The sequence below is a fragment of the Micrasema longulum genome, unplaced genomic scaffold (assembly GCF_059751315.1).
Source record: "Micrasema longulum isolate JH-2025_06_02 unplaced genomic scaffold, ASM5975131v1 h1tg001606l, whole genome shotgun sequence".
Lineage (NCBI taxonomy): Eukaryota > Metazoa > Arthropoda > Insecta > Trichoptera > Brachycentridae > Micrasema > Micrasema longulum.
This window is the reverse complement of record NW_028278787.1, coordinates 1-130,511: the sequence shown is the minus strand read 5'-3', so window position 1 is coordinate 130,511 and position 130,511 is coordinate 1. Positions and strand designations below refer to the sequence as shown.

The 130,511-nt window shown below is 34.5% G+C and overlaps 4 protein-coding genes and 1 long non-coding RNA gene across 7 annotated transcripts; 2 read left to right on the top strand and 3 right to left on the bottom strand.

Annotated features, from left to right (window-relative positions):
* Positions 1-22,948: 22,948 nt before the first annotated feature.
* LOC148274683 (cytochrome c oxidase subunit 4 isoform 1, mitochondrial-like) lies at positions 22,949-28,720 on the top strand. 2 transcript variants are annotated; one of them, XM_088236777.1, is made up of 4 exons: positions 22,949-23,067; positions 24,406-24,607; positions 26,459-26,651; positions 27,934-28,720. In XM_088236777.1, exons 2-4 carry the CDS (start codon positions 24,413-24,415, stop codon positions 28,065-28,067), a joined length of 522 nt encoding a protein of 173 aa, XP_088092903.1. In that variant the 5' UTR covers positions 22,949-23,067; positions 24,406-24,412; the 3' UTR covers positions 28,068-28,720. The 2 variants fall into 2 exon arrangements, with proteins under 2 accessions (XP_088092903.1, XP_088092904.1); XM_088236778.1 differs by having other exon boundaries at positions 23,039-23,187.
* A 9,996-nt stretch (positions 28,721-38,716) lies between these two features.
* LOC148274682 (NACHT domain- and WD repeat-containing protein 1) lies at positions 38,717-101,859 on the bottom strand. Its single transcript, XM_088236776.1, has 24 exons — positions 101,671-101,859; positions 75,351-75,511; positions 72,377-72,468; positions 68,958-69,066; positions 62,260-62,427; positions 60,393-60,543; positions 59,271-59,427; positions 58,069-58,212; positions 57,043-57,236; positions 56,301-56,393; positions 55,521-55,649; positions 54,349-54,454; positions 53,785-54,168; positions 52,293-52,521; positions 50,866-51,047; positions 49,712-49,788; positions 48,259-48,798; positions 46,894-47,011; positions 45,706-45,835; positions 44,605-44,677; positions 43,579-43,715; positions 42,638-42,838; positions 41,755-41,889; positions 38,717-40,360 (listed from the first exon to the last, which is right to left on the bottom strand). The coding sequence occupies exons 1-24, from the start codon at positions 101,736-101,738 to the stop codon at positions 40,125-40,127; spliced, it is 4,014 nt and encodes a 1,337-aa protein (XP_088092902.1). The 5' UTR covers positions 101,739-101,859; the 3' UTR covers positions 38,717-40,124.
* A 6,650-nt stretch (positions 101,860-108,509) lies between these two features.
* LOC148274681 (uncharacterized) lies at positions 108,510-112,364 on the top strand. The gene is made up of 3 exons (XM_088236779.1): positions 108,510-108,619; positions 108,846-109,473; positions 110,080-112,364. Exons 1-3 carry the CDS (start codon positions 108,532-108,534, stop codon positions 110,270-110,272), a joined length of 909 nt encoding a protein of 302 aa, XP_088092905.1. The 5' UTR covers positions 108,510-108,531; the 3' UTR covers positions 110,273-112,364.
* Positions 112,365-113,586: 1,222 nt separating this feature from the next.
* On the bottom strand, positions 113,587-119,729 carry eIF2alpha (eukaryotic translation initiation factor 2 subunit alpha). 2 transcript variants are annotated; one of them, XM_088236781.1, is made up of 6 exons: positions 119,676-119,729; positions 118,167-118,404; positions 117,285-117,516; positions 115,939-116,171; positions 115,683-115,798; positions 113,587-114,721 (listed from the first exon to the last, which is right to left on the bottom strand). In XM_088236781.1, exons 2-6 carry the CDS (start codon positions 118,402-118,404, stop codon positions 114,527-114,529), a joined length of 1,014 nt encoding a protein of 337 aa, XP_088092907.1. In that variant the 5' UTR covers positions 119,676-119,729; the 3' UTR covers positions 113,587-114,526. The 2 variants fall into 2 exon arrangements, with proteins under 2 accessions (XP_088092907.1, XP_088092906.1); XM_088236780.1 differs by having other exon boundaries at positions 119,610-119,726.
* A 6,889-nt stretch (positions 119,730-126,618) lies between these two features.
* Positions 126,619-129,760, bottom strand: LOC148274679 (uncharacterized). The gene is made up of 2 exons (XR_015824232.1): positions 129,282-129,760; positions 126,619-128,481 (listed from the first exon to the last, which is right to left on the bottom strand). It is a non-coding gene; the product is annotated as an uncharacterized LOC148274679 (long non-coding RNA).
* Positions 129,761-130,511: the final 751 nt, after the last annotated feature.

The following is a 130,511-nucleotide window of genomic DNA, read 5'->3' as shown; positions in this document are numbered from 1 at the left end:
TAAAAAACCATGTCAAAATTTATTTATTTATTAATTACATTATACATACATTTGTAAAGGACAGAGACACAGTTTATAGCGACACAATCAGGAACGACCCATGTCTGTGAACTTGCTCCGACTCGCTAGAAAATCCGTGTTGAGTCTGCACCTGCAATGTATTCATAACCATACATTCACACACATATATACATATATATTCGCACATACATATTTACATTATATTTTATACATACATATACATATATATTAAGTTTATACACATCATTGAATATAAAATAAAATAAAATACCCATTTATAACAATTTGCCACCACCGCCTTTCCTCTTAAGGACTTCTGTGTATTTAAACCATTTCCCCGAGATCTTAAGTGATAATTGTATTTAAAAGCGAAAGGTTTGGGGAGATTTTTTAATCTTGTTTCGATTTTTAATTTCATTTACAAACCAGTTAAAATTGAATAGGCGCGTAGAGTTTCACGGTCACTGTTATCAATCTGTAACTCGTGTAAGTTTGATTCGTTCCGACGTTTTGACTACCATTGCAGTGGGACTGTGGGAAAAATAAATGACCACTTATTAAACCCAAAAGACAAGAAGCCCCTGGAAACCGAAGCTGTTTATAAACTGAGCTACCACAGCTGCCGGGCGCTCAGCGAAGAAAATAATTTGTGAACATAAAAGATCGTGTAAACTTGGGCACCCTGAAAAATCTGCAATAGCGAAACACTTTATGGACACAGGACATCTTTTCGCCTTCGAACCAAAGATTTTGCATAAACCTAGAAATTACACGAATAATAAAAAAGGCATTTGGAATACACAAACACCCGAATAGCATAAACAAAGACGACGGGCTGAAATTAAACTCAACGTGGTTCCCGGCACTACACACTGCAAAAATTACACGGAATGTACCTGTTCATAAACAAATATTTTTTTTCTACAAAACACACAGTTTACCGTAGCCTAAACGTCAAAACAAATCATACTTACAAAATATACATATTGACGTTAAAATTGTTTGTCCCTTCCTCGTCATAATACATAATGATTTAACTAACATGTTTACTATTTATGTCCCAAATTGAGTTTTAATAATTCCTTGGAATGTAATGCATTACATTAAATAATATCACATATTAATATGATCAAATAAATACTAAATACAAATATAACTTTACGTATTAGATTGAAAATTTCAAAATTGCTTTAGCCTCTGAGACAATTTAAAAAAAAGTTTAATGAATAGATGAGTATATTTTTTTGTATCAAGCTATTTTGATACGGAGTCTGTTTTGTAACATTTATGTACCATGACAATTAACATGAATATGTAAATATTTTTGTGTTTAATTCTGATATAGACGACGTCAATCAATGTAGGGTTCGTCAAAGATCTAAAATACTTGTAAAATGAAGTTGACCGAAACGGTTGAAAAAACGATGTCAGAAATAAAGAATCATATGAATTAAGGAGAAGCATACTTCTAACATTTTTTTACATTCGATTGAAAATTTTACTTACAAACACGCGCAACGCAAAGATCTACATTTCGCTGAAAACCGCACGTAAATCGGTTCAGCCGTTTAGAAGAAGTTCAGTGACATCACACGTACAGAAGATTTATTTATGTATGTATGTAAATCTTAATTAATAAATAAATAAAGCGAAACAAAGTACTTCACAAACTGAATCGTTGTCTTTGAAGCGTATAAAAAATGCATACACATTCGCAAATTAGTGATACCGTATATTTAGCAATACATTTTACAAGTATTTTCGATCGTTGAGTGAATCCGTGATAAGAAAACCAATAAGTATGTATAAGAAGAACGAATAAAACCCAAGTGCCAAAATATTGTTCCAAAATCAGTGTTGTGCATCGGTGTAAACAATTACTTTAAGGAACTGTGAAGTAGACACACTAAACCGTACAAAATATTACTTTAAATGTAAAGACGATACAATACTAAACTTGGACGATTACCGATCCGCCATTTTGTAAATAGATTCTCAACGCATGGTAACTGATAGAGTTGAAAATTTAAACGATTTCCAAATATGTTTTACAAAATATTCATTATGTCCAGATCTGTCACATTTATTTTATATGTATATACTGAAAGATGACATAACTGCGAGCATTATTTGTTGACATAAATACAAATTCTTTGATAGTTAACTGGCCAATATGAACAATGAACAAGTATGCATGGAATTTTTCCCAAATTAAGGAATGATAATAAACATATTATATGAGGACCCTAGTGTCAAAGTCGGACATTCGCCATATTTTCAAAATGGGTTTTTTGATTGGTTAATTTACAAAACACGATTTTCTTAACAAATACTAAAGATACATATCAAAAACAGCCATTTAAAGTAAAAAAATATGCATTAAATACGCATCTAATATCAAAAACGGACATCACTCACCATCTTTGCATCAAAGGCAGATATTTCATACATTATGGGCGCTCGAGTGTCATGGCGGCCGTTGTTTCGTATTCTTTTGACAGTTCAAAATCAACCGCCTAAGTGCGAGTATCTTTGTCATTTCTAGAGTTTAGAGAGAGTGTTACTATGTAGAAGTATAAAATAAAAATGTATTTCTATACACTGAACATAAACCCGCCTTTTTCATCGTTAAATGAAACGGGTTTCAAAAACGGACAGACATTTTACCATTGAAATAATCGTAGAATTATAATAGTCCAGAAACCGCGTACGCGCATCAAACTGAAGCCAACTAAACTACTCATAAATGAGTAATTTTACGTTTTTTTCCATTAGTTATTCTGTAGACGTCGCGTCGCTGTTACACAACTGCCGGTTTAAATTTAATTATGCCGTGTTGTGTCGTTTGTAAGTGTCAAAATACTGCTGGGATTGAAAGAGAATAGGGTGGGATCACATTTCATGTGCAAGTAGCGAATTCACAAATAATGTTATGCGATTACCATCTCTCAGATTGTTAAATAAAACAAGGGAGACATTTTGTTGGCATTATCAGGTGTTTAATTTTTTACCCGACTTTCTTTTAATAAACCTTGGTATAATATTATTTTTTTGTGTTAAAACAATACATAAAATTATCTCATATTTGTGTTATGATAATGAATTGTTCGCCGTCTGGTAACATAACGCGGCCACTTTACGCATGCGCGCAGGCGGGATTTCACATTTTTGGACACAGTGCGATGTATACAAACATGATTGTACGCTTTCTGGTATATTATTATTCTATGTAAATAATACTTAGCTTAGATATTTGAAATTCGAAAAATTATTCTCTACCGCTTTTTTATGGAAGTATAAAAACATATTCAACATTGGATTTTTGTATATCCGACACAGAAAATCGTATCTACTGAAAAATTATGAAAATGGCCATTGTCCCACATTGTCCTGGTCCTCATATATCTCTTCATTTTTAATCTTGAACAATCAATAAAATCTTAATAATTACCACCTCGTTTACCAGTTACTCAACATTTTTTTGGTACATAAAAAATAATTCTATTAAATTAATATAAATGAAATCAATTCTTCCATTAAAATTTATAAAACTTAGATCTTAATTAAATTAGCTTTTGCTTTTGATTATTAACAATTAATCACAATTGTAACATTGAAATTATGTAAGTAACGTTTTTGCATTATTTTTATTACTGTATTAAATGTAAATTTATTCTTCACTCTGTTAACTATTATGGATTTATTATACATTTAAAGATACACGACTTTCATGAATTTATATTAATTTAAAAATGTGTGTAAAACTCGTTTTGTAAATAATATGTTGAAACGCATTTGAAACGTTTCAAAATCTTACATTTTTCTTTCCTTTATCTAATTTATACAAGCGAAATAAATATTCTTTTAATCCAAAAACGTGAGTGCTCTTCCGCTGAAGATTTGTAAAATTACAGATACATTGTAAAGCATTACATTATAATTAATAGTAATTATATTTAAAAACATGAAGCACAAGTATGGATTCTCCTAAGGTGTAAATAAGTTATAGCATAAGATCATTGATAAAATGACATTCTTTAAAAGCAATAGTGAGTGTAAATAATTATGAATATGTAAATTATTAATTCTAAGGGTCCAAAGTATAAATACTTAGATGTTATTTTGCATTTCCATTCAATTTAACTCAGGCGTTGAAAATTATTAGAAATTATGCGCCATTTTCAATTGAATAAGTATTTTGAATACAATACTACAATTTCAATTGAAATTAAATATTTAATATTCCAACAAATATCCTATTCCCAAAAAACACTATGTAATTACATAATATGTATTGTTCGACGTGCAATATGCACTAAAACGAAGCTTTGTATCATCATATTATACATTTCAAAAAGTATTTCAGTAGAAAGAAATGTTCCTTTATATTTTGCTTTTTTTTTTTTTTTTTATACGCCTCCACTCGTTTGCGAGTGATTTTGGCTCTATATTTTGCTTAAATATTTTTTTTGATACAATGAGAAAGTTCAGTATTTTTTAAAACTATTTTTGGTTTCGTTAAAAGACTATTAAAATAAACCGTTTTTTTAAAAAAAAAAATATTTTAATGTATCGTATTATCATTGCTTCGTTTTTTTTTTTTAATTTTGTAATTTTGTAATTACACCGCCGTGATGTCACAAGTTAAAGTCGGTGAATTTTGCTCACATTTAAGATGATTCTAAACGAAAATATAAAACCAATCATTCATACTAAAAATAAGATAAGTAATAAGATAAGTTATTTTTTGTTATGTACAACATTTTGTGAAAAGGACCGAAATTATATTGTTATGGTATTTATTACCATCAATATAGTGTAAAGTTTCTGAAAACCATGTTTCGTAAAATTTCCATTGAAAATAAACGTAAAAATAGCATTTTTCAATAAAAAAAGATAAAGGGATCTTCTTATCCACATCCGCTCCTAAGTGGAGCATGTGGACATCACCAGTTGCCTCCAGGCGACCCTATCGCCAGCCAGCATTTTTGCCTCTTCCCACGTCAATCCAGCGCCCCTTAATTCCGCCGAATAAAGTCTAAAGATCGTCATTGACGGCCTTCCAGGACGGCGTGAGCCCGCAGGTTTAAAGTAGAGGCAACTCGGGTTTAGGTTCTCCCGAAGCATGCGCAGTACGTGTCCGAGCCACGTCCACCGCCGCATCCTCAAGACGCTCGTTATAGGAGGCTGCCGCGTCCATTCTCGGACTTCAATGTTAGTTATAAAATCAAACCACCTTATAGCTAATATTCTTCTCAAGCACTTACTCTCAAAACTCAGAAGTTTGGGGTTCTGAGCTTTGGTAAGGTGCCAAGATTCGCACCCATATAGGAGTACTGGCATTATACAAAATACCCAGTATAGACCAGAGTTACAGACAACACGCATCATGTTAAATGTTGCTCAAGCAATTCCTAGGCGGGTTGCGAGCTCCTTGTGCATGCTTCCATCCTCGGTTATGTGAACTCCCGAGTATTTAAAGCCGCCAACTTTCTAAAAGCGTCACCTATGAATAATTAGTTCCATATTTTCGTTTGGAATCACCGCGAAGAACCCCGTGCCTGTCAAAACACGTTAAACGTTGATCGGAAATCTATTACAATACATTACAACGTTATAATTAATCGGTTATTAATTGTTGACATGAACCTATGACGTTTCAAAGTAGATTTTTTTTATGCATTTCGGAAAAAAATTGCGGTACAATTAAACGCTTTAATTTTACCGCGTGTAAGAAATATTTTTTTATATCCAATTTGAACTGAACTTCTTCATTATATTGATTGGTTAAAGAAATTTGGTTAACTTAACCTGACCAACCAATATTAAACTAACCGATAAACAAACGTCTATTATAGATTGGTTGCCTTTGAAAGCTTTCCAGAATATTCTTCTGATTTAAATACGAACACGAGTTTTAGTTTATTCCTGTATAAAATATACGCTTCGAATGAATAATAATTGCAATATTGATAGCGAAAACTCTGTGAGATTTATTATTTTTCTTGTCAATATTCTGTCAGTAAAAACCACGTCTAAAAAAATATTTACAATTTTAAATCGTGTTTTCAAGCATAACTCATTGTATTAATTTTAGTAAATATAAATATTTACCCACTTACTGACTTTTTATGTCTACCAGTTTCGAGACGTGTCCGTCTCTTTGCCAGGACACTCACTTCGCCGACATGTAAATACTAAAATAAACTTTCACCTTTACCATCGCCATAGTATTGGTAGTATAAAAACATAAAAACTCGGTAAGTGGCTAAATACTAATATTAACTAACATTAATTAAAATATTTGCCCACAAAGTTAATGCTTTGAACATAAATAATATAACTTGGTCAAATTCCACCGTTGTTGGTTTGAAATCATTTTGATGAATTTTCCTTAAACCAGGATATGATTGGGTATCAATTATTACCCTTGACCCAAGCCCTGAAGATTTTTTTTAATATTCCGGTCTTCCAGTTCGTTAGCCAATCATCCCCAAATTACGAGTTTACCTAACACCACCACCACAATGGCGCATAGGCTGCATTGAACCATATACAGTAAATACATTAAACCATATACAGCGTAATGCGATCGTCTGTTACGTGAAGGTAGGGGAATCAGCCCTGCACTTCGGGTTACAGTCCAGGAACAATGAAATATTACAGTATGAATCTATATTTTACTTCCGCCCTCCTAGGAATCGAACCCAGGACCTCGAGAATGGTATTCAAAAGCATCGACCGCTGCACAACGAGGCGGACTTATCTCCACTCGATTCATATTTTCAGGACTCGTCCAGGGTTCTGGTTTTATTTCACACAGAGAGATTCTTCATCAGCCTGGACAGAGAGTAGTCCTTAAAAAGGCATTAAATAAATTTCGCAAATTAGTGAATTTAAAAAATAACTAAATGATTATAAATTCTCAGCATGTTTTTTTAATTGAGTTCATCTGCAAAATCTCTGTTTCAATAATGGGGCCTTTTTGCAGAACCGTCCCGGGCCGGGAGGCTCAATAACTGTATAAAATACCACTGGGAAAAGCTTGAGAAAAATCCCTTTTTTTGTGATCTTACCGAGAATTCTCCGTGCGCGCATTTTTTAAGTTGGGCTCGCACTAGAACAATATAACAGACAGGACAATATTGTCTTTTCTCAACTCCGTGAACAGCCACGGCTGCGCGGAACAGGACAATGAGGCAATACTACATATACGTATTTGAATTGTCGGAAGACGAACTAAATAACAAAAAGGAATTTATCTGCCGATATTTTCAATAGAAAAAATGCGCGGGGGCGTTACGTTCGCACGAGGACAATGCGGCTGCGCGCAGTGGTGAGGTTAATCCATTATACTGCGGTAATAACCTGCCAGTGTATATATATTTTATTATCTAGGAAACAATTTTGGTCCATTGTCCTGTCTTCCTAATTTCGGTTCACACGAGGGCAAAAGGTCCGATGCTGGGATAGGACAATATTGCCCTTTCCTCGTGAACGGTACTCAAGCTATAACACCACGGGGTCATCCTAAATTAGGAATGTTTGTTAATGACCCATGCAATTATATTTTTGTAGTATTTTGCAATTCTCTTTGCAACTCGTGGTCACGTTGGCGGGAGGAAACCGTGTCATTAGACTCCGCCTCCATCGGCTTCTGTCTTCAGCGCTAGTGAAGGTCTCCTGAAGAGAGACGCCAGTCGATTATGTCACCAAGTCTGTCCATCTTGTAGGACTTTTTCCGTGAGATCGAGTTCCCTCTAACCGTCCTTGCAAAACTGTTGTTTCCATGTTGTCTCTTCGCCCCGTAACATGATCGAAGTACATGAGAACACGGAATCGCACAGTGGAAGAGAGACGCTGTTCAGCATCCAATTCTCAGGTTATGGAAACTTTAGTTCTATGGGCTATCCGCTATCCATGGTCTCCGCAGCATTCTACGCCAGTACCACATCTCAAACGCGTCTATCTTGCTTCGTTCTCTTTCTCATAAGGTTCATGTACGAGTATCTCCGGCGCACAAGAATATAGGAAAAAATATGTTTACAACCATTTTTATTTTTTCCATTTAAACTTAGTTTTAGCGGATTTGCTGACTAACGAGCTGGATGATCGATTTAGCCATTTTTATCATTAGTTGACTATTGAATTTAGGAATAATTGTTCGAGGAGTGACTTAAGTAGACCAACTGCATATGTGCAACCCTCTTGTGTCTTGCTAAAAATCAGCAATAATATTCTACCCGCCAACTTTAGCGGTGGTTAGTTAAATTAAATAGTTGCATAATTAGTGAAAAATATTAAATGATTACAATTAAAAACGCATGAAAATACTAGATTAAATTACGTATTTTTAAATAATGACACTTGTCTCAATTAATAATATGGAGTGTGGTACAGAAGAGAGATTTGAGTTTTATTGTAATTTAATTATATTTTTACAGCTGTCGCGATACGCTCCATTTTACGGTGTTGTACATTTGAGCGTGACTTACCTTCTCACATTATTTCAAACGCGTCCCTTTCTTTTTCAACGCAACCATTTGTCCCGGGGCTTCCCGTTCGGTGAAGCCAGTATTCCCTCTACTCTCTCCCCACGGCATAATATGTAAATGTTTTCAGTTATATAACTTAAACCCAATTGCAAGATAAATCTTTAAAAATTACTATATTTTTTCAAAATCGGTTGCAAGAAGAACAGTTAGCCTACTTTTACAAAAAAAAATGTACAATGCGATAACATTGTGTACCTGAACATCGCATAAAATGTAAGACCGATCAGCAGAGGGCGCTGTCAAAAATATACAAAACAAAGAACCCAAGACAGAATTCTCTCTTTTCCACGCCGACAACCTCCGAACGAATCATCGTCATCATACCCCTCTCCGCACCCAGTGGTGCATAGGGCACTGCATTTATAAACTAAATGCAGCGTTATTCCATTTATTTCCTGAACAATGAAGGTAAGGTGGTCGCTCTTACGCTTCAGGTGCCAGTCCAAAAACGATGAAAATTGCAATTTGTAAATCCATTAAAATTATTTTTTATTCCCGTAGTATGTCATCATAATTCAAAAATTAGTTCTCCAGAAGAAAAAATGTCACCAATTTCACAGAAGCAACTAAGAATAGATTGACGTCACAAGAGCCTCGCGGGATTCTAAAATTTTTAATTCAAAAAACTTATTGGGATTAAAATATCATGATGTATTTTTAAAAATAGTTTGGCTTAACAGTACGGTAAATATAATAATAAAAATCTTCGTTATCGCGTCCTCTTTAAAAGCAAAGCAAAAAGTATAAATGGTATTCATATTTCTATACTAATAAATTCGGTAAATCAGGACCATACCGCGAAACTTCAAAGGAACACGTTTTGGAATGTATTTTTAAAAACATTATTTTTGAATTTTTGGAAAATCGCATTTCGTAATTTTTTTTAAATTATTATAAACGTATTTGATCACCGAAACGATACGCACCTGGGTCCCCATTTCAAATTGAAATTATGCGTTCAAGGTGCCTAAAACGCCTGATGTTTTAGAAAAATGCTTTATAGGCGTAAAGCAGTAAAAAAAATGCTTTTATTTCATTTGAATTTTTTTCAAGTAAACAGTGCGTAAAGACAAAAAAATGTGAGTACAGGTAAACGTCGTTTTACGCCGGAGTGTAGTTCCGAGAGACACCGGCGTAAAAAAAATCGGCGTAAAATGAACTTAAATATAATGGAAGATATAAAGTCAGGTTCCATGTCAAAATTCTAAGAACAATCTAACATGTTTATTTAATACATATCCTATATATATTCAAAATAATTTATAACTGCGTTTAAAAAATACAGTTTAAATTCGTTAACAAAATAATTAATAATCTCTTGAAATAAATAATTATTTTTTATAATAAATACTAACTAACCAGTTTGTCGGTACTAAATTAAATTCTCACACTTTTTTTTAAAAATCATCCAATTTCATTTGTTTTAATTGTTGCTTTCTTTTTTGCAGAATCATAGCATAAGCTACAAATATTTGAATATTATTTTTATTTTAATAATAATAAAACAAAAAACATAATCATACTTTTTTTTTCTTAAAAACAAAACGAAAACTACCTCGGAAACAATTTCACACACACAATAGGCTGCTCGCGTACACGGCAATCGAATAAAACAACGTGTAAAAGTGTGTCTGCTATTAGAATCGCGGCGACTACTGTCGTCTGGTGTCGGCCGAACCGGGGAATCCCACGCCGGCACCAACCGGCGTAGTTGCAAATCGGCGTAAAATGACGTTTACCTGTACTTCATTACCTGGCATATTTTTCAGATGACGAGATTTTTTCAACAGATCTTTTTTTTTTATATGTAAAAGTAATTATGTTAAAAACATTCTTAAATAAAAAACAGAATAATTAAATATTGTATAACTGTGTAATAAATTAACTGGTACGAAGTCATGTTATTGTTATTTAGCATAAAAATATCTGCCTTAAAACAGATTGTACCTATTATATAAATAAAACACGAGTGATACTTTAATCCACAAATTTGGAATATCCAGTGACCGGTTTCATCGCTTTCGCGACATCTTCGAGACTGGTATCTTTATTAAAAAGTTAAATGTATGTAATAATATTATGTAATAAATTACAATGAACTTCCATTAAGAATTTTCACTTACAAACTTAAATGTTTTAGATTGTACCTAGTTTGGCAGACTAGACATAATCCAGAGAAATCTATTACCTAAAACATGTGGTAGATAAAGTAATTGTAATTTTTGTTAATAATCGTGATTAATATAATAATTATTAATTATGTTCACAAGAAATTTCGAAGTTTTCTTGCCACTAATATCGCCTGAATTAAAAAAATCCTGTCACGGAGCTATGCCTCCCGCACGCCTGTCTTAACCTTAAAATGCCTGTCATATGGTAAACCCTATAGGGTGGTTATGCGCACCGGACCGGGGAGGTGTAGAGTTTTATGGAAGGGATGATAGTTCGAGACAAAGGATTTTTTTCCATCTTCAAATAATAATTTTAAAATAAAGGATTTTTTAAATGTTTACCAGAAAGAATGTTCATCTGAAGTTTCACAGTCTGGCCCTGGAACACCGAATATTAATATTATAAATGCAAATGTGTGTTTATCTGTTTGTTTGCGTTTCCGTCACGTCGTAACGAAGTGACCGATTGACGTGGCATAGGGATAGCCGAAAAGAGGAAAAATGTCAAAAGCTACTTTTCATTTGGAAAAAAATTACTCATTTCCTCGAGAAAATTTTAGTGGAAAAATGAATTAATATTAAAAAAGAATTACCATGCTACGTCGACATAGAATAAATAACCGTCGTATTTTTTGCATAGCAATTGTTGGAGCGCGGCAATCAATACAGGCTACTTGTTATAAAAAAAATATTTAAAAAATTGATTGCTTTAACGACACAACTAATTAATCACCTAACTAATTTCTCCCTAATACCACGCGAACGAATTCGCGGGTAAAAGCTTGTTATAAATGTAATTTTAACCAATTATTAATCTCTGTATAAATTTCGTTCAGAATATATTTTTGACGTAGTAGAATAGTGATATTTTTCTTCTTTCTAAATATGGATATAAAAATGTTGAATATCACATATAACCACATATTATTAAAATTGTAAAGATTCATTTCCTCGAAGCAAAAATTCTAAAGATTGTATTAATATCGAATCGGATCATTTTAATGGCAAGTGTAAATTAAACTTCACAAAGCTAGTGGTGATTTAGAAATAACGTAGCGAAATTTAAATTAATGTAGAATTAAAAATATTCGTAATAAATTATTTTTAAAAGATACTCAATCCGCGCACTGTTTGCAAACCATTATTCCTCAAATTATTAGATATAATTGTAATATACATACATTTCACGCACGATAATTTTTAAAAGTTTCAACTGACGCACCATTCTTTTCATAATAGCCGCCATTTTTTATTAAATAAATATAATATCCTTTGAATGCACAATAAAACTAGTAACAATAATTAAACATAATTACGAATTGCTAATAATGTAGTCTTCAAACTGATTTTTAGGAAAAGGCTCGTCTTCCTAATCAGTTAAACATTTATAATATAATTTGGCCGATTTTACGTGAATGAATTCGTAAAATTTGATTTCAAATAACAACGTAATTTGTCACTTAAAATCCACGTAATCATTCTACGTTTTGCATGATATTTATTATATAAACAATTGTATTGGTTGTTCACATACGTTGTGTCCGTCAATTTTTCAAATTTTAAGGGTCTATGAAATACTGTCGAGTAAAAACAGATTTTTTTTTTAATTTTCAATTTTGAATTCCCGTAAAAACAGTCATTGCATTGGCCACGCCCCTAATGCGTAACGATTCATGTTAATTTTCAACTTTGTTCCTAACCGTTCAAATTTTTATAGAACATCGTCACGAATCTTGACGTCAAAATTATCAATTCCACACTGTTTTGTTTTACTTTTAGTGATAATTAAAAACAAAAACGGACACAGCTTATGTTAACACCTAATATTAAATAATAAGCCAAATTTTACTGTCGTTCCCAAATAAAAACAGTTTAAATATACATGGATGAAAATTTTATTTATTTAGGAAATATAGTAGTTGGTATACACATTTACAGGGGATAATATAACCTGCCGTCAGTGAGAGGGATTTGAGTGGGAAACTCCTTGATGATTTTACAAATTTTTGAGTTTGCTATTTACCATATTGATCTGCCATATATTTTTTTTTTTTAATAATTATTACGTTTCTGATCCTACATAATATTTTTGATGATATATTCGTATGTCTGCAAAAAACAAACAAACCATCACGATGTTTCCCCGTAAGGGTAGGCAGAGAGGATAGAACTCCATATCACTCTGTCTGCATACAGCCCTTGCTGTAGAGGACTACATTCATACATCTTCTCATGCACGCACGCCGATTATTCCTACTCGTAACATGTCCATCTTCAAGTATTTGACGGACTCGATCGTGCCATGTCTTTCTCGTTTTCTGCACCCATCAACATTCGCATCGCAGATCTTTTGAGCCGTTCTTTCGCTGCTCATTCGCTCTACATGCCCAAACCAACCCAGCACCCCTTTCTTGATTCTGTCAATAATGCGTGTCTCAGCCTTACACAGTTCACGGATCTCGACATTTAGCCTACTTTCATCATCATTTTTCCAATTCCATACTTCGCTCCCATACATTAGAGTTGGCACAGAACTCCATTGTGAACTGCTAGTTTTGCCTCCTGCGATAAACATCTGTTCGCCAAAGTAGATTTTCACCTTGTTCCCGGCACTCACTCTCCTTTCAATATCTTTCTTGTTAACTAATTACTCTTTTCAACTCAGCACAAGACTTTTAGTCTTATGGAATCAAGACTTATATTTCAAAAAATGTATAATAATCTGTTTATAAGTAAATAAACAAATAAATATACATTAAGTCATTACGTACATTACATCCCCTATTTTGCATATTTAAAAAAATCAGCTACTCTTTCATCTGTTAATATTTTATGAATTTTCTTACCCCTTCTCGATGAAAAAGTTGAGTGTTTTTTTTATTTGTTAATAAACTATCAAACTAAGCCAATTAAAAAAAACATGTATCGTATTCTCATCGCTATGATTGAACATCCACACTTTCTCAATTCTTCCATCTGTTGACTATTGTGAAGTACGTAAATGAAAGTTTAAACATGGGCAGAATGGTGAATGTTACAGAGTGTGTAAAGTGGCCACTTAAACCCGCCAAGACAGGTCATAAGCCCGGTAAATCCCTAGACTTCTACACTCACTTCTCAAAAGTATTTTCCCTCTCTGTAGGAACAAATTTAGATCTAAATAACTGCCTAAGGAGAAAATCCAGCCTGTCTAAAAACATTTGGACGTACTCAAAACATTGTTGATTTGAGGCTCACTGTTTAATAATTCTTTTTCCATCGGTTGTAAAAAAAATAATATATAATTTAGCCCTGTTATAGCAAAATCAATTAAAAATCATAAATTCGCCAGTCATCTTACATGTGTGCACCCCCCGCACATTGCCAACAACCGACTAAAACTCTTTCACACAAACACCGTGGTCGGTGTGGCCAGAACAGCGTATGTCTTCCCTGTTATGAGTTCTATCTTCGTGCTCCCTCTTATACAGATTTATTGCTGAATTGGCGTCACATTCATTCTTCGCATAGCAAGGATACATATTTTTGTATTAAAATCCACTATAATTCTACAAATTTTACTTTGCATATCCAGTATAAAAATTAATTTGAATGTTAAAAAAATACAATTTTATCATTTTTTTAAAATATATGTAAATCAAGTATTGTATTGTATGTAGACTAGTTGACACCACAACCAAACAAGCATTAAAATTTTAGAAAATCAAAAAATTAAATTAAAAAAACCGTTTTAGGCTTCTACCATTCAAATGTTATTTAATTCGTTTTTGTTTGGGACCTGCAATATAAAGGTGTTAAAATTAAATTTTATTAATTCGGAATTGTCTTTCTAATTAACCGGGCGGTGAAAATGTAATATAACATACTTTTAATATATTTTTTATGTTTTAATTATGCGTTGAAAATTGATTTTGAATTCGAAATGAGAATTTAAAATCGGTTTATTCTAGAGACACCTTGTTCCACTAATTTAGTTGCTTTTAAAATGCTATTATGTACATAATATATTATAATAAAACATCCCCCTGTATTTAAATCCATTGTGTTGTAAATATGTTTAATATGTATACAAAATATTATAAACTAAGAAATCTGCAAATATAATATATATTTTTAAAATTAAGTATGTTGATTCGAGGGGGAAATTATATTTTATATAATTCTTTTTGGTGTAAGTTGCTTTAAAATGAAGTTATTTTTCGAACTTTTTGGCTCTTAGAGATGTTAACTGTAGGTTAACCAATAATGGTAGTCATCGTGTTTCAGTAGTGTGAATTTAATAATCTGGGTCTTAAGCACGTGTAAATTTGTCAAATCAACCAAATATTCAACCTTTGATAGTGGCACAAGCCGATAGACGCAAAACACCACGGCCGCGATTATAAACGCTATCTTCATCGTTACATATCGAGGCAGTTTAAAGAAAAATCGATAGTTATGTACGAAAATGTGTATATTTGTATGAAAATTCAAGATATCTTCGTCGGAAACCTGTAATTGAACATGTTTAGAAAAAAAAAAAAATACATTATATTTTCCATACGGAAAATCTAATTTTACTTTTTAGGTCAAATTGAAGATAAATGTCAACTTCCCATTTGAATACGGGCCCAGGGCCTCGATTATAATGGGAAGATAAAGCCATCATACCTTCACCTTGACGGTATAATTGAAGATAAATTCTCTCTGGCGATTTCTAAGATTATCCCCTACCTTTATGTTTTAGGTAAATGCGTTCGGGTACCAGCCCAGTAGCTTAATCACAAATGACTATCGATGTGCTAATAAGCGACGTGATAACAATTTCTCAGCGTGGTTGTTTATCGTATTTGCGATCACAATGCAACATCCGTGAACACCTAATATTAAATGTCAAAATATTTACGTTTCGCGAGTATAATCCTGCTGCGCAATCACATATTTGAATTTCACTGGTGTAAATATGGAAAATATTCCAAAACTGCTATTTTTATTTGTTTATCTATTATTTATCATGCTATTTATTGCATCAAACCGGCGGTTGGCATGTTGAATTTCAAGAAAAGCAGTCGCCATAGTAATTGTAATTAAATTTTCACTTTTATGTATTAGATACTCCTTACTTTTTTGCAAATTCAATATATTGTATTATTTTTTATAATAAACGCCGATTTTTCGCCTGTGAACTGTATTTATTTACGAGGAAAACAAAAAACAAACCGACACGAACGTTGACTTAGAGATTACACACGCATTGACTAATGACTGCGATAACGTAAGCAGTTCAAACATGGGCAGAATGGTGAATGTTACATAGTGTGTAAAGTGGCCAGTTAAGTATATTACCTTTCAAAACGTTAAGATACATATATACCTCGCTCGATCATCTCAAATGAAAAAAAAGAACTGAAGAAATATCTTCTAGATACTTTATAGTGCCTGTTTATAAATAAATTTGTAAAATATAAATAAAATAAAGTCATGAAAAATAAAAAAAATTGTCCCACCGAAAAGTCTTTAGACTTAGTGGGTTACAAATTCTTATATGTATTTTCCAATTATTAAATAAACGCTGCTCTGCAGTACTGAAACTGAAAACCAGCCAATGACAGGTCATAAGCCCTGTAAATGCCTAGACTTCCATATCCCCTTCTCAAAAAAAAATTCCCTCTCTGTTGAAATGAATTTGAGGTTCATTATTGTTCATTGTGATCGTTCAAATGCTTCGCATTTTTTTAAGCACGTCGATAGTTATTTGTGATTGAGCTAGTAATTTAATAAAAAATACCTGTGTTTTTTCTCAGAGACTCGCACCCGCGAGTTCCGTGTGCGAGGCGATCAGTTCGTACATGCATTTAACTATAATCTAAGAAATTAATTTTGATTCCCATTTCATACAATAGTTATAATAAAAGGTTGTAATAAACAAGATGATTTGTCAATTTTATACCTGCCAAAGGTCTTATAATATGATTTACATCATATTTTCTTGTTGAATTAGCGCTTCTAGTGGACATAAATGAATCTAGATTTAATAAAACATATTTTAACAAATTAAAGTCCTTAAAATATAGCTTTATTAGAATGACAGCTGTCAAACTAATTTCATTAGTGATGAAATTACTGATCACTGATCAAATCGATTTTATCAGTTATTTCATGCAATCATGAAACCCTGTTTCCGAAAATTGATATAAAAAACGCAAAAACTAGCCTATTATAGTGTGTTTAACACAATTATTCACCTAAAAATGAGACATTTATACTTTTTTCATGAACAACATAAAATGAATTATTTTTTTATTCGATCAATTTGTCCCATCTCTAACGTTTTTGCAAAACGATGTAAGAACGTCGTTAATAATTAGGTTTATTTTAGTTTTAAAGCCGATTTTATACATTAATGTTGATTTATGTTTCAAGCATTGTATTAAAAAATAAATTAACACGCCAGATACAAATGATTTTTCGTGTGTCAATATAAATAACTCCTTTGACGTAATTACAAAGTTATGTCGTCTCTATTTCTGACAACTGTCATTCTAATCATGTTACATTTTAAGGACTATAGTTTGGGCGATTTGTTACGTTTTATGTACATAAGTATATTAGTTGGTATCATGGGCCAAGTCTTTAATTATGCTAAACAATTTATAAAATGTTTTCCATTAATGAAAAGTTTATAATATTATTAAAATAATAGTAACAAATGGACAGGATACAAAATACTTTAAAACAGAGTTGATTCTGTTGAAATTAAACCATTCGACAGCATATTTTCTCTAATGTTAGTGTAAATATTATGAAATAACCACTCACCGACTTTTTATTATATATTTTTTATGCATAAATTACATGCATTAGGGGAGATGCAAACACCACCGCGTAATGATCCTAATGAGGATGATAATATTTAGCGGTATGTTGGAGAATTGGTAGGAGGTTGGGAAGGGGAAGGGGAGGGGTTCAAATTTACCCGGTCGTTTAATTTTCAAATAAAAAGTGGGCTATATTGAAAAGATATTGAATGATTTTTTTATTTGAAACACCCCCATGTCATTTAATTTAACAAAAAAAGGCGGTACGTGGTGATTATACTAATATTTACTAACATCAGTTAAAATGTTTGAGATAAAGTGAATGCTTAAAAATATTTTATATATGTTATATGTATGTGAACACAGATAATCATACCTAAATATGGGCAAAAATGGTAAAGGCCTTAGCTGTAGGGAAAATTAAAGGTCTTAAAAGGATGTTTACTTCGAAACATTTCCTGAATATTATAAAGCCAATAAAAACGCATGTATTTGTTCTGTCATTTGCCTTAATGTTTAAAATTATTTTATTGATTTTGCCGTGGGCGAGTGAATAATTATTTACTGTCAAACGAAAATTTAGTTTGAGATGAACATTGGAGTCGAGCAGACATCGCGTGGCTTGAGGTATTGCGCTAAAACCAACCAATGTTCATAAAATGGAGAATTTAGTTGTGGTCTCAAACAAATTGTCGAATTCTGTATCCTGGCCAGTTGTTTACCTTTTCGAGTGTTTAAAATGCTTTTGAATATTTGACTGCCTTCCCAATTAAATTAGATCTTGTTAAAAATATTAGTCGCTTTGTACATTACAGCACGTAGATCACGCGAGCACTTAAAAATAAACACTTAATAGATCTACGAAGAAATTTTAAGACCTTAGGTTAAATATTAACCCCTTATAATTACTAAAGTATAAATGACTCTCCAAATGTTTCTGTGATTAAAGTATTGATATTAATATTATTATTTTACAATTTCATCATAGCATGATACGTTTCAGCCGTCTTTTCGACATATCTTTCAACGCATTTTATTGTAACAATAAAATGTTGACAAAATTATTTGTAATTAAAGCTACATAATATGTTTCAAGATTCTTCATATTACAGAGATCTATCAGAATAATTGAATAAAATCTTGGTGGTGAAAAAACTAAACCACGATTTATAAACTAAACCACGATTATTATTTCTAAAGACAATGATTTATTCATTACGCTAGGTTCACGCGAGAACAATACAATAGATAGGACAATATTGTATTGTCCCAGCTCCATGAACAGCATCGACCGCGCACGACAAGACACTGGAACAATATAAAAATTCTGCAAAATAGAAAACGCAGGTAACGAGCGAGTTAGTAAAAAATATGATTTATTATATGCCAATATGTATTGAAATTGTTGGAGAACAAACTAAATAATAAAAAGGCATTTTTTTGCCAAAAAATGAGCAGGAGCAACATGCACGCGCCGAGCGAGTCGCTATTGCCCTACTGTCCTGTCCGCGTACTCGTCTATCTCTGGGACAATGTCTCGGTTCTTGGTCCATTGTGCTGTTCACACGTGCACAATACGTCGGATGCTGGAGGACTGTACTGTATTGTCCTCGCGTAAACGCTACTTTAGTAAAACATATTGACTTCTCGCTAGAAGAATCTTTTTTTTTTTTTTTTTCCATAAGCTCAAAATCATAAATTTGTCTTATAAATTATTGAAACCCCTGTAAATAATACTCTTAATTTATGAAACTCATATTAGTTTTACGAATCCATTTAGAATTCCTTTAATTTTATTAATGTAGACAATTTCAATAATAGATATCTAGTCATTTATTTAACCTCTGATATTTTATTTCAATAAGTATAAAAATATTATTAAAAGATTACTTTAATAAAATCTGTCTTTGGAAAAATAAAACATCTGTACAAACAAATCAAATTCAAAATTGATCATTATTGTTCAAATTGAATGTCTGTGATTGAAACATTTCATCTAAGTATTAATTTATGTGCATTGCAAAAATTTACTAAATCGGTTTTGAACGAAAATGATGTTATAATTCGTCGGGTTTCTGGAACGAGATAACTGACATTTTACTAGAAGTGAGATATTGCACTTTTAAAGTTAAAATCTCATCCCAAATCAAGAATAAAAAAAAAACTGCTAGTAGAATATTATATAATATTATTTTTTTGTGTTTTTTTTGTTTATTTACTAAAACAAAAATTATTGATGCCAGTTATGAATCAATTTCATTATTCGAATGTTTGTAGTTACCAACTTGTTCCAGAAACCCGACGATGTTTTAAATTATATTATCCAGTACTTTTTTGTGAAATAATGCACAGGAACATAATTTTTTATTTCAACGAATTTTCCATGGTTTTCGGTAATATTTTATTTAATCACCAAGAAGTAAAGAAGATATTTAATATCGAAAAAATCTAACAAAACTGTACTTGTGTATTATAAGCATTTGCTTTAATTACTAAAATAATTTAAGTAGAGAATCAAATACACTTCTTTAAAAATAATAACATAGGTGTTCCGACGCCTTTTTTTTACAAAAAAGCACTGAAACAGTTTACCAAAATGGGTAATAAAAAAAAGTATCCACTTATGTTTAAAATTCTCATTCCAGTTCAATTATTTACACAAATAATTCTGGGTAACTTGGTACATTGAATACATATGTTCAATATTCTTTAGATTTTTTGTGTGAAGGTTGTTGTAAGGTGTTTTTAATTGTTATTCAGAGCAGGACTCTCCACAAGTTATTATCAATTCACTGATTGATGAGATTATATTATATAAAATATGGGAAACTATAATGTACCCTGGTGATTATTTTTATTTAAGTTAATTATCAAATAAGTTGAAATAATGCACCAATTAATTGAACTATACTGAAATAAATACAATTGACCCTCGCAAGAAATGTTTCAAGAAAATCTGTAAAAATATTTCATGATATTTCGCAATAATGTGCGAAAGAGCAAAATGGTTTAAAGTCTTTAGCGATTTGATAATATTTTATGTATAAAAGTAGTTCCATACATTAATTATTATGATTATTCCACCATTTTCACTACATTCTGCATGGTTCACATTCAACTTTCTACATTTAATAATAGCAGTTGTAAAAATGTGACAAACTGTAGATATACGGGTTTCAAATTAATAAAAATTATACAACAATGCTGATTTTTTATTTAACCCCAACACAAAATAATAACAAATTCAGACTCATTCTTTCTGGCTGCGCTACGATCCCACTTGCTATTTAATGATGCGCACACTTATACACACCTGAACACTTAATCCCACACAAATACACACAAACACACCTCTACACTTACTCTCATACAAATACACATAAACACACCCTTTTGTTGTACCACAATTTAATATGTATACTTTTTATTTAGAAACTTCGCTGGTCTGTCTTTAAACCGTTTTTTTTAATGTTATTATATCATTGTTGAATGTTTGTTTCTGTAAAATAAATAAATAAATAAAAAAGTTTATTTTATTTTATATGTTCAAAGCATTAACTTTGTGGCCAAACATTTTGACCAATGTTAGTAAATATAACCACCTAACGACTTTTTTATGTCTAACGGTTTCGAGACGTGCCCGTCTCTTTGTCAGGACACTCACTACACTAACATGCAAATACTAAAAAAAGAACAACTTTACCTTTAACATCACCGCAGTATACTATGCATAGTATTTACGAAAAAGTACACAAATTAGATGCAGAGTTAAAGGGGATGCAAACACCACACATGCACTAAAATTTCATTAATAGTATTTAGGGATATGATGCAGATTGTGCGGGAGTGATGGTTAGGAAGGGGAGCGGCTAGAAGGTTGAAAGTTACACGATTGGTTTTTTTTTTCATTTATTAAAGAAGGTAAAAACATATACAGAAAATATAAAAGGAAAAATAATGAAACCCACTAAACCGCGAAACCGGCTTGTCAGGTTAATTTTTAAATAAAAAAGGGGGCTATATTGAAAAGACCTTTGATTATTTATTAGAGGAATATTAATTTCTCAAAGCTTTTTTAATGTGGAACCCCTACATGTTTTTTTATTTAAGTCTAAAAGTCGGTAAGTGGTTGAATACTGATATTTACTAATATTAGTTATTTGATTTGATGATAGCCATTTCTGTTTCTAATTTTCAAAAAATGTATGACAAAGTAGATATAATAAAATTGTGGGGTGCGTTGAGTATTGAGTAAACAATAGACCTATACGAACGGTATCATATCTCTATGAGGAGAGTTCAGCTTGTATAAGAGTTAATGGGGATTTATATCGTGATTTGCGATCTCGAAATGCGTAAAACAGGGATGTGTTATGTCACCATGACTGTTTAATCTATTCATGGACAACTGTACGAAAAAGATAGAATGCATGGGTATTTGAGCGAAAGTAGGTAATTTTTGAAGCATGCAGTTTATTATACGCTGACTATGCAGTTCTTTTAGCAAGCAGCAAGGAGGATTCACAACAAATAGTCTTGAGAATATATTATGTATTCTTCAGAGAGCGCGATGAACGAAAATAAGTCAAAAGTTATGGTATTTAAAAAGGAGAGAGAGGTTACTGATTGCATAATAAATGTAAACAATGAATGTCTTGAATAAGTAGATGAATTTGTGTATCTGGGAAGCATGTTTTCAAAAGATGAAAGAGTACGAATAAATGTTGTTTGTTGTACAAAATATACATTTTAATTAAGTTAAATTGTATTTTAAGTATGTTTTTCTTCAAATTAAATGGTTTGAGTAGGTAGATTTTTTTTTTTTTAATTTAATGTTTTTTATATTACTATGTATAATATAAATTGTATAATAATGTACCTGTAATATAATGATATTCAGAGTCAACTGTTGAAATTATATCTGGACTGGTATTTCAAACGAAATTATAGGGCGGTGTAGCGCGTTTTTACGTACTAAATACGCATTATAGCGCGCTGTAAACGCGTTTGGAATACCAGCCCAGGAAAGTAAAAAAGCAATAAATCGAATCACTTCGGGCAAATTGAATCCTAATTCAATTTTATTATATCAAAAATAGTTATTTGAGGGATTTGACCATATAAAAAATTATCGATTGGGTGTAAAATCAAATCCTTACATATTAACGCCCATTTAAATTTAATAATGCTCTTTCTCAAAACAAAAGACAAAGAAATAAATTGAGTGGAGTCAAATATTGAAATATTATCAATAATGACAATTCAAACTTCAACAAAATGATAATTTAAAGGTAATAAACGGTGAAAGGGAGAGAAATCTTACGATTCTACATTGGTGAAACTATATTCTTTTATTGAAATAATTGTATTTTCTCGTGTAAGTACTTTTTGCGTTTTCTGTGGTACCTACGTCAATTTAAAAAAATGGTAACATTAATTTTGGTCATGCCCATTTTTCATAGACAAATTACTAAATTAGTAGAAAAAGCTAGCCGCCATCTTTGCCTTAATTTTCGGTTCGAGGTGAGTGAATTTATATTAGAAATTAGAATATATAACAAGTTTTAACATTGGTTTAAAAGGTCACCTTTATTCAGGTTAATATTAAAGTATTGAAATTCACGGTTCTCAATTGATTTTCGTGTAAGTAGTAGGCATGAATGTGTAATATAATTTTGACGTAGCCATGTTAGGTAACCTTACTAGGTTATGTCAAGTATCTATCTAATAAAATGTTCAATATAGACCTGAAAATGTTTACAGAACATTTTTGCATCCATTTGTGTAATTAGTTTAGTTGTTTCCGTAGATGTACATTTTTGTAAGGACGTCATAATGTCAATCTTCAATCCTTCGAAGTTACATAATATGCAGCGGCACCCGCAGATCGTCTAATCAAAGATTATAAAATTGATAAACATACAATATATTTAGGCCGTTCTGTTACTTATATTTGTCGACTGTTTTATTGCGAGCCTTGTGTTTTTACGAAAGCTTATAAAATTTTATTTTGACTGTCAGCTGTTTTCAAAGCACCCCAAAGTTTTGTATGTATGTCAGTTTTATTGATATAAAAAATTGGATATAAGTGCGTAGGCACATACTTTTTTGTAAAAATAACGTGTTACTTATATTAATTTTGTTGGAGGACATTTTCACTTATAAATGCAATACAATTCTATATGCAATATATTCAAATATTCAACAAGAACCAAATATTTTTTTCTCAAAATATAGGGGAAAACGGGGTGGCATGATACGATTTTTGGTTACCGATTTTTATTACAAAACATAATAATAGTAACGATAAACGGAGTCTTGGACACGCATAGTCGCTCAATAGAAATTGCACAGAAAAGTATAATTAAGATCATGTACCAAAAACATAGACGCTGAAGTCTTTGTGGGCATTTTTTCCAAATTAAATTATAGCTTAATTTTTAAATGTATTTTTAAAAGTGGTGATTAAAATTCTATGTAAATGTATGTAATGTATGGAAAAAATAAATAAATAAAAAAAACTTATTTCACCATGCATTAGCGTATAAGATAGCAATACTCTTAATGCTTAGTAATATTATTCATACTTTCATCGTGGAGGAAAATTGTACTAAGTATCCCTGATACAGAGAGGGTTGATATGGTAGGCGGAGGGTGCCTTAATGCTTTAAATCTAGAATGTTAACCCCCCTAGACGGTTACTAAGATTAACACAGAGATGGAGAACTAATTAAACAAATGTAATTCGCAAGTCTAGGCATTTACCTGCTCTTGACCGGTTTAAGTGGCCACTTTACGCTCTATTTAACATTCCTAATCCTTCCCCAATTGCCTCGACGCTGATTGTCGGTGTCCTTCCAGAGTCACAATGTCCAAGCTGGTGGTGAGCCGAGTACTGGGGGCGCTGCGGGGCCCGGCGGGCGCGCGCGCGCTGCACGGCAACTCGCGCATAGGCAGCCGCGAGGTGGTCGGCTACGGCATCAACGGCAGCGCCAACTACGCCGACCGCTCCGACTTCCCCATGCCCGCCATCCGCTACCGGGAAGACACGCCGGACATCAAGGTACGCTCCCGCTCTTAAAATATTGCGTTGCATCATAAACCGGCGTCTTTCAACATGTCGCAAACAAACAGCAAGAATTTTAGGTGCTACACTACAAATTACAGCCAAACTCGGTTATTACGAGGAAGACGGGACTGACTAAATTTGCTTGTTATAAACATTACTCATTATACCTGAGAAAGGTTTTTTTTTAATCCAATCGCCATTGCATATTGCCACTAAGTCAACAAATAAATACAGTAAAACTGCAATCATCCAGATAATTGAGTGCCTGATTTTTTTTTTTATTAACGAATACGGCTAAATTGCCTTTTACAAAACTTATAATATAAACAGATTGATTTGGTTTAATTATTTTTAAAAAAAAACATACATTTTTTCCCTAGATTTAAAACAAAAATTAAACACAAAAAGTATAGAACACCTTATGATAAAAAATATACAGGAATTCGGCAAAAAAACACAAAATTTTAATTTTTAATAAATTTCTTTATTATCCCAATCAATTTTTTTTTTATTTGATCAAAAACATACAAAAATTAAAATACAAATTATCAAGTCCTACTGAGTCGTCAGCAGGTGCCTATAGTTAAGTTCTAATATATATACATACTCTTATCTCTTAAATCCTATAACACATCAAAACACTTATTACTATGGAAAAAAATATAATATGTATTCCCATGTGCATCGAATATGTTACACGTGAAAAATAAAAAGGAAAAACAAAAAAATATATTTATAAAAAACCACATTCTAAAAGCCAGATTTTAAGCAGACGTCTTTCTCTTGAGCTAGATAAGTTTTTTTGTTTTTTTTATATTTAATGGGGAGCATATTATACATTTTTAGTATATTGTACTCAAGTGTTCTTTTCCCGTATTTATTATTGAATTTAGGAAGAGCTAGTCCATCTATACTAGTGAACTGAGTATTATATACACGCTCCAATTTATTTCTATATTCAGATAGATGCATCCTGAGAAACCAATAATACTCGCCATCTGCGACAATACGTTGATGCCATCGCTTAATCCAATTGTCCATGCACTTTTCATAGGCCTGCAAAGGTCCCTTAGCTCTCGCAGCAAATTCTCTTTTATGGCATCAATCTTCTCAAAGCGCGTTCCTCTTAATGGCAATTTTAGTCTTGGGAAAAGAAAAAGTCAGACGGGGCCTGGTCTGAAGACTACGGTGCTTGGCTGATGACATTAGTCAAATTTTTGTAACTAGTTTTGTTGGGCGTCAAGTATGTTCATCATCATCTAAACATTCACGACCGTCTTTGAACCTTTTATACCATTCGTATGCCCGTGTTTTCAACATACACGATTTGCCAAAGGCTTTATTCATAACTTTAAATGATTCGGCACACGAAATTTCATTAGCAACACTAAATTTGAGGCACGCTCGTTGTTCCAACTTCTAATCCATTGTAAAAATCGCCGCACAACAATTTTTTGGCTCACTCAAACAGATGCTGACAGAATACTGAACATCCGATCGCCATCAAACTTTGACAGAGTGACAGCGCTGCCAACATGACTGCAAAGAAAAACAGCCATGGTGCAGTTGGTCACACGGCCAACTGTGAAACTAGCGTCGCGGGTTTGATTTCCGCCAGTTGCAAGAAAAAATCCAAGAATTATTTTTTTCTTAATTGGTCTGGGTGTTGGTGTATTTTTCGTTACCTCCTTCCATATCCCCTCTATCCCACCTGCTGACAAGCCCCAAAATAGAGGCTTAGCCGGTTATTTCATTATAAAAAAATGTGACGTAAAACTGTATTATTGCTGATTACTGTTCGATGCTTTAAGTGAGTGTGGAGATTTATCAGTCGCGGTGTGGCAGGTCCTGCGAGAGAAGGAGAAGGGAGACTGGTCATGCCTATCCATCGAGGAGAAGAAGCAGCTGTACCGCGCCTCCTTCTGCCAGACTTTTGCCGAGTTCGAGGCTCCCACTGGCGAGTGGAAGTTCACTCTGGGCTGGGGGATCTTCATATGCGCGCTCCCCATCTGGGTCTACATGGGGCTTAAACTGTACGGTAAGTGGAACCGAATAACAAAAAGACCACAAAACACAAAGCTAGCGACGCTCTGAGTATGTCCAAATGTTTATAGATAAAGGCCAGATGGTAAATAGCCATAAAAGATGAACAAGTGAGAATCATCGCAACAGTGGCCAATGCGATACATACATATAAACATGGTCAACCATTTGAAATCTCAAAATATTTCAATTTTGGAGTCTTTAAAGGAAAGATGGAGACTCCATCTTTCCTTTAGTCGTTTTCTTTGGTTTGAGCCTCAGACCTACCCACAGGAGCGCAACCGGTCATCAGTTCAAGCGATGTATCGCTTCACTCCCTAATGAAATAAGCAAAAATTTAAGTCATCGTATAAACGATGGTGCACATAATAATATGTGCACCTTTTTTTTTTACCAGACCTCAGTTAATCGATTAATTTTTTAAACCATTACAAATTACTAGCAACACTCCCAGGTACTAAACAAAAGATAACTGATTTAAATTTGTTGCAACAGAGAGGGAAAACATTTTTGAGGAGGAAATATGGAAGTCTATGCTTTTACAGGGCTTATGATCTGTCATTGGCTGGTTTATGTAAAGTTTATGATGATATTTATGATAAAATATTTTTTACTTTTTTTTTATTTATTATATTTCAAATTAATATACAAAAGTAAACAAAATCTAGATCGCACCAAACTAATAATAAATTAAAGTTTATCGGCGCGTTTCTAATACAATTTTAAAATTCAAACGGTGATAAATTATTTCAAAATATCAAATAATCACAAAAACAAAATTAAAAATTAAAAAAACCACTGTGAAAATTAAACAACACAAATATATTTGGATTGGATAAACACAACTTTACACCTTAAAGTTTTGATTCTTGATAAAAGATAATAGGAAATTCTTCAATCGTTCGCTTCATTTCTGCGAACCGGTAGAGTTCTTTACCCTGGCAGGAAGCTTATTAAATAGTTTTGGTACACTATATTCTGTCATCCTGCTTCCATGGAAGTTTCGTGCTATAGACTCTACCAGTTTCATGGCTGATATCGATCTTGTTCTATGTTGGTGACTGAGCAGGGTTTTTTCCTCATCAAAATGCTTTATTATTAGCTTAAAGTGATAAAGTTGCTTCACCGGAAGTACCCCAAAATGCTTAAATAGGATGCCTAAGTAGAGGCCGTGTATGTCGAGGACCCACTTTATCAACAAAATGAAGCAAAAAAGTCGAGGGCAAAAATATTTAAGACACTTAACGAGAAAATAATGTTGGTATTTTTGTTTCTAGTTCTGCCTCCCCTCCCGGTCACCTTCGACGAGCCTCACCGAAAGGCCCAACTCAAGAGGATGCTCGACCTCGAGGTCAACGCTGTGGACGGCCTCTCATCCAAGTGGGACTACGAGAACAACCGCTGGAAGTAAACTCTTTCACATTTGCCTTCGCCATCAGCCAGCCCACACGACACCGCGCGGTACAAACACTTATAATATTCAACTCGCAATGGCTGTGAAATTGGTTTATTTCAGTAACTGAAATATATCTTATTAATAGATATCGTGAATAATTTAACCGTCGCCATCATTTCCTTACCCGCTCCTGTTGGTGATCAGAGCACCGATGTAAGACAAAATGATCAGTCGCACGTGTGTCATTTGTCAGACTGCAGTGTAAAACCACATTTTTTAAATCAGTATTTCGGTGTCAGAAAATGCTGGATAATAAATATTCAAATTGAAAGATTGTGCACGATGTATTAAACCTGTTTAACCTGTTTTTTTTTTTATTTAATTTTTTGTGTGCGTATCGCCGTGTTGTGTTACCAACACATTTATAATTGTTTAAAGCGAATGTTTTTGCACAATTGTATTTTTTTTTTACATAATGGCGGCTGCCGTAAGCGTATGGAGTCTCGCCGTGGAGTTAGCGCGTGGCTTCATTGTTTAGATGTGGGAACACTACTTCGCATAGTCAAATTATTTCTTTGTAGAACTTCCGTTATGTAATTATGTAATTTTAATGTAAAATTATTATTTGTTTTCGTCCAAAATGGAATGGAAATAAAATTATTATAAAATATACAGATTTTTATTTATCAATTAATAGTTAGCTTGTTTATACCTAAGGTATTTGGATAAACTGAAAATCTGCAAAGATTAATTTTCCAATTGCCTCCAGATGTTGATATTACAAAGCATGCATTCTCTCGGGATATGAAAATCTTACATAAACCTCTAAGGTGCGTGTATAGATACTAGGTAAATCCAGAAAATAAGTTCCGTTTCTATTTCTTGCCATCACAGGCAGTTTGGCACATGCGTAGTACTTACCCTGACCTATTGAGAAGGAGTTATGCCATTACGAGTTAGCTGACTGTTGTGTACGCTTCGTGGTGCTTTTTTGAAATGCCAATAAATTTTAAAATTCCACCGCTTGTGAGATAGGACCTCTGCTTCATTTCCTTAATGTGAAGCACATCAAACTAGCCTCGACAGATCTGTGAGGTGTATACTTAGAACATGCGATTCAATGGTCCTTACCATATACAGGTGAGACAATTCAATGAAAGTTGCGATAATGCGCACGAGGACGAATAAAGTGGGCGTCCCCCATGCTTTAAGCTTATGAAACGCTACAACGCACGCGCGAACAGCAAAGTTGCCAGACGCCAGTAGCTCTCCGAGCTTCGTTAGGGGAGGTCCTCTCACTCATTCTGCGACCGTGAGCCAATGTTTTTTTTTCATGCTTTTAGCAATAAGATTTAAAATATTATCGCTTTTGACTTTGACTGTAAATAATTTAAGCAAGTGTCTATGAATATCAATTTTTCCTATTTAAAATCCTAATGTTTGCATGTGTATCGACTACCTAGCACCGTAACGTGAGAATGTTTTTGGCACAGAGAGAGAGGGTTAAAAGGACGTTTTAAATATTTTTGAAGTGACCCAAGCAATATCGCTATTTAATTCTGCAAAATTTATTTGGCATATTTTTTGTGGCATTTTGCAATTATCTGAGTGAATTAATATGAAAACCTACAAGTAAACTAAATTAACAGTAAACATAACTAAATAACATAAGTAAACTAAATTAACAGTAAACAACTAACCTACAAGTAAAATGAAAAAAAATATGAATATAATTTATTTCGAGTGTTTCCTCATCTTGGTGATTTCACTTTCTGCGGTGAGGTCATAAAAGTAACACAAGCCGTAACGAAGACACTAGATAAACACTTAAAACCCGTTTAATTTACCTTATGGCTAATATGAATTGCATATTTTAATGGTAAAATGAAATAAAACAGTATTTTATTGACACATTTCAATTTATTTTAAAACAAAACCGTGGCACCCGTTCTGTAAATAAACTCACATACAGCGTACATCTGAGGTATGGGATTAGGACAGGAAATCTGTACCAAGTAAGAACAGCAACTATATTTATGTATGAGGATCCAACCAATTACACTGGTAGAGAAATACTGAATAGTAGAACTCTTTGTAATAGAGAAATACATAGAAAGAATTCAAGCAACGAATTTTGTTTTAAAATTTCTTAATCAAATTTTTAGCAACCAAATATCAATCAAGATAATAGTTGTGTTCCTCTTGAAACAATAGGCATACTCATGTATGGAAATAGAGTTGACTTGATGAATTTTAATACGAAACAATCAACTGACTTATTTCACAATACTGTTTATTCCGTGCATTATTTTTAAAACTTTAAGTACAGCTAAATGTGGCAAGATCAAAAAAAATATTTAGCCACAAATAGGGTTATTTATTTTTGTCATCGGCAATAATGTGAAAGGGGAAAAAAGATGGCGCAATGATCTGACAGATAACAATATTTGTTACATATATTATAAGTAATTTAATAACGATACACTTATGTATCGTTATGCTCACATAATAATATGGAATAAATGATAATTATAATTTTTTTCTTGTGACTTTGATTATCAACAGCAAAGAAGATATAACGACGAGAGAAAGTGTAAAAATGCATTAAAATTCATCAAGATACAGTAAGTTTTTATTGCATAAAACATTAAATAAAATATATTGGGTTGTATAAATATTATCAAGGTCCCAAAAATTGAAATACAGAATTCTATTTGGGAAGGTACTTCTGACTAACACTTTAATATAAATTAGTGGAATAAAAATTCTATAAAAAAACTTATTTACATTGTCAAGTTTAGGATCTGCCATTTAAATATCAATAGAGAAAATAGAAAATCTGGTTTTGCAATTGGGGGTAGAATAAATTGTGCAAACATAGCGCATTGATAAATTAGATTTTGGTAAGACCCATACTGGGTAAGAAATTTATCAACAGAAACTCACACTTTCTACACGAAATTAGAACATGTGCATTTAATTTTATCAGTAACATTATTGATATCATATTGACGAAGACAACTAAAAATTTCATGCAAAAAATATGTATCTAAATTTTACAATGGAAAATTTGAGTTGGCAAACATTAAATAATATTCTACTGTCTCTTTGTAATCGAGACCTTGGTCAATTACGTAATTAATTATTTTAGCATGAAATGTACTTTATACATGAATTTGATGAAATTTTTCAAGCAAAATAAACAGCAGCGAAAAAAATCAAATTTAAAAGTGACTGAAAGTTTTAACATAAATGTTTTTATTTAAATTATTATCATTGGGAATATTTGAAAGATTTTGTGCGTGTTTAAATTGGGTAATGGCAGTCCTGAAGTGGCAACATTTACATATCCATAGACAATGACAAAAAGTAGGTAGTATTTTGGGGGAGGGCTTAGAATAATATTTACATACTGAATAGATTATTTGTGCCATACGAACTGCTTCAAAATCCACAATCACGGGGAACTTACCTACTCTATACTGACTTTACATTCAACTTATTACTATTTTTATATAAATGGGACATCCGATGAATATAGACACTAGACACAGTACAATAAATCAAGTAGCTTTTGGAATTGCGGCGATTGAAATATATATCCATATGAATTTTCCTTCCTTAAGGATTTTATTTCTTAAATTATTAATAAATGCCAAAATTTGTCAAAATTAAAAAAAATATATATTCTGTGCCAATGATTTTGGGGTTTAGCAACAAATATGGGTTCATTAGCATCATCAATAACATCTTCAGATAATTTTAGAATTTTTTTACCGTTTATTTGTCATAATTATCCAATTATGACCATTTGGCCATGTTTATTTAAACAGTGAACATTTTCATTGGTAGTTTTTTTTTTAATGGATATTTACGTTCATCTTACAAAAACATGATTAAAGGTATTTTTTGCAACATTAAAATAATATAATAATGTTTTTTTTTTTTCTTTCTCTGAGGCCTTGTGTGTTGTTAGTTGACAGGCGCCGTGGGGTGGTTGGTTAGACGGCCAACTGTGAAACTGGCGTTGCGGGTTCGATTCCCGCCAGTTGCAAGAAAAGAATCCAAGAAAGATTTTTTTCTCAATTGGCCTGGGTGTTGTGGTGTATTTTTCATTACATTAAATGGAAGGCCATATCCCCTCTATCCCACCTGCTGACAAGCCTCAAAATAGAGGCTTAGCGGGTCATTCCTTAAAAAAAAGACAAAAGAAGAAAAGAGAAAAAGTAGCTGGTTTAGAATATAAATGTATTTCAACAGAGAGGGGAAACATGGAAAGATGGGAATATTGAAGTCAGGCATTTACAGGGTCTAAAGTCAACGGATGACAGAGTTAGGAATAGTGGAAGTTTAAAACATAGGCAGGATGTTGAATGAAAAAAACAAAGAAAACAAAGTGTAAAAATCAATAACTTCATATCAATAGCTTCCTAGTAACTTCTGGTGTACCACAGGGTGCCCACTTGGCCCCTCTTCTATTTAATCTGTTTGTTAATGATGCTGCTAATGTTTTTTCTTTTACAAAATTCTGGCTTTTTGCTGACGATAACAAGATACTTAAGCTAATTAAAAATATTGATGACTGTGTCAGACTCCAAGAAGACATAAATGCATTTCATACTTGGTGCAAAACTAATAACATGGAACTTAACATCGATAAATGCAAAATTATTTCATACCATAAATGTAAACATCCTTTTATTTTTGATTATAAACTTAATGGCCAAGTTCTTTCGATTGTCACCTCTATAAGAGATCTTGGAGTGATCCTAGATAATAAACTAACTTTTCTGGAACACTTTGATAATATAGTAAACAGATCCTTAAAAATTTTAGGCTTTATTAATAGAACTACGTCTGATTTCCAAAGTATGCTTACACTTAAAACACTTTATTGCTCTTTAGTTCGCCCTATTCTTGAATATGCATCTGTAATCTGGTCCCCTCATTATGCTGTTCATATCAAGCGCCTTGAATCAGTTCAACATCGTTTTATAAGAAAAATTGCATGGAAGATGGGATTGGAAAGAGGAGACTATTCATATTCTGATATGGAGAGGTTTTTAAGCATATCAAGTCTTGAAAAACGCAGATGCATTGCAGATATAATCTGCATGTATAAAATTATGAACTGTCTCATTGATGCCCCTGAAATTTTGCAAAAGATTCTTTTTAACGTTCCCACCCGTAGACTAAGAAATAATGAAATGCTTTTCCTCGGTCACTACAGGACCAATTATGGTGCACAGTCGCCTTTGCCCAGAATGATCAGGCGGGTGAACGATCATCAAGATCTTGATTATTATGGTGTAAGGATGTCTTTCTTTACAAATCAGCTAAAGAATCTGTATAGTTAGCCTATGCTTTTTACTTAATCTAAAAAATCTATCATCTGTCTTTGCTGCTTATTTCTGTTCCTTATATTTTTTTATTCCTTTGTAAAAATTTCTTTTAATTGTAATGTTTATAATGGACTTTGTCCGTAAATAAATAAATAAATAAATAAATGTTACGCAGTGTGTAAATCGGCCACTCTAACCAACCGATGACTGGTCATAAGCCTAGACTTCTATATTCCCTTTCTAAAAATGTTTTCCGAGACGAGAGTCTACAAACATTTAGACTATTTCGAGTACAAAATACTGTTTAGGATAATGAATATAGTCCACCAGATGTCCGCACTTGTATAAATATGATTGACATGTATTCCTAACCTAGCATACAACCGTCGGCGCAGACGTAGTAAGGTCGCCCAATATAACACAAGTCTTAGTATTTATCTGTATTGGCCAGCAACCGATAAACTTACATAGGAAACGAGACAAAATAAAGTGCCGCTTGCAGCACGCCCCTGTACTTAACCTAATAATAAATATTAACACAATACAATAATAAATACTAACACAAGTCCGCACTAAACTTGCGAATCTGCCATTTTCGCAATCACTAATACAATACATAGTAATAACCGCACCTCAAATTTACCAAATACAGCCCTCGACAATTTGAAAAGAGATAGCAAACCACGATGCACACGCAACATTCATGTGAGAAAGAGATATAAAAGTATGGAGTCCCTAATTCAATGAAGACATTGAGTTACTGGAAAAAGTCCAAAGATGTGCTGTAAAAATCCCCAATATTACTCAAAAGGACGCCCTACCACAGTAGATTAAAAGCACCAGGACTTATATCTTTGGACGGATGACAGAAAAGAGGAGACTTGACTGAAACATACAAGATACTAAATGATTATTATGACTGCCGTCCCCTGTTAGATGTATCAATTAAATCCCAACACCAATTTACGGGGTCATAACTTGAAGCTCTATTGTCCCTAATTCCATCTCAATCCCAGGAAAATCTTTCTTTCCAGCAGGGTAGTTTAATAGCAAAGTCTAGTTTTCCATTCCATTTCGGTCAACCAGATCAAAAAGCACTTGAAGGAAGAACGCAGACAAAAAGCAGTACACAAGATATAGGGGTGCGCCAGCAAAGGCTGCCCCACCGTATAAAAAACAAAATATATGTGTGTGGCCTATTACCATATCTGTCAGTGTTATTATTTATGAAGTTTAAAATTATTAAAAATGCACTTAAATTAAAGCATTTTCCCATCACATATGACGGCTTTTTTCTGTGAAGGTCCGACCGATCATGGCAAAAGTCCGTTAAAGAATGAAGGCATTTAATTACCCCTGAATTGAAATACCATCTATTACGCTCTTGTAACGTGTCTTTTTAATCATATGTTTGTAATGAATTATTTTGTGAAGTCTCGACATCAAAATTTCAACGCAGGAAAGGAAAAAGTTACCAAGTTGTCACTAGTAACTTTACAGATGGGTCAATTAAAGTTTTTTTTTTAAACTAAAAAAACTAATACATAGGTATCATTTTGAATAATACATAATTTGAATAAAATTTTAAAATACAGGTTTCTTCGTTATTTAAAAAAAAAACATCTTTGATTGGCTCTTCTGTAAAGTTGCTAAATGTCGCTTGGTAACTTTTTCCTTTCCAGCGTCGATATGTACAAGCACATTGTGAAAAATTTGCTATCTCCAAAATATTGTGGGAATCGACTATTTAGTTGACTATTTCGTACATTTAATGCATTAAATGTACCATTTTTCACATAATTTATTAAAACAATGGAAGCGCACTTATTTGTGTATGCAATCCTTAGAGTAATAACCTAATAGAGTCGCCAATACGGAGAAAAAAACATTCTATGATTATTGACCACGAAGTTAGATTACAGATTACAGCAATACAATGGGCCGGGCCGTAGGTACTTGGATTGAGAATTGCAAGTGGAAACCGAAATCGTCCATTGTACGTTTGTTGTTAAACTAAAAACCAAACTGAAAATTCAGAATGCTTTTGTTCTATGCATTAGAGCTTAAGAGCTTCTCTAGAGAATTATTACTCTGAGATGCAATCATTAATTTATGAATATAGATATGGACAGTTTAAAACTATTTATAATAAATAAGAGGCAAGTGTTTCTTGCTATCTGGTTGATGTTGATCTTTTTTTATAGATTCGCAATTTCCGCACGGACCTGATAAAATTAAAAAAATAAAGATAACACAATTCTATAATTAATAATAAATTAAATTACAATTGAAGAGCTGGGAAGAAGAGGGGTGTGAGTGACTCCAGGGCTTTTTTCACCATGTTTAAAATCCTCGATGCTTTCATTATCATCGTCTGTCAAAAATTAGTACAATCAGAAGACCACAGATGACACTAAAGTGTAAAACTCTCGTTGAGAACCCAAATAACACCTCGAATATTAGACCTAAAAATATTTCAATGTTTCCTTTCTTTTTAGACAGAAAGTATTTTCAAAACTACTTCATAAATACCCCTCTCGAGCCAGCCGTTCAATTTATTATGGTTTGTGCTAGTTTAAGTCCTCAGTTCAACTGAGGGCAATGTTACACGGTCGATATTGCAGGAACAACTTCAACTAATACCATATTGTAACATAAATATATTGTATCAAATTATGAACCTAATCAAATACAGATTTGTAGCCTACAAATTCAGACATATTGTCCACCTAAGTAGTGGTTAGGTTGTGATTGGGAAAGTAGTGGTTGGCGTGTGATTATTTTTTTTTTTAAAAAGTAGGATGGATAAAACAACTCATTTTGTCAATTTTGACTTAAATGGAACAATTATTCTTTTACTTATCATATTAAATCATTAAGCTCACATTGTTGAGCGCTGTAAATATAGCAATAGTTAGTAAAGTTGTTCCACAATAGTCCCGCTGGGTTAAATTCACACAAAAACAACAAAAATAACACAATATTCAGAAACTTAACAATGAGCAATGTACAAATTAAAATTACTAGAATTCTACTTTGTCTTAGACTAACAATAACTAAAGATAACTGACTCTGGGGTTATTTTTACATAATTATAATATACACAGGTTATTCAAAATGATTCGCTCAATTTTGTACCGCTATATCATATACTAGCTTTTTCCTCGGCTTTGCTTGCTTTTGGTTAAATTATTAGTTTTGTCATTGAACAATAAGAATTTTTCCGGTGTAGTGATATATTTTTTCGTCATAAAAAGCAGCCTGATCGATTGCCGACCCTCCAACTATCGCTATGCAAAAAATATGACAATCCGTTAGTCTATGGCGACATAGCATCGTTATTCTGTTTTAATATTAATTCATTTTTCCTCTAAGATTTTTTCTGAGGGAGCGAGATGTTTTTTCGGTATTAAAAGTAGCATGTGATACTTGTCAGCTCTTCGGCTATAACACTTCAAACAGTCCCTCCGTTGCGACGTGAAAGAAACACAAACAAACACACTTTCGCATTTACAATATTAAGTATGGATATGTGACAGAAGAACTAATACATGGATAAGATGTGTGGTCCGCAGAACCGCAAACTCTAGATGGACTAAAGTCCTGGAATGGCGACCCAGAATAGGCAGGCCTCAGGCGAGGTGGTCTGATGACATAAGACGGGTTGCAGGAAGCGGTTGGATGCGTAGTGTATGGCGCGATCATTTTAGCTTATTATCTGATGCAATTATTATTACTTCATATTTGTCACTAGATTCCAGTTTGAAATATAGACATGCAAAATTGTGCTCATCATTTTGAATAAACTTTCACAATGGAGGTATCTTTGATAAAGGTTGGAATATACAACACATACTTTTAAAATTTGTGCAAATAGTATGGGGTTCACTAATAAATATCGCATTTAGACATTTGATGCTGAAATTTCTGTTTGGTAAAATACATTAAAAACTTTAGAACGTTCCATAGGCTATGTATAATTGAGGCCTAGCATAACATAACTGAATTCCAAAACAGATTTTGAATAAATTAAAAATACACAAAAAAATTACTGAGCTGTGCAGCTACAATTTTTTTTAAGACAGCCACACACCACAATTACAATTCTATTTTTTTATTCATTTAAAAATTAAAAAGATAATAAGATCGAATGGGATCTAGCGCCCCGTCACTTACTGAAAAGGGGTGGGAATATACGCATTTGTAAATAAATACGAGCATTTTATTCTGCCCTCCCTTGTAGCGAGTGTCCGTATTTTTGTGCCAACTATGGTAGATCCGGCTCTGGATAGGCCGCATTAAAAGAAACATATTTCAGTAGTTAATTACCATAAAATTATATTGTTTTTTCACTATAATAATAATGAAACAGTTAAAATAGAGCAACAGATTTCTTAGTAAAATTACAACATAATTAAACCTCGAAAATGCTCTTGTGAAAACTTCAATATTTGAGCTTTGTTGTACATAACAGAAAATGAGCAAATTATGTCAAACAATAATCGTATTATTTCCTCAATTCCATGATTTAAAAACACATCTATTCTCGGTAAAACCGCTACAAAGTTATGAAAGTAACAGAGGTTTTTTGCTGTGCATCCATACAATTATTATCAATAATTGGTCTTAATTTTTCATTTTTCCTGTTTGACGACAAATATTATTTAAATTATGTAAGAATAACTCTAGAAATAAACATTCTTCTGCTGCCCGAATCTTAAAAATGCAATAAATATAATAAAGTACACCTTAAACTTGAAAACAAATCTTTCATTGGCTCGAGCGGTTACTTGTATTCGCAATATAGTATGTACTGACGCATCGCTAAACTTAGTATAAGAATTATCAAATAAAAGTTGGAAAACACAGGAAGGAAGATCTCGGGGACATACCATTTAGAGTAAAAAGATTTGGTCAGTTCTTTGTATAGAATAGAGTGATAGCTTACTTAAACCGACTGTTCCAAACGGAGACAAAACAACCAACGCTGAGACGATCCAATAAATCAATCATTAAATGTGCTTTTTATTTTGATTTATTTTCTGTGAATCTCTTTGTTTTTACATGAATTATTATTAAACATTGTAAGTAAACATTGAGACAGAGGATGGTCACTTGACCAGAGCACTTGCTCTGTGCAGTCAATACTGCTCTACGGGGTTGAAACACGGACTCTCAAGCTGAGCTCCGTGAACCGATTAGAGGCTTTTGTAATGTGGCTTTACCGGAGAATGCCGAGAATCCTGTAAATGTTTTGAGACGAGCCAGTACCGAAAGAGAACTACTGCCCCTGAATATGTTTTATGTTTTAATCTGTTTTAATTTGTGATGCAGTGGTTAGTGTTTCAGCCATTCGTAAAGATGTAAAGTTAATTTCTGACTTAAAAGGTGTCACTACAATGTATTAATTTACCTCTAATAAAACAATTTCACCTCTAGCCCATGAACAAAAAATGATTTATTTTCTAATTAGTTATGTCGTCAGAGCGTTGGTCAATTCTGTTACAAAAATAAAATTAGTCTCCACTTAGAAAGTCTAGGGTTATCTAGACAGATACATACATTATTAACTTCTTTAGCATAATTATACCGAAACACATAGATGAAGTGATATTATGACATTGAAAAATATGATGCAATAAGTTGAGAACATTAAAAAAAACACAATAATTATTTGAACAGTTATTCTTAAATTTACACATAATATGTAAACCCCTCTTCCACATTTAAAATAGTTTTCCATTCTTTCTTCAAACTTCTGGCAAGAAAAATAATGTATGTATTATATTTTTGTTATAGCATATTTTTTTACGCATTAAATGCATTCAATGTTAAATCTAAAATAAATAAAGATTACTGTTTTCTATAAAAAGTTGCCGAGATGTCAAAATACAATAATTTATTCTAACACTTAGAAAATTAGCTTGAAATATTAACGTTCCATTTGTATTTTTTTCTTACTTCCGTAATGATGTAAAAATTATACAAATCTTTATACAGATATACATAAAAAGGGTTACAGCTCTATCGACATTTGATAAAATATCAACAGGTGGCAGACCTGACGCTCAAAACATGTGTAAAATGGTTTTTAAAGTGATTAGTTTGACTTGCACATCCCAAAAATAAAAACTGAAATTCTCGGCAACTTCCATAGGTGACTAAGGGGAGGGTGGTTCCTGACAACAACATTATCTATTAAACATGGAATGAACAACTCCGAGGCCAGATACGATCAACTTACTCGTTACACACCCAAATTACATACAATTATTGACTTTGTTTAGTAAGAGAACAAACCGCGATGGCGTTAATCTTTATAAATAGTCTTTCAATCAAATCCGTTCCGTTTGCTTTGCTTTGCAAGAAACAATTTTATATTACATACAACACTGAATACATAATAAACGAAATGTCTTTGGATGTATTTAGAACTTTGGCATATCTTGCGACATTAGGCATACACAGGCACCCAGAATATTGCGAAATGTTGCCTCCAAATGCACGCAACATATGTACGATGTCGCGCCATTTACACGCAGATGTTCATCACGAACGATTCTGCGCAGTGGGACTCTTAAACTCGGGACTCGAAATTTCTTAAAACATCACGTTTTCTTTTGTGGTACTGGTTATTGCAAATACCATTTAGAATAGATTGGCAAAGCTTCGCCTGTTAAATGACGATGTCCATCATTGGGATTATGATCAACAATAATCAGTTATCGCATTAGCACCCGTTTCCCATCTCCTTGTCTCCGAGATCGAAGACTTTTCCGTCGTTGTCGGGGTCTCCATAGAAGTGGTTGTCCTTACTGCGGCCGGCTTCCTCCATGGAGCCGTGGACCAGCACGAGGGTGACGAGGTCCTTGTGGGACTCGAGAGCCAGCACCACGTACCGTCCTCCCGCCATCACTTCGCAAGAACTAACTCGCTCAGGGGGAGTGTACACGGATGTCAAAGTTCCTAAAACCATGAAAATAATAAAATAAAACTGAATCAGATCCAAAGAACCATTTACATCTTGGAGCCATAAAATTCAAGTCAAATAGTGTATGGCCCACGGTTGGAATACGGTATTTATTCAATAAGATTATGTCAAGACCATAGAATTAAGAACAGTCCAGAAACCGCTTACGCACATCAAACAGAAGGTGACTAAACTGCTCTTAAACGAGTAGTACTCCTCATTAATGAGTAGGTTTACGTTTTGACCCAATAGTTTCTTTGTAGACGTCGCTCAGTACGTAACTCCTGATTTGAATTCAACTATGCCGTGTTGTGACCTTTTAAAGTATCATCCAAAGACTGTCAATGACAGCTATGGATGATACTACACAGAAAAATCAATGAAATGTTTTTTTTTGGTTTACTGTCTGATTTATGATCATTTTAAAATGTCACACGATCTTATCATCTATTTGGCAAATACATATTTTTTCTCTTGAAAATAACTTACTCCGCAGAACACAACTTTTTCACTAAAACTAAAATAAATGCGTAGATCATAAGATCGCTGTTGTTGGGGATGTTTTTTTGGTGAACCGGTGTATTTATAAACAAATTTAAGTACTCTTTTAGTAGCACTGTTATATGAGGTAGTGTTTAAGATAGGTAAATGTAGGCACTTGGGTGTCACAAATAGATACATTCCTAAAAGATTTTAACCCTAAGATTTTAAGCATAGTCGGGCTAAAAAAATGTGTTACATTAACCCTCAAGTTACTGTGTGGTAACCCGAAGTTACTTTAGGTTAACCTTAAGTAACCTGATGTTAGAAAATGATCGCCAGATAATCACTGTCTCTTTTCATCTTATTAAAATTACATTTGTGTCATGCTTAGTTATCTAATTAGACTATATCTCTTTCCCTCAAATGATGTTTTATATATTTATCTCGGGGTACTTGATATTTTGTTTTTTACGGAGGTATTACTATTGTAATATTTTATTGCGTTCAAAATTATCTACCTAAACATGTGCTATAATTTTTTCCATATGTGTCAAGGTAAGTTTCTCTGAAATTCTTGGCCTGGATCCTATATACTCCAGGCACAAGAGAGTCTTGTAAACGATAACTCCATTTATGCTTTATAACAATCTTATATTAGTTCCTTTTAACAATGACGTGACTGGTAAGGAAGCTAGAAGCCGAATGATTCCGAGTGGAACCGTATGAAAACCGAATGCGCTTCGTGATCCGAACACTGGGTAGATATAGCCTCTGTGTTCCGTAATACACAGACACTACAGTTTCCAAGTCTGAAATGTTCTCACATCTGGAAAGATCATCAGACATGGCCGGGTCCCGTCCGAGAAAGGGCTCGATTGCCAAGGATGGTGTGGGGTTGGAGTGTTACCTGTGCGTAGGTCCCACAGCCTCACGGAGCGGTCCCTGCAGGCCGCATCACTGGACAGGAGAAGCCCCCCACCTGGCGCCAGGCGCAGTCGTGTCACGGCCGCCGTGTGCCCCCACAGGGTGAAGCGACAGTTACCTGAACAAAAATTGATTTTCTTTATTCATTTCAAATTAAGTTACATGTATTCAAGAACTTATTATGGCATTTTAGGCTGTGTCCGTGTTAAGTCTTATAGCTATTATTGATTAACACGGTTGATTGAACCTAGGACAAACAGAAAAAAAACAGTTTTGTGTATACAGCAATAAAGTTCTACAATTTACTTTATATGATTTAAAAGATACACAAAACATATACGCACTTAAAAAAAACTGTTCTTACAGTTGCGACCATGTGACGAGTGATATGGATGTTATATCATTGACTTTTATTAGTGTCATAATATATTATATCCTCTCATTTTTATTATTAATTATAGTTTGTAAGCGAAAAAAATGAATAAATAAATCAATAAAATAAATACCAGCACTTTTGCTGATTGGGAATGTTTTGTACAGATAAAATATGTAATGTAAAGTAAAACAATGTATTTCGTCTTAAATAAATAAATCTAATATATCTACATCTAGAAAACAGAATAGCAAAGAGAAAAAAAGCCATAAGTGCATATAATAGGTAGGGGAAAAAGTCATTATGTATTTTTCGCTTTATTTCAATGCTTTATAAAAAGTGTTACAATCATCCAATTTAAGTCAAATATGCACTGTTCTGTTCGATAACTTGTTGTCAACGAAAATCCAACTTCATGCTTCAACTTCAAAATGCCGATTCAATAAACAATATAAAGATGGTGCTTTTGGTGTAAATCAAATAAGTGCCTCACCTGTGACCAGATCCCATACCAGGATCCTGGCGTCGTCCAGACCGGATACGACGCAGCCGTCGGCGGAACTGATAGCCAGCGAGGCCGTGTCCCGTCCCGGCTTCCACTTCTTGAACAGCGTCCCGGACTGGAGGTCGTACACCACGATGAAGTTAGGAGCGGGCTCGTCCAGCTCCAGAGCCACTACGCACACGTAGGAGCCTAGAAAGTTACATTACAGAATGTAACATTATCCTCATAAAGGCACTATAATCCATTTTTATGAAACTCAGCAAATCGTGTGTTTTTTTAAATTTAAAAATGCCTATATGTCAAAATCTCGCCATTAAAAAAATTAGGTAAATAAACATCACGCAAAAGCAATTATATTCTATTCTTGATAAAAAATTAACTTAAAAGTACTACATATATTTAATCACTTTTTAAAATATATTTTTTTAAATACCATTATTTTTCGACCGGCATAACACCTTTTGAAATTTAGACTAATTCTAGGTACATTGGTATTTATATGAAGTCAAAGCATTTAAGTAAATTTTGTGTTAATGAGTTGAAGGAAATAACTATAATAACTCCCTATGTTTAAAAACATTTGGACATACTCCAAAACATTGTTGAATTTAATTTTATTATTTTCTTAAATTCTAGGTCAAGTCTCTCCAGTGATTACTGGAATTAGATTAATTAATTAAATCCAGTGATTAAAAGCATCTAAATAATTCGAATATCTTTGTTCACGCCCTTTTTAATGAATTTATATTTTATTTATAAGGATATTTTAGGTGTAAATATTTCATTTCTAAAAAATGTTTTTAGCAAAATTTTAATGCTGTCAAATGGCTCATATGAATATTACTTCACTGAATTTAACCCCATGCATGTAGCGAGTGTTTAAGCCACAGGACCCACCAAGTAACACAGTGTTTATTGACAATAAATACCTTCGTGCGTGATGGCGGCCAGAGAGGTGATGAAGTCATGGTGCGGGATGCGCAAGTCATACAGCAGCTTGCGCGAGCTCAGGTTCCACACGAGTAGTGGGAACGGCTTCTGGGTTTCGTCTCCGCACACCAGGATCCTGGGGACCAGAAGAGAACATTGTTGGCAACACATACACGGCCCAATGAAAAAAGTAAAATATAAAAGTCCCTCAATACGCAACAAGATTGAACCGACTATTTTATATTGATACAACTAGAACGAGAAATAGCCAGAGCGCAGCAATCCCGAGAATGCTATACTTTTATAATCAAGTCAATCCCGCATCCTTTAGTTCTGCTGAACAAGCAGAAAGATCGTTATCGTCGGTCTTACGTGACAGTAGGAGTCTGTAGGTGTGAAGAAGAGGCAGCTTGGATTAAGGCTCTCCTGAGGCATATGTGTCCAAGCCAGGTCCGCTGCCGCACCCTCAAAACGCTCATTATAGGAGGCTGCAGCGTCCTTCTTTGGACCACCTTATGTCTAACATTTTCCTCAGGCATTTATTCTCAAAACTTGGAAGTTTGATGTTTAGAGCTTTAGTAAAGTGCCAGGATTATACATGAGTCGAATAATTGGCATTTCATTTGACCGTATACAGACTAGAGTTCCGGATGCTGCATCGTGTTAAAAGTTACCAAACCATATTTTGCTGTCAAAGTCACTAAAAATATGAAAACCATATCTATTATTTTAGTTTCCTTTTTTTTGTGTTCATTATCTAGTTCACATAATACATCATTTGTAAAAATATCTATAATTAGAAAACTTCAATCTAACCTAACCTAATGTACTCTTGACTACACTAAAGAACATAACCTAACCTATCCTAATCCAGCACCCAAATATCTCAAAATTTCCCACAATTATTATTACAATATAACCTATAAATAGCTTACAAAATTGTTATACATTAAAATATGTAAGTATTTTCTTTAATGCTTTGTAATGTTTTCTCAAAATACAATAAATAAATAAATGATACCGACCTTCCATCTCCTGATACCAGCAAGGAGTTGAGGAATCTATCTTCTCCGGCTTTAAAGGTAGTCACACAGTCACCTGGAAACAATATATTTATGTCATTTATTGTAAAAAGTAAAAAAAGTACCTCCTTATCTTTAACATAATATTTTCTTTTCTCTTTCTTTCTTAAATTACGAGTATACAAAAATATTACACCTGTCTATTATTGGAGCAAAAAAATCATAAATTTTTCTTACCCACGAACAGCCATGCCTTTGTGGGATTTTTTGTTTACTATTTTTACTATTAATATGCCTTTCATTGCTATGTGATCATTTTTTTTTTAATCTGTTGTCCTCTTATGTATATTGTAAAAAAAATAAAATTAAAATAATACATAAATAAAATAATTTAAAAATTGCATTTATACTTATTATCACTATTATTCAGAGAATCTATACAATATACAAGAGCATTTGCATGTGAAATAAGCATTATCGACAAAATCAAGAAAGGAGTTCCGCATCGGTTTGGACATGTAGACCGAATGGACAGTGAAAGAACGGCTTAAAAGATTAACAATGCAAATGCTGATGGATGCGGAAATCGAAGAAGATTGAGAAAGAAATAGCATAACCAAATCCAGCAAATACATACATATATACCTACTACCTCACAAAACTTAACCTAACAACTTAATTTGTCAGCATGCGTCGCACTCTGAGTATAAACACAAGATGGTACATGATTACAACACCAGGTTTACTAGTATGGATGGACTAGCTTTTCCTAGATTTTGTAATAAATATGGCAAAAAGACACTGCAATACAGTTTACTTAAAATATTTAACATGTTACCAAACAATATTAAAAATACTGAGTTAAATACAGGAGTGAGACGTGTGCTCAAATTATGGCTAATCGAATTTTTCTATTTTTATTAATAATAGTTTTTAATTTTTAATGATGTAATAAAATATTTAATGTTTTTCAAGTAAAATAATAAGAATGAATAATCGAAGCAATTTATAAGAACCTGCTGACGGGTTGTATGTATACAATTCAGCAGGACTTTGATTAGGACTAACCTAACCTAACCTAACATTAGAAGGTGGGTAAATTACCTGTGTCCGTATTCATGAGGTTGACGTACATGCGGTTACGTGAGAGGCACACCAAGTGGGATGGGTCGTGGAGACCATAGAACGGCATCTTCTGGTTCATCACTCCCTTTAGGGGAGTAATAAATGTTCCCTGGAATAAAATATACATAATAATATGCTTAATTTATCTACGTAAAATAAAAGTAAAATTTTGCTCAAAAGAATTGCAAATCATTTGTCTATTAATAGTTTGCATAGTAATTGTTATTATTTTAATTTTAAGCGAGCAGCTAGCTGTTGTGCTAAAATTTATTAAATGAAAGTTAGTTTTTGGCGCAAATGAACCTTTCTTAAAACAAATCTAGTCAAACTTATTAAGACTACATGCTGAGACTAGCTTTTGCGGTAGCCTATTCCAACCATCAACAACCCTATTGCTCCGTAGTCGTTCTAGTCTTCTCCATCCTAAGACTGCTGCCTAGAAGTTGAGCATCTTATTTTAGTTTGAACGTGGAATCTGAATTTGGGCAGCCATAGTAACTGTTGAGTATTTTGTCTTTATAGAGTCCTTTCTCGCCTTTATTACAGCGTTGTGAGACCGAGAGTTTACGGACTCTGCACATACGTAAGTCATTTCGGGCTTGGCAACAGCCTTGTGGCTCGTCTTCAAACCCTTTCCAACAAGTCAATATCCTTAGCAAAATAGGGACTACATGAGGGTACTATTTGCAAACCCGGCAAAATCCATCTTTCTTTATTTTGAGCAAATCACAAAAAACTGATACAATACTTAACTTCAACTTTTTTTTAAAACTTATTTTTTAAATTTTAATCAGTAAATATTTGATATGTTATCAGTGATGACAAAAGCATGATTATGTCAAGAAACAGTAGTGGAATAATAAATTAAATTTTATACATTACCAACTTTGCAATACTCGAGCAGAGATTGCCATGTCTGCAACAAAGCCGATAATTTAGAAGTCAAGTCTTTCAAATTAAGTCGTATTTTTAACTGACAATGTTAAAATTATTGTGAAAAATTGTATTCTGAATAAGTTTCATTTAATATCTCACTTTTTTTAAATTTTGGATTTTGCCGGGTTTGCAAGTTCATATTTAATAGTTGATATTCTGAAATTTTAAAAATTATCCCGTAACTGCAATTGTAACTCTCGTGCAAAGCATCTTACTATCCAAATATCTTACCTGGTTAAGATCATACACCCTCAGTTCTCTCCTACAGAGGACCACACAGCGGAACTGGTCAATAGGGATCAAGTTGATGGGGTGAGTTACTCCCTGGAGAGTGCGGACCTTCTTGCATCTATGTGGAAACAACAACAGATTATAGTGATTGAGACTCCAGGGACCTAGTCTTGGAGGGCAATATGTATCTAGCTGAAGATGTTAAAGCACTCACTTACTTACTTAGAAACTCGGTTCTATGACCAACTAGGTTTAGGGGGTTAAATTTATATCTATAGAATCTATATACAATAGAAAAGGCATCCATAAATCTCTAACAGATCCGTCGCAATAAATACCTATACATATCGAAGTGACATCACTGTCTTATGAAGGACTGATTCTTACAATTAAAAATCGTAATAATTTTATTTGTAATATCTTTTTCTTAATTTCACAAAATGTTACATTTCCTGTCAATCTTCTTATCATTATTTCCGTATCCCCATCCGCAGATGTCAATAAAACCCAGATTCGTAACATCTCTGGTGCATTATCGGTTGATTTTTATTATTATTATTCATCATAGGTAGACTGCCTTTGCTGGTGCGCCTATATTCCGTTTATTGCTTTTTATCTGTTTTCTTCCTCCATCAAAAATGCATCCAAACGGTTGTTTAACTGGTTGACTGAAATGGAATCGACAACTAGGCTTGGAAATTTATTCCAGTCTGAAAGCACCGCGCTGGAAAGGAAGTTTTTCTTGGGATTGAGCTGGAATTGGGGACGACAGAGCTTCCAGTTATGACTCTATAAATTGGTGATGGAATTTAATTGATACATCTCATGCATGGGGCAGTTGAAGTAATCATTTAGCATCTTTTAAATTTCTATCAAGTTCCTTCACTTTGTTGATAAAATTATTCTATAAACTAAATCCTTATTTCATACCAAACTGTGATATTTTTTGTTGTTATTAGAGCAGTGGTGTAGTCGGGCCGGAGCGCACTGGAGCGGCGCTCCGGCACTTTTTATCTGAGCAGAGCAGCGCTTTGGCTCTAGTCAGGAACAAATATTACGTTTCAAAAAAATATCTACTTAAGTCTCTTCGAAGAATTTGAAATAAAAACAAACGTATTTATTGCCGGATAACTGGCAAGTCTAAATATGTGTCCCTCCCCCTCCCCTCTCCCACCTCCCTAACACTTCAGCGTAGTGGTGGCGGTGCGCTCTGGAACTTTTTTATTTAGGACTACACCACTGTATTAGAGATAAGCAGTTTTGCTGATGCACCTATGAAATGAATGAAAGAAAGTGATAATCTTGTAAATGGGAAATTCATAAAGTTAGCCTAAAAAAATTGGACTAATTGATACTTTTTCTTACTTGGCAACATCCCACACGCAGATTTCCTCCCTCAAAGTTGACAAGCTGGCAACGAATCCGTCATTTTCCAGACGCACAACCAAGTCATAAGACTTCACATCCAGCACCTCGCTCACTACTAACTCCCTGTTCCTTCCTTCGTGGTGCCTCTCGAGGTTCAGCGGCAAAAGGCACGGAACCGGCGGACACTTCACTTCCTCCATCCACTTCAGACAGACGTCACTCTTGATGCTTTCACTCTTGTCCTTTAAGAAGAGATAGAAGAAGGCGTGGAACTGTTTGGCATCGTAGTTGAGAGCGAAATAATTGATTTGTAGAAATTCTCTTAAGAGTTTAATGTGTTCGGGAGTAGCCTCGTCTTTGCTGTCCATTCTGAGCAGGCCGATGTCTTCGAGGAGTTGGCCACAGCCGAGGGCCGATATCTTGTCGTGTATCCATGTGATGTCTGTGAAGAATTCCTCGTGGGCGAACGATAGGAGGTCGTCCTTGCAGAGGTGGTAGCGCTGATAGGGAACCTCTTCTAATTTTCTTGCGTTAAAACTGAAAGAAAAACATTTCATATGCATTACTAATAAATTAAAATGCAGCAAAGGTTTTTTTCTAAAATCTCTTATGTAATTGCGCCTTCTGAGGCAAAACGGCAAAAGCAAAAATTATTCCGAATTAAAGTTAAGTTTTTATCCTCGAGGGATTTTATCTACATTCCCTATTAAAAAGAGTTTTTGTTTCTCTGTTAAGATTGAAATATATAACTTTAAATTGAATATTTGAAGCACTAACTTTGCGATTTTTCATTTTAATATAGCTGCGAATTTAGTCAGAGCCGACCGGTTTCAGAACATGACTATTGCTTTCTCAAGGCTTAAATAAAAACTAACACTTAATATTTTCAATCTTATCAAATAACAAATAGATACCTAAAATATATCATCTGACAACATGTGTTCAGTGTTTTATGTTAAGCCCGTAGATTCTCAGTAAAGGAATAAGGGGTAGGTAGTATGTATCAGATCGAATTACTTTTCTATCATTATTTGTTATAGGCAGGCAGCCTTTGCCGGTGCGCCTATATCTCATGTACTGCTTTTTGTCCAAGTTCTTCTTTCTTCAAAAAAGCATCCAAACGGTTTTTGAACTGGTTGACCGAAATGAAATGGACAACTAGGCTTAGCAGTTCATTCCAATCTGAAAGCACCCCGCTGGAAAGGATGTTTTTCTTGGGATTAAGATGGAATTGGGGACGATAGAGCTGCCAGTTATGACCACGTAAATTTTGGTTGGGATTTAATAGATACATCTCATACAAATATTGACTGTTATTTACATCTCTAATATTGTTAAGATTATTCATTAAAAGTACTACTATTAAATTAACATAGATTTTTCTAAAATTAAATTAATCTTTTTTGTCAGACTGTTCCCCATCTGATCGTACTGAGACAAGTTCCCTTACCATTCCGGAGAGAAGCGATTCTCCTGGGACACGAGTCGTCCCACCATGTTGGAGTCGCTTTCCTCGTACCACTTGCCCTGCACAAAAAAAATACACCACTATAAACACAGCGTTGGTACTTCAGGGTTACATTTTTTTTTATTTCAGTTTACACTGACTTCAACTATTTTGGTTGATTAGAATTCATTTTTATTTTTAGCAGTACTTATGAAGCCCCTAGCATCTCAACACATAAAAGATGGCTCAGTTTGAGATGGACTGTATGTACAATAATGATCGGCCATCCAGGAGGGAGTGTAGTTAAGACAATAAATGATATCAATAAAAGCAGGACACCAAATGCCGAACACTCTACACGTAGATCGGAAGGTCTGTTGGCGAACAACAACAGTCCGCCTTCTCCTGGCGAATTAATGCTCCCTTATTTAAAAAAAAAACTAATTTAAAAAAGGGGGTAGGAGAAGAATTGGAGGACCGAAGCTGAAGTGGGGGACGACATGAAGAAAGATGCAGCTCGGCTTCTAAAAGCTGAAAATCGGAAGAAGGCGGATGAGGATAGGCGCAGTTGGAGGCGTGAGATGAAGGAGGGCAAGACTCGATTCGGGCTGCAGCACCATCGAAGAACAATAATAAGAAGTGTTCTTACAACTGAGCGAGCATCTTCATCTTACAAATAATATATGTACTTCTAGGAATATAAAAGAGGAAATCTTAAAACAAACTTATTTCAAATAGATTTGATTTATTTTTTATTCAAACATACTGCCAGCAACTGTAACAACAACAATTAAATGCTCTAAATTTTACCTAGTGTAAGAAAACATTTTATGTATACAATTTCCCGTATCACTGGACTTCCTCGTTCTAAAAAAAAATTATTTGTACCTGCTAAACCTTGGAAAACATGGCTACCTCGGAAACCGCAAATTTGTTGCTGGTTTGACATAACAACGCTATAAATGATTGGTTTTAAAAAATTAGTTCATTTTTATGCATTTTTTAAATGCTCTAATTTTTACCACGTGCAAGAAAACGTTTTTTGTATCCAATTTCCCTTAGCACTGAATATCACACTCTCATTGCGCTCGAACTGGATGTCGTGTTCCATAGTCTTAGCGGATACAGTCTCTCCCGTCTCAGCAGCCGTAACTGACCTGGAAGTAGTGCAGCAACTGCTGGCGGATGTGCGTCTCCACCTGCGGGAAGAAGCACTCCTTGGCGGCCTCGCGCAGGGCGCAGTCCCTCCAGCGGGCCCTCCCGTCGCCCCCCCAGCGCAGGAAGGGGGCCACTCGAGCGGACGCTCGAGCCCAGAATATAGCCGCTGGCGCCCACGGCACTGTAATAAACATAATCATTATAATTCACCATTCGACGCAGAGAATAAGGATTATTCGGTGGAAATTATAGGCAGATAGATCAATTATCAATCGATTAATCATTGACATGCATGAAGGATGTCGATTGAGTTGAAGTAATCTTTCAAAATAATAATGATAAACAAAGGAAAAAAGCAAATAAAGTAACAAGATCATACAAGTAAATAAATATGTACAATTTTGAAATTTATATTTGGAGCACTAACTTTTGCTATTTATGTATTATGATTAAAATTCAAATAAATATTTATTTACCAACTGGTTTCGAAACAACATGTGCTTCCTTATCGAGGTATAATGAGGAAGGTCAGTGGTTTTTTTTACTATTTGTTAATCGACTATCAAACTAAACATTTTTTTTTTAAAACATATTTTTATTAATTTAGAATTTAAACAGACGATTATAAATAAAAGCTATAAAAAATGTTTTTATAAAAAGTGTAGGGCCTGTCATCCAATAAGATGTCTTCACTTAATTATACTAAAATAAAGCGACAACGGTTTAAACTATATGAAAAATAAATATACTATGAATTAAAATACAAGAAATATGGACAAAACAAGGAGATAGTGGGAAGGAAATTGATGAGAAGTGGTGGAGTATGAATGAAGGAAAGTAGATTTGATGACGAGAAATAAAGAAAAAAAAAAGACAAAACACCTCTTCTTTGTTATTCTGAATCAAGCCTATTAGTTCTCTTCCATACCTATTATCTTCTTCTTCTTCCAAGTCGGTCCCTCAATTTTGAGGATCGTGACCACCATGAACACTTCTAATTAGTCTGTTCCACTACAGTCCATTCTCAGCCCGACAAACCGACACATCAAATTTTAGCCCCGTAGCCTCCTTTATTTGGTCAGTCCATCTATATGGGATTCTACCTTGGCTTCTCTTACTTTCAACTCGTCCAGACATTATTGCCTTTTCTAGATTGTCTGACTCACATCTAGCAATATGTCCAAAGAAAGACTCATCTTGAATGCAGCGATCCTATTCATTATATTATTTTTACTATTTTTTTTATACATTTTCAAGAATTTTTGCTTTACAATTTAATGCTTTAATTTTTACAGTGCATAAGAAAGCATTGCACTGAACTTCCTCATTAGGAATTGATTGAGCTATGTCAAATAGTATTATATTAGCGCCCCCAGGCAGGACCCTTCTCTTCTCTAGACCGGGCCCCCCAGGCTAGTATACTCACGGTATGTGTCCTCGCTGTGGAACTGCCTGTCTCTGGCCAGGATGTCCACCATCTCGTGGTCCGCCAGGCCGTGGCGCGCGGCTGTGAGCGCCCCCAGACAGGTGCGCAGACGGCCCTCCCCGCACAGCTCCTCCAGCGCGGCCAGGGCGCCCCCGGCCAGCGGGGCGCCACCCCCGCCGCTGGACCGCGCCCCCCATGCCTGCCATACGGACGTGCGCCATGCAAGAATCTGAAATCAATCAAAATTTAAAATTATACCAAGTTTAATAAATATTAGATTAACTTAAAAGTCCTGAAAAATAAAATCAAGTGGATACAAGTCCATCTCATTGTGTAATGGTTGCCACGTTCGCCTTACATTATTGAGATTAAATATTTCAATATTCCTGGGCTGGGACCTGTGTAACATTCAACACTCTATAGGTATTATTTGAACAATATTTGAACATCTTGATTCCTTCAATTCCTCCATGTGTCAAGTTAAAGAGCCGAAAACTTAAAGGATGCGAGTGAGATTTATTTGATTGAATTGTTGATAAATCCACCTGGTCCAAGAAGAGTATATAAATTGAAAAATATTTTTATGGATATTCTGAACTCGTTTTTTAATATCTATTTAGTATGTAAATACACGCTAAAAAAGCATTTTCACGCTTGCAAAAGCTATCAGAATACCAGTCTAGGGGTGGAATTTTGGACCTTCCCTACCTCTAGAGTGATTAATTTGAAGAATTTTATTATTTTAAAGTGACGAGACTTTGCTTCACATAATGGCCACACTGATGATTAAACCTCAAATGGTGCATAAAACAGCTGCAAAAACAGAAATAAAACTAATGCGGTTTGGTCAATTCAACTTAATTTAGTGTTTTGGGTAATGCTTAAGGTCGCAATAATGTTCAAAATGAAAATCGTCATGTTTGATTTCACGTGCTCTTATTTTTTGACGTTTAATCATCAGTGTGACCATTATGTGAAGCAAGTCTCGTCACTTTAAAAAAAAATTCTTCAAATTAATCACTCTCTAAGAAGAGAAGAAAAGAAGATCCAAAATACCACCCCAGGACCTGTTTTCTGATAGGAAGTTAAAATTCATCTTAAATTTTATCTACAAAGTAAAATAATGTTTTCTGTATGAAAAATGGAATAAGTTAACAATTTTTTTTTATAAAAGTGTTTAATTACAGGTTACCGATGTAGAATTTTCGTACAAATAAATCGATGTTAGTTTATACCGTCTTGATATGTACCGATGAAGATAGCGTTCATAATCGCGGCGCAGGATTGATGTGATACGTAACGCTACAAAGCAATCAGAAACTTCAGCAAAGAGTATGAATGACACACAGCACTACCCAGAACAAAACGCATTTCAACGGGAGAAAAAATCTTAGCAATTTAATAAATTTGTTTCAATTGGAAGTAGATTGTCCGCGGGCAAACCATACCTAAAGTCAGGCGTGATCGCTGATCAAGATCGAGTGTGACGAACCTTGGCATGCAGCGGTAGTTTGCACTCCTGCACGGAGCGCAGCACGCAGTCCTGGATGGCGGAGTTGACGGAGTGGTTGTACTGCACGACGCCCGCCATGACGACGCTGCGCGCCTCGGCGGCGTCCAGCTCGGGCACGCGCAGGAAGCAAGAGCCCTCGAGGCGCGCGCGCAGGGCGGCGGCGGCGGCGCCGCGCGCTCGCCCGCCCTCGGCCGCCGTCAGCAGCAGCTTGGCGTTGTCGGGTAGCCGCGCGGGCAGCCAGCCCAGCACCGCCGCCCCGGGCTCCTGCGCCTGGTCCAGCCCGTCCAGCATGAGCACGGTGGGCCGCTGCTGCGCGATCTCGGCGATCAGGCGCTGGAACACCTCGCACAGTGTCGCCATATCCTGGAAAAGACATTGCTTTTTAAAATGATTCTGCGCCATTGGTAATCCAGTGTTATTAGAAATGCCAAGAAACCGAACCTAAGCAACTGAATTTCTCAGTGGCAGTAGTTAATGTTGTCTGTCTGTGTAAAGTTTGCATAGTATTTGTTCACCCAAATATTTGTCACAAGTAAAACTTACATGTTTCCCGGTGTACTGAGAGCCGCACAATATCATGGAACACTGGTTCACTATTGAAGACAGGATACCCTCCAGGGTGTTGGACTTGTTCGTGATCCCAACAAATCTGTAAATACACAAACGGCACATTAAAGGGAGCTAAAACTCTTTTACAGTTTACACAATCCACAATACCTAAACTAACTGGCCAATCAATTTTAGAGTACGATATAATCGGATGGGGTGGTGCGAGCGACACAGTTTTAAATAGTGTATTTGTTGCACAAAATTCATAATTAAAATAATACTCCGATACAGACATCTACTGAAGAAATATTCCACAAATATAAACTTATGACACCAAAGCAATTATACGCTAATACAATAAATACTCACTTAAAGATTCAAAAACTATTCTTACTCAAATGAAAGCATAACCCCTACAATACATCACATACAAATATAATAATCACTAGATCCTCAACACAAAGACAACTTTAAGAAATTCAAACTAATACCGCTTTCAGACAAAGGAATTTTGAGTATTATTCTATTAAAACCTTTAACCTACTTCCACTGTCTATTAAAACATTTAGTAACGAGAAAATGTTCAAAAATGGATAGTGGTGCTAAAAAGAAGTAAAATGGATTGTCTCGTTCGCCTAAACCAATATTGAATCAACTGCTCCACAAATGTATGGCTTATTTTATGTTTTTGTTCTTTCATTGTGCGTTTTGTAATATAAATAATATAGATGTACATAAAATTATTATTAACATAAATACGTTGTGTTTAAAACTGTCTGAACATTTTGTTAATTATCTCTGTTTATTAAGTCTTCTTTGTTTATTTTCAAATGTAAAAATATTTATAAAAAAGTATATTGTTAAATGTCCTCGGCACGGGTAACCCCAGTGAGGTCACATTATTTTTATTATAATCATAGTTTATAATGGAAAAAAATATGAATAAATAAATAAATAACCATTAATAATAGAGTACAAAAAATAATATGGTTCAAAGGCTACAAAAAATGCCTATTTTACAATAGTACATGAACATAATTCCAAATCTCCGAGTATTTGGCCAGAGTCAATGAGGAAATTGAGTGTTTTTTAAAATATTTTTATGCATCGTATTATCAGTGCTATGCTTGTTAGTAAAGCTAGGCTCCCAACTGGCCTGAGGGTACCTGAAGGCGAGGAAGGCATCCGGACTCCACTGGTGGCAGCTGTGGGCAGCGCGAGCGATTAGGGTGGACTTCCCGCATCCCCCTGCACCGACTATCACCAGGGGCTGTGTACTGTCGCCCATTATGTAACTGGGAAGGAAAATTTACAAAAATATTTACATATTTCAGTACAGTTCCATAAATACAAGTTAAAAACCCACCATCATAAAACAATGTCTAACTACCTAATCTTGCCTTTAGTAAGAATGCAGTCTTACCTCAGAAGCTTTTATGGACTCCTACTGGTTGCGCTACTTTTACTATGAAGGTTGCGATGTTAAATATTAATTTACAGCCAAAACTCAGATCAAAATGTAACCATCCTTTTTTTCTATGGCAAAGAGGTGTTGACTGTTGCCGCGAGTGCATGCGATTGCCATTTTCACTGATAAATTATTTGAGTGATCGTCATTATAATTTTGGATTCTCGCACTTCTCAATTGTTTATTCGTTCAATTTATACAAACCCATTGTGTCTTCACGCGAGACTATTCAACTTCAAGTGGTTTGTTCAACCCAGCCTCCCATACAGCCTGCCCGCAAGAAGAAGTTCAAACAACTTATTGTATCGAGACTAGGTGGAGAGTCCCAATATAAGGTGAGTGCGTATTCATTTTGTATTGGAGTTCGGAGAAGCATTGTTATAACCGCGAACCAGCGACCTGTGAATCCTGCGCCTACCTTTCATCCGGTAAGTGGCGCAGTCACTTATTATTACTGATAAAACACTTGTACACTCACGTTTTAACTTTGTTAAGAATGTGTTCTCTATTGACGCTGGACTGCGCCGTCTTCTGACAGAATACCGTGTGATCATTCAACTCCTCGAACATGCTGCAAACAAATATATTGAATTAGAAAAAAACTTCAAATGGTTTGCCTTTAAGATTCATCTACTATAGAACATTGTAATTTTATGAACTCATTATGAATATATCAGATTAATATATTAATATTTTTTTATAATTTCAACTGGGATGGCTGAAAACAATTTGTCTCAGAAAAAAGCTTGATCTAAACGATTTAATATTTTGATTTATTCACTACCACTTCAATTTATTTAACTTATGCAATACCTCACGTGTCACTCAATTTAACTAAGCATCCTATTTACCCTTGGTAAATCTTTCCTAGCTTTAAATACTTTGAAGTTCACATAACTGAGGATGGTGGAATGCATAAAGAACTTGCATCAAGCCTAGGAATTGCTGAACCAACTTTTGACACGATGTGTGCTGTCGAACTCTACTCCACACTCAGTCAAAACGAAATGCCGAATATTCAACTCTTGTATAATGCCAGTACTCCTATATGGGTGTGAATCTTGCCACCTTACCAAATCAGAAAACTTCTGGGTTTTTAAAGTAGCTGTTTGAGCAGAATATTTTCTATGAGCACAGCTGTCTCTTACAACAAGCTTCTTAAAGATGCAGCATCTAGCGATGCTCACATGCTCCTAAAGGCAGATAAAGAAATGAGTTACCTGGCGTGCACGCCCTGCGCGTGCGCGAGGGGCGAGCGCGAGGCGTGCTCCTCGAGTATGGCGTCCGCTGCGGCGCGCAGGCGGCTCTGCAGATGCGCCCGCACTCCGGCTAGATAGGCGGCGTGTTCCGCTGGCTGCACACCGTCCGCGCAGGCCACGACTGCGCGCGCTATGTGCTTCTCCATCAACTGGCACTGGAGGGAAACAAACAGCCATTACTTGAGAGGTAAAACAAAATCATCATCATCTAAAGGGGTTTTCTCCCTCAAATCATTATCGTCATTTTCCTGTTCACATTCAGCGATGCATGGAGCGCTAAATTGGTTATCTAACTGCAGTGTACACCCCTACGGGTGTAGGGGTATGAAAGTCACCCTACTGAGCAGACCAATACTTATTGAAAACAAGCAGTGATGTCGTGTTGGTATAATATTTTACTATCAAATAAAGATTTTACCAGGGATGAGTTGAGAAGTACTGACTTGTTACTGACTGAGCTTATGTAGTAAAGACTTCACGGTTTTTTATAGTAGCCTTTCTTATTCTACTCTCTTTTTCCGAATTGTCCTTTCATCAGCAAATTGGTTTCCGAACCAGGTACGCTATAGTATCAGATTTTCTGATTCTTTTGTTGTCTACATACGGAAATGCACAATTCACCTTCAGCGCTGTCCTCTGGATGATCCGAGAGTGAATATTGTTTTAAAGGGTGAAGTCCCATAGCATGGCCCGCTATCATTTGATATATGAAGGTGTGCCATACCTGAACATTGCACAATACGAAGGGCCAATAACAGAGGGCACTGTAAAAAAAACATTATAGAAGAAGAACATAAGAGAGATTATTATCTTTTACACGCCGACAGCCTCCGAAGTAACATGTGACGATTTTATTAAAATTATTCTTGCCATTATTTGTAATTTAGTGAAAATAAACCTCATTTAAGTAATCGGGATACATTCTAAAATACGTTGTGAGAGTGGCATGTTTGCCTCGACACAAGTGTCACACCAGAATGGCCTCACCTTAAGATCCTTCTGCAGGTTGGCGAGGCGGCGCTGCAGCTCCCTCTCCCCGGGACCCTCGGATTCCCGGACCTGGGATACCCGACTCAGCCACAAGCAGCGCCGCGCCAATTCCTGGCTCATCAGGACAGTATTGTGCACCTCCTGGGAACCGAAATAAAAAGCTTATGGTATTAATGGATTTGAAATGAGAAGCTCACGTCATATCAATCGCCAAGAAATCCAAGCCGAGTCATTAATTTATTTGATTAAAAAGGCATTCCAAAATATCACTCCAGAAGTATACAGGACTTGTGTAGGATTTTAGAGTAAGGATTAGTATCCTAGTATGGAGCCCCTAGTTTACTAAACCCATCAAGCTACTGGAAAAAGTCCAAAGATGTGCCACGAAAATCCCTAAATTACTCAAAAGAATGCCATACCACAGCAGATTAAAAGCACTTGGACTTGCATCATTCAAAAAACGACGGAAGAGAGGGGACTTAATAAAAACTTATAAGATACTAAACGATTACTATGACTGCCCCCTGATTTGCCCCCTTTGGATTATTTTTAAGGAAGAAAAATGCCGACAAAAAGCAGTACACGAGATATAGGCGCACTAGCAAAGGCTGCTTGCTTGTAACAAAAAAATATTATTAATATTATTATTATTCTAACGCAATGGATTGGACTAATTAATAAAATGATTATGTTTATTTTTAAATAACAAACAAATAATCCATCATGCTGTTATTTCTGTAGGGGTAGGCAGAAACGATAGAATGCCACATTTCTCTGCCTTTGCATTCAGACCTTGCTTCATTTGTATCCATACATCTTCCTTCTCATGCCCGCACGTCGATTATCCCGACTTTTGACATGTCAATCTTCAAGTAATTGATGGATTCGGTCATGCCATGTGTTTCTTGGTCTTCTTCGTTTTACGCCTCCATAAACGACGCATGGTAAATCTTTACTGTCATTCTCTCGAAGACCATTCGATCTAGATGTCCAAATAAGCACAGCACTTGTTTCTAAATGTTATCGATAATGCTTGTATCAGCTTTTCGTACTGCACGGATCTCGACATTTGTGCACCTACCATACATTACTACTGCAATCAGCCAAATTTCATCCTTGTTTTTCAAATTCCTTACATCAGCTTCGGTACCGGGCTTTTTCATATTCTTACTCGTATCCATATAATCAATCAGTGTTACCTGCTCCACTACGGTGGTGAGGTAGGCGTCCCTGAGCTCGACGGAGAGAACTTTCTGGAAAGCCGAGAGCACGCGGCGTTCTTCGTCCCCCCGTTCCTCATCTCCTCGCGCCGCCAGCCGGTAACATGGCGGTGATGCTGCACTGTCCACCTCATACCTGGAAATCATCAACAGCTGGTGAATGCAGGACACAACTAATGACATATAATAGTTTTTTCACCTCTTTGAGATCTTTCCTTGCCTTTTAAGATAATTGTGCACTTCTTATCAATAATAATAAATTGTTATGGTATTATGCATCAAAGTATTGAATGAATTTTACCTACCATTAAAACTACTACCTATTGTGTTTCCTCTCTTATCCAGAATATGTTTATGTGAGATAGCATCTCCCTTCCGGCCGGCATTACCTAGTTCCTAGTGTTCCTACCCGCCTTTTAATACTGTCCCTTTTCTATGGCAAACCTTTTATCTCTTGAGTTAGTATTAGTATTACATCTGTCACAGGCAGGGAAAGGATATTTAATTAAATATTGAGGAAGATTATTTGGTGCCGTAAACCAAAATAAACTGTGGAGGACACGATTTAATTATGAATTAGAGGCACTGTATGGCAAACCCGACATTGCATAATTCATAAATAAGGAGATTACAATGGCTGGGCCATATCCACAGAATGAACCATGATCGGACCCCTTTAATACTACTCCAGAAGGCAGACAAAGCAGGGGCAGACAAAACTAAAAACTAAAGATGGCTGTATGATGTGAAAAGTGACATCACAGCAATTGGCCTGATGAACTGGAGAAGAGCCGCAGGTCGCAAGGGGAACATTTTTAAAGATAGGAGTTTGATGTCCAGATCCTTCGAAGACACACCAACGCTAAAACCACTGTCCATGTAATCTTGACTTTGTAATTTTACATTTTTGTTTTTTGTGTTAAACTCTAACGAACATGGCTATTAGCGATTTTCAAAATAGATTGTAAAATTGTCAGAGGGTCATAATATGAGAAAGAAAAACAGAATCAACACACCCATGTTTTCAATCGATTTTTCGTTTCATACGTGTCTTCAGTTATTGAACAGATGGATGAGTCGATGAAAGCAAAATATATATACCATCTGCTTAGGAGTTGCCTATCTTCTTCACTCTCCGTGCCGTCCACCGCTGCCCGATAGTCCGAGCTCTCGATGGTCAGTGGAAGGAGAGGAGTCCCCAGAGAAGAGTTGAGGAACAGCACCGGGATGATGTAGGCTGTTTCAGAGTGCCCTGGAAATGCAAACATCAACATCAAACAATTGCTGGGAGGCTACCGTTTGTATTTTTTGGTTGTATTGTAAACTCTAAGCAGACCGATGATGCCCGACAGCCCACTACCCTCCAGGGAAAGAGACATTGTGTGGTACACCGATGGCTGCAAGGAAGATGGCCAAGCAGGTGCTGGGATACACGTAGTTAGATCCGCGACAAGGTTCTCCATTAGCCTAGGGCTCTATTCCACTGTCTTCCTAACGGAACTCTATGCCATCTATGCCTGCACACATGAAAATTTGCGCAGACAATACAAAGTCGGGTGTCCGGTTGTGGTCCCGTGGCTAGTGTCTCGGACTCACAGACCAAAGGTCCGTGGTTCGAATCCCACTCTACCTCAACTTGATTCCATTTTCTAATAGCGAGCTATTTACAACTCTTTGAGAATGGCCCTCAAAATTGAATATTTGGGTAAATCATAAGAACGCAAATATTTCTTTTAAAAAAATAAATAAATTATTCTCTCAGACAGTCAGGCTGCTCTGAAAGCACTGAACTCTGTTGAGATCAATTCTAAATTAACCTTGAAATGCCTACGGGCGCTTAATTGTGTCGGTGAGTGTAACAGTGTGACATTAATTTGGGTACCTTGACACTCGAACACGACGGTAACGAGGCAGCTGATGAATTGGCAAGGCTGGGAGCTGAGACAGCCCCAATAGGCCCTGAACCCTGCTGTGGGTTGCCTAAATGTGCTTCTCGTAATGAGCTTAGGTCTGTGACCAGGAAGCAGAGCGTATTACTTTGGCAAAAAGTATCTGGTCAGCACCATGCGAAGGAACTGATAAAAGGGTACTCGCAAAGCTTCGCCTTTGACATAATAAAGCTCAGCCGAAATCAAGTGAGGGTTATCACTAGAGCCCGCCAAAGGCACTGCAGATTGAACAAGCACTTTGCTAGAATGAACCTTTCCGAAACTTCTAGATGTAGGTTCTGCAGCACAAATGAGGAAACACCTATTTACATTCTAAGCGAGTGTGATGTTTTGCATTATTAAAGGAGCCTCATACTCGGGGGACCACTGGTTAAACCTGAGGATGTGAAAGAGCTCGCTCCCAACCTAATAGCCCGATACTTTACGGATCTGAGCTTGGAGGCGGAGATTTAACAAAATGTAAACCCTCGTCTTCCACATAGTAGCCAGGCTCTTTATAGACCTGGGCTTCGTAAGCGAGAACTATTCACGAGGACCCGTCACAATAGATCTCCGCAGGTCGCAGTGACGTCAGAAGCTTGCATAGCACTGACCCCCACCTCTAAGAATAAGAATAGGTTAGTTGTATTTGCAACTAACCAAACTTAACCTTATTTAACTCAACCGAACCTAACCTAACCTAACCTAACTTTACATACCACATATCTTCTTCTTTGTTTTTTAATGGCCTTTTTATACCACATTTCGTTCTGTGGGTGTTGGTCTTCGGGTATTTTCTTAATAATAAGGTAATACTCATTGGATATATTTATCAAGTCACGTTTCTTCTCCACGTATTATTAAGCGGATGACTGAAAAGAATGCATGCATTCTGTTCAGAAGAAAGCGCGATCTACATTGTATCAACATTCCACGGGGGCCGCTGGCTGTCTCACCGTATAGGCGTACAACCCGCCCGAGGAGCCCCCAACGCGATACCTGACTACGTATGTAGGAGAGGAGCCATATTAGCTACTCACTGGCCAGCTCGGACAGGCAGAGGCGCGGGAACTCGTGGTCGCGCTGCGCCTCCAGCGGGGTCCTCCAGTGCAGGTCAACGATGTGCAGCTGCCAGCCGCGGGCGCGGCACGCCGTGCGCAGCTCCCGCCCCACCTCGGTGTGCAGCAGACCCTTCTCCACGCAGCAATCTGAAAAAAAAATCACTCCGTTTAATTCAATCAACCTATTAAGAGGATATGCGTCGGAAGAATGGTTTGATGAATAGTTATTTAAATGTAGTTTTTCTATCACTCTCTCGCAGATGCTGTGCGAAAAAGATAACGTCGGACTGATTATGCCCAGCAAAAAATGACAAAATCATGGTCCCGTATTCTCGTTTTCCGCACCCCAAATCAGAACTGATTTATTTTTTTAAAGTGTATCATACAGAAATTTTCTGTGTCGGAGTGTTTTGCTTTTTTCAAAACTAGCAGGAGAGAATTAGGCTCTTCGGGCCTCAGTTTTCGGCTTATCGTGCCTCGGTTGATTAGGATTTCGGTCACCTAGAAGTATCGTCCTTTTGGGCCTCATGTTTTTTTTTGTTCGAAGTAATTTAAATGTAATAAATAATAAACTATCACTCAAAATAATGTTACAAAAACCACGCAAAATGTGCAGAAATATTTAATATCCACGTAAAAAATATTGGCGAATAAGTGATTAAATTTTTTTTTTAAATAATAAGTGATTAAAAAAGGTAACGGTCAGCTGTAGCCGACAATTGAATACAATTTAAACATACGAAAATGACCCTGATTTAGCCGTGATATCACGATAATAAGGTTCAAATTCCTTTGCAAAAATTATCTATAAGGGAAAGACGCAACCAATCAATTCTAGAGTATTAATATTATAGATATTTGCATTCCGTACCTCCGAAGACGACAGTATCTGATACTGAAACAAACAAAAAACAAACGATAGGGCCACGCCAATGGTGGATATAGTGTGTAAATTATTTTGGATATTTATTTATCTATTTATTCATACAAAAATACACATTACAATAAAATAATAACGTATGCCTAACTTTATGAGGCCAAGAGCCCTGTGTTGAGTTGAGACACAACATAATGGAAAGTGGAAGCATGCATATTATTGAAGAAAATTAAAAACAACAATTACTACATAAACAAAAATTTTAATAAACATCTGAACAACCCGCTTAATAGCATGTATACAATGTCTCGCAGCAGTCTCCTGCAATTGTCTCTTCCCTTAGACAAAATCCAAACTCGTACGTTTTTCCTGAAAATGACTTTCATTTTGGAGAACTCGATATGTTCATCCAAATAATTGCTTTATTGCAATAATCCAGGGAATACTTTTGTAAGACGAAAAGTCAGATCGCGTATCCTCTTACGTAAAGACCCCTCAGAAATTTCTTCTAAACCATCCCGGCATAGCAGAGTTACCAGCTTCAACTCGCGGGGCGCCAAGTAGCTCAATCAAAAATAAATATCGACGTGCTGATAAGCAACGTGATAACAAATTCTCCCCATGATTGTCTATCGTATTCGCGATCACAATGAACATCCGTGAACACTTAATATTAAATGTCAAAATATTTACGTTTCGCGACACTGCGCAGTCACATATTTGAATTTCACCGATGTAAATATGGAAAATATTCGAGAACAGCTATTTTTATTTATTAATTTATTATTTATCACGCTATTTATTGCGTTATCAAGCCAAATGTCAAGAAAAGCAGTTGCCATAGTAATTGTAATTTAATTTTCATATTTGTTGTATTAGATACCCTTACTGTTTTGCAAATGCAATATATTGTATTATTTTTTATAGTAAACGCCGATTTTTCTCCAATGAGCTGTATTTATTTACAAGGAAAACCAAAAACAAACCGGCACGAGCGTTGACTTAGAGATTACACAAGCGTCGACTTATGACTGCGATAACTTAAGCGTGTGAAAACATTATTGAGAAGGGAATATGTAAGTCTAGGGATTTACAGGGCTTATGACCTGTCGTTGGCTGGTTTAAGTGGCCACTTTACACACTGTGTAACATTCACCATTCTGCCCATGTTTAAACATCCACATTTCCTCAACTCTTCCATCTGTTGACTTTTGTGCAGTAAAGGAGCTGAAACCTTTATTATGTGGGTGAGATTCATCCGGCTGAACCAAATCACCTACTTGGCAACCAGCTCCTTTACTTCACAAAAGTCAACAGATGAAAGAGTTGAGGAAATGAGGGTGTTTAAACATGGGCAGAATGGTGAGTGTTACGCAGTGTGTAAAATGGCCACTTAAACCAGCCAATGAATAATGTTTTTCCTCTCTGTTGCAATAAATTTCAATATGAATAGGAAGGAAATCCAGCCGGTTTGCAAGCATTTGGACATGCTCAAACATTGTTAAATGTTTATTATTGTTCATTGTGATCGCTCAAATGCTTAGCATGTTTTTAAGCACGACGATAGTTATTTGTGATTGAGCTACAGATGAGATCAGATCATATGACAATAATTACGATGAATTATACGCGCCTTGCCCTGAGCCGGGCATGCGGCTTCAAGTAGATCGTTCCTAGTGTGAATAAAGGTGGATATTCTACATATTATAGTATGTTCTGTACTCCAGCTGAAAGTGTGACATTGAGGCGACGCGACGTGCTACACTCGGAGCGACATTTGCATCTCAATGGGCGCTACTATTCACCTCGTAATATTGCCGTGGATCTCACTACACACACACACACACCCCCTCACACACACGCCTGCACGCCTACACACGACACACGACACACTACACACTACACACTACACACTACACAGACAGGTGACGGCCTGTGACGAAGCTAACACTTTGAACCCACGAAAAAGTCTATGCGAGTTCTCGACCTTTCGAGAACATAATTTTAGATAGTCGGAAGAAATCCACGGGTTTTGATAGCATCAAGAACGCAAAAGTTTGATAACTGCAAATCAGGGGTCAGTCTTCTATATAAGTGATTATGCGCAGCTTAACAACAAAAGCCATTTTCAGGAGGAGTGTACAAGTCTGGATTTTGTCTAACTTTTTAAAACTTTTTAAAAAACTTTTTTGTATTTTGTCAACTGCAAATCAGGGGCGTATTTTCTATATACGCGATTATGCGCAGCTCACCAACGAAAGCCATTTTCAGGAGGAGTGTACAAGTCTATTTTTCGTCTAACTTTTTAAAACTTAAAAAAAAAAATGTATTTTATGAACTGTAAATCAAGGGCGAATCGTCTATAAAAGCGATTATGCGCAGTTCACTAACGAAATGCATTTTCAAGAGGAGTGTGCAAGTCTGGATTTTGTCTAAGGGAAGAGACCATTGCAGGAAACAACAACTGCAAATCAGGGGCGAATCTTCTATACGAGCGATTATGCGCAGCTCACCAACGAAAGCCATTTTCAGGAGGAGTGTACAAGTCTGGATTTTGTCTAAGGAAAGAGACCATTGCAGGAGACAACAACTGCAAATCAGGGGCGAATCTTCTACACGAGCGATTATGCCCAGCTTACCAACGAAAGCCATTTTCAAGAGGAGTGTACAAGTCTGTGTTTTGCCTAAGGGAAGAGACTATTGCAGAAAACTGCTGCGAGATATTGCATAGATTTATATACTTTTAAACGTGTTGTCCAGATGTTTATTGAAATATAATATGTATTTTTATTTAATATTATTAAACTTTTATTTTTGCCATTATTGAATTATGTACGTGCTTCCACTTTCCATTATGTTGTATCCCAACTCAACTCAGGGCCCTTGGCCTCATAGAGTTTGGGCTACGTTATTATTGTATTTTTTTGTAATATGTAGGTATGTATTTGTATGAATAAAAAAATAAAAATTCGACTATGCATAATAATGGTTTACGGTAACTTTAATTGCAGAAAAACAAACAAATAATGACAATATTTTGAGATTGTCAAAGTGTTTGTCAACGACAGGTCATAAGCCCTGTAAATGCCTAGACTTCCACATTCCCTTCCCTAAACTGTTCTCCATCTCTGTTGTTATTTGGTCTAAGGAAATATGACCACATTTCTGATTATCGTAGGCAACTGAAATGACTCAAAATTAGACAGCGGAGAGACTATCACTCCCTCTCACTTCTGTTCAATGTACTTCATAGTCCTAACGTTCCTATATACCTGCGTGAAAAATCTCAACGCTTATCAGTTCGTGATTTACCTCTTCGTTCTAATTCTCAAGGCACTCTCTTAATACCCAACCACAATTCCTCTTTCTTCTCTAACTCATATTATAGTGTCCATGCGGCTCGACTGTGGAATCATCTCCCATCCACCATCAAAGATGTTACTATATTATCTCTGTTTCAATCACGGATGAAAAAACATCTCCTTTCTTTTTCTTAATCTCTCCTCCTTTCCTATTTCCTCTTTTTTCCTTTTTTCCATTGAGTAATAGTTTTGATTTAAGGTAATTTATAAACAAATTCGTTTATTTCTATTTTTATATACTTTTAGCTTTTTAATCTTTTTTTCTCTATTGAATATGTTCTGTAACTTGAATTATAAAAATAAAACTTTTATTTTATTGGTTGGTTGGAAGAAATCGATAGAAAAAAAAAGAAAGAAAAATTTGTTTTTGTAAACTTTAACATACAAACTTTTTTAATTTTAAGAAAATTTTGCAAAAACCGCACGTAAATCTGTCAAGCGAGACTAATAACGGCGATTCATTTATATATATATATATATATGGACTATGTAGAAACTAATTTATGATATTTTTTACAGCTTACTTGTAAATGAAATCACCGTTCGCTACTGCTTCATAGTATACACAAAAACAAGAAATAATTAATCGGAATTTCCAATGAAAATTCGGACCAAACAACATGTGTTTACTGTTTCAAACGCGCGTAAAAATACGTTGCTAGTATTATTGATTTTACAATCGCGTAATATAGCATTGTATTGTATATTGTAATTTGGGATGCTTTAGAATCTTGAAAAACATAGAAAAACTTGTAAAAACGTGAAATATTTCTAGGCAAAAGAGCTCGTTGATCAAATAAAACAAAATAATAATATTTAAGTATGGAATTCCACTGATTTTTAAATAAAAATCATTTTATCGAGAAATGTCTTCGGAAAACATCAATATTATGAAATATTACAGAAAAACTTCTGAGTAGAAACGAAAAATCTTTCTGGTAAACGCGGGAAAAGTTCTTAGTAGAATCTTCAAGTATTCCTGATTACCAGGAGAAAAGTTCTAAATCTTCATCTTCTTCTTCCTTTCTTCCACATCCGCTCCTAGGTGGAGCATGCAGACATCACCAGTTGCCTCCGGGAGACCCTATCGCCAGCCAGCATTTTCACCTCTTCCCGCGTCAATCCAGCGCCCCTTAGTTCCGCCGAATAAAGTCGAAAGATCGTCATCGACGGCCTTCCAGAACGCCGCGCCGTGAGCCCGCAGGTGTAAAGAAGAGGTAACTCGGGTTGAGGTTCTCCCGAGGCATGCGCAGCACGTGTCCGAGCCAGGTGCACCGCCGCATCCTCAAGACGCTCGTTACATAAGAGGCTGCTGCGACCGTTCTCGGACTTCAATATTAGTTATAAAATCGAACCACCTTATACCTAATATTCTTCTCAAGCACTTACTCTCAAAACTCAGAAGTTTGGCGTTTTGAACTTTGGTAAGGTGCTAAGATTCTACCCCAGTATTTATTACATGACATCGGAGGCACCAATGTAGGATTTTGGTGTGGTGTGATCGTGCACTAGTTGAAGGTTGACGGAAGACGCGAGGCTGATGTTTAATGCGTATTTATTGCACTTTGTTGTGAAGCACGAGAGCTGACGTGCTTTGGCTGAATCTTCGGGATGACTGACCTTACCGCGTTTCTTTGTTCTTCATTTCTCCTACCAAGGAACAAAATTAATGTACTAAAAGACGTTGCTCTTGTGTAGACAGACGTTTTATATACAATAATCTTAGTCTTGCAGAATATAATATTAAATATAAAATGATGACTTGCTTCATCGGTCGTTGCTCTATATTTCAGGTGAAATCATTGCACGTGTGTGTGTCATCGATCAATGAACTATGACCCCCACAAGTCCATCTAGAGTCTGTGGTTCTGGCTATATAACCAGCCCAGTTTCATTTCGTAGCCCAGGAATTTTAGGTTTTAAATATCAAATGTTTCATAACCAGCTGATTTTTGCACATGTGTCTAGATGTGGTACTCAATTATTACTCAAAACGCCCCGCCCCTCCCCCGCTTGCGTCTTGAGATATTTCATTATACAGGATGTCCGGTGGTATATTGTATACTTAAAACCATTCTAACTTTTAAACGCAAGCAGCTAGAATAATTTGGAGTATGGCATTTTAATCACAAAAAAACATTGGTCAAAAGAGCGGCGTTGTTTCGCTATCGAGGCGTAATTAAAATTGAATTTTTGCTCACTACGACGGTGGCGCTACGCAAATTCTGTAAAAGTTACAATATTTGAGGGATATTCCTGGGCTATCGGTGGCCTTAATCTCGCTCTTATCCAAGGTGGGTTCTTCTGTCTCTCAACGAAATACCCAGCACTCTCAGTTCTATAGCTCCTTGTGTCACTGATATTTTTTTAAGCAATTTTTTTTCTTGTAATAATATCAATAAGAGAATAAGAAGACCAGGTAATAAGTGGATACTGACCTTGGGAGTCAGCAGCCGAAACATAGATGACGATTTTCTTCATCTTGGTCTGCGGTCGCGCCTGACTAACTCTCCCCAGCATCAGCAGAAGGACGGTGTCGGGGAGGGCCTGCAACAAACTTGCTGTACTCACAATGTCCTTCCGGGCAAACAACGATGTGACTGCGAATTCGTCAAAAAACATTTTTATTTATTTAATCTCATCATCATCATCATAACCCAGTGGTGCATAGGATACTAAAGTTGTCAATTAAATGCAGCGTATATCGATCATCTGTAACAAGCGTCTGTCCAGGAACATAAAATATTGCATTGAAAGTACATTCCTTCACATACCCGAAACCGTTTTAAAAACCGTGGGTCTTCATATCGGTTTCACTCATACAAAAAAGCAAAGTTATTTTGTCAATAAACATCGCGATTTTAATTGAATTTCACTCTACTACTTTCACTGCCCCTTTTACTGTGAGTTAGGCAAATTATATGAAAGGCCTAAATCGGATATTGCTATTCATTCTCATGACCATATACGAATGGTAGCGCGTAAAATATTGCGGTGTAGAACCACCTTTTAAACAATAGTTCATGTCGACCTTTCCAGGAATCGAACCCGGGACCTCAAGCATGAAAGGCGCACGCGGCAACCACAACACTGCGGGGCAAACTTATCCCCACTCAATTTCCTGAAACCGGTCACTGGTTATTCCAAATTTGTGGAATTAATTACCACTCGTCTTTTATTCCTATGTTTAATATTTATTACTATGTCGGCCTCGTGGTGTAATGGTCAGCGCGTTAGCCTACCATGCGAGAGGTCTCGGGCTCAATTCCCGAGATGGTTGATATTATGAACTATTTATTGTTTTCACACCCAGAATATTTCATAGTCCCTGGACTGGTACCTGGGCCCCGATAACAATGGGAAGTTATTTACAAAGTAAATTTAAGTTTTCTGTATGAAAAGCAGAATATGCACACAGTTTTTTCCTTTAAACATGTTCAATTATAGGTTACCAATAAAGATACTTTAAATTTTCGAGCAAATATACTCATTTTCGTACACAAATATCGATTGTTCTTTATAGATAGTCAAAGATAACTCCATTAACTTCCCATTGTTATCAGGGCCCTGGACCGTAAGACTGATCACCTAACCTTCATATGACCAAAAATGATCAAGATACGCTGCGATTGGTGAACCAATAATAATAATAATAATAATCATGGTTTATTAACAGAAAATTACACTTTCTTCATCTACTACATACACACTTAGGTAATAGATTTCTCTGGATTATGTCCAGTCTGCCTAACAAGGTACAACCTGTTTTAAGGCAGACATTTTTATGCAAAAATAAACAATAACATGACTGCCTACTAGTTAATTTATAATAGAGTTATACAATATTTACAACAACAACAACAAACCATCCCCGTAAGGGGCTAAAACAGAGGGCAGAGAGGATAAAACGCCACAACACTCCATCTTTGCACACAGATCTCGCTTCCTCTACATTCATACATCTTCTCATGCACGCGCGCCGATTATTCCGACTTTTGACATGTCCATCTTCAAGTATTTGTTGGATTCGGTCATGCCATGTCTTTCTCGGTCTTCCTCTATTTCTGCATCCATCAACATTCGCATTGTAAATATTCTTAGCCGTTCTTTCGCTGTCCATTCGTTCTGCATGTCCAAACCAGCGCAGAGCTCCTTTCTTGATTTTGTCGAAAATGCTTGTCTCAGCCTTACATAATGTACGAATCTCAACATTTGTGCATCTATCGTAAATAGTTTTACCACACATTCGCCTGAGACATCGCATTTCGACAGCATTTAGCCTACTTTCATCCCTGTTTTTACAAGTCCATACTTCCCTCCCATACATCAAGGTCGGGACCGGGACTCCGTTGTGAACTGCCAATTTTGCATCTTGTGACAAACAATACAATATTTAAATATACCATTTATTATTTTAGAAGGTTTTTGAGTAAGTTTTCCGATTTTTCTCTACCTAAATCCTGCAACCATTTTTTTACGAATTTATTTAATAGATTTCGAGTCATGGTTTTGTAATGTTCGGGTAACATATTGAATATTTTGGAGCCCGGAAACATGAAATTTCTTTGCCCGAATTCAGAGTTTGCGGTAGACCCCATGACCCATCCTCGAGTTTGACTTCTGGTAGTGTGGGAATGTTCCTTTTGGGATTAGGTAGAATAATTTGCAAACACAAACATAATTATTCTAGATATAAATAACTGCCATATATCTAATATATTGAATTCCTCGAACAACTTGACGCTGGGAGGGTACCTGAAGGGCTTTTTAAAAATCATTTTAATAAGCGATATTTGATCAGGTTCGAGAGGTTTTAATATTGATGCAGTGCCCTATGCACCATTAGGCGCGGAAAGTGAATGATGATGATATTATGAAAATCTCTCTTCTTTACTCTATTTCCTCATCCCTTAACCTTCATATTGTTGTCTTATGTAATATATCCTTAAAACTCCTTGGATTTATTAACAGAAGCACAGCTGACTTCAAAAATATTAATACCCTTAAAACACTTTTCTGTTCCCTAGTTCACCCGCACCTGGAGTATTACTCTGTTATCTGGTCTCCATTTTATGATGTTCACATTGAGAATATTAAATCAGTTCAACGTCGATTTTTGAGAAAGATATGCCGGAGGTTGGGCTTATCCAGAGACCAAAATACGTATAATGAGCTAGAAACTAGCTTAAATTTATCTTCTCTTCAAAACCGTCGAAATAATCAGACCTTCTAGTCCTATTTAAAATTCTCAGTTCACTCTTTGATGCGCCTGAACTACTGAGCTCGATAAATTTAAATATCCCAACTAGAAACCTCAGACAAAACTTACTCTTTCATACCGATAGCCATAGAACTAACTATGGTTTTCATTCCCCTATGCCCAGAATTCATATGTCTGCCAACAAACATACCAGTCTTGATTTCTTTGATAACAAGTTGTCTTCTTTCAAACGATCACTAAATCAAATTCAATTAAAAACACCTCTCTCCCGCTTCCACCCCCACAAAGTCTACCATATACCATTGTGTCTTTCTACTTTTCTTTATAATAATTTTCTATGTTTATACATATTTATATATGTTCTTAAAAATGCCGATTAGGCGTATATATAAATAAAAAATATAAATTTTACTGTGTAACATGTTCTCTCATTATATTTGTGAAAAAGTTTAACTGGATGTACGTACTATTTTTTATATTTTATATTTTCATACATCAACTGTTGTTTTTCCTAAATAAAATAAAAGTACGAAAATCGCGATAAATCTGACCAACAAAGGTGGATATATGTCCCGTTTCCTTCACGTCGAGGTCGGGTGTAAAATAAACGAATGTAGTAATGATGGTGGGGATTACCTGAGTAGCGGTGGGCAAGCCGAGGGCCCCCAGCCTATCCAGGTCCGGGACGGGCGCGGGAGCCCCCACGGGAGAACTGAGGGACATGGAATCTGGAACAAATAACATTTTATTATTTAACCATTCTTATTTATATGCGCACATTTTTTTAAAGAGGCGTTTCTATTTCCTAATTATGTACCTTGAAGGATAAACCAATGACATAATTTATTTATTTATTTACGGACTTAGTTAGTCCATTTGACGTTAGTCAATACATTTCTTTATAATATAAATAGGAACAGTTGAAATAAAATGCAACTAAAAGAATTGAAGCTAGGACAAAAAACTCTATCATAATTACTACCTCGAGACAAGAACAGGGCCTCAATTGTGAACGCTATCTTCATCTGTATATGTCGAGACGGTATACTTAACTTCTGTACTATCTGTATCTTCCTCGGGATGTTCTACCTACTTGTCATATCGACATCATATGATCGAAACGAACCAATGAATGGTCGCAAAAAATAGTCCGTATTCCTTATTTCATCAACATTTAAAATCGTTCGCATTTATATTTTTAATAGGCTTCTGTGATAGAAAGTGCCCACTTCAAAGCGATTGTAACTCCAATAAATCCCAATTCAATCAAAAAATGCTTGCTTGAACATGATTTTTATATGACTTTTGACAATTACCAAGACGGTATGCTTAACGATCGTCTGTATTTATCTACCGAGAGATTAAAAAACTGGCTACTTTGACGTCTCGATACGTACACTCAGGAAGATAGTAAAACAGATAGAAAAATATAATAACTAAATTTGTTTTTTTTAATGGCAACATTTTACGCCTAGATGCTCTTAAATGTTAATAGGACAGGCATCTAGCCAATCAAGCCACTTCATCTAAACGCTCGTTTTCAAAACTGACAGTTGTCGGAATTTAATTCGACCAAAAAATATTTTTAATTTATCTCTCTTATTTTTAATAGGCTTTTAAGGAAAAAAGTTCCAACCTCAGAACGATAAAAAATTAAATAAATCGTAATCAAAGGAAAAATTGCTCGGTAGAACAACATTTTTGTCACTCTTAATGCGTGGATAAACGTATCGAGGGATGTCGCGAAAGCGATGAAACCGGTCACTGGATATTCCAAATTTGTGGATTAAAGTATCACTCGTGTTTTATTTATATAATAAATAACAAAATTGAAATAAAAGCTTCATGTTCCTTACCAAACGTTAAAAATACCTTAGGAATTACTATCAATATAAATCCCAAAATCACAAAAAATTAGTGGCCGTTTGTAATAAGCAAAGCTTGTCGGTAATTTTGGCTGAGAAAGCGTCTATTGCGGGGTTAACGCATTTTTGCAATATTGTCATCAGGATAGCCACATATTGATGTTAATTAAACAATACGTTAAGCATCTTAAAGCAGTTTTAGGTTGGTTTTAGTCCTGTAGCCCAATCACAAATAACTATCGACGTGCCAATAAGCGACGTGATAACAATTTCAAACCATGGTTGTTTATCGTATTCGCAATCACAATGAACATCCGTAAACACTTAATATTAAATATCAAAATATTTACGTTTCGCGGCACTGCACCATCACATATTTGAATTTCACCGATGTAAATATGGAAAATATTCCAAAACTGCTATTTTTATTTATTTATTATTATTTATCATGCTATATTTATTGCATTTAGCCGGCGCGGCGATTGGCAAGCCAAATGTCAATAAAATAAATTGTTAGATTACAGAATACCGGGAATGAATATGCATCACATTTTGATATATTTAGTTTATCTCTGCCTAACTTAAAAAATAAAGTGACCAACATATTTTTATCAAAAAGAGCAAATCATCTTCAGAAGATTGGGTTGGAATAGTTATAAATTGATTGATTACAGTATTTTGTTATTGTATAATTTCGTTAAAATATGTATGTATTTCAGGTAATTAATAATGTGTACAGTACGAGTATATTAATATTTCACACTCGATTTTATTTATTTTTTTTATTTTTATTTCTAAGCACTCTTTATACCACATATATGTAAATGGCAGAAATGCCGTATATAAATAAATAAATAAATAAAAGCAGTCGCCATAGTAATTGTAATTTAATTTTTACTTTTTTTGTATTAGATACTCCTTACTTTTTTGCAAATATCTTATTATTTTTTATAGTAAATGCCGATTTTTCGCCAATGAACTGTATTGATTTACGAGGAAAACAAAAAACAAACCGACACGAGCGTTGACTTAGAGATTACACACGCGTCGACTTATGACTGCGATAACTTAAGCATATTCGTTATTTAAATTTATTGCATAAGAGAGGGAAAACATTTTTGAGAAGGGAATATGTAAGTCTAGGTATTTACAGGGCTTATGACCTGTCATTGTCCGGTTTAAGTGGCCACTTTACACACTGCGTAACATTCACCATTCTGCCCATGTTTAAACATCCACATTTCCTCAACTCTTCTATCTGTTGACTTTTGTGAAGTTAAGGAGCCGAAACCTTTATTATGCGGGTGAGATTCATTGTGATCGCTTATCATTATTGTTCATTGTGATCGCTCAAATGCTAAGAATGTTTTTAAGCACGGCGATAGTTATCTGGATTTGCTACAGTTACATGATTTATTGTTAACACATATAGGTATTACAGAGGATTCGCAAGGTTTAACTCATTTAACTATCTTTTAAAGTAAGAATATCACTTTTGGATCATGAATCTGACTCCAACTCATTTTTGTCGATTTTGTAGCTCGACACATTTGTGCACAACGCCATCCATATAAGGGCTATGCGAGTTATTTTACACCGGGACAGATGTGCACCATCGGGGAGCTAAGGGTAAATGAGAAAACTATTATCAATCAACAGCCTTTTATACTTTTGTGCTTTGTTTTACATTACAAGATGTGTCGGTAGTTTGGCGCGAAAATAAAATGTACACAAATTGTTCTCACCCGATATGCTGGAGCCCGCCACGCCCTTCACCGCCTTGGCCAGGGGCGGCTTCTTGGGGGGCGCGGGCCCGGGGGCGCCGCCCCCCGCCGCGGGCTCGGGGGCGCTCCATGCGGAGGCCTCTATGGACGACTTCTTGCATGTCAGCTGATAAGACGGAGACCTGGAAGAGACGAGACAACATTTTAGTGAAAAACTCGCCGGTTTATTTATCATTCATTTATATAATTAGCAATAAAACTTCTTGGTTTAGTTTAACTATTTTATTATTTAATTTGACCAACGAGCGCTTTCGCCTAAGAAGGCATCTTCAAAACTGGTCAACCGAGAAGTTTTATTGATCATATTTTTTTTATTTTATCAAAATCATTAATTATGGTATTACAACAGAGATGGAGAACATTTTGGTAAAGGTAATATAGAAATCTAGGTATCTACAGGGTTTATGACCTGTCATTGGCTGGTTTAATCCAATCATATGTATTCACTAAAAAAAGTATACTGCGATAAAGCGACGACGGTTAAAACTATATAAAGTATAAAAATACTATATATTAAAATAAAAGAAATATGGAGATAGTGGGAAGGAAAAGAAGGAAATTGATAAGAAGTGGTGAATGATGATTGGGGGAAAGTAGGAGTGGAAAATTGCATTTGATTTAATGATTAAAAGCAAGAAAAGGGACAAAACGTCTGTTCTCTGTTATTCTGAATCGAGCCTATTAGTTCTCTTTTGTACCTATTATATGGAGTGTTAAATATTTCAAGACTATTCAAATTCTTGTTAAATGCTTCGCATGTACAAGGGATGGTAGAATGTTTCCGATGATTAGTTTTAATATCACGAATATAGAAAATATCAGACAGTCTTAACTTCACAAACATCAACAGATGAAATAATTGAAAGAATCTTCTTCCAAGTCGGTCCCTCAATGCTGAGGATCGTGATCACCATGAACACTTCTGAGTAGTCTGTTCCACTCCAGTCTGTCCTCAGCCCGACGAACGGACTCATCAAATTTTAGCTCCGTAGCCTCCTTTATTTGATCAGTCCATCTATATGGGGTTCTACCCCGGCTTCTCCTACGTTCAACTAGGCCAGACATTATTACCTTTTCTAGATTGTCTGGCTCCCGTGTAGCAATATTTCCAAAGAAAGACAGTATCCTTCTCAAACACACCATTGATAGACGAGTTGTGATATGGAGCTCTTCCAGTATCAATGCATTCGTCCTTCTGGCAGTCCAAGGCACTCGCAGCAGCCTTCTCCAACACCACATCTCGAATGCATCGATCCTCTTCCTCTCGTAGGCACGCATTGTCCACGTTTCAGCCCCATATGGGAAAACGGAGAATACCAGAGCTTCCATCAATCGCTTTTTTGTGTTCAATTGAAATAATGTAGACGTTCAAATATGGGCAGAATGGTAAATGTTACACAGTGTGTAAAGTGGCCACTTAAACCAGCCAATGATAGGTCTTAAGCCCTGTAGATGCCTAGACTTTTATAATATCTTCTCTAAAATGTTCTTCATCTCTATTGTGATATGTCGCTAAAATTAAACGGCTACAATTTATTCTTCAACCTCAAGGAAAATTAAAAAATAGTTAGGTACCTACGAGTACTTACAAAAGGTTAATTTTACGAATGCGGTGGTGGGTTCACAATAAATTAAATGCTCTCATTTTTACCCCGAGTATAAAAACATTTTTTATATCCAATTTCCTGTAACGCTGATCTTCATCGTTGTTTCTTTATTGAACTGCGGGGGTCAATCAATTTTCAATTATATTAATTAATTGATACTCGTTTCGTGGAAGTATTTGTACTGAAATATCAGGAAAACATATTCTAGAATGGCTGTATATTTAAAATACACAGTTGGTTAAACAGCAAACTGTGAAAGTAGCGTGGCGAGTTCGGTTCCCGCAAACTCGCGGAAGGAAGTTATGCAACTGCAAGAAAAAAAATAAAAGAAAAAATTTCCAAGAAAAGTTTTTACTTAATTAGTTACTGTGTATTTTTTATAACTTCTTTCTATATCTAACCATTCCCACATCCTGGCGAGCCTCTAATATCATGTATAAGCTTAGCGGGTTGTTCCTTTCAAAATATAAAATATTGTAGCAAAAAAAAAATATGTAAAAATAATGCATACGTAGATTCAATTTTGAAATATTATTAAACTGTATTATCAAATATCTCTTTTTAATTTTTAATTTTTTATGTTTTGTAATTTACATTTATTTTTTTTATTATTATTAGTATTTATATTTATGTTTACTTTTTTTCATTTACATAATATGTGTCTTTATTTACCTGTTGTAATGACTTCAGTGGACTTTAAAAAAAAATTGTTGAAAAACTATTAAACTAAGCCAAAATTATTTTTTTTCAATTCAATTTGATGAAACACTTTATTTTAGTAATCATATGGATTATATATCAAAGAAGGGTATGCAAATACTTTATTTTATGTTTATATTTATGTTTATTGTTATATTTATGTTTATTGTTATATTTATGTTTATTGTTATATTTTTGTTTATATTTATATTTATGTTCATGTTTATATGTTCATATGGTAGAATTGGCTCTGCACTTTATAGCCATTTTACTGGAATAAAAATTTAAATAAATAAATACTTGGATTTGTATTGATCATCATTATTAATGCATAGGGCACTGTATTGGTACACCAATTGCAGCGTATCTCGATCATTTCTGTTACACGAAGGTAAGATGATCAGTCTTACGCTTTAGATACCAGTTCAGGATTATGAAATATTCTAGTGTAAAAACACCCTTTAAAATAAATATTTCATTTCAACCATGTCGGGAATCGAACTCGAGACCTAAGACAAACGCGCTGACCATTCCACTACGAGGCCGACATTCATTATTTTATTTATTTATCATTATTCAAATATATATATATTTTTTAATATTGTCAAACCCTAATAAATCGAAAAAATATAGTCGAAAGCCAATCTGTATCATTTTCAAATTGGATAAATAGCATGATTTCACGGACAGTGTATACTTGTAATGTTGTATTAAATAGACTAGGAACTCGGTAACAGTTATTCCCACGTATCGGATATATTTCAATTTAAAACTTTTATAGAGTGAAACAGTTTAGGTACTTAGGCAGTAATATCACAGAAAATCTAGACCCCGACATTGCGATAAAATGCAGAATAGAAGCAGCCCGAACAGGATTTTACTAAATGAAAAATCTTCTTAGTGACGATAGTGTAAACCTTAAGCTGAGACAACGAATGGTCAAATGTTATATATGATCTGTCTTACTGTGCGGTGTAGAGGCGTGGACTCTAAAAGTTAATATTATAAGCTGCCTTGAAGCATTTGAATGTGGATCCACCGAAGAATGTTAAGAATATCTCGGACCGATATGATAACCAACAATGAAGCATTACGAAGAGCCAATACTAATAGAGAACTATTCACCACTGTTAAGCTCAGTAAGATTTCATACTTTGGCCATGTGTTGAGAGGTGATAAATATGCCATACTTCAGCTTGTCACGAGGGAAAGATCGAGGGACGTAGAGGGGTCGGAAGAAATCAGCTTTCCTGGCTTCGAAACATCCGAACATGGACCAGGATTAGAGCTGTGTAGAAGCTGTTTTGCAATACTCAGGATAGGGAAGCTTTCTCCCAAGTGATCGTCAACGTCGGGGGGACCCAACATGACAAGTAAAGAAGGAGAAGAATCGGATATATTTAGTGAAGGATATTGTACTTATAGATCAAACCTATTGAAATTTTTCAAAAATGGTGAATGGTAAATATGCCATCAGTATAACTGTTTTTCCTGTTATTATCTACTTTTTAAAATACTTTATTATTTTATTTGCTTTTTACATTTATTTTTATTTGTTTTAAACTTCTACTGAATGCGTTATATAATTTTTAGGTGTAATTTTTGTAATAGTAAGTCTTAGCAATGTATGTTTTTTTATTAAATAATTAAACCAAATATGTTCATAAATTAAGTTTTGTAAAACACAATTTTGCAGTTTATGTTAATAAAATAAAAATAAAATAAATAAGTAAAATAAGAATGTATTTTTATAATTAGTGTTACTCATATTGCCTATTCCACCAACAGGAGTAATTTCAGGAAACAAGTACTTTCATAATTTATTAATCGAGATGTTTTTCAATTATTTAATTTTATTTGTGTTCTTTATGCGCCTACAGAGCTCTGTGAAATTAATTTTTTGACTGGAAATCCAAAAGAAAATATCCCCTTCATTTAATTAATTCCGTTCAGTGTAAAGCATGTTTTCAATTCGACATACCTTTTAATTATAAAGGGTTTAACTCGTGCTGAAAAAAAAAATCGTGCTGCAAAATTCCTTTTCACGCGTTGATGTAATATCGTGTTACCTCAAGCAAGACTAAATATTCTTAAGTTCATACATTAAAAAAAAACCTAGAGATATTCTGTTAAATAATTCCTTTTCCATAAATGATAAAAATCATAAAATAATTCAGACCTGTTATTTATTTACTTCAGGGCTATGTATAGCGTGTGAGCTCGCCAATATATGACAGTAAAAATTTTATTGTCTTTGAATTTCCTAGAGTTTTAACCATCGAAAAAAAAGAAGATTGCAAATAAAATCAACAGACAATGGAAATTTGATGTGTATTATTTTAATAGATTGTTTATAACAGAAAAATACATAGAGAAATATGCATTTTTATTTTTTGTAATAAAAACAGTCTAGTAAATTCGAATAAATAAAAATACGCTTTATATTAACAATATTAATTAAAATGCAAAAATAACATTGAATACTTGAAAAATAAATATTACTGAGTGTTACAAACATAATTTAAAAAACGGATAGCGATTAAAAGTAAAAACTATCTTTAGTTTAATTCTTATAGCGATAAATACATAAACATTATAAAACAGGAGTTATACAAATACAAAAATAATATTGTTACTAGGCGGCTACCTACACGGTTAAATTTCGAAACACCACGCAATTTCTTATCTCGGCTACGCTATGTAAAATGAAAAAAAATATTTAAATTAATAATTTCATCACGTCATGAAGTCGCCCCTGGGTAGCGCCTGCTAACGTCAATCAACAAAAACATCCTCGTTTTAATTACAATATTTCGGCTACGCCATAAATCTCTTTTTTTAAATAATTTCTCACGTCACAAAGTCGCCCCTGGGTAGCGCCTGCTAACGTCAATCAACAAAAACATCCTCGTTTTAATTACAATATTTCGGCTACGCCATAAATCTCTATTTTAAAATAATTTCTCACGTCACAAAGTCGCCCCTGGGTAGCGCCTGCTAACGTCAATCAACAAAAACATCCTCGTTTTAATTACAATATTTCGGCTACGCCATGAATCTCTTTTTTAAAATAATTTCTCACGTCACAAAGTCGTCCCTGGGTAGCGCCTGCTAACGTCAATCAACAAAAATATCCTCGTTTTTATAACAGTATTTCGGCTACGCCATGAATTTCTTATAAAAAATGTCAAAACGTCACAAAGCCACTCTCTGAGTGTCGATACTGACATCATTTACAAAAACATAATTATTTGTGCTTTTTTCAGGTACGCAACATTTTTTTTAAATACACCTACCTAACCGATAAAATACTATTAGTAATTAAACCAAGGTGTGCTTTAAAGTTCCGTATGGCCAAATAATATTATTTATTATTAGAATATTATTGACATGTAGTTCAAGCATTGCTGCATTCACGTTGCTTTACTTCTGAGAGCTTAACTGCTATGTTTTTCTATGGTTATGTTAATGTCATCTGTCATGTATTGGCGAGCTCACAGGCTATACATACGCCTTACTTCATTCACATAGACGCCTAAAGGGCTTTTATAAATAGATAAAATATATTTAGTAAGAAATGATATTTAGCATTTGGTACATTCAAATAAATAATACAAGTAAGAATATAAATATTATATGATGTACATAAATATTGTAAAACATTTAAATTAATCAATATACCCAGTAAAAAAAACTTAAAAATAAAGGTGTGGCTATAGTAAAACACAGTTGTAAGAGGGTAGAAAATAAAATTATGAAATAATTCAGTCAGATGTGTTAAAAATTATAATGATCTCCCCAATGAACTAAAAACAATTAAAAATAATATATCAATAAATAGATTAAAAGTAAACATAAAAAAAAATTTAAACACGTGTAAAAACTGCATTAAATGTTAATTAATATTAATGTATTATTATTTTATGTTTTTTTTTTTTATATATTCTACGTTTTTATTTATTTTCTCATAAACTCGTTTATTCAAAATTATATAAACTCTTATAAATAAACAACTACAACAGTGTAAGTCACTCTCTAAGCAAAGAGTTGGTCTCTTTTTTGGAGAGTTACAGTTATAACATTTACTAGATGTATAAAAGTAGATCTGTATAGAATTTTAGAAACATGTACCTTTTATGAAATTTATTAATAATTATTTTTTGTTAAATCGTGCATACTTAAACAAATTTTACATTTTAAATCTGATTTAAAAGTATCAATTTGAGGATTACAAAAGATACAACTTCATAATTAAAATATAAATAAGAGAGATATATCGTACGCAGACTCGTGTTACACCGCAAGGAAAATGTTTTCCCTCTCTGTTGCAACAAATTAAGATCTAAAAAACGGACTAGGGAGGAAATCCATTCTACCTACAAGCATTTGGACATACTCAAAACATTGTTGTAAACTACATAACGGGTTTATGAAGAAGTGTAAAAATTGGAAAAAAAAATTCAGGCGTTGCCTAGTAGGTGAATTGGTTCAGCCGGATGAATCTCACACGCATGATAAAGGTTTCAGCTCTTTTACTTCACATAAGTCAACAGCTTGCCCACCACAAATCGCGCACCGTACCTGAGGACATAATTATGTATTTCTTTCACAGCCCTGCTCTAATTGAACTAATTCAAATTTAAATACCTGGTAGGTGCACTAGAAGTAAAGATTATTTTTTTTGTAACAATTCTCGAATCAACTTCGAAATGTATTCACCTATATCCCAGGATTTATAGATGATATTTTCAATACAAACTCTGTTAATGAATTTAAATGTGACCTCACTCGTTATTTTCAAGAAAAGTTATGAATTTATTTCAAAATATATTATCAAATTTTATTTTGTTTCCTTGGATACGTATTTTTTTAATTTTATTTTACAGTGTTGTACATAATATAAATTGTATATTGGTGGCAAATGGCAACTTTTTCCAACCAACTGATAAAATAAAGGTGTTATTTAGATTATTTAAGGTTTCAGATTGCTCTGAAAAACTTCTTATTTATAAAATATTATTGTAGCATTATTTTTTTTTATAATTACCTAGTCAAATACTAGTCACTTTATTTTTATGTTACATTATTCTCAACTTTACTTTGATATATTTATGGTTAGAACATGAGGTTTTCTCATCTTAATTGTTGTATTTTATTTGTTATATGTTATGTTTCTTTCTTACTTTTTTGATGTTTTTTAATATTTTGTTTTCACTAAATTGTTTAGTTGAAATTCTTCTATTATTTTTCATTTTATGTATTACATAATGAATTGTTCACTGCTGTGATTTTTTTCTGTAAAAGGTTCTTTTAACCATTAAGGTATAAATAAATAAGTCTATCGTTAAAGTAATGTTGCTCGTTGCCGAACGAGAAAACCTGCCCGAAGGAGCTCTATGTAACCTGGTAGCCTTAGCATCTTTTCCCAAAAATTTGTTATTCCTTTTTTGCTGATAATATTTCATTGATCCCAAACCTTCAAAATTTTCTTTCTTTTAAAAAAACACGCACTATCCTGGATTAAGATATGAACTCTTTTTTCTATGATATAATTTCTTGCCCTTTAATGATAAGGAATATTTTTATGTTTTTATAAAAAAAAAATATTTCCTGTTTTAATTTTCAGTACTATAAAAAAAGAAAATACCTCATAATCTTTTACAGAATTTGTTCTTTTCTCTTTCTTATGGTACAAAAAAATATTATAACTGTCTATTTTAGGAGGAAAAATTTATAAACTTCTTGTACACCCACGAACAGGCAATGCCTTTGTGGAATTTTTTCGTTGACTATTTTTACTGTTAATATGTATTTCATTGCTATGTTATTATTCTTTATGTTTAAATACTCTGTTTTACCTCTTATGTATATTGCAAAAAAAAAAAAAAAAGGTAATTTAGAAGTACTTAATATGCACTTTATTAGATAAGTCAATAGATGGAAGAGTTGCGGAAATGTGAATTTTTAAACATAGGCAGAATGGTGAATGTTACGCAGTGTAGAAAGTGGCCACTCAAACCAACCAATCACAGGTCAAAAGCCATGTAAATGCCTAGACTTCCGTATTCCCTTCTCAAAATGTTTTCCCTCTCTGTTGCAAAAAAAGGTGTATGTTTTAAGTTGAAGAGAGAATTATTTAATTAGCTAAAAGGTTCATGTGAGGAATCGTGTTCTACGGCTCAAACTAATTGAATTTGGGAGGTGTTAATAAAATAATTAAATATTTATTATGTTCTGGGAATGTCCCCGAGGAATTAGAAGCTTAATTAAATGTATTAGCTACACCTTTATTCATTATTTTTTCATACGCGTATTCACGGAAGGGCTACATTCTCATTAAATGTTCGATTTGATATTTATTTACTTATTTATTTTACAGAACCAACACAATCAACCATTATTAATTAAATCTAACTGTACCTACCTAATATTATTTTTTTGTACTCTTTAGTAATTAAGTAATTAATTAATTTGTTTGAAAGAAGTATGAAGGGAGGGCTGATCTGGGGTTACTTCGTATGGATCCGCCGCGCCGGCGAAAGGATTTTTAAGTCCGAGGAAACAAAAAACTTTTTCTTTTATTTTTTCATTATTATTGTAATATTTTATTTATTTTTTACGTGTATAATGATGCACAGTGGCTTTTTAAAGGTACGCTTTTTTCTTCTTTTTTTGACATTGTATTTAGTAATGTATAGAAAACTATAATCTCAGAAATAAATCTTATTTAATAAGTACAAACGTACAACTTATTTTTTATTGCGTTGTATCCTCTATAAAAAAATATTCAAAAATATGTATTACAACTTAATGTATAAATCTAGTTTGTGTAATTCTATAATATAAGATATATATGCAGGTAAAATTGTATAGACGAATGCTTTCAAATTGTATGTTTTCTAGTATGTATCTTTGTTGAATTACCTAATAAAATAAAATAATTGGGATGTAATTTTGTTTTTTTTGTAAATATTTTTTTTTTTATAATGGCTGTTGTTTTCTTTTAATAAATAAAATAAAAATTAATAAAATAAAAAAATAAAGATAGACCAACGAAGTTTCTAAATAAAACATTCTGCTGCGTTGGTTTGGACGTGTAGAGCGAATGGACGGCTAAAAGGATTTACGATGCAAATGTTGATGGATGCAGAAATCGAAGAAGACCGAAAAAGGCATGACGTTATTATTATAATGGGTAATTTATTTACAGTAATTTTTGTTTCAAATCATCACAAGGGCGCTGCACAGTGAATATCCCAACACGTCACGCAGGTACATGGCGCATGGACGGTTGGGATTCTAGTTCCTCGTTTTCGATTATAATGTTAGACAATAACAGAAAGCCGACAGAAGCTAGATTACAGCGTGTCTTGCAGCTACAGAGCGCATGGACGGTATGAAACTTAGCCCCCCCCATCGACATGATTTAAAAATTGAATTTCAATTCTTATGAACAAATTCAGCAAATACTGGAGGACGGACATGTCAAGAGTGGGAATAATCAGCGTGCGTGCGTGAGATGATGTTTGAATGCGGATGTGTCCGTGTTCTGGCGAATGAAGAATACAACCAAAACCCTGTACGAGTATTTTCGGCTCGATGGCTGCTTTCAGTTTTGTAATAGTGAGTTATTTACAACAAAAATTGCCACCAAAATTGAAATATTTAGATTAACATTTTACAACAGAGATGAAGAACATTTAAGAGAAGGTAATATAGAAGTCCAGGCATCTACAAGGCTTATAACCTGTCAATGGCTGGTTTAAGTGGCCACTTTACATACTGTGTATCATTCACCATTCTGCCTATATTTGAACATCTATATTCCTTCGATTCTTTCATCTGTTGATGTTTGTGAAGTTAAAGAGCTGAAACCTTTATGTATGCGGGTGAGATTCATCTAATTGAATTATTTCACCTACATACCTACATAAAGGTTTCAGCTCTTTAACTTCACAAACATCAACAGATGAAAGAATCGAAGGAATATAGATGTTCAAATATAGGCAGAATGGTGAATGTTACACAGTATGTAAAGTGGCCACTTAAATCAGCCATTGACAGGTCATAAGCCCTGTAGATGCCTGGACTTCTATATTACCTTCTCTTAAATGTTCTTCATCTCTGTTGTAAAATGTTAATATAAACAGCTCCCCAGGGAGTTGAATCCAGTCCTTGTCTACAAAAATTTGGACAAACTCAAAATATTGTTGAAATATTTAGGTAAAAAAAACGATAATATTTCTAAAAAATAAACGGTAGACACAGAAAAATCGATAAGTTAAAGTACTCCCTACACATTTCCAAAAAAAACGTTTCAAAGACCAAGGGTCTTTCAATTGGTTTTGCTGAAACAAAAAAAAACATTTTTTTTGACGAAAGTAGAATAATCAACAATGTTTGGAGTAAGTCAAAATGTCGGTAGACAGACTGGATTTTTCCTAGGGTGTTAAGATCTAAATTTGTTACAACAAAGAAGGAAAACATTTTTGAGAAGGGAATATAGAATGTCTAGAGTTTCATATTATAATAATAAATGTTAAAAATTCATGACATCGTGGTAATATCATTCTCCTGCTATTTTGCAGTATATTCCGAAGGGTGTAAGATTCGTTTCGTTTCTCCCATCGAGATAAAGTCCGGAGCGATCGTAATCAATATGAGTCCTCGACACAATACACTTCATGGAGTTGGCGAGAGTAATGACCGTATTTCATGGATCTGTAAACTGAATTCAGTAAAACCTCTCATAACGAGAATAATTCTTTCCAAAATCTTACTCGTTAAATAAACGTAAAATACTATCTTGCGTGTCATGCCGGAAGGAGCGTAACAACCTGTAGCTTAATCAAAAATAACTATCGACGTGCTAATAAGCGACGTGATAATAATTTCTCATCATGGTTGTTTATCGTATTCGCGATCACAATCGAACACCTAATATTAAAAAATGACAAAATATTTACGTTTCTCACGCCCCTCCCTTTTTTTTGCACCACAACAGGCCAGGAGGCCTAATTACAGTGGTGAATTACATCACAAAGCACCCAGGCTTGAGAAAAATCACATTTAAATTTTTCGAACCCGGAACCTTCCGTGCGTGAGTCAAGCGTCTTGACCACTACACTATGGAGGCCGCCATATAATTTTCGCGACGTATAATCCTGCTGCACAATCACATAGCTGAATTTCACCGGTGTAAATACGGAAAGTATTCAAAAACTGCTATTTTTATTTATTTATTTATTTATTATTTTTTACGACCTTCTAGTCGTATTTAAAATTATCAGTTCACTCTTTGATGCGCCTGAACTACTGAGCTCAGTAAAATTCAATATCCCAACTAGAAACCTCAGACAAAACTTACTCTCTCATACCGATAACCATAGAACTATCTATGGTTTTCATTCCCCTATGCCTAGAATTCATAGGTCTGCCAACAAACATACCAGTCTTGATTTCTTTGACAACAAGTTGTCTTCTTTTAACCGATCACTGAATTAAATTTAATTATAAACACCTCTCTCCCGCTTCCACTCCCATAAAGTCTACTATATACCATTGAGTCTTTCTACTTTTTTAATGATAATTTTCTATGTATAAATATGTCCTTAAAATGCCCATTGGGTGTATATATAAATAAATGTATACTTTAGATGCAGCACTAAGCACATATCTTGTGTTACATTCAACTTAAGTTCCGGAACCTAACTTGTAGTCAGTAAACGTGAAGCAGCGTAAAAAGGCACGACATGCAGCGTTGAACACACAGTAAACAGGCATAGACAATTAGTTTTTTTTTACTCTACTACGCGTTTTTCACAGCAATGTTGACGCGATTTTTCTCAATTTTGATAACATAATTTTAAGCTTTTGTTCTATAAAGCGTCATCTCTATTTAATTCGTGATTTTCGTAGTTTAAATCTGACCATTTTTCTGACCCATATAGTACGATCATAGCTCTGGTCTTCTCTCTGAGGCTACGGGGTGTACTCGGCGCTAATGTCGGTCACGGGGGGCGGCGAGGCGCGCTGACGTCACCACACCCCCGTGACGTCACCGCACCCAGCGGGACGCGATGGAGCGCTATGGAAAACTCGCAATGCAACGGAGAATGATAGTAAAGCGAATCGATAATGTGCAAAACCTGTTCGCAGACAGAAACGGAGACCGTATTTGAGATAGGAATATGGAGGTTTAGGCATTTAAATGCCTTTTTATGTTTCAGTCGTGACTTGCAAGCCTTTGATGAGCGGACACACATCAATTTAATTGAATCTGCGAAAAAAATTCTTCGTATTCTAACATTTTAATGTAACCTGGGCAGTAAGTACCCTTCAGTCTTATGATCAGCGCCTAGAACATTTTGGTCTAGATAAATTGGAAATTAGGAGACAGATTTTAGACTTGATATATCTTTGTAAAATAATTCATTGCAAGGCTGATTCTACATTTTGTTTAGAGAATGTACCCCCGAATGTACCCAGTCGGCGATTGAGATCGTACACAACATTTTATCTTCCAACACACATTATCGCGTATGTTAAGATTGTATAATAATGTAGAAAGTAATGCCAACATTGATATCTTTAACGATACATGAAATAATTATAGGAAAACTGTAACGCAATTTATAAAATTAAATAGTTAGGTAAAATAATTTGTAATAATTTATTGCCATAACTTTTATAACAATCATAGAACTCAATTAAGCTAGCCCGTTTTAAAAAATACATATTATAATTTATTTATTTTTTATGCATGCTGTGTTCACATATATTATAATTAATGAACAATATCTAAAATAACCATTTGTGACTATTATACCAATGTCATATGTATAAAAATTCGGCCCTCCAGGCCTCATGTAGTCGGCCCTCCGGGCGTAGTTTTATCGGCCCTAGGGACCTCAGTTTTCGGCTCTTCGTGCATCTGTTTATTAGGATCTAAATCACTTTTTTCTGTTTTTCGGCTGTTGCAGTTGTTGTTCTAAATGTAACAAAGAATAATCTCTCTCAAAATAATGCTACAAAACCACAAAAAAAATATAGAAATATTTCATATCTACGTAAAATTAAATCGGTATGATACTATTATTGATATTAATCCGAATATATATGAAATATCAACACAACAAATAAGCTATTAAAATTGAATATCGAAGAATCTGCTATTTAAAGTAATAACAGCTGTCGCCGACTATTACATGGTATTAAATTCGGCTCCCCAGGGCGTATTAAATCGGCCCCACGGGCCTTAGCAAATCTGTCCTCGAGGCCTTACTAAATCGTCGACCGGTCTTTGGGGCCTTGGTCAACCGTTTACAGGACACTTATTTTGGTTGATTTGAGTCTTGCAAACCTAATAAAAATGTTATTTTTCAAGTTAGTAAATCAATTGTATTTGAAAAAGCTAAGCGAAAGACCGATCTCTCTGATTCTTATTCTTTTCTTAGTGGTGGGAGTCAGTGCTATGCGGGCTTCTGACGTCACTGCGACCTGTGAAGATCTATTGTGACGGGTCTCCGTGAATAGTTCTCGCCCTCCAAGCCCAGGTCTGTGAAGAGCCTGGCTACTGTGTTGAAGGCGAAAGTTTACATTTTGCCAAATCTCCCCCTCCAAGCCCAGATCAAGTATCGGGCTACTAGGCAGGGGGCGAGCTCTTAATATCCTCAGGTTTAACCAGTGGTCCCCCGAGGATGAGGCTCCTTTAATAATGCAAAGCATCACACTCGCATAGAATGTGTATAGGTGTTTTCTCACCTGCGCTGCAGAACCTACATCTAGAAGTTTCGGAAAGGTTCATTTTAGCAAGGTGTGCTATATATCATACATATTTATACCCGTACATGCACACATACATATCCATACATACATATATACACATATATACATACATATGAACATACATATACACACATAAACATCCATGAGAATATTACTTAGTTATAAATTCTATTTTATATACATGTATATTTACAAATATTCAATTTTTTAAATATATAAACTCCTGATCGAATAGCCAGTCTATTATTTTGCCCTTGTCACTTTTGGTAGTGCCATTTCTCAGATTGTTTGGTAACAAATCGAACATAGCATGGCGTAAAATGAAAACAAATGAAATGTAAGATATAAGATCAGGTTCCATGTCAAATTTCTAAGAACAATCTAACATGTTTTTTTAATACATATCCCATATATATTCAAAATAAATTATAAATTATTTAATAAATACAGTTTAAATTCCTTTACAAAACAAATAATGATCTCTTGAAATAAATAATTACTTTTTTTATAATAAATACTAACTCACCAGTTCGTCGGTACTAAATTAAATTCTATCACTTTTTTTTAAAAAGCATCCAATTTCATTTGCTTTGATTGTTGCTTCCTATCTTGCAGAATCATACCATAAACTACAAATATTTTAATATCCTTTAAATTTTAATAATAATAAAATAAAAAATATAATCATACCTTTTTATTTTTCTTAAAAACAAAACGAAAACTAAAAAAAATCACACACACAATAGGCTACTCGCGTACACGGTAATATAATTAAACAACGTGTAAAAGTGTGTCTGCTATTAGAATCGCGGCGCCTACTGTCGTCCGTGTCGGCTGAACCGGGGAATCCCACGCCGGCACCAACCGGCGCAATTGTAAATTGGCGTAAATCAAACCGGCGCAAAACGACGATTACCTGTATTTTTTTTGTTACAGTGGCTGTTGTTTTCTTTTAACAAATAAAATAAAATTAAAAAAATAACACAACATAATATTAGAGTTGTTATTATTGATATCAATCAGTGTTTTAGTAACAATAATAAGATAGTGGAATTAGCTGCACTTTACACGGATCCGATCCTTGCACCCGTGAACTGAGATAACATTCCTTTAGAATAATATTATTGTTGCTTATTTTATTTGCTCTGAATTTAATATTTCATTCGAATAAAAACAGCATTCCATTTTTTTTATTATAATAATAATACATTAAAAAAAACTACAAAATAATACAATATTTACAAATAACCAAAATTATTGGCCCATTATAGGAAAATTTACTCAAAACCATTCTTGAATAATTAAATATTGTATAACTGTATAATAAATTCACTAGTATGTAGTAATGTTATTATTTATTTTTGCATAAAAATGTCTGCCTTAAAACAGGTTGTACCTAGTTAGGCAGACTTGACATAATCTAGAGAAATCTATTACCTATGTACGTACGAGTAGAGATAGAGTAGTAGATGAAGCAACTGTATTTTTTTATTAAAATAACATAATTATTATCAATTAATAAATCAATGGATTGAGTTTTTCTACTGACATTTCTTGGTGATACTGCATTTTAATTATAATAATAAAAATACTTCATATTTTTTTTTTACTTTTATTTATAATTTTTACCAGAGACCGGGTTTCGCCATGACATAAATTCATACTATTGTTATTACTTTACACTTGTATTTAACAAAGAAATTTGTTCAGTCTCCCACCAGTCTGACGATGTCGGTTACGATGAAACTCGGTCACTGGTAAAAATTATAAGTTAAACAAAACTATGTACGTATTTTTATTATTATAATTTTAAAAAATGTAATGCTATCAAAAGTTTATATCAGTTCTTAAGATGTTATGAATTAACTTAATAAGGGATAAATAATAAATAATAAATGTCATTCCCCTTCCGCACCTAATGGTGCATAGGACACTGCATTGGTACACCAATCGCAGCGTACCTTGATCATTTTTGTTGCACGGAGGTAAGATGATCAGTTTTACGCTCCAGATACCAGTACAGGGACTATGAAATATTCTGGTGTGAAAACACCCTTTCAAATAAATATTTCATATCAACCGTGTCGGGAATCGAACCCGAGACCTATCGCATGGTAGGCAAACGCTCTGACCATTACACCATTACAAAAAAACATGTATTTTATGTAATCATATTAGGGGTTCGAACTATCAGTACAGTCGCAGTGAGTCACATCTTGCCGAAGGGTGTGGTTCTATAAAATGCTGCGAACGCCCAGTTGCATTCCACCGGCATCACTACTGACTAGTCCTACTCGTTAGCGTCCACATCGCGAACCCCGGGCAATGGGATCACACTCATAACGGTGTGATCTCAGCAGATAACGAGAGGATGAAAGGCGAGTTTCTGGCGCCTCTAAACCAGAAGCGACCAACTAAGGGAAGGTAACCCTGACAGAAAAATCCACCAGAGAAGGCAACGGGAAACCACTCTGGTCGTCGTTTCCCAGGAATCATTATGGCGAGTACATCTAACAAGCAGTTGTCCTGGCTGCGAAATACAAGAGAGCGCAGGACCGAGATGCTTTCGCTGTAGTGATCGCCGACGTCGGGGGGACCTGACAAAGCGCCGCGAGAAGAAGATTAGTTAATAAAGAAAAAAAAAACAAATTTAACATCATATCATTACGACGGCTTCTTCTACAGGTATAATCACTAAAATGTTTTTCCCAACGCTGGCTGATGCAGCAAACCTCCGTCATCATCACCAAAGTACTTGCGGAACGACTCAAATCTTCACCGGACACGGAGCTATGAAAAGTTACTAGGTAAATAGGTAAAGGTTTAAATTAAGGTATAATGACTATTGTCCATGCGATGATATTTATTCACAGAGTATCGAACACCTGTTATTTTAGTGCCCATATTTTAGTTTACAGCGCCATAATCTTCAAGCAGAATGCAGGAAAGATGAAATATCCTTAACAGATATTCGCATTGTCGTTAAAAGTAGTTATCACGCGCCATTGATTTTGGACTTAGCAACAATGGTGATCGGAAGGTAATAAACCAAAATCAGTAATCAAACGTCCCATTTACAAGATAACTAATGACGAATTTTTCAGAGTACCTAGTGTTGTACATGACACGTAAGGCTACTAAATACAGGGGTCCAAACATGTAAAAAAAAAAAAAACATTTGCAACGCTTTTGTTCTACGCAATAAAGTGAAATGCCGTATCTACAGCTGTGGCGCCTTACTACTCCGAGGTCAGTACATTCACCTTAATCTAGTTTCCCAGTACAACAGTGAAGGAATACAGCGGGAATTCCAAATTAGGACCGCGGCCATACTTCATCCCGCTTCGAATGAAAGAAGAGCGTAGTAATTCAAACAAAATAAACAACGACACAGAACTTCTATACATCTAGGAAACATTTACAGACTTCGCCCAATACAACACGCAGTCAAACAACGCGCAACGTAAGAAAAACAACTCTCATTCCGAAAATTTGTTCATTCGTTTGTAAACATATTTTTTTTGTCTTTTGTTATTTTAGCTTTTAATCTTTATACTCGGCCTTGTGGTGTAATGGTCTGAAATGTTTCCTTAATCGATGTTCATTCCGTGATATTTCTTGTATTTAAAAAATAAATTTATATATTATTATTTGTATAAACATGTTTATTCTGATCTTTCCGGCTGTTAATTTTGATATGTTATTCATTGTTTTTATAAATGTAAATAATATTATTAAGTCAGTATAAATATAATCTTCACCAACAAGCTACAAAAAGTGGCTTGGTGGGATTTTAGTTTTAGTAAAAATATAACAAGTGAAATTTTTTTGAATTGTAAAAATGTATAATTATGCTATTAAATCAAATAATTAATTAACTAATTAACATTCAATAATTCTCAATTAAGAAGTTAAATGTTACGTGAGTTACCACAGCGTGTTTTTTATTTATTTAACAAATTTTCAAAAGGTTTCAGCTCTTTTACTTCACAATCATCAACAGATGAAAGAATTGAAGGAATATAGATGTTGAAATATGGGCAGAATGGTGAATGTTACACAGTGTGTAAAGTGGCCACTTAAACCAGCCAATGACAGGTCATAAGCCCTGTAGATGCCTGGACTTCTATATTGCCTTCTCGAAAAAATTCTTCATCTCTGTTGTAGTCTGTTAATATAAACAGCTCCCCGGGGAGTTGAATCCAGTCCTTGTCTACAAAAATTTGGACAAACTCAAAATATTGTTGAAAATGAAGTAAAGCTGCCATTTCGCGAGAAGACAAGACACAGAACTCGGTGATGCACCGAGCTGTACATTTATATATAAGGAAATACCATTATATTCCAATATTCATTTAAATGTAAGTTAAAAAAACAAACGAGAGAATGCGGGCAACAAAATAAACGGCGCACTAAGCGCAGCAATTGCTAATAAAAATATGTCAATCGAAGCTAAACTGGCAGTGCGCAACGGAGTTTTAGTCCCGACACTTATGTATGGAAGTGAAACATGGAACTGGCAGAGGAAGGATGAAAGCCGAGTGAACGCGGTTGAAATGCGATCTCTTGGACGAATGTGTGGGAAATCAATGTATGACAGCGTTACGAATGATGAAATCAGGCGAGAGTGTAAATCTGAGTCAGGTATAATTGAAAAGATTGAGAAAGGGTCTCCGATATGGTTTAGTCATGTAGAACGAATAGACGACGAAAGAATGGTAAAACAAATATATACAGGGTGTTTATTAAACCCTGTCACATCCGAAACCACGATGATCAGTATGAGCAAAACGACACATTGGCGCATTAAAATAAATTTTAGAACGAATATTTTTTTTTTATTAATATATCAAAAAAAGCAAATGGTGCTTACTTCTGCAGGGGAGAAACGAGGAGGGGGAGGGGGGAGTCTGATACACCACCGACTGCTCGGCAACGCCCCCCTCACTTCTCCCCTGCAGAAGTAAGCAACCTTTTTTTTTTATTTTAAATCTTTGTTCTAAATAAGTATTCTATTATGTCTTCTTGCCCATAGTGATCATCGTGGTTTCGGATATGACAGGGTTTAAAGAACACCCTGTATATCATAGCAAGCAAACTATCATATTGCAATTTAGCTTGGGGAGGTTGCTCTCGTTCAATCCTTGAACCAGTAAAAATAGCACAAAAATGGATCATGAAGATCATTCTCAAAAAACCCTTGAGGTATTCAACGGAAGATCTATTCGCTGAGTTAAAGATATTGGATGTAAGACAATTGTTTGTAAGGTGCCTACTACTTAAATTTTATGATAAATTAAGTGAGGTCAAAAGAACCCAACAGAATATAAACACTCGTTCAGCAACACAAATTAACTGTATTGTCCCATTTGTATCAACCGCCTTTGGTAAAAAGCAGTACAATGTAATTGCTCCAAAAATATTTAATGATTAAAAGACTCAAATTGTAAAACAAATTTTAAAATAAAAATAACTGCACATATAAATAGTGTAGCGAGAGATTTTTTTGAAAAATATGTGTAAATCAATAAACGTAGTACTTTATATAATTGGTACACATATTATTTATATTTTTATGTATTTCATTGCTTTATATTCGTTTTATTATTTATTATACTATATTATTTATGTTTAAGTAACATGTATTCTTGGCACATATATATACTTTATATTTGTATAATAATGATTTTTAATTTCTTACATTTGATTAGCTAGGCATTTATAATAAAGTAGTTTTAGTTTTTCTTTTTTATGTTATTGTTTTATTAGTATAGGACTACTTACGCTCTAAAGATAAAAAATCTCCATCTTAGAACAGGCTGTGCCATGTTAGATGGAGACTATCATAAACAGAGAACACTCCGTTTTTATTTTACATTAATTGGTTTTATATAGATTCCCTGTTATTAAGTATGTATATATTTTTTTGCAATAAATTTATAAACAAATAAATAAATATATTATGTTAGATTGTTCTTAGAATTTCGACACGGAACCTAACCCTATAACTTCCATTATTTTTGTGTTCGTTTTACGCTGGTGTCTCTCAGAACGGAGCCTCGGCGTGAAGCGACGTTTACCTGTATAATAATATTTGGCTGAAAAATCACCTCAAATAAAATTGTATACGTAAACTTACATTCCAACTTAGCCAAAATTACATTATATTTTCTGATTTAAAATTGAGAGTATGATAAACTAAAGAAGTGAGATTTAAGTTGGGATCAGGACTAACTGGGACTGACGATGATTTGTAAGTTTGAAGGCAATTGGATCCAGGCAGAGGGGCCGGCAACGGCAAAAGCACAATTTTCGAATCTAGTGTTTGGGGACCGCCAGATTTCGACAAGTTTTCCTCTGCCTGAATCAAATGCTGACCTAAGAGTAGATTTTCCCAATACAAAAGTCCGATAGGTATCTTGGAATTTATTATACAGTTCAGAAATGTTGATAATCAGTATATAGTTTAATGATAATTAGATATAAGTTAATATGAGGGCATTCATAAATTATAATGTTTGTACTATTTTAAGACCAAATAAAATTTTAAAAATTGAAAAAATAATGATTATATCCGAGGTAAACCTTCGTACTAACTGTCAAACCAGCGGGGAAAGGGCCCATTAAAATCGCGGTTTACGAAATTTTTAATTAAAAATTAACTCGATTATTGACAAGGCGAAACCGATAGGAAGACCATCGCTCTTTAAAATGGTTTCGGGTATGCAAAGGAAGTGTTTTCCGCGTAATATTTCCGTGTCCCTGGCCTGCACCCGAAGCGTAAGACTGATGGCCTTACTTTTATGCAACAGATGATTAAGAAATGCAGTATGATAGCTTAACCTCTCTGCCTACCCACGCGGCTAGTGCTCCCCTCCTTTCCGCACCGCGTCTATTTGTATATGTTGATGATACAAATATTGAAGAGTGTACCTACGTCTTCTATAAATACAACTGGATAGATTTTGCTGTCAAACGTCCGAGTATTTTTGTATTTTGTAATAAAACACGATAAAAATAATCGCAAAACAGAATCAAACACTTTGGCATCAAATCTCAACATACAAAATCTTGATATACTATATATTTATTTATTTATTTTAACGGCTTTTGCCTTTATTTATTTATTTAAACTTTTTGTATATTTAAATACAGTTTACATACATATTCATAAGGGCGGGCATATTGCCTCTAGGCAATTTCTTCCTACCTACCCAAACCGTTCAATTTGAGAAAATCAGTGGTATATGAACATATTGTTGGTAGAAATGAAGAACATTTTAAGTTGAGAGGTGAAAAGGCTATTAAAAAATGAAGAAGAACATTTTGAAGAAGGTAATATTTACAATCGGGTTGTGGTCCTGTGGCTAGTGTCTCGGACTCACGGACCAAAGGTCCGTGGTTCGAATCCTACTCTACCCCAACTTGATTCCCATTTTCTAATAGTGAGTTATTTACAACTCGTTGAAAATGGCCCTCAAAATGAAATATTTGGGTAAATCATAAGAACGCAAATATTTCTTTTTTCTAAAAAAAAAAAAATAAATTTAATTCTAGGCATCTACAGGGATTATGACCTATCATAGGCTGGTTTAAGTGGTTACTTTTCACACTGTGTAACATTCCCCATTCTGCCCATATTTGAACATCTATATTCCTTCGATTCGTTTATCTGTTGGTGTTTGTGAAGTTAAAGAGCTAAAACTTTATTTATGTGGGTGAGATTCACCTAATTGAATTATTTCACCTACATACTAGGCAACGCCTGAAAACGTAATTTTTTCAATTTCTATACTTCTTCATGCAATATGGACCAGATCTTGTCTTGTGGTTTAATTATTAATTATATTTTTGTTCTAGCTTTAGTTGTATTTTAATTTAAACTGTACGTGTAAGTATTATAAAGAAATGTATATACAACTGTTAAATGAACTCAATGAATCCGTAAATAAATAAATAATAAATTGAAACTTGTTTCGTTTTCTGAATAACAATGACGAATGATAATTTAAAAAATTTATACATGAATATATCTTAATTTATAAAAAGACATTGATACGAAAATATAACGTTCTTTAAATGAATTCAATATGTTTCTTTTTTGGGTGATACCATGTGTGTTGGATTTGTTCCGACGTTTCGGCTACCATTGCAGGAGCCATCTTCAGGGTAATCTGAGTGTTTTGTAGACAAAAAATGTGTGTTAAGTACTAGTAATTTGTACCGTGTCGCAGTCGGCAGTAGGCATATTTCTATTCATTTTTGTAGTATGTAGTGCTGGGAACCATGTAGAGTTAAATTTTAGCCCGTCGTCTTTGTTAATGTTATTTGGGTGTCTGTATAATTTCAATTGCCTCTTTTATTATTCGTGCACTGTACTTACTGGGTTTATGCGTGTAAACTTGGGCATCCTGACAAATCTGCAATAGCGGAACACTTTATAGACACCGGACATATTTTTCGCCTTTGAACCGAAAAGTTATATTTCTTACCATGTAACAAATATGATCAAGATACACTGCGATTGGTGTACCAATGCAGTGCCCAATGCACCATTAGGTGCGAAAAGGAAATGATGATGATAATGAATTAAATAAATATAAAATTGTGTTATAATTAAAAGAAATAAAATATTTTCAAAAGTTCAATAATACTTTTAAGCAAAAACGAGAATCAAATAATAATTATTTAAATAAAAAATCAGTAACTGTTCGTTTAAAATTAAATTAAATTATGTAATATCTAATTTGTAAAAACGTTTTCAAGTATCCATAATAATTCAGAACAAAATATTATGTCATAAACAATGATTTATAAATATCAACAGTTATTTAAAACAAAATATAATTAAGTATACAATAATAATGATTAAAAACAATAAAAAGTAGATTTATAAGAAATAAAAATGACAATAGCAACACAAATGTAAACCTGACATGTTTTCTTTAAATTTAAATTAAATTAAAATAATAAAAAAATAGACAAATACTGATCACGAAGAACCTGTGTCCGAGCGAATGAGGAATACAAATTTACCACTGACGATGCTTGCGGGGAGGATGTTGGTCTGTTGAACAGCCTACCGAGAGAGGTGAATCTTTTCCACGCTGGGATTGCTAGCTTTAGACTCTTCCACTCTAACTATGTATCATAATGTGCATTAGGGACTTGTTCGTCATTCTGCCTATGTTTAAACACACACATTTCCCTAACTCTTCCATCTGTTGTTCCATTTGTAAAGTAAAAAAGCTGAAACCTTTATTATGTGGGTGAAATTCATCCGGCTGAACCATTCCACCTACTAGGCAACGCTTGAAAATAATTTTTCAATTTTTATATTTATTTCGAGTAATATTTTCTCATTCATTCATATGTTACGCAGTGTGAAAAGTGGCGACTTAAACCAGCCAATGACAGGTCACAAGCCCTGTGAATGCCTAGACTTCCAGATCCCTTCTCTAAAATGTTTTCCCTCTCTATTGCAACAAATTTAGTTTAAATACAGGGTGTTCTTTAAACCCTGTCACATCCGAAACCACGATGATCAGTATGGGCAAGAAGACATATTAGCATATTTAAAACAATATTTAGAACACAGAATTTTTTTTAAAATAAAATATTTAAAAAAACAAATGGTTGCTTACTTCTGCAGGGGAGAAGCGAGGGGGCGTGGCCATGTGGTTGACGGTGTATCAGACTCCCCTCTCCCCTCTCCTCGCTTCACCCTTGCAGAAGTAAGCAACCATTTGTTTTTTTAATATTTTATTTTTGAAAATTTTATTCGTTCTAAAAATTTATTTTAATGTGCCAATATGTCTTCTTGGTCATACTGATCATTGTGGTTTCGGATGTGACAGGGTTTAAAGAACACCCTGTATAAACAACTCTCAAAGAAGGAAATCCAGCCTGTCTACAAATATTTTGACATACTCAAAACATTTACATTATAATAAGTATCAATAAAAATAAATTACACACAATTTTAACATATTTTCGAACTTATTTTTTTTTTTTTTAATTTTTAGCCTATCCAAATGTTTGTATACAATACCAGGATTCAACCCCCTGGGTTCCGATTACAAATCTTCAACTTTATCTGTAAGGTAAAATTAAGTTTTTTTCTTTTAAATATGTTCAATTATAGGTTACCGATGAAGATTCTTTAAATTTTCATGCAAACATACTCATTTTCGTACACAAATATTAATTTTTCTTTATAGACAGTCAAAGATAGCTCTGTTAACTTGCAATTGTAATCGGGACCCTGAGAGTTACTGATATTAATACATTACAAAAGAGGTAAAGAACATTTATAGAAGTCTAGGCATTTACAGGGCTTATGACCTTCATGAACCTTATGTTCACAATTCTGAATAACTCTTCTGTTGATCACAGTCCAAAATATCACAAATACTAGTTTGCTTAGGCGGAAAAAAAACTAATGCCACATCAGTGAATTTAAAATAAATCTCTAGGTAACCATTTTTTTTTTAAATTTAATGTTTTACTTTAGAAAAAAAAATATTGTTTTTTAATGCAAAATGAGCTGATTGTATATTTTGTTCATTTATTAGTAATTCCGATGTAAACAATTGCTTTGGTTTATTAAAGTGAAAAGTGTTTATTTTAAACTAAATAAAACACAAAAATAATATCTAAGCTAGTGTTTAAAATGTAATAAATTGGCATCGCTCGAACAAACTGATCTAAGGCGTGGATGGTTGGGAAATTCATAAAAGTGGAAATATCTCGAAAACTAAGGCACTTTTACTAAGGTCGTGTTTGCATTTTTGGTGAGTCGTGAGCTGGCCTAACACCCCTTAAAAGGAATACCTTGTTTTATGGAACACCCTGTATACTATTAAGCGTGTTGTTCAAATATTTATTGAAATATGTGTTTATGTGAAAGAAAAAATTAAAATTTTTGCTTTTATTTAATAATGAACATGCTTCCACTTTCCAATTTGTTGTATCCCAACTCAACACAGGGCTTATAGATTTAGGTAGACATTTTTTTCGTAAAATATATATGTTTGCATGAATAAATAAATAAAAAAATAATAATAATGGAATGATGATGTTGATGAAATATAAATAATACCTAATTAGAGGACTTGATTTTTGCGTTTCAACAGCTCTAAACTTTATAATTTTATGGTGAAAATACCCAATGTTATCATGTTAAATGATATTTAGTTTATTGGTAGCGTTATTTTGAGTCATAAATATTATTCATGTCATCATTTATTGCTTATTTTATTATAAATCGTATCGGGGTTAATCGTCATCCACTAAGAATGCAAAGGTAACATAACATTCTAAACACCTGTACACAACTAACAATTATTTCATCGCATCGCGTTGTTACCATGAAACACAGATTTCATTGCTTTTATAGTCAGAACAACGCATTTTGATTTTCATATACTTTTCATATTTTTATCGTTATTTGATAAATAAATCATTCAAAACAATTAAAAAGGCCGTAAAAAAAAAAATATGTTGCCATTGTTCGGATTCACAAAATGCAGCGAGTCAGCCACTTGTCAAAACATTATTAATTTGTTGTTATTTTAGGCTATAGAATAGACAAAAATCCAACGAAAGATGGGTTAGTACTTTTTGTTGTCTTCGCGAAATTAATTTTTTCGAAAAATTCCCAGTTGTCGTTGTTTTTTAGGGCATACAAAATTTGAATTTCGAAATTGGTTCGTACTTTTTTGTTATTATTTAAGGTTGTAAAACGCATAAAATACAATTTTGGAAAAGTTACCACTTTTTATTTTTATTTAAGGCTGTGAAATAATCACAAAAACCAAATTTATTAAATTTCGTACTTTTTGTTGTTATTTATGGGCGTATTTTTTCAAAACGAGTTCTTTATTTATTTTTTTCATTGAGTTATTTCACTAAAAATATGATTCTATAGACCAACATTTAAATCTACGGGTGATATTTCTTTCGTGTTGATATTTAAGTGTGTAAGATACACAAAAATCCAATTTTGAAATAAGTTCATCCTTTTTATTATTTTCCGAGGGTGTTGAACTCGTAAAATTTTCATTTTCTCTGAAATTGCTTCTTTTTGTTGTTATTTGTGGCAGTAAAAAGCCCTTCGGGGGGCTGAATAGCTGTTGAATGCTGGGTGTCGGGTGTCGGGCACGGGATCGGGGCACTGGGGTACTTACTCCTCGGACCTCTGCGACGCGTTGTCCTTATCTTTGTGAGCCTGTCCAGAGCTGCAAGAGTTGCCCATGGCGGCCTTCACATCCTTCGGACGGCGGCGGCGGGGCTCCGGGCGGCCCCCGGCCAACGCGCTGTCAACACGACTGAATTATTACCGATTCCGCGTATTTTTAGGCGGCACATCCACTGTATTCACTTATCACCGAGCCCCGCGGTACATTTAACCCGAGTTAACGACCGCTCGGCGGTGCTCGCGGGGCGAGTACGCTACCAAATATCGGCGCAATGAGTGTCAGGAATGAGGAATGCGGAGTACGCGCGCGGATGCTCGCTCCGTTCGAGAGACGGGAGATCTGACATCTAAATATACACTACATGGCACGAGTGATGGGCGCAAATAATCGATGCGGCCGCTCGCGGGAGTCCGCCGCGGCGGGCGGCGGTGGCGCTGCGGCGCGCCGCGCACGCGCACCGCGCCCGCCGTCGCCGCACGTCGCACGCTACCGTACGACGGCGCGACCGCCGACCGCCGACCGAACACCGCAATTTCGGTAATCTGTCGTCAATTTACTAAAAATCTTCGCATAAAGGCTCGTTCGAAAAGTAAATGCATCGAGGTGAACTGATATGGAAAAAATTATATCTAGGCATTTACAGGGTTAATAAACTGTCATCGGCTGGTTCCAGTGATAACACGCGACAAAAAATTATTCAATTCTTCCAACTGTTGACTTCGGGACGGTCTGTGGTCCCGTAGGTAATGTCGCGGACTCCGGATCCGGAGGTCCGAGGTTCGAAATCCTGCTCGACCACAACTTGTTTTCCATTGTCTGACGCGGTTTTTTTTATGACTAAAAGAAAATGGCTCCAAAATTTATATATTCGGGTTAATGATAGGTCAGTTCGCCTCGTGGTGTAATGGTCAGCGCGACATGAAATATTATATTTATTTTAATATGACTGGCACCTGAATCGAAAGACTGATCATCTTATCTTCGTGTAACAAAAATGATCAAGATATGCTGCGATTAAAGTACCGACGTAGTGCCCTATGCATCATAAGGTGCAGAAAGGGGATGAAGAAGAAATCAGAAGTTTTTATTTCAAATTAACGGATAAAAGAATCGAAGAAATGCGGAGGAAATAATTTTTTTTTTTTTTTTAGGTGACCAGCTTAAATTTTCCTATTTACACAAAAATTAAATGTTTATAAATTGCTGAATTTCAAATTTGGTCAAGTCCCTCGCTGTTCTACTTCAATATAGAAACTTCAGAAACTAAAAATTACATTGACTCAATTTTAACCAAAGTGGACATGACCATTTTTGAAGATTACCTCCTGATTTACATTATATATTTTTTAATCTAACTCTTAATTTATTGCTATAATTAATCGATTATTTAAAGCTAGATAAACTGGCGATAAAGAATAAAAATAAGTGACTAGGTACTTTTTCTAACATGGATTTGACCACAGTGTTTAAGACGATACGGTTCTAGTTCCTATAATAAACAATTTATTTTAAAATAAAAATTATCTATAATGTGTAAAAAAGGTAATAGCTCTAGTGTTATAATCCAGAGAAAAAATACGGGAATACGTTTGTGTAAGAAAAATTCAGACCGCGTTCTAGATCTTGGTTTTCAAAAAGCACATTTCAACAAATTAAACTGTTTTTTCACCCTCTTGTAATATTTTTTATGTTTGGAGATTGGAGTTTTGCAAGTTAGTCAGACGACACGATGACCGCGTTCATAATACATCATCATCATTCCCTTTCCGCACCTAATGGTGCATGGGGCATTGCATTTGTACACCAATCGCAGCGTAACTTGATCATTTTTGTCACATTTATTTTTCATTTAAGAAGGTAAACATGAACAGAAAATATTAAAGGAAAAATAATGAAACCCACTAAACCGCGAAACCGGCTTGTCAGCGTGAAGGTAAGATGATCAGTCTTACGCTTCAGGTACCAGTCCGGGGACTGTGAAATATTCCAGGGTGAGAACTCCCTTTTAAATCAATATTTCATATCAACCGTGCCGTGAATCGAACCCGAGAGCATGGTAGTCAAATGCGCTGACCATTACACCAAGGGGTCGAAGAAATATACGACGTTTATTGGAGAAATATACGACGACATTGGACTATTCCATAAAAATAAAACAGACGTATTAACAACCAATGATATAAACGAAGACCTTACTATTTGGACTAAATGGACAAACACAAACTTACTTACACTTAATAAAAAAAAAATGTTATATTATCCATTTTGAATCAAGAAAAAAAATGATTCTAAAAAAATTAAAAAAAATAGATTCTCGCATAAATAATGAACGTGGCGACATTATCGAGTCTTTTTTTTTAAATTCAAAAACTTTGTTCCAAAAAAGCAAAAAAAAATAAATGTATGAAGCCTATGTAAAAACTGAATTATGTTATATGCAACTACTATGGGGAACAGGAAATCAAAATGCCATAAACAGAATACAAAGACACCAAAGTAAAATATTAAAGTTAGTATATGACCTACCCTATCTAACAGCAACTAAAGAACTTTTTAAACAAACTAAACAATTAAATGTAATTTATTATATAAATAAAACACGAGTGATACTTTAATCCACAAATTTGGAATATCCAGTGACCGGTTTCATCGCTTTCGCGACATCTTCGAGACTGGTCGATGTAGCTGAACTCAATTTATTCATGAATTAGCCACTGATGTAATTGTAGACGAAGAATTAAAACCTGAAAAAAACTGTAGTAAACATGAACACAATACGTGTTACGGACGTCGTATAGACTCAGCAGCCCTTCCTGGGGCCTCTTGAATAACTAGTGTAGAAACCTCGGTATATGTAAACATGAAATGCTGCCTCCCTAATAAAGACTTTAATTTGTTACCTTCGGGAGTGGCTTTCGTTATACCGAGGCCTATAGAATTAGGATGTTAAGAAAACTATAAATATATTGCATTGCCTGGTTGTTTTAAATTAATAATATTTTCTCTGTACATGTTTCTTACCGCGCGGATGGCGGGGGGAGGTAGCCTTAAACGTGGCGAGAGAGAGATAGACAGAGCGGGCGACAGCGCGCTATCTCTCTCGCGACAGGATTGGTCGGCCTACCCCCGCCTGCCATTGGCCGGCCTATGTCGGCCGCGCGGATTTGTTATGTATAAAAGGAAGCAGCGCAAAAAATAAATCAGTGTCAACCTATTACTCGTGTTATAATCATCTCCCGCTCTACTCTCCGCCGACACCGACTACGCTACAAGACCTTCGCCTGCCCTTGGATTCGACTTCTGGACTTCTCACCGGATCCCGACCGCTGCGCTCTCTTGGAATTAAAGGTCCTTTTCAGGACTACTAGTCAAATCGGCTTTTCGCTGCAGTGAACCGGTGCCAGAGAAATTAAGTGTGTGCTTCGTTCTTCGGTTTCCGCTGCCTTACAAACAGCGGAAGGGACGACCTATTGAAGAGTGGTGTACCCGCTAACTCGTCGGTAGCGCGTCAGCTACAATGCGAGAATACCAGAAAAATATCATATACAACCTTTTAAAACGAGAAAAGGACAATCGAGACTAATAAACCATGGACTGAAATTATACAATAAACTACCAGACAAAACTAAAGAAAAGAATCAGACAACTTTTACAAAAGATGTTAAAAATATTATTATTAACAGTAGAATGTGAATTTTAAAAGTAAAAATATTTTGTTAAATGTATGTAACCCGTAAGGGTTTATCAATGAAAAATTTAAATGAAAAATACGACGTTTATATAATAGTATAAATAGGTGGTATTTTTCTCGCTTATAATAACTTCAATGAAATTTTCTATCAAAGTAAAGGTGCAATTATTTGACGTTTGGAAATAGTACCGATTACAATATAGGAAGTTAACATTTATCTTAAGTTTTATCTACAAAGTAAAATTAAGTTATCTGTATGAAAATCAGAAAGTGCATACATTTTTTTCTTCCAAACATGTTTAATTATAGGTTACTTGAAATCTTCATGCAAATATACTTATTTTCGTACACAAATATTGGTTTTTCTTAATACAGTCGAAAAAAATGTGCCCGCCTCAACACGGATTTTCTAGCCAGTCGAGGCAAGTTCACAGGCATGGGTCGTTCCTGATTGTGTCGCTATAAACTGTGTCTTTGTCGCTAATAAATGTATTTACAATGTTATTAATAAATAAATGTAATCAGAGCCATGGAATCTAATTGGATTATCATGAGACCCATCCTTACAAAGAGTTACGGTATGAAGCATTTTTGATGACATTTTTCTAATCATTTCGGAATGACGAAGAAAAAATCTTTATTTTAGTCTTACTCGCGCATCAACATTCTTTCAGGAACTATAAAATCCAGGATTCAAAACTGCAGTAACTAGATTTTCAGTTCATGATTATCTTTAATTTTATTTAATTTATCTTTTAAATTTAAGTATTAATCCTCATATGAGAAGTAAATGAATCTCTTGGTTTTTTTTCCATTCTTTTGATACGCATATAGTGCTGACATGCATAATATTGAAACTACAACAAAAATAAAAATATGTTCTTTTACCGCGTTTTTCTCAAAAACGTGTCTTTATCTTTTGTATATTTATGAAACCTATTTATACTTTATATTTCTAGTATATTAAAAAGTATAATACAAATTAAATACATTATGTTTCCAGGAGTCGCTACAACTCAATTAGAGATTGAAGCAAAACTAACATTTTATTTCAAAGTACATCATTCAGAACAGCAAAGAAACGAAGCAAGTTAGACATCCTTACAACAAAATATGAACTTGAAAAGTTTCTTACATAAACAAAATAAATAAATATTTAAAAACGCTTTCAAGTATGAAGAAAGTGGCAAATCTAGGACTAAGGGAGAAAGGGTCATTAACATCACATGCTACGCAGACGATGCAACCCTCGGAGTAATAATTCGCTAGAGAAGCCATTCAGCTCTCCATAGCATAGAACAAAAGCGTTCCAATTTTTTTATTTGGTTTTTAGTTTAACAACAAACGTGTAACGGGCGGTTACCTACGGCCAGTCGTATTGCTGTAAGCTGTACCTTACTTCGTGGTTGATAAATAATCATAAAATGGGGTGACTCTATAGGCCAGTGGCGTGTTATTACTCTAAGTTGCAACCATAATGACAGAATCAGAAGATGATTTACAACGCACATTACACAAGTTTCATCTAGCCTCTCAGGGCCCCGATTACAATGGGAAGTTAACATTTATAATCAATTTTATCTACAAAGTAAAATTAAATTTACTGTATGAAACGCAGAATATACATACATTTTTTTTTCTACACAGTCGTGTTTAATTGAACGTAATTATGCAGAAAGCAGCCAATCCACAACTTTGAAAAAATGAGATGTTAGTGTTATCGGGCGCAGTAAGGCCAATTCTATTTTATTCAATTCCGTTTTCAAACAAAAAACTGTATCAATCACCTTCTGAAAATGATGCCGATCACAAAAACGGCATTTCTCAATTTGCATAAAACACCCACAGCACTAGAAAAATCTTAGGGTACTTGAAAAATCATTAAAGCTGGTCAAATACACAATTAGATTCTTGTTTTTAATGTTAAAAAAACTAATGTATTAATGTTTATCATTTGTCAGAGTCAAAAACATTCAAAATGTTGTGTAGATTTGATTAGTCACTCTTTTCACAAAAGTGCTATTATCTCAGTTTCACTTTCCTATGGCTGGCTGATTTCTGCATAACTACGTTTAATTATAGGTTGCCGATGAAGATATTTTAAATGTTCTGCAAATGTACTCATTTTCGTACAAAAATATCGATTTTTATTTAGAGAGTCGAAGATAACTATTAACTTCCCATTGTAATCGGGGCCCTGATACCAAACATGAGCTGAGGCTGTGTCAGTTAGTCAGTTGGGTTGTTGGGTTGTTGGGTACATCGGTAATACTTATTTTACATCGAGAAATATTATATGTTAGGTAAGTTTTAGTATATATATTTATATATTATTATTATTTGTAGTCACTGTTTTAGTTTTGTCCGATAGGTCATTGGTTGTTATATGTTTTCAGTCTGTTAGCGTTGTTAGTCGGGATTGACCAATTTTTGTTTTCGCATTTTTTTCGCAGTCTTCCTAAATTATCAAATCAAACTGATACAGAAACGCATTAATCTGCATTTAATAACCTAGGTAATACTTTGTCGGCCTCGTGGTGTAATGGTCAGCGCGTTAGCCTGCCATGCAAGAGGTCTCGGGTTCGATTCCCGACATGGTTGATGTGAAATATTTATTTAAATGGGTGTTTTCACTCTAGAATATTTCATAGTCCCTGGACTGGTACCTGAAGCGTAAGACTGATCATCCTACCTTCATGTAACAAAAAATGATCAAGATACGCTGCGATTGGTGTACCAATTCAGTGCCCTATGCACCATTAGTTGCGGAAAGGGAACGATGATGATGATAATAACCTAGGTACTTTTAGTTTTTTTCATAATGGTTAATTCAATATCGGTAAAGAACTATTTAAAATTTTGAACACAAAAAATCTCCATCTTAGAACAGGCTGAGCCATGTTGGGTGGCGACTGGCGGTATTTGGCTGGTATTCCAAGCGCTCTCGCGGCCAAATTATCTCGTGTTTACATACTAAATGCACGAGAAAAAATGTTTTCTAATAAGATTCCGCGCTAATAAATATGTATATATAAATAAGTCCAGGGACTTACATTTTAAATATATTAAATCGTTTTAAAAAAAGAACGTCGCTTTTTTCAATTTATTCAAATGTCACTTTCAGTGTCATTTATTTTAACTCTTCATTAAAATTCAAAATGCCGAGATGCTTATTGACTCGTAGAAAGTATTCTGCATCTCAAATCAATTTAAATAATAGAATCTTTGAAACCAGAGGAAAGAAATGTAAGACTTTTCCGTATTTATAATTAATTATTAAAATTTTGCTACTGGCAATCTATAGTGAACAAAAATTCGCACGGTGTACAAAATATGACAAGAGTTTCATAGCTCAATAGTCGATACATTATTCAAAAATTTGCTTTCAAAATACCTCTGTTCACTGTGCGTATTCTTAAAAATAATTATCCGTTTTGCGAACAGGGACACTAACTTTTTAATAACATTTCAGGTGTAAATTTAAGTGACTTATCAATGAAACAGAATAAACTGCACAATTTTCCGTTACTAAGCGTTCGCGACACGTTACAATCCAGTAAAATATCTTTCGGTTTACGGTTCAATATGAATTTATTGACGAAAACCGATTGCACGCCGACGTTTCGGGCCGACAACGATAATTATAACTTCGCGGCCGATTCTAACCACCAAGATGACAATAATTTCTTCAGCGAATTAAATTATACAGTATTCAACTTGAGCGATGTATCGCAGCAATACAATCTTCGGTCTAATATATCGAGGAAACGAAGAATTTACAACGTCAAAAAAAATTCAAGTTACGCACAAGGGTCACTCGAACAGCTGTCAGATTCGAATCAGAAAGAAAATGGACGCTTGGCGCGCCGTTCGAAAAGTTTCCTGATAGCAACACCGACAGGTGAAAAGAGTACGTTCGAAGAACAAGGACGATCAAGTCGTGGCAAGAAAATGATCAATCGTTTATTATTACACCGTTGCTGTATTTGTGAGAAAACATTCGATCGTCTTTGGGTTCTAAAAGGACATATGAGGCTTCATACAGGAGAACGACCATTTGTGTGCCCTCTTGCAACTTGTAAAAAAAGTTTTGCCGATAGGTTTGTTAAATGCATCATTACCATAATCATAATTATAATCACGCTACTGTCAATATTTTAGGCATGATCAAATATTTGTAGAGATAAAATAATCATTAATGAAGATGGTAATCCAGAAAAGAAATCTTCTAATTTACAGAGACCCTATTAGATATTATTACATGTTCAAAAATTTAATTATTTTTTTTACTTGACATTAGCAGGTATAAGTTCTTTCGGGATTTGTCTGGTTTTACTTGGAATTATATTTTTGATTAAACTTTCATAATTTGGATGATACGGTTTTATAATTGCCTGCCTATTGTGACGAAGCAGAAATGTTATTACAGCAGTCGAGAGACCATATCCGCATAAATTTGTTGTTTTTAGCAAAACTTTCGTAAACAATACTATAAATATTTATTTTACTATTTCAACCATCCCAATACTGCACAGTATTTCAAATGTGTCTAATATTTTTAATACTTACTAGGAATTTAATATTCTACCACAACTTTGTGACTTCCTTGTTCTATTGTTTATAAATGTATTCCTTTGGTGTATATATTTTTAGTATTTGAATTCACAGTAAATGATTATAAAACCAAAACATCCGAGTGCCCGCAGGTCTAATCTACGCGCTCACCAGCGCGCCCGCTCCCATCACTCCTGGACCTGGAGCTGCCCACGCTGCGCCAAGCCCTTCAGTCAGCTGCGCTACTTGCGCCGCCACCAGCCGAGAGCCTGTCGCAAGCTCACAGCGCAAACTGACCGACACACTGCCCAAGGAAATTCAGAGAAGCAGCTCAGCGCTGGATAAGCGCAAATTCTTTTAGTTTTAACCCTTGTGTGACCTATGATGTCACATGAGTCTACATAAAATACAAAACTTGTTATTATATTAATATGTTTGAAAACACAATAAATAATAAGTAACTCAAGTATTAAATAGTATACTTGTGTATTTATTAAATTGTGACATAAAGTGTCAAAAAAATTAAACCACTCACGTAAAGTTGAAAAAAATCACATGCGTCATTGTTCTACAATCCCGGCGATTTGACCTGAACACAGAAGTTATGTCTCTTAATTTTAACAAATAGTGAAGTTGTAATTTCCTATAACAGGCCTAAATAATTCTTTTCTTATGATTATTTTTACAAATTATGGAAAATAAATTCATTTATATGCATCATTCTCCTCACTCCTGAGAGACGTGACCATTCTTCCTCTTTGTCTTCCTATCCTCCACCTCTTCCGACACACTGCCATCCGCATCGATGATGTTCCTGTGGCAGCCTTGATTTGGTCACTCTATCTAGTGGGGATCTTCCTCTCCCTTTACTACCTTTGACCCCTCCTGCGACCGTTCATTTTTCAAGACCGCTTTCGTCTTTTCGACGTTACAGTACTGTTTCCAGAGGGATTTTTAGCACAGTTTTTTAAGAGTTGAATCAGCACTCGAGCTTTTTGGGTTAGGTTATTTTCAAACGAATTTGACATTTGTTTGAAAATACCCTAACAAGGCGAAACAATTGTCACGAAATTTTTGTTTTTATATTTGTAAAGTTCAGTAGACTCAAATCAGTAGTTGATTTCTTATATTATTAGTTTAAATATGGAGTTCTACAAAATGAACACCAAATCAATCAATGAAATATTTATTTAAAACAGCGTTTTAGCACTAGAATATTTCATACTCTTTGGACTGGCATGACAGATTGAACATCTTTCCTTCATGTTTCAAAAATGATCAAAATATGCTGCGATTGGTATACCAATGCAGTGCCCTATGCGCCATTAAGTGCAGAAAGGGAATGATGTGATGATATGAGATACTTAAAAAAACAAACCAGATCAAAATACACCAATAAGAACATCAAGTTTCCACCGAGCTGTGCTTTATTTCTTTAGAACACCCCCATGTGGAAGTTATGAACTAGATTTCTACACAATTACAGTGAAACCTCTGTACTGCTGTCATAAGCAAAATAATAGTTTTTTTACAAAAATCACAAATGAAATCGGAACCCTATCATATGAGCTAATGTTCTGGGGAGAAATTTCAAACCATTTAGTATAATATGGCCATGAACAGTAAAAAAATATATATTCTTCAACTATAGTTGTATTTTATATTATAATGTGCAACTGTGTGACCAATATTCAAAAGTTGATATAATTTTAATAATATGTATTACATTTACATTTTTAGTAATATTATAAGTTCTGTCTCATTGATTATTTTATGTTGTTTGTGTCTATCATTATGGGGGGTTATTTTGGACGGCCACAATTAAGTAGCTCCAGACCACGCTGTCCAGACGGGTTGGTATGGGAGATTTTTCGGATCTCCTTCCTCATGTGCTACGGGGATTTAAGTCCGAGCCAATGTTACGGTTATCCCGCCGATTTTCGGTCGTCAGAGCCTCGTCAGTTATCTAGCAGGGGGGACCACAAGCAGGTGAGGTCGACATTCGGGTTGGCCAGGTGTTCTTTCGCCAACGGCCTTCCCTTATTTTATGTTATGTATACTTTTTGTGACAAAATTTACAATAACAATATTATGTGGAAGCCTCTAATTGGGCTTATGATATGTATTTTTAATATAATTGTATCTTATAAATTTATAAATGTCTGTTGGCTTTCCAATGAAATAAAATAAAATAAACTATGTACTAGAACATAATATAAAAATAATGTAAATGAATGCCTCGACACGGGTTATGCCCAGTGAGGTGTTCATATAGAAAATAAAATATATAATGTTTTATGTGAAATAAATAAATTCAATATTTGTCTTATTTTACGTATTCTTCATTCCCACCGCCGGCACTGACACATTGGATGACATAGACAACAGACACAAAATTCCTCGTTAAATGGAGTGGTATTAATCATCTGCCAAACGGAGCCAGCTTTCAGAATTGGAATAACTATCGACTTTTTTGTTTTAATTGATGGCAACTCCTGTTCTTAACATTCACCTTCCCCCTCTTGCACTTCTACCACTGTGGAAATCTATTCAGTACAACAAAGAGCCGGAAACAGATTACACAATAAGGAAGTTTAGTGGTTTTTTTTATTTGTTAATAGACTATCAAACCAAGTCAAAATTTTTATAAAGATATTTTTATGTATCGTATTCTCATCGCTATGATTTTTTGAAGTTTTGTAATTTTGAAATTACTCCGCCCGTGACGTCACTACTTCTCATCGATGAGTTGTTCTGACATTCGGAAGTAGAACCCCATAGCTGACAAAATATAATAAACGTAAAAAAAAAAGTCATTGATCGGTAGATTGACAAGAACTTTTGAGGTCATTCAAAATAGTTTATTTTTATCAAAACCATTTCTATTAATTTTTCCATACGTTTTCGAGAAAAATTTCCACATAAATAAATGCTCTAATTTTTACCGCACGTAAGAAATTTTTTTTTATATCCAATTGAATTTCAGTTGTATCTTTTGGGAAAAATTGTTTCTGTATTTGTTAGACCCCCAGGAACGGATTGATGATGATTATAGAAGTTCACAACAGGCCCAATCGCAGTAGTGAATTACAGTACAAACCACATAGACATAAGAAAAATAACATCTAGTTTAATGATCATTTCGGGAACCAAACGCAGAAACCTTGCGCGTGAAGAATTTTTACAACACTGACTGCCGGCATGTAACCGACAGGCCAAAATGAAAAAATGGTGAAATTAAATTAAATAAAAAAATGACCTAAGAGTAATAATTCGCTACACGCTCATATAGATTTTTGGTTAAACGTGTAACAGACGGTTTAAGTTGGGTCTTGCAATTATCAGCCTGAGTACCTATGGCCTGTTGTATTGCCTTCAACTATAGCTAAGCGGGTGGCGTATTATTACTACGAGGTAAAGACCTTTAATTATTTGTACATAAAACAGATTTTGCACTACATTAGAATACATTTCAGAAGAATCTTCTGTTTAGAAGAAAAAGAAGAATCTTCTGAAATGTGTCCTCTTCTATCCCCTTTTTCTGTCTCTGTCTCCTAATAGAAATTCCACGACTGTGAAGTTGTAATCGGGAGTTCAGTCCAGTCAAAAGAAAAACCTACAATTTACTGTATTTTAACTACAGAATAAAAACAAACAAATCATTTTGATATATTTTTATTATAAATCGAGTTCAATATAAAACGAACCTGTGTACAATTATTACTTAAATAATTTAACATATTATTTATATTTAAAACTGCATCACCGTACCTTCCGACACAACACCATTGTCATAAGTTTCTGAACACAGTCCCGTACACGTATTTAACTTGCTTTCACATTTTTTTATAAATATATAAACAGACTGAGTTCCGATAAACGTATTTAAAAAATCGTACAAAAGTATTCCCGTATTCCTCTATTGTAATTTAAACACACGTGTTATACAAGAAAAATTATACTAAAATGATTTCGGAGACACTAATCCACATATTGAGAGACTTTTCCGATTAAATATTTTTATAATTTGATGTGGACACATTTTACTCTAAAACACTAGCATGTTATAAACAAAATAATTGTATATATGTTTAATAATAAGGTTAACTAACATTTTTATTACAAGACCAAATATTGTATTACATTATCAATTATTTTTGGGTAATTCAATTAATCTTTTTCCTTCCATAAAAAATAAAAAACTCAAAATGAGAAATATACAAGTCCGAGATTATAAATCATAGATAACAATGTAAAGGAATATATTTATATTTTATAAATTCTCTTTAAAAAATATTTAACTACGTGCTTATTCACCGCGTTCAGCCTTGTCCAGCAGGCATTTATAAGTGTCGTAAGCGTAGATAATATCAAATAAAACAACACAATTTTATAATAGAAAATGGAGTATAGACGTCTAGCTATTAAGGGTCAAACATAAGCAATATTACTGTTCATTCTATACGAATAGTTAGGTAAATATCTAAGGTAGACATAATGCAATAATCTGGGCATTTTTAAGTTTATTAAAATCATGGGAATACTTCGTCAGACAGTTATCGGGGAGTGGTGTCCTGTGCGGGAGGCAATGTCGGCGGCTCAGTCGTCCCCCTCATCCCCGTCTGCGTCCCCCTCTTCCCCGGCGCTGTCCCCGTTGAGCGCTCCCCCCGCTCCGGCCTCGAGCCCGCCGTCGCCCTCCTCGTCAGAGTCCCCACCGACCTCGGCGTTCTCCGCCTCGGCGCGCTCCATCTGCCGCGCCAGCTCGGCCTCATCCAGCGCCGTCACCACCTTGGGCTGCGGGCGAACAAACAAACCTTTATTTATGCGGGTGAGGTTCATGTAATTGAATTATTTCACATACATACCAGGCAAACGCCTGAAATATTTCTTTTTTAATTTTTATACTTCTTCATGGATCAGGTGGATTTATCAACAATTTTGATATGTTAATATTAGACTAGATTATTATTTTTATCCGAAGAATGTCACATTTCCATAGGTTCAACACTAGAAATAAAGATATGCTTGTTGTGCCCACTACTAGACATAAAAAAATTAATAATTATTGTGGAGGCAGTTTGAGGAAACTGCATACGATTTTACAATAAGGTACCTCTTGAAATTCAGGCTTTGCCAACAAAAAAAATTAAAGATTTTGTCAAGCACAGGCTGTTTGGAAAGAGCTACTATAGAGCCGAAGATTATTTGCAGGACAAGACAGCTTGGAATTATATTCGTGATTATTGATTTTAAAATGTTGATTTAAATTGTGTTCGTGATTCAAAATTATTTGTTAGATTGGTTTAATTTACTAATTATTGATTTATATTTTGAAGTTATAATTTTATTGACGATTATAAGAGATTCAATGAATCCTATGTAAAGAATAATATAAAAATAATAATAATTAAATTTATTGAGGAAAATAAATCTTGTAATAGTTTAAGCTGTTGAAAGGGTGTTGGAAATATTATTCTAAGATGGAAAATCAGACCGTAGCAGGCAAGGGAGTGTGCACATTCTCGAGTGTTATATGTATTTGGTAAATGTGCTTACCGAAGTAATAAATTAAAGGACCTGTGGTTACCTTTTAGAACAAGTGTTATAATTATTTCTGTGACATTATCATTATCATTAAAGTGTCATTTTTCTTATTCGCACGTCACCCGAGAATGGGGAGACCTCGCGCCTGCTGGAGTGAATACGGTTTGTTTTGGTTAATTACTCTATGTTTACAGTAGCAGTTGTAACTTACGGCCATTTGTACATTGAAGACTCCCTTCTTGGCGATAATAGTTTCTCTTATCTTGTCGATGGCGTCGTTGAGAGCCTTCAGTCCGTCGGCCTTCTCGGGGGTTGACGTTGTCATTACTGGAAACCGAATGAGCAAAAATTACATTTAAATACATATTTCATCTGGAACACGAGGCCCCGACCGACGCTTCGGGTGGAGATACCTGGCGTGTTATCCACGCCAGCAGTAACCGAAAAAAACGTGAGGGAGTACCTACCGTAGAGTGGGGGCGCTATGAGATTGATCTTGATGGGAATGTCCTCGGTGGAGAGCCCCAGGCCGGCCGTGAGAGCCGCCTTCACGGCGTCGATGCCCTCGTACTCGTAGCACGCACACTCCATGTCGGCGCGGATCTTCACGGCCTGCGAGGTCAGCTTCCGCTTGATGTTGTTCAGCAACACCTCCTTGGTCTCCTCGTCCAGCCCGCACTCCGCCAGAATACTCGGGTCCCTGCGACGACAAAATTCGGTTACTCGCGCAGAACAACCCTAGCTAATCCCTGACAAGGGGAGAATGATGATGGCCATTGAGCTGACGCACCGTTTTTCAGTCTTTTTAGCATCGCAAATTGCCTTAAATGACAAAAAATACGGCAGAAAAACTGTATAAACTTATTTTAATCAAGGTTTTGTGTCAAGAAGATTACCGGGGAACATTACAATGAGGAAGTTCTGTGGTTTTTTTAGTTTTTTTATTTGTTCATTTTGACAAAAAGCAGTACACAAGATATAGGCGCATCAGCAAAGACCGCCTGCCTACAACTAATAATAATAATAATTATAATATTAAACTAAGCCAATTTTTTTTATTATATTAACCAATTTACGTCCTCTGTTCCCAGTTGAGGACACCACTTACTAAGCTTATAATTAGTTTTTTAAACTTTTTATTGGGTAAAATTGTTATTAACTCTTTAGCATAGATGTCACTGGATATTACAGTGTGCCGAAAAGGACAGTTACTTGTTCAATTGATATTTATCGGCGGATGACTTCGTTGCAGTTACAATGCAGGTATGCGCCTATATCTCGTGTACTGCTTTTTGTCTAAGTTCTTCTTCCTTCCGAGTCTAGTTGTCCATTCCATTTCGGTCAGCCAGTTCAAAAACCGTTTGGATGCTTTTTTGAAGAAAGAAGAACTTGGACAAAAAGCAGTACACGAGATATAGGCGCATCAGCAAAGAAAGAGTAGGCAGGCGCCCATAACAAATAATAATGTTAAATTATTTCTAGTCACCCGTCACCCGTTACATCCGTGTCTTTGCTAATTTATTGGTTTGTGTTCTTGGTTTTATTTATATGTCGATTATCAAAAAAAAAAAAAAACAAATATGTAAAAGATTACAATAATTTACATTACATTTACTTTTACTTGGGGATGTAGACACTCCACTGGCCCGTAGGAACGTTCCAGAGTGTCAGTGTATTATTAATATATTTCGTGTCAGTTAATAAATAAATAAACCTTTGTTTTTAGATTATTTTTACCAGTTCTAATATCTCTCTAAATACATATTTTTTTTAATAAAACAAAAACAGCGCTGGCCCAGTATCGGATACTCACAGCACGGCTTGCTTGAAAAAGTCGTAGGCATAGGCCTTGTTGGCCTTATACTTGTCCTCGAAGTGCCACGCCGTCTTCTGGTACAGCTGCTCCAACTGCTCATCCGAGGAGTAGTGCAGCAGCTCCGCCACGTGACGCAGGATGGAGTTCACCGCCTTGGCCTTGGCGTAGCGCTCGTTACACTTGTCCACGTCTTCCGCCGACACGCGCCGCTTCGACAAGTCGATATACCCTGGAAGTTCAAATAAGGAACGCTGTTACACCACAACTCAAATTGTAACTACAGTTGACCAAAACATTTTTAAAAACGCAAAGTAGTAAGGAAGTAATCAGAAAGTTCTATTATATTTTCATATAAGTTATAAATTAAAATACTTTGTTCACTTCCGCTAATTTATTTCACCAATTTCTTTCACCCTTCAATGGGCATCTTTAGACTGGTAAACATTCTAAGGAGTTAAAAGCATTCATACAAAACAAAATATTATCTTAGTTCTTTTTTTATTCGAAAACAATGCAAAAATATTTCTGCACAAAAGAAAAGGGCGATGTTATCCGCGATCCCCCGAGCGAGGCTTTGCAGCCCTCGGGGGCCGCATTCCGCAGGTTGAAAAACACTGGCCTAAAGTACCATGCAACTAAACATTTATTTTTCTGTCTTTGATATTTGTAGGATAAAATTTCCTCTCTTATGACGGCAGTTTTATGAGACAGCTGAACATGATCACTTTGGAGATAGACATCTTTCACATCGGTGAAACTATGTTGAAGAGGCAAATACTCTTTCTATTGGAGAGTATTATCGCTCGAGGGTTCCTGGCCTGATATTTTGAAAGATTAATATTTTGTATATGTTATTTAAATGATGGCAATATATCTCACCCTTCTCCTTGTCGACTCGTATGACGACGACGGGCTCCGTCTTGCCGACGCGGATGAGCTTGTTGATGGAGCGGATGCGTCTACGCGAGAGTTCGGACAGGAGGATCATGCCCTCGATGTTGTTGTACTCCAGCAAGTGAACGTAGGCTCCCATCTCGGCGATGGAGCGCACGTTGATCATCACCACGTCCTCCACCTCCGGGTACTTCTCCTTGTAGTACCGGCAACTGAGCGGCATCTGACACACAACACTCTATGAACAACACGTCGCCCGGCTATATGTACAGGCGTTTCTTTAACGAAACCAGCCTAAACCTAACCCGGCTTTTCTGATCTAAAATTTCGTCAAAGGTTCTACGAATCTATCAGTAGCTCTCATCTCATTTTTTAATATTTATTAGCGCCTTTTATAAAATACAAAATTAAATATACAAAAGAGGCAAAACATTTTTGACAGGGAAATGTGGAAGTCTAGACATATACACGGCTTATGACCTGTCATCGATTGATTTTAATGTCCTCTTTACACACTGTGAAACATTTACCATTCTGCCTGTGTTTAAACATTTACATTTCCTTGGCTCTTCCATCTGTTGACTTTTACGAAGTAAAAGGGCTGAAACCTTTGTTGATGTAGGTGAGATTCATCTGGCTCAATTATTTCACCTACTAGACAACGCCTGAAAACACTTTTCCAACTTTTATGCTTTTTTATAGCAGTTAGTTTAATTAAGTGTTTTGAGCATGGATTTTGAGACAGGCGGGATTTCACTTCCAAGGGAGTTATGTTACGAACATTTGGACATACTCAGAGAGAACCAGTGAGATGGCACAAGATGGGAAGACTCGGAGACTGCTTAACAGAAGGGCCGACACTAGATGAACTAGGAAGGGGCGAGGAAGAAGAATAAATTATAATTATGATAAACTTTAACCGAATTTATATAATATGTACTACTGACAGTTGTTTCTTTATACAGCTTATATTCTAATAAAATATTTTTTTTTATGTTCATGTAAAAAAATCATCTCTACTACTAAAACAAACTTGTATACGATATTAAACAAAACATAAAATTATTTATAATTCATTTAATCATCGCACCGAGTAAACGCCGAAGCAACCGTCATTAGAAACAAAAAAAACAACTTGATTTCGTCATTCTTCTGTAATGTTTGATATTATAACCTAAAAATATTTTTTACATTAAAATACATCCCAAATAAAGAGTAAACCATTTTCAAACTCTTATTTACAGCTACATATTAAAATTAACAATCCATATATCGCATGAATATACACTAAATACAATTAAATACTAAAATAATACCGAAACTCTTTAACCTGTCAGCGGCAATCAATGGCCAATTTAATGTGGAAATTTTATCGATTCGTGAACGCCAGAGTGTATTTAATAAATAATTTGGATTTAATGAGATTACCTTGATGATTTATAATTATCTATTCGAGCACTCAAATCATAAAATTAATACAATATTGCCACTCACGTTGCAAGATTTGACAAACGCTCACGATGTTGCAAGCAAAGGAATTTGTTTACTGAATGTTAAATGTTGCTATACTTAAAATTTATTTCCCTAAATTCCACATTTCATATAAGTACCTATTTATTGATTATGATTTTATATGTAAAAGGTTTGCAAAAAAAAACATTCGCGCACAATTTTCCCTCATAGGATCATTTCACGTAGACACATTTCGAAGTAATCCAGAATATAATTCCTCGATTTTAAAAACATTATCCCAAATCTATTCACAGAGACTGGACCGCTGTACACGTGCGAAATACGAACCCACTGCGTGATATCACGTGATTGGCCAATTTCATACCCTGATGAAAATCCACACAGAATGATAAAATAACATAGGGTGGAATGATATTTATTGCATTATAATTCTTTTTTATTGTGTTTTTTTTTAAAGTAGGTAATGCAAGGTAAACACAATAACGATGACGCTATGAGACCGACTGATCTCCACTTGATTTTCTTTTGCAGGAGTTTTACCTGAGAAGCCGCTGAATACATTTGAAATAAATTCAAAAGGAAATAATAAATATCAATCTACTTTAATTTAACCGTGCCGCATGGATTTCAATGAAATGTGCAAAATATGTCATTCTTTGTCGGATATCACGTGACTGGTTTGTTTATTTGGAAATCCTAATAATAATAAACAAAGCATAGTAAGACTATCAGTGAATTTTGAGTCATCAGACTATGAGTGAAAAATTTTAACAGCCGGTTAGATATTCTCAATTTAACTAATCTTATTGAATTTAATATTCCTGAAACTCGTACGCATAAAATACAGGAAGCGTGTTTTATATTAAATAATAGATTAGAGAACTATTTATTATATTTATATACATCCAACAGCATATTCTTCAGACTTACGGTGCGTTTTTTTTCTTTATAATAGAACAGGTAATTTTTTAAATTTTTCAATTTTGTTTTATTTTATTCAGAAAACATATGGTAATACAAAGATTTTCTAACATAAAAAGACCATTAAATTTCCGTAAATTAAGTCAAAGATGTAAACATTAAATGTGACAAATTATAAATAAATAACTCGAGTGAGAAAAGAACAATCATTAACATTTGCGTTTTTCATGGAGGTTTTTATTGGTAATAAATAAAAATTTGAATGCACACTCCATCACACATATACAAACATATACATGTACACACATGCATACGCACATATACATGCATATATAAAACATACACAAACATATACATTACATGCGGTACATATACATATTATAAACCCCTCTCCGAATGTACATTCAGCAACTATGGCGGCCTCCGTGGTGTAGTGGTCAAGACGCTTGACTCTCGCACGGAAGGTTCTGGGTTCGATTCCCGGTGAGAAAATAAAAATTTCAATTAGATTTTTCTCAAGCCCGGGTGTTCTGTGATTTAATTCACCACTGTAATTGGGCCTCCTGGCCTGTTGTGGTGAAAAAAAATAAAATAAATAAATAAATAAAATAAATAAATAAACTATCCCAAACAATCTACTCCGAGAAGAAATTCTCTGTTTAAATGCAATGTGCAGTTAAAAATATCTACATTTATACTTACATACTTACCTATGGGGGAATTAACTTTCAAAGAAAAAAACCCACTAATTTACAAAATTCTCAAAACCCTAGATTTCTAAATAATTTACCTTTTCATAGATGCAACACAACTGCAGCTTTAAATCATTATTCATAACATATGTGTTGGGAAAAAAAAACTTTAATAATCGTACAGAAATTCTAAAATCAATAGCAAATTTTAAAACATTTAAATCTAAATAAAAAAAACACATGAGACCCACCCTATCCTGAACTGTATACAGTGAAAAATTGTGTATATTTTAGAATATAATAACTAATTTTAAGGAATCTGTTCTATATAGTAAAAATAAAATAAAAATATATGTGTATACACATAAATATAAAAATTAATGTAAAACGAACTCCCTCTCTAAACACAAGTTTTTCACTTTATTAGAGAGGTAGAAATGTTATTATGTACAAACTTTAAAATTACTTGGTCAAAAAATATTTTACTGTAAAAAAATTATAAAATAAATATATTTGAGGAGAAAAAAATAAAAACAAGACCATATTTTTATCATAATATTTATTGATATAATTTTGTAAATGAAGTAAACATATTGTTGTTATGTAATGAGCCAATGACAAACTAAAACAAGTGTTTTGCTAAAAATTACACTTTCTTACACGTGCATAAATGCTTCCCTACTTTGTTGGAGATCTTCACATTTCCACATTATTCTATGGTCGTCCTACAATACAGTAACTTCAAGGGAGAAAAAACCTTATGTTTAATTCTCCGATCATTATTGACATTTTTGTAATAATTATTAGATTACAATAAAGGTACATATATTGCTTACAATTCGCAAAATTGATACTTGTAAACATTACTTATAAATAATTAGTGATCGAAATTTGAAAAACCATACACGTATTTTCTTTTGAATCTAAGATTTTTTGTATAATTTATCAAGCAATTTAAATGAAAATATTAATACCTATGTATGTAATTACTAATGAGGAAGTTAAATGCTTTTTTTTTTTATTGTGTTAATTTGACGACACCATTATTTAAAAAATATATTTTAGGCTATATTTTTACTTGCGATGTCACTTATCCTTTTAGTCCTATGTAATCTGTGGATTTTTTCACTTTGGCCAAATGGTCATTTGTGATTGGTGAACATTTGTAAATAATGATGTCACAGGACAGGAATGAGTATTTTAAATAAGTTTAGGCCACATTGTTAAATGTTCAAACTGTGGTTACATTTTTAAAGAACAATTTTGAGATGTACTAAAGCTCCCTATTGCGTGTCTCAAATTACGATAACTATTTATGAATAACCGATGTGCAGGGAAAATATTTACAAGTTTTACAATTAATAAAATATGTATACATTCGCAGTTCCAGTATAATCATCTTTCAAACGGCCCTCTTTAAAATAAAAATATATTATCTAAACATTTACACGCCAACTGAGTGTTATTCTAAATCTAGACACAATATATTAAGATATTTATTTTTGGCATTGAAGAAGAAAGAAAAAGATTTCCTTCGAAGAACTATCATGTTCCCATTCGGAGCTCACTGTTGCGGAGACAAACCCCTTAATTAACTTGTAATACTTATAAGACTATCATTATATCTACAATTAACACATCCACAGCTAAAATAATATTTATTTTCTTAAAGAACAAGTTTATAAAGAAAATTCACATATTTTTTTATGTATGTACATACATCTTATTTAATGTTTTTTTGCACCAAACAGGCCACAAGGCCCAATTTCAGAAGTAAATTACAGCACAGAACCCCTAGGCTTGTCACATATTCATTTTTGTGATATGCAGGGGCATCGCACTGCGTAGACCTCAAACTAATATAACATCGATTTTATGTTCACAGTTTTGTATTATCAATCGTAAATAAGGAAACGTTAAATAATAATTCTGTGACAAAACTATCTTTATAAATCCCCATTATGACGTGAACCACAAGCATGTGGAACTGAGATAAATCGCTTTCAAAGTTTAGCCATTTCATAGCTTAGTGTGCACCATCGTGTGAGCAGTGCCATTTATTAATGGATGGAAAAAGTGGGTCCGATAATTTCTAGTTTATAAAACGCACGGTTATGGACCCTTTCCAATGTTTAATTCAATGTATACCTATTTGTTAGTTACGTTACTTCTGCGCTGACCGCCTCATTTGTAAACACCATCATCACAAAACTAAAATAAAACAGATACAATAGTTGTCAATGTTGATATTTTTTACTTTTATATGCACTCACTTTTTTTAACTTACAGGAAAAAAACATACATGAATTAAAAAAATAAATCTTCAATTACTATACAGTTTTACATACAATTTATTATTTTTAGCTGTACAAAAACAGTGTTTCCTCTAAACAAAATTCAACAGATTCAATAAAAAAAAAGGATAATTTGTGATGAAATACATTATTTTCCTTTTGTAAATAGTAAGCTATATTTACAAATAGTGACGTTTTTTTTATTGATAACACAACACATCAAGCATAATATTCAGTTTACCGGGACACAAGCCTGTGTGATTCATATTTGGAAATCCAGAATGTCTTTGCATAATTTTAATGGAAATCGAGAGAGGTATCTTCGGTAAAAGAAAAGAAAATAACATCAGTAGTAAATAAACAACAAACGCGCGGTTTATATAGAATACAATATTGTCTTAATGTACATTAGAGGAATATTATATTGGGAATAATTGGGTTAATTATAATTCTCGCAACTATCACAATAATCATAACATTCTGTAACACTAATGGTTTCTCTAATTAATTAGTTCACATTTTTATTATTGATAAGAGCGCACAATGCCCATTTGTTTATGACTTTTACTATCTAAATACGTATGTCATAAATGTGATCAATACAGTGAACGTTGATCCTCGGAAAATAATATACTATTTCAGAATACCATCTTGTAAAGCTTGTACAACTCGTAAATTCAAAACTTACTTTTTTTCAGGGGAGAGTAAAAACAGTTTTTACTTCAGTAGCGAATTATGGCAAACTTTTTTTAAAATATGTATTTTTAATAATAAGTCTACACTGTACGGATATAAAAAAAAGTAACACACATATAGATTATTTTAAGTCCTAACAGAAAACGCCAAAATATCATTTTGGATGTTTTATGGATTTGCAAGTTCCACAAGTTAGGGTGAGGATATTATAATTACATCAGTTGAAACCCATATTCATCCCATGGGGCCGATCGAGATCTTAAAGTTTTTTCGCAAGTCTTTATGTTGCAACTTTGGGAATTTTAAGGTAACGTTCGGTGATATTTTGCAAACTGGCTAATCAAACTCAATAATAGAGCGAAATTTATAAAATAAAAGTTTTAATGTATGATAGAGTGACACTTTAATCCGATTAATGTGATAGACTATATAGATAGCATGATAAAACCAAATCGATCAAACTAAGTGGAAGTGGATCAAGTGTCACCCGTATTATTATTATTTTAATTCCAGTATTAACTGAGATGAAAAAACATTATTTAAGAATTGTTTTTTATTTGAAAAATTGCCTGAGACTTTTTCTCAAATAAAAGGAGCAAGCTGGGATTAAAAGGGTTTAATCAAATATTTAATACGCAAGTTCGGTGATATTTTGTGTTATTTTGAAAGTGTTATGATTTTTAAAGAAATAATAATGACATCACAAATGTGACATTATTATTTATCTCGGGAGGTCGGTCTGTTGGATTATGTTGTAATTCCGCTCGTTTAAGATTGGATGGGCGGGAATAGGGTGAAACGTGATTCTAAAATTTTCATTAGAAATGTGTCAAATACATATTGAACTATGTATTTTTATTGTTGATTCCCTGTCCAACAAAATTGTTATATTATTGTTATCAAAAACATTTTTCACTTTGTGGTATGACATTTTACACTTATTTGTTTATAAATTTGTATAAACCACTTAATTTTTTTAATTATACTTCGACCGGTTTCGAGGTTACTACCTCATCGTCAGGAATTTAACTAACTTATAATTACACGCGTTGCTATTTATATAATAAAATATTGTATGAAAGAGACAGAAAATTGAAAGAAAGAGAGAGAAAGAAGATAAAATAAATCATAACGGGAATAGCTTTAAAAGAGGACTCGAAGTTAAATTTAATTGATTATTTATTATTTGAAGTTTTTGATTAATGGCTTTACTAATTTCTAATCGTTCTAAATTATCTAAACGAAAACCATTTTTATTGACATGCAAGTCGCAGTATAATTTTAAAAATTAAGTGGTTTATACAAATTTATAAACAAATAAGTGTAAAATTGTTATCACTAAACTTCCTATTAAAAGAGCACGTAGATTACCTTTAAAAAATAAAAACAAATCACTCTAGCTCTACGTGTGTAGAGTTCAACTATCAATAAGAAAAATGATGAAAGGATCCATTCGGAATTTACTTCTGCAAATTAACCTTCGAGACTCGTGCAAAATTGCCCTGTTTATTCTGTAACTCTCCTTACTTCACCACAACACTGAGTATTAACCCTACACTGCATGATTTTCTTAAAATAATAAAAAATAGTTTTGTCTACATCTTAATACACAGAATATGGGGAAAAGAATAATAAAAAAAAATAAAAAAATTGTACGCTTTATTACGAAAAATTCAAATGTAACATATATGTTAACTTGTACGTAAAGGAGTGATTCAGTTGATGAATCACCTCTAAATTTTTTGATTATTTCATTTAAAATCATTTTTTTTTGTCTCCACATAATTCTTGAATATGTTTTTTTAAGCTTCTTAGCATCTTATTTAGAATTCTTATCGGCATTAGATAAGTTTTCTAGTAAACATTTACATTATAAATCGGAGCAACGGGCTGTTTTCGGTCATCATTTGAAAGTTAAATACACGGGTATAATGTTTAGGTAGTTATTTTCTATAATATTTAAATAAATATACTACGTTAATCGGTAGTATGAAATAAACAAATAAGTATTTTACCTTTTACCATCGTCAAGAATAATTGCCATAAACCTCATTTATGTACAATAGGCGGCATTATTTCGCTAACCCTATCAACATCGTCAGATTCGTCTTTATCATCTTCACTTTTGGAAAAGACTGCAAGTATATCGTTGTATTCATTATCTATGATAAATTCACGAAGAATCCAATCCGACATTATTTCTGCAGGCAAGTCAAAACACGCGTTCAGGCACAAGTTATCAGATATGTTACAACCAAAGTAATTATGATATTATAACTTATATAAAGAAGTTAGATTGATAAAAATAATTCAAAACACAATAACATACCTTGGTATAGTTAAAAACAATAATTTATGAAATTTTTACGGAGAAATTAAATTTATTTCAATATAAGAACCAGCAGCATAAACATAACACATTTGCAAGTTGGGAGCGGCAGTCAAACTAATTTGAATAATATTATCTACCAGATTACTGCATCCGAGTGTTTGTTATTTTATTACGCCTAAAGATATAAGAAGGAAACGAAATAAGATTGTAATATAAGAAATGCCGACTCCACAGTGGTTTGCAAATTTGTGTTTAACAAAATAGCCGTAATTTGGCACTCACTAGCGATGGTGTACAGAGTGGTTGATTTGTATTGGAGATATGTTGATTTTGTTTCGTTTGGCACGTCTGGACATTATTTCGCAAATAATATCCCACATATGTAAAGTCGGCATTAAGAAAAACAATGTTTTTTTTATTTTTATAATTATTGGCAATTAACCCTACGAAGGATGATTTCTGAAAAAAAAAACAATGCTCCGAGCACATAAAATAAAAACATTCTTAAAACAAACTCAAAATAATAATAGTTTTTTTTTAGATACTTTTTATATAAGTAATTGGTGGGATTACAAATAAAATATAAGAAAAATGATATAAACCAATAATACGCAAGCTAAATTTTGTCTATATTCTCTGGAATATTTATTACGTAAAAATTTGGCAATGGTCAAATTGCGTACTCTTATTTTCCAACACCGCTCAATTTAACAAAGCTTAAAATGCGCAGATGGATAAACTGGTCCACACCCCCCGCCTTGAGCCGGATTATTGGAATCACGCAATAATCCATTTTTACTACGCCGGCCACAACACGCACCCCACAGATTTGTATAAATCCGATCTCAATATACCTTTATACGGATCGTCCCCACCTACAACTACAACATCACGCGAGTAGTTCAACTAACCTACACTTTAAAGTAATAAAACATTGTACCATTAATGCAGCAGGCAAACTTCACTATTAAAATAATCTTCCAATAAAGGTGGTTCAGGTAAATTATCAAACAATTTAAAATTATTATCACACTACTTAATTTTGTACGTTCATCCGCGGTCGGTTCACTTACGCCTTCCGACCGGCAAATGCTTCAAATTCTTAGCGCACTTACAAACACCAAATCACAAACAGCAAACTTCAACTGGAAATAACTGATTGAAGTAAGAGTCGAAATCTTAATCTGCACTTCGGATGATTTACATTGATTGAAAACACCCAATTTTGCAAAATCACAACATTTGAAAATTAATGGTTTTATTTTGACACTGTTGATACTAAAATCAAGCTTTAAAATACATTTGTTTTGGCAAACTTGTATTGTTAAAAACGCCAAAATAAAGATTCATTTGTTCAATCAATAGATCGGTTTAGTTACACTAATTTCTTTACTAGCCATTGAAACACCTTCAAAAAATAAATAATTGTTAACAACATTTCTGTCAATTGGCTTAGGAGAAAGCGCACGATGCTCAGTAAAGTGACAAGTTCCAAATCAAGAAGTTTGATAAATATTTAGTATCACAATTATTAACTATGCAGTTTCGATCTGTAGAAAACATAAATATTACAAGAGTGCGCTAACAAAAAAAGGGTTTCTATATTACGACAATATTGTCACTGTTTTCAACACACGCGCATGTAGAGTTCTCACTGTGCCATCTCCCGGGGTAAAGTTTGGGTGGTTCGGTCGGAGATTCAGTTTCCACGGTGCGGCATGGAGTGGCAGGAAGGGCGCGGGCTTCAGGGGGCGTCGGCCTTGGCGCCGATGTCCACGGTCACGGTCTGGCTGATGGTGGAGAGCGGAGCGGGGGGAGCCGAGGGGCCCACGATGTTGATGGCGGATACCTTGGCACGTTGATACGCAGTCACCGTGTTCATTCCCAGAAACCTGCAATCGGGTTATCGATCGATCAAATCTGATCACATATCTGTACCTTAAAGGATAAACCGCGGAAGTCACATTGAATTAAATGCTCAGGAAACAAGATTTTGCGATTGTGCGATTTCCAAAACATCATGACTCGACAACTTGACATTGACAACTTTTAAACTGAATGAACTGAAATGATAATTTCAATTTATAAAGAACTTGCAATAAAAAATAAATATTATTTTGATAATAATAGCACATTTTAAAATAGTGCACCTGAGACTAAGGATTTTTATTTGCATTAAAACAAAGTGCACTTCAGATTTTTCAACATTAAAAAACATTTATATGACAAAAATAGACTTAGGTACAAAATTCAGGACAAAATAGCGTATTGCGATGATTTGGCATTTTTAACTTTAAAATGGCAAAAAGTGGACTCCCGTGTTTTATCCTCTAGGATACGTATTATAACGACATGAAATGATATTTATTTTACAGAACTGCGTATTATATATAATCTGAATATTGAAATCAAACACTGATTTGAGTCTTCTAATTTTTAATTATTCGAGCTTTGTATGACTTTGTAAGGAAGGACCATTAGTCTATTTAATCTTCACATTAGTTTGAAAATGCCTTGACAAGGCAAAACAGTTGATTGATTAATTTTCGATTTAAAAAATAAAATAAGAAGACTCAAATTAGCGTTGGATTTAAATATTGATATTACAAAGTGTTTACAAATATTGAAAAACTGCACTGAGTAGAACTAAATATCTATAAGGAGGACTCCGGTTAGAGGAACGTGCGCTCACTTGACACAGACGTAGATGATGAGCAACGCCAGGCCGGCACTGAGCACGCGCACGATGGGCGACTGGAACAGCTGGATGGCCACCCACGCGGCGGCCGCGGCCACCGCCATGCATGTGACCAGCGCCCCCGTGTGGAGCCACTGCTGGGGAGTGAAGGCCTTCTCCCAGCGGACCCTGGTACCAGACAACGAAAAGAGGATTAGAAAATCATTTTAGACTCTAAATTTACAAGGATTTTTTGATAATTTAAGCAACTATTTAACAAATTTTAAAATGATCTATTAGTTTCAAACGCTTTTAGTTTTGCATATTTATTAAATGTAATAATGAATTTTACAATATCTTATGCAAAATTTAATAGTTTATGTGAAAAAACTATTAACTATTTAAATTTAAATATAATCGCCATTGTTATCTATGACTTTGCACTATCTATAAAAACAATGGAGGCGATTTTGAAGCAATAAAATCATTGATCCGTTTTCATATCTTTTTCTCTACCTGCTTCTTACCTCCCTTCAGTCACAATTTTCCGCAGAAAAGACTTGTTTTGTTATTTGTTGTGGCTAAAAAGCGAAAAACAAAGTTGGCCGGCCATTGCGCGCCTTAACCTCTACAACAAACCACAAAGGAAGTATTTTCTTTGGAAAATCATGACTGGAAGTGAGGTGTGAATTCAGTACGACAATCCTTAAAGCAACCATTCCTGAGTTACTTCTGACGAGACATCCACGTGGCAACCGAAACAAAATATTCACGGAAAGGAGGTAATGCTGTACATCTGATGGGACTGGAAAAGCGTTCTGTACCATAGTATGTACTGCTCAAACGAAACCAAACAGTAAATGGAAATCGCTACAGTGGTCGACATTTCAATTTGAGCGATGCGATCGAAGTGAAACAGCCGTTAGCGGAAGTCAGCCAGTCAAATTGCTCCACGATAATGCCAGGGTCGGGAAGTTCCGAAACATCCGGTCTACAGCCCAGACCTCGCCCCTTCCGACTACCGCTTGTTCAGATCGATACTAAATGCCTCGACAGGTAAAAACTTCTAAACTATTTACCGTCCAGTCATGTTGATCAGATGTAATTATAACAATTTATTTTTCTTTGTAATAAAATAAACATTTGCGTTCATATGATTTACCCAAATATTTCAATTTTGGGAGGATTTTCAACAAGTTGTAAATAACTCACTATCAGAAAATGGAAATCAAGTTGCGATAGAAA

What these genes read in the sequence shown, in the direction of transcription:
- LOC148274683 (XM_088236777.1), top strand. Translation starts at nt 24,413, where the DNA reads ATGTCCAAGCTGGTGGTGAGCCGAGTACTGGGGGCGCTGCGGGGCCCG. An exon ending in AAGACACGCCGGACATCAAG is followed by an intron (nt 24,608 to 26,458) that starts GTACGCTCCCGC and finishes GCGGTGTGGCAG; the next exon opens with GTCCTGCGAGAGAAGGAGAA. An exon ending in CATGGGGCTTAAACTGTACG is followed by an intron (nt 26,652 to 27,933) that starts GTAAGTGGAACC and finishes TTTTGTTTCTAG; the next exon opens with TTCTGCCTCCCCTCCCGGTC.
- LOC148274682 (XM_088236776.1), bottom strand. Translation starts at nt 101,738, where the DNA reads ATGGGCAACTCTTGCAGCTCTGGACAGGCTCACAAAGATAAGGACAAC. An exon ending in TTCGGCTGCTGACTCCCAAG is followed by an intron (nt 62,428 to 68,957) that starts GTCAGTATCCAC and finishes TTTTTTTTTCAG; the next exon opens with ATTGCTGCGTGGAGAAGGGT. An exon ending in AGGCAACTCCTAAGCAGATG is followed by an intron (nt 59,428 to 60,392) that starts GTATATATATTT and finishes GATGATTTCCAG; the next exon opens with GTATGAGGTGGACAGTGCAG.
- LOC148274681 (XM_088236779.1), top strand. Translation starts at nt 108,532, where the DNA reads ATGCCGAGATGCTTATTGACTCGTAGAAAGTATTCTGCATCTCAAATC. An exon ending in TGAAACCAGAGGAAAGAAAT is followed by an intron (nt 108,620 to 108,845) that starts GTAAGACTTTTC and finishes ATAACATTTCAG; the next exon opens with GTGTAAATTTAAGTGACTTA. An exon ending in AAAAAAAGTTTTGCCGATAG is followed by an intron (nt 109,474 to 110,079) that starts GTTTGTTAAATG and finishes GAGTGCCCGCAG; the next exon opens with GTCTAATCTACGCGCTCACC.
- eIF2alpha (XM_088236781.1), bottom strand. Translation starts at nt 118,404, where the DNA reads ATGCCGCTCAGTTGCCGGTACTACAAGGAGAAGTACCCGGAGGTGGAG. An exon ending in ACGAGTCGACAAGGAGAAGG is followed by an intron (nt 117,517 to 118,166) that starts GTGAGATATATT and finishes TTGAACTTCCAG; the next exon opens with GGTATATCGACTTGTCGAAG. An exon ending in TCTTCAATGTACAAATGGCC is followed by an intron (nt 114,722 to 115,682) that starts GTAAGTTACAAC and finishes GTTCGCCCGCAG; the next exon opens with CCCAAGGTGGTGACGGCGCT.